This window comes from Amia ocellicauda, chromosome 20 (genome assembly GCF_036373705.1).
Source record: "Amia ocellicauda isolate fAmiCal2 chromosome 20, fAmiCal2.hap1, whole genome shotgun sequence".
In the NCBI taxonomy this organism is placed as follows: Eukaryota; Metazoa; Chordata; class Actinopteri; order Amiiformes; family Amiidae; genus Amia; species Amia ocellicauda.
Genome location: NC_089869.1, coordinates 9,448,471 through 9,554,397, shown reverse-complemented (window position 1 = coordinate 9,554,397; position 105,927 = coordinate 9,448,471). Strand labels below are relative to the sequence as shown.

The window sequence follows — 105,927 nt, the reverse complement described above, 5'->3', positions numbered from 1 at the left end:
GTTGTGTTTAACAGTAGCAGGTTCGTTCTTATTTTGTATGTAGAAAGAAATATGGGTGTGGCCTCATGCCTGTATTATTAGCCCCTAAAGGACTTCATGCCCCAAAAGCCACTGCGCTGCACTTATTATCCAATAGGAGCACGCCATTCAGAACACGCTGCTGCTCACTGTGGCGAATAAAATGCGATACAAACTGCATAAAATCGTAGGTCCTGGAGGCCACCTACCCTGCTCTTAATTACTTAATTGAACCTTAATTTAAATAATAACTTCCAAAATCAGAGCATTTTAATTATTATAAACAGTAGTTAAGTGAAAAATTATATAAGAAACCTAATAAACTTATCAGTTACACAGTTTAAAAAGTAAAATGTAAACAAATTATTACTTCAATTAATGGTTCAATTAAGTAATTGAGAGCTCAGTTGGACCAGCAGGGTTGAGAACCACTGGTTTAAACCATTGCTGGAACATAGTGGGTGTTTTCAATAATTGATGTTTTCACCTGTCCTGTCTGTATTGTACTGATTCTCCAACAGCACAGGGTTTTAATTTGGCCTGAGCTTTTATTGTATAATTAATATTATAAACTAGACCCATACAGCCCAGGTCTGCAGCAACTATGGATATAAAGAGACCTATATATCCTGCTGGATTCATTCCCTGGGAGATCTGCAGTTGAGGAACATTTCCTTGTGACACTTTCAAATGTATATTCTCTAAATACGGTGCCTTCTCTCATGATGAGTGTGACCCTGTGTGTTCCTTCTGGTGTCAGGTGACCTATGCAGTGCAGGAGCTGCTGGCCGTCCCAGAGGGAGAAGTGCCCCTTTAGAAGGTCTTTCCCCAGCTTTTTGGGGCCCTCCACCTCCAGATGGGCCACAGTGAGGAGATCCCGCGCTCCATTCAGGAGGCCCGCAACCAGGGCCTGCCAGGAACACAGAGTGTCTGCAGGTGAGCGAGGTGCCTGGATGAGCAGGGCAGTGCTGGGGGGAAGAGGCTGTAGATCAGCATTGCCCAGCCCCCACAATGCCCAACATATGTGCCGTCTTGCTGGGCAGACACATACGATGTGTTTGTTCAAAGTCCTGTTTGGACAGATACTGTAAAGTGTGATCTCTGATAGATACCTGAATACCTCACTGTGTCCATTGTTTATGAATGACCTGAGCAAGCAGGAGGGACAAGAAGCTCCACAGTGAGAGACGCAGTTGATTCTGGTCAGTGTTGGTGCTCTACTGGAGCTGCAGCAGTCCTGGGCTGAGCACTGTCCTCTTCTCTCCCCTCAGAGACACTGTGCAAGCCATGCAGACCCTTCTGGGCCAGGCTCAGCTGGGGACGGTGACTGAGCAGCTGGTGCAGAAGGCTGCCTGGGGGAAACTGCAGAGCCCCAAGACGCGCACTGAGGACATCTGTCTCCTGGGCAGGTACGGGTCTCTCTCAGGGCTGGGCGGCACTGGGGCCTCATCACACACAGGGCTGACAGATACATATTCATACTGTTTCAGCTCCATCCTAGCTTGTGATCATTCAGGGCTTCACTTTCTTTATTCTAGCAGGCGCATCATTCATGAGATAGATTCCCCACAAGAACACTTGGACTCATGTTTTTAAATATCTTTAAACAGGTGTCTTAAGACTTCACACTGTAGTTCAGCCACAACTCTCTCTCTAACCTGCTCCTGTCCTGTAGGATGCTTTATTATTGTCCCTTTGTTCTCCAGGGCCATGGCTCAGCACGCTGGCCTGCTGCTCCCTGGCGTTGTGGATTTCCTCGTCCCTTTCCTCAGCGCTGACAGGGAGCAGCACAGACTGATGGTGACGGCCTTCTTCTTTGAGGTGAGCCTTTCACCACCGCAGCGCCCACACTGTCCGAACTGACCGCTCCGCTGGACTCTCCCCTGCAGCCCTATCCCTACGCTGGGTGTTCAGGGCAGCACTGTTCCAGAGGGCTGCTCTGACGGTGCCTTGCTCTTCTGTCTTGCAGCTGCTGAGCGGCTCAGAGCAGCAGCTGAGGGCCGTGCTGGTGGAGAACCTGAAGCACAGAGTCCAGGCCCGCTCAGTGCGTGTGAGGCTGCAGCTGTTCGAGGCAGTGGGGAGAGCCACTGCCGCCCAGGTAAGGCCAGTCCCCTCTGAGGCCGAGAGCAGCACAGGACATTGGAAACGACACGGAAACTTGTGCTGGATCTGGCAGCCAGTGTGGATGGGGACGTGGGGATAAAGTAGCTCACTGTATGTGTTCTGTTCTGCTAGAAAAGTGTGTCGTCTGTCAGGCTGTATGTGGTGCTGGGAACTCGTCTCATAGTGCATATTGGCTGCATCTGTGTGTTAAACAGTGAATAAAGAAATAAATGCATATTTCAGTTCAGAAGTCACCGCTTTGGGAGCCTCAATGCTGATGAGTTGCTCTGGGTGTCTGTATGCAGGTGGAAGAACATGGCCCGGAGCTGCTGTCGTTCCTTAGCCTAGGCCTGGAGGACACTGATGTGGCTGGCTGGCAGGCGGTCCTAGGATCTCTGTCCGCCCTTTCTAAGGTTCTAATCCACCTGAGGCAGGACAGCATTGACCAGGATGTCATTGAAGACATCTAGCAATGAGTCACTCTGCTATTGGAAAGCGTGAGTTACTTACTGGTTCCACTGCAGTGGAGACCCCTGTACAGTCTGTGTTGTTGGTCACTTTATGCCTGACCTCCCCCTGCTTGTTTCCAGGACAATGCTGAGCTGCGCTATGCAGACGCTGCCATGCTGGGTGAGCTGTGTCAGTGTGTGGCACACGTCTCTGACCCGCCTGCCTCTCCCTTCTGGAGACAGCTTTCAAAATGAGTCTCTGGGGATGGTACCGCTTTTCACCTCCAGAGGGAGCTGTGCTGTGATTGGTGCGGTCTCTCTCCACACACCTGTAATCTAGTGCTGTACAGCGGCGGGGGGGTGGTCTCTGACTTTCACTCCACCTGAACTCTTCATTCGTCACATGATATTTCATACAACCCATCTGACCATTTTCCCAGTGCTCTCTCTGTCACTCAGACACACCCAGTGCTGTTGCTCAGCCTGTCCTCTCCCCGTGTCTCCAGGTCTAAAGCTGGTCCTGCAGGAGGATCCCAGGGAGGAGGCCAGGAGCTGCGCAGCTCAGGCGCTGGGCTACTGTACTGTCTCCATGGACCGGCTGCAACAGAGCAAAGCCAAGCAGTCCTTGGAAGAGGAAGAGGAAGAGGATTATCAGCTGCTTCAGACACACACGGTTATACAGATCATTAATAAAATCATGAATAGTTTTCATTATCGTATTTTTTTTGTTAATGACACCAAACGGACACACCTGTGCTGATTGGGGCGTTGCCGGCCTCTCCATGCCCTACAGAGCTGCTCACCTGTTGCCTGTCCCAATTAGTGCTGCTAGATTGCATATTTAACAGGTGTGGAGCAGATAGATAGCAGGCAAAAACATTATTCAGGCTGGATCAAGGGTGGGGGCAGGGAGCACCTTCATCCACAGAGCTGGACTGTGGATGTGCGATCCCTCTGTGAACCGAGAAGGGCTCCCTGGGTGAGAGAAGCCAGAGGACGGCAGCGCTGCTAAAGGCTAGGTACAGTTTCACTGTGGAAGAGGGCTTTAGATAACAAAGCAGATCAGTGATGAGAAGTGTGGTTAATGAGACTTGACGTGGTTAGTGAATAAGATTCCCAGAAGTCCACCCAGGATGACAAGAGAACAGGACACCGCATCCATCGGAGGAGAGGGCAGCCAGTGACTGAACTTTGTTTGCTGCTACAGGCAAACTCCTTGCCCTCCCTCTGTGAGCTAATGTTTACATTTGTGGTGTGAAGACTCTGTATAGGAAGTTGAAGAAAGTGTTTTGTGATAATTATTTAATGTTTTGTATTGGTACTAGCATTGGTACCAGATTCGATTTAGCAGGACAAGTAAAGGGTCAACAAGGTCGATTTGTTAGAAACTCCCGTCAGTAATGAAAGATTATGCAGTGCCGAAATACCCTACAGATGTCTGCTGTGCATTTGTTTATGGCTTAATCGTTTAAGGCATAAGGCAGGAATGTTTCTGTTAATGAGCGATTGACACTAGGTAAATGACCGCCGTGGGATCGCATCTTCCTAGTGCACATCAAAGATGGACATCTGCTTTTTGTATCCAGCACCTCTTCACGGGAGGACAGATCGTAAAACGGACCCGGACCTGTATCTTCTGATTGGATGAACGGCCATAAGATGTTATGTCATTTTCCCTATAAAAGTTGTACTCATGTCTGTAAACATTAAGCCTCACTGAAGGAATTATTTCTGACAGTGGAGCTTCCGAGTCGGCCCGATTAAAGTTCTATTTGCTTTATCTCCGCGACTTCTCCACTTATTTCCGAGACGGTTCTACATGGTGTAATAAACGTTTGTGTGCTGGGTGTGTATGAGCTGGAACCTGCCTTATGGGAGTGGTTATTGGGTGGTTTGAGAATCCCCCCTCAAATATTTGGGGGTGGCGTAGTTGGGAATTTGGTGTCAGGTGTTGCTGCCACCATATACATCTGTCAGTACAGAACTCTTCCCATTCATGGTGTTGGCCTATATAAACTCTCTGCCTACTGATAGTCACTGGGGCTGCCAAGAAAGCTGCTTAATCACCACTTCTCACTTTAGGCAGTGTACTACATGTATGAGAAGCAAATGCATAGCCTGGAAATGTGTTCAACAGTTGTGGATGTAGGGGCAGTTATTTTATATTTTTGTTTGTCAGGAAGTGCTAAATATTAAAAAGTAATCAATACAGAATATATATTTCATTAATCTGCCCTTAGTAGGACCATCATAGAACTATAAGTATGGTACAGTGTCAGACATGTATCGTCCTAAATCATAGGTAAACCATTTTCAAAGTACGACCCAAAGTTTGTAAATGTTATTTGTAGTTTGTGACTAAAGGTGTGCATTAATCTCCTTGCAAACTGATTGTATTTTTAAATGTCTATTGGGTGGATGGAGATTATGGTGTTGGTTGGTCTTCAATAGCCAGTTTGAAGATAATAGTTTTAATTCCAGAAATCAACCTTAGAAGGCCTTTATCGGAGGATGAGCTTTCCACTCTTACGAGACGTACTTGTGTCTAAATACTGTCAATCACCTGAATCATATTTTGTGGTTTTATTTCACAAAGATTAACTTGCAGTTCAGTCTTGGAAGTCAACACATCACAAAATATATAAATATAAATTATTATTGATGAAGAACTGTCTAAAGCAACCGTTTGAGAAAATATTTGAATGAGGTCATTGTTATTACCACCCTTTACTAACATTTGTATTATTTCAATTTATTTTGTCAGGGTTCTAAGCTTATAGGCCTTGTACAAGCAAACATTTGAGCTGTCTTGTCTCTGCCACAACAAAAGCGGATACAATACCATTTCAGTGGTATTACACAAGTTAAATGGGATATACATTTATGCTAGTTGATATTATACTAAATATCAACTGTTTTAGATATTATTTAGTTGAACACCCAAAATGAGTAGTGGTCAGATGCCAAGGTAAGGTCATGAATAACCTTAGTAACCATACATTCCCATATAATTACAGTTTTATTTAAAACCTTACCTTTCTAAGTTTTTGCTGCTGGTGACACCCTTACCCAAGAAAGTATATACCTAAGAGTTGAATTGTGCTTCATGAGAAGCTCCCTGTTAATAAACAAATTGATTTCTTGAAATCTCCATTTCTGACTGTCTGAATATTTTCTTACAAATGAGATTCCAATAAAAAAATGCACTCAATGCCAGTTATTTGTGGATCTTTGAAAACTGTTTTAATATGCAAAACACCTTGCAAATGCTTCACCCCCCCCCCCCCCCCACACACACACACTTTCTTTTTGTCAAACTTTAGTCATTATCAATCTTAACAACATGACATGTAAACAAGGTACAAAATGCCAGTGAAAATATAATTTCAATCAGAATTCAGTCACCCATGTGTGAATTTGCAGTAGTCTTGACAACACCATGCATTTTTATTCTACCACTGTGGTTTGTTCCATCATACAAATTAAGCTTAAATGCAAATATGTGGTTCTATATCTCAATGATTCAAATGTCCTCCACATAAAAAGGGTAGGATATAAACAATAACATTTCACAATCTTAATTTTACAATGGGTTTTACATGGACTAAGTGCACATTTGTAATCACACAATAAGGGGAGAGTACCATTGAAGTACCAGTGCATCTGCTTTCTCAATTTAAAAGCTAAACTTGAAGAAATTTAAATGAAATCTTAAATCTATTATTCATTTTCTACTGATCTTTAGTTACTTTCAGAGATAAACTCTCTAAAGAGTGATGGCAGAGTTTTCCTATTCATAGCCCAGAACAGGAGGGTGTTTTGTCCTTCACACATTGTGAGGTACTGGCTGAGCTGAGAGGCAGGGGATACATTTTTATATATATTTTAAGCAACTTTAGCATTTTATGACTCTGTTTAGAGTTAACTGGCTAGCTAACTACTAAAATAAACATTACCCGATTGTTCTAGAATGTAGAAAGTTGCCGCTTAGCTAGCTAGGTGATCATACTTGGGACGGCGAGGACGCGTTAGCTAGTGGAGGAGACGACACAGGCATATACCTGTGCTGTCGTCCCATTTTTCTCAAAGTTCGCATTTTGTTAGCTTTTCCTTGCTATCAGTAAGTTTGTGCTTCAGGACCTATAATGGCAAAATGTATTGAAAGAGGGTAACTTCCACAATAATAATAATAATAATAATAATAATAATAATAATAATAATAATAATAATAATATAAGATGGCCTAAGACTGAATGTAGATCTTATTTGATATATATATATTTTTTTTATCTCTAAGAGAAAAAATAATGGGATGGCAAGTCAAGTCAAGTCTAAGTCATTTCAGCTTTTTTCAAGTCAAGTCCCAAGTCTCATGAATTCTGACTAACTTGATTCAAGTCTACACCTCTGGTATAAAGACTGTGTGGTAGATGGTGAATAGGCTTTTACTAATGGACAAATGCCCATTGGTTTCAACCAGGTTTCAGTCAAGGTGAGTATATATATGTGCATGTCAGTTATGGTGTCTTTTATTAAGGCTGCTTGGCTAGGTAGCAAGTGCACGTCAGTCTGCAAGCTGATTTATGGAAGGTGTGAGCAGATAATTCCTGTTGTGTAGTTTTAACTTTTATTAGATTGTTGAACAGATGGTCCCGAGAGGAAGGGCTATATCTAAGCCTAGGAAAAAGTACTGTTTTAATAGGTTAATTATTAATTTTGTTTGTGTTCAATTTAATTTTAACTACTGCCATCCCATCATATCAAACTTTGGGGGGTGGGGGGGGGTAGATGTACAGCACATTTTCATAAACTCAGAAACAAGGGCAACTAAATTCTCCATTTCAATTTACTTCCTTCCTTGCAAAGACCCCACTCCTTTCCACGGATTGGCTGCTGGTAGTCTATTCACGGTGTGGCGAACTGTAGAGCAGACTCCCGCAGTTCTGTGCAGCACAGTTGTTTTCTGTTTCTCAATTGTAAACTCTTAAATACGTATAGACTTAATGCTTATGAAAATGAAAATGGGTTTGTACATGTTGTGTAGCCAACTTCGCCACTGAGAGGGCCTCACCTCACAATCGGCTCTTATCTGGCACTGCAAACAAAAGTATTTACAAGTTGCCACAAAGAGACAGAGGAAAGTACTGGTGAGAGGCAGCCATCTTGTTGTTTCACTAGTTTCAGACCAGTCTTAGCATTGCTCATTTTGTTTTAAGTTTGCCTAAATTGAAGTTAGCATTGTCTGTAGTTTGCCTAAATTGAAGTCAATTCAGTTCAGCTGTTGAGTTGGTGAAAGTAAACAGGTTGTAGAAGGGAGATTTTGTCTACGACTAGCAGGAATTCTGTTGCAGGAGGAGCCCGGTGTGGCCAGTTAGGTGTGAATTGGGGGCAGGTAGACAAAAGCTACTTAAAGCAGCTGTTGAGAAAGAGCTGCGCTGTTTCTCAGTCACAAAAAGTTAAGCAGCTGACTAGGCAACAGGAACCAAGGGACTTTAAAAAACAAACAAACAAAAATAAAACCTAACATCTAGAAGCATGTGGCCACTACAGTGTCAGGTTTGCAGAATGATTGCCTTCCTGGATGAACTCCTAGAGATCAAGGTTCATGATCTTGAGGCTCAGCTTGTTGATCTGTGCTGTATTAGGGATATAGAAGAATTGGTCAATCAGCCCATGAGAGAGATGGTGTGCATGCCAAAACCCAGGAGAGTTGAGCCCTCAGAGCAGGACAGCGTAGAAAACTGCTGGGTCGTAACCGCAGAAAAGGCCGTGCACAACCCCTAGAGACACCCCAAGAGCTAGAATTGCCCAACAGGTTCCGACTGCTGGACACCGAGTTGGAAAATGACAGCTCAGAGGGTGATGGGGGGCAGTTGAGCACCAGAGAACCATGGTGCTGACTCCCCCCCAGAACAGGGAGATAGTTATAGTAGGGGACTCAATTCTCAGAGGTGTTCAAGTGATAAGGAGACCTGCATGGTATCTTGCCTGCCTGGTGCTCAGGTTGCAGATCTCCCTAAACTAGTAGACGGGCTACTGGCCAAAGCCGGGGGGAATCCACTGGTCATGGTTCACATTGGAACCAATGACATAGGAAAGGTAGGACAGAGGTTCTGCAAGACAAATTTAAAGAGTTAGGAACAAAACTAAAAAGCAGAACCTCCAAGGTAGTTTTCTCCTAAATACTTACGGTACCACGTGCCAGGCCAGGGAGACCGGTAGAGATTAGAAAGTTTAACACGTGGTTGAAATCTTGGTGTAGGGAAGAGGGGTTTAGGTTTATGGAGCATTGGTCTTTCTTCTGGGATAGATGGGACCTGTACAAACCGGACGGTCTACATCTAAACCGAAGGGGGTCTAATGCATTGGGAGAGCATATGTCCAGAGAAATTGAGAATCATTTAAACTAGGGACCAGGGGGGCAGGGAGCTCTGACAATGGGAGAAACAAAGGGAACCTGCTAGTAGGAAAGTCCTGAAATGTTTGTACCTCAATGCCAGGAGTATAAGGAACAAGATGTTGGACTTAGAAGCCACAGTGCTGGCATGTGACTATGATGTTGTAGGAGTGACGGAAACATGGCTTACAGAAAACGATGGGGATGAATACAAGTTAGAAGGATACACACAGTTTAGGAGAGACAGGCAAAATCGAAGAGGGGGTGCAGTAGCATTATATATGAATAATGACATTGAGGCAGAAGAACTAAAATTAGATCCCAGTAATGGAACAGAATCTTTGTGGGTGAAACTTTTGGACAAGAGATCCAGATGATTAGTGGTAGGAGTGTGTTACAGACCACCCAACTCGGTTATTCAGCAAGATGTTGCATTGTACAGTGTAATCAGGACTGCATGTAGCAAGGATGTGGCTGTTATAATAGGGGATTTCAATTTCCCAAACATAGACTGGGAAAGCCCGGTTGGGACTACAGAAGCAGAAATAGAAATGGTTGAGATGGTTGAGACTGCTTTCTAACTCAATTTGTCAGGGAACCAACCAGGAAGAGTGCATGCATTGACTTTATTTTTTCAAATGACCAAGATAGAGTCAGAGGGACACTAGTTAGAGAACCAATGGCAAATTGTGATCACAACATGGTTAGCTTTGAGGCATTCTTTCAAAAAACAAGGCCCAAGTCTAAAACGATGGTCTACAATTTCAGAAAAGCAAACCTTGAAGGTATGAGGCGGCACTTAGAAGAGGTAGACTGGAGCACACTGGATACAGATTCAGTTGAAAATGGATGGGTATATTTTAAGAATATACTACTTGAGGCTCAGGAGAAATTTGTACCAAAACTTAGCAAATTGAGGACCAAAAAACATTGGCCAAAATGCAAAAAAAAATCAAGAGGAAGAAAATGTTGTATAGCGCATACAAAAGGGACAGAGACGAAACAAAATACATAGAATATGATGAGCTGCAAAGAGATCTTAAGAAAGGGATAAGGAAAGCAAAGAGGGAAACAGAAAGAAACAGCTCTTGGAGCTAAAACTAATGCAAAAAGCTTTTTTCAATACTACAACAGCAAGAGGACAAGGGAGGAAGTGAAACAGATAAAGGGCAAAAATGGAAGTATCTTGGAAAACGAACAAGATGTAGCAAATGTTCTAAATGAGTATTTCATAGAGGTTTTTACAAAAGAAAAGACCGATAACATGCCACAGGTTAACAATCAGTCCAGTCAAACCCTAAGAGAGATCAGGATAAATGAGGAGGAGATAGTAAAGGGACTAGCAGAATTAAAAACAAACAAATCACCTGGGCCAGATGGTATATTTCCAACAGTAATTAAAGAAATGAAGGAAATTATTTATAGGCCACTAAGTCAAATATTCCAAATGGCACTTAGAACAGGGGATGTACCAACAGAATGGAAGACAGCAAATTTCATTCCAATCCACAAGAAAGAGGACAAAACTGAGCCAGGAAATTACAGACCAATCAGTCTCACCTGCATCACCTGTAAAATGTTGTAAAAAATGATTAGACAGAAAATAGAGATCTTAATGAAAACCATATTCTTGGAGATAGTCAACATGGGTTTAGATGAGGCAGATCATGTCTTACTAATTTATTAGAATTTTTTGAACACGCAACTGCAGCTGTAGATCATGTAAAAGCATATGATATGATATACTTTTGATAAGGTTCCACACCAAAGACTGCTCCTCAAATTGGAAGCTGTAGGCATTCAGGGTAATGTAAGTAGATTCATTATGAACTGGCTGATGTATAGGAAACAGAGGGTGTCGATTAGAGGAGTCGCTTCTAACTGGAGTGAGGTTGTTATTGGAGTTCCACAGGGATCAGTACTAGGGCCTTTGCTTTTTCTAATCTATATTAATGATCTGGACTCTGGGATAGTTGGCAAAGTTGACAAGTTTGCTGATGATACTAAAATAGGTGGCACAGCAGATACAATCTCGGCAGCACAGGCTATTCAAAGGGGCTTAGATAACATTCAGTTGTGGGCCGACACCTGGAAGATGAAATTCAATGTGGACAGTATAAATGGGTACAAATGTAAGTCGCCCTGGATAAGGGCGTCAGCTAAGTGACGATAATGTAATGTAATAACAATGAAACCATTTGCAATGTAAATTGCACATCCGTCTTTTAAATATTGATTTTATTCAGTTTGTGTTGTGTATTTATTAATACTACCTTTATTTTGTATTTGTGTAGTATCTAGTTCTACAGTCTGGTTGAACAATACAACAGAATAGCGGAACAAAGGCCCTGAATTCCGTGATTCTGTCAGTGTCTCCGCAACCCAGATTTCATAGCACCCTAAACACCCCATCTGCACATCTATCTATTTGCAAACGGCATTTCATTGAGCCTCATGACACATTTGAGCCACCGTACCTCTGCCAGCTGCAGGCAGTGAAAGAGCGCACAGTGAAGGAGTTTTCCATGGTAAGAAAACCCTTCACTCTCCTATTTTATAGTTCGAGTCACTGATGATACTCTAGGCCCCCTTATAATGACACAGGACTGTGGCAGACACTGGTGTGTGTGGGGATGGTAAAATTGTCACGACAGGTACAGATGGAGGGGCCCCTAAACTGAGCTTTGATTGGGGTCCAAAAATTGACAAACACAGCACTGCCTGGAGTACCCCCTGCCCTGCTGTTTTTTGTTCCAACTGAGGTCTTAATTGCTTAATTGAATCCTTATTTTTCCCATCAAAGCAATATACCATTCAATTAATTAATTAAGACCTAGGTTGGAACATAAACCAGCAGGGCAGGGGGTACTACAGGACCGGTTTGACAACCCCTGGTCTATATATCTATATGGGACTTGTGCTGTCCTTGTAGTTTGTCCCTCGGTGTCCCTGCAATAAATTGCAATTTATAGTGCAATATTAAGGAGAATTGTTTTTAACTTGTTTCTTTTAATAAACTTATTTTATATTTGAATAGATACTTTTAGCACAACAGACTATTTTAAACCTAATATTTTATCTCTAAAGATCATCCTGTTTAGTGGTGGGGGCTGGTATTGCAGCTTCCTATTTATTCATATTCATATTATTCATATTATTATTAGTATTAGTATTATTTAGGTGTATTTATTATAGACTATTGTTCATATGGTTTTACTTGGTTATTCTAAGTTAATAGTTCTAGTTGGTTTGGTTTATCTGTGATATTGGAGTGTTATATGAGTTTATTTCGTGTTATGTGTTTGGGAGAGCACAGCTACACCCCCAGCCCCCCACTTTTCGCAAAGTTGTGATTTTTAACAATTAAAGAAGATTTCTGTAATTGTCTGGCTTGGGTTTTATTGTGAGGAAATTGTGAAACCAACCTGATCAAAAGATTGTGTGTGTGGAACATACATAGATTACTGAATTTCTATAGCCCTGACCTTCGGGTTGAGGTGTTACAACTTGGCGTAGTCGGCTAGAATTGGGTTTGGTGTTGCATTTTCTTTGACATTAAGCCCGTGGAAGGTTCTGAAGGACATTAATGTTTCCTCCCTGGATGGGACCCCTGTGGGTAAAGTGTACTGGTAATGGTGAAATAACAGTACAAGAGTGGGAAGAGAAGTTAAAATGTATGTTTCCTATGTATCAAGTGTCTGAAAGTGCACAGCTTGATTGGGGGTTGGGCTTTCTAGAAGGGGAGGCTAAGAGGGAGATTGTTATTCTCCCAGAGAGGGACCGCAGTAGTGCCTAAGAAGTTTCTGTACATTTAAAAGAGCTTTATGGAAATCGTGCCCCTGCCTCTGTTGTTCGCTCTCCGTTTTTCAACTGCACACAGAAGGCTGAAGAGAGTGTCTGAAGGTTCGCCCTGCATCTGCAAGAGTGTTGTGAGCAGATGATGCCCGAGATGCAAAGACTATGCGCAATGAGGATCGGATCCTGCGGGATCAGTTTTTTGCAGGAGTGCGAGAGGTGAGCTTGCGGCGAGAGCTGTTGGCTGGTGTTGCCCAGAACGATGACTTACTGAAGTAAAGAAGGAGGCTGTGATGAGGGCTGAACTGGAGGAGGGATCTGAATTTAGCTGTGCCTCTACTGATGTGGCAACTAGAAGCAGACCGTGGGACGAGGATCTGCAAACTCTTACGCGAGAGCTGAGGACTGAGTTAGTGAAGGAATTGGAGGACACGGTCGGTGGTCTGTCCCAAACTATACTACAGGGGATTAGAGCTGACATTCAACAATTAGGAGTTGGCAGGTGCTCTGGGAGTTCCTCTTTACCTCCTGCTTACACCTCTCCAACCCCTAGACATGCAGGTTATGATGGGACTGGACGCCCCATTTGTCATGTATTTAAGAAGGCGGGTCATATTGCTCACTATTGCCAACAGCAATCACCCCAGCCAGCTTTAAACTAGTGCGTCCTGCTGTTGTGGATCAGACGGTGGGAAGTGCTGCATTAGATCCCTCTAAAGACTATTTTCCAGCTAATTTAGTAGGACAGTGCCCCATGATTGAGGTGTCTATGGATGGGGTGGGTGTGTCCTGTCTCCTTGATACAGGTTCCCAGGTCACAATGATTTGTAGGAGTGAGTTTGAGCGAGTGGATGACCGCTATGATGCAATGTTATCAAAACCAAATTTTCTAAATAAAGGATGCATTGAAAATGCCACAAACACTATCACCCCTGTAATGCATTCTGTATGACTAATTCCTTCAGTGTATGCTTTTTTTGATAGCAGATATAGCCACCCTAAAATTTCTCAAAAATGTGGCCATTAATACATGCAAATGTGAAACGTTTGTATTTAATTAACAGTGCAACACCTGCAGTGGTCTGAGACCGCTACACTAGCTATCTAATCACGTTAGATGAAAAATGAAATGTGTTATGTGCTTGTAATGTAGTATCGCATGTGCATCTGCAGAACATGTTTCAAACGTGTTTTGCATCAGAACTTTTGAATGCAAGTTATGTTTCCTAGTAATGTTTCAAATGTAGACGTTCAAATGAAACTGCCATGAAAAGTGCATGTAGTTTAAGTAGATGCTTTGGCTTATAACAGTACAGCTAATAGAATCATTGTGAAACTGATCTACAGTTAAGTTAGGTAGCTAGCGATCTTGTATTGGCTAGTGTCACTTGCTGGTTTCTCTACTCTATCCCTAAACTTATACAGTTTTAATTGTGCAGTTTACTGTTGATGCTAAATAGCTTGCTGGTTAGACAGGTAAGTGAAGGGAGCAGCGTTGCACAGTGGTTTGCATTTTGAGGCAGCTGTTGCAACGATTGCTACATGTGCCTGAGTATATCTGCAGCCTACGTCCACACAAGATTTTTACAAACTTACAACATTTCCCCCAGGCTATAGTTTTAACATGTAGGGCTATTTTACCTGTTGTCTGTTATTACAGATATTTTGTAGTTAATGTATCAGTGAATTTGTCTTTGATGGATTAAACTTGGCCACCTATTGTAAATCTATGTAATTGAAGATGCTGTTTGAAATGTTCACATATTTGAAATATACCCATTGTTTATTCATACACAAATACTAAGCTTTATGAAGGGTCAACAAAGAAAATATGAACCTATCCTCTTATTCCTTATTTATAGAAGGCTCCTAAGTGATAAGGCTTCAAAGTTTTTGTTAAAGTAACTGAATAGTCATAACTTGAATATTAAAGCTGTGTGATAGAAATTGTCTTTTGCATGTGAAAATATGTACTGCGATTTGCACAATTGCTTACTTTTCGCTTTGTGACGTGTTATGATGAAATTACGTGTGTAAATCTAACTTCCTTTTTTGCAGGACCTCCAAGCACAATCCCACAATGCAGTGCAACCTATGCAAGTTTTAAATGCCTAATCAAGAGGTGCTCTTCAAACACTACAGAATATGTCAGGGACAACAGAAAATAAATGACCCCTGCCTCTACCCAGATTGCATCTGCTCCTTCATGACTTCAGGTACTTTAAAATCTCACCTTACACGATTACATGCAAGGGCAGTAAGTCAAGAAAACTCAACATTTGTATTGTGGGCTATGCAACTTTAAAACATTTTTAATGAGAGACAGTTTGTTGGACATATTGGACGGCATTTAAGAGCATTTAAGGGATGCAGGGCACTGAATGAGGAAAGGGTATTATGTGTAGGCACATTTTCCCGACTGATACAGAAGGCACACAGATGGGTGTACCAGCCAACCTGTACCAGGCTGGCTCAGATAAAATCATCCTTCTCAGCATATTTCCTTCAAACCAGAGACAATTTGTGTAGTGTAGTACAGGTTTTGTTGCAAGCAAAAAAAAAAAAAATTATAGGCTGTACAGAATCACTTGGATGTGCAAACCAAATATTTCAGTTTAAATAAGTCTGACAAACATCATGTTGGGTTTGACCAAGTTTTTGGTTTGTTTTATGTGTACCAAAGAACATTTCTACTTATTTGGGGTTGTAAATAGGATATACAGAACCTCTTGGATGTGCAAACAGCGTGTTTAATTTAATGTATGTGTGACAAACATCACTTTTTTTTATCTGGGTATGAAAGATTATCGGAGCACTGTAGTGGACTTAATTATGTTCAGCCTCTACCCTATATCCTTCAGTACATTAGAAAATATATATTTTATTTTCAGAAATATGTTATTTAGAGCCACTTTGATGTGCAAACCAAATGTTTACAAGTGTTCAAGTCCTGTTTTTAATGATCTTATAAAACACCCTCCCCTCCTTTCTTCACCTTCTATAAGTAATCACTCCTCTAACATAACATGATTGAGAAGAATGCATTAGTAAAGCTGTTTTGACCTGTCCACTGTTAGATCAGTCATTTCAAGGAAGGGGGGGGAGACAGATGTTTTGTAATTCATGCATCTAAGGGTTAAAGCACAGGCTACAGTATTGTCTTTTGAATAGCACTTTGTGGCTGTTAAGCCACCAATGTTTGTATGACACTCAAGTGCATGAAATGTTTGTTGTAATTCAAACACTGTTTACATCAACATTTTATTGGAAGTGAACAAGAAAGTCTTCTGTCCTTAATGCAATGAAGTGAGAAGATACAGTATGTTGAACAAAATGGCATCAGCTCATAATATTAAGGCAACCAGCTGCACAGCCTTTCTAAGTAAACTCAGCTTGTTTGTACAAGTTCTGTTCACGCCTACTTAAAATCAATGCAATGTTTAAAAAATTGTGTCGAGACAACTCAGGAATTCAGGTCCTCCTAATATAAACCTTTAAGTCCTTGCAATGTTTAATCTTATGTTAATTCAACTTAGAAATGTAATTACTCATAGCAATAGAAATACCTTTTGCTGGGCAAGAAATCTTGAGATGAAAGAAATCGGGAATTCTAGTTTGTTCAACATTGTGCCCAAACGTTGACTTTACTGTGCAGCTAGTTTATTCAACTTCCAATTTTTTACAGTCAATTATCTTGTTTGATTTCGATCACTAATTGTTTGATGGTCCACATGTGTTTTCTTATTGGTGCTCTCCTCCACAGCTAAAATCTTCTTCCAGTGCTGGCGGAGATGAGGTCCCTCTGAGAAGGCGGTGTCCTGGAATCGGGATGGGGCTGCCTGGGGTCATTCTTTGTTCCAGTGTTGGCATCTCTCCAGTGGCAGTTAATACCAGTCCACGACAAAGTCAAACTCCTGGAACAAGTCCTGCTCCTCCGGGCTGAGGACCCTGGAGCCAAGACTGAGGACTGGGGCTTCGGATGTTAATTCATCACCCACATCCTTGTGCTTTCTGACGTTGGGCACAAATGGAGGCGTTACCCTCTGTGCCTCCAGCCCAGGCCAGTCCACGCTCCTGAAGAAGGCGTGCTGCATCACTTCTTGGGCGCCTCGCTCTCCAGCCCCGAGCCGCCAAGCAGGATTCTTGCTCATCAGCCTTGTCATGACGGAGACTGCTTCTTTTGACAGGTGCTGGGGGAATGGCACTGGATCATTCACGATACTCTCGTACAGATCCCGCTCATTGGCTCCGGCAAAAGGACACTCGCCCACCATCATCTCAAAGAGCAGGACCCCCAGTGCCCACCAATCAACTGCACGGGTGTAGGACTCCTCCGACAGGACTTCTGGAGCGAGGAAGTCTGGAGTCCCGCAGAACGAACTCGTCCGGTCACCTACACCCATATCTTCCTTGCACAGACCGAAGTCCGCAATCTTCACGAAGCCTCGTCTGTCCATCAGCAGGTTGGGCAGCTTCAGATCCCTGTGTGCGATGTTGTGCCTGTGCAGGAAATCCACCCCCAGCACCACACAAGCAGCACTGAATACAGCCCGGGGCTCTGAGATCGCTTCTCCGTCCAGCGTGAGGTCTCCCCCTGCGACGTACTCCATGATGAAGACCAAGTGCTCCTCAGTCTGGAAGGAGCCGTAGAAGTTCACAAAGAAAGGGTGGTGCACGCTGCTCACAGTCTGTAAGACACTCCTCTCACACATGAGGCTTCTAACATCTTGACTGTCAACAACCCCTCTTTTTTGAATGGCCTTGAGGGCAAATCTTTGTGTGGTTCTTCTTGACTCCGCAAGCAGCACCTTTCCAAATGCGCCGCGCCCTAGAACAGCGACACATTTGAAATCCTCCAGACAGCAATGAAATTGCCCCGTCACATCTGGCTGTGGGAGTTTGGGGTCTAAACCGTCTTCGAGAAGCTTCTCCAGATCTTCAAACTCCTCCAGGTCTTCAAGCTCCTGCATTTCCAGCCATTCATCCACCTCCTTCTCCAGCTGCTCAAACTCCTGCATCTCCAGGCGTTCATTCTCCTCCTTCTGCAGACGTTCAAACTCGACCTCCAGACGTTCATTCTCTTCCAGATCTTCAAACTCCTCCTCCAGATCTACAGGGTCATTCAGGGAGTCCAAATGCTCCTCTGCATCCTCCTGTGTCGTCCTGTCCTTGGCCGTCCTGCTCACAGGTTCAATCACAAGGGGGCAGCTTTTCTCAAGGGCGTGGCTGCCTTCGCTGGAGGAGGCCGCTGGGCTGTGTGTTTTTTGCAGCTCCTTTCCAGCACATTCCTCCGTGTCAGTACTGGGGTCGGGCTTGTTCTTGCGCGACTTATACCAATACCAGCCCATAAGCACCAGCGCTGCTGGAAAAACTAGCGGCAGGATTCTCCCCGGAAAAAACATTTTCTCTGGTAGATGGTCCAAGAACAGGCGGGTCGCTAAGGCGTGTCGTGGGTCGTCAACTCTGTCAGGTGAGCTCACGATCTGAATGCTTCGGCTCAAGCAGCGCTATTTATGTATCGGGACCCAGTGTGACGTCATAGCGTTCACGTCGCCATGGTGACGTGTGGGGCACAGTTCGCTCGCGGATCTCCTCCGCTGTCTCGGGGAAAGGACGCATCTGGCCCAGGGCCGCCTCAACTAATATGTGACGCTGCTGGGCCGGTGTAAACTTGCACCCGTGTTTGAAAGTGTTCAATGCGGCCTGTCTGTCAATATGAGCGCAGCGGCCCTGGGCGGAGAAACGCGTCATGAGTGACGCATCTCAAGCCACGCAAAATAAAATACCGGCACCGACAGTATAGCTCAGACGACTGGACTGTATTCATTTCACTCTCTGCCACGTCTATCAGCCATATGTGCGCACATGCACTGGTGATGTCGCTCACATGTGCACAGAAAAACGCAGAGGCGAGTGAGTGCTAGTGAAGCAGCGCACACTTGTCTTCAGTGACGGTATTGGTCGAGTCTGCAGTGTGAACACAGTGTCTGACTGCAGTGACAGCGCTGCGCTCATCAGCTGTCAATGCGCTGTGAAACTGAGCGCGACGCGTAGGGACTAATCCGAATTACGCAGCACTCGACGTCATTTCCACGTTGTTTCGTGGTTGAAATCTAGTTGCGACGCGGATCAACAAGAATACAACTGCTATTCAACACGTCGAAATATACGTTGCTTTCAGGTTGATAGTCAAAACAATCAAACAGACCACCAAATAACAATCACAATATCCTCTCAAACAAATGTATTTCCCCAGACAGTACATTTTTCATGGGTGTATTTTGAGTGACACGGTAAAAAAATGCGCAAAATTCCCCTTAATAAATAAAACACATATATATACAGCAGACATATATATCCGTTAATATGCATACATACACTCACCTAAAGGATTATTAGGAACACCTGTTCAATTTCTCATTAATGCAATTATCTAACCAACCAATCACATGGCAGTTGCTTCAATGCATTGAGGGGTGTGGTCCTGGTCAAGACAATCTCCTGAACTCCAAACTGAATGTCTGAATGGGAAAGAAAGGTGATTTAAGCAATTTTGAGCGTGGCATGGTTGTTGGTGCCAGACGGGCCGGTCTGAGTATTTCACAATCTGCTCAGTTACTGGGATTTTCACGCACAACCATTTCTAGGGTTTACAAAGAATGGTGTGAAAAGGGAAAAACATCCAGTATGCGGCAGTCCTGTGGGCGAAAATGCCTTGTTGATGCTAGAGGTCAGAGGAGAATGGGCCGACTGATTCAAGCCGATAGAAGAGCAACTTTGACTGAAATAACCACTCGTTACAACCGAGGTATGCAGCAAAGCATTTGTGAAGCCACAACACGTACAACCTTGAGGCGGATGGGCTACAACAGCAGAAGACCCCACCGGGTACCACTCATCTCCACTACAAATAGGAAAAAGAGGCTACAATTTGCACAAGCTCACCAAAATTGGACAGTTGAAGACTGGAAAAATGTTGCCTGGTCTGATGAGTCTCGATGTCTGTTGAGACATTCAGATGGTAGAGTCAGAATTTGGCGTAAACAGAATGAGAACATGGATCCATCATGCCTTGTTACCACTGTGCAGGCTGGTGGTGGTGGTGTAATGGTGTGGGGGATGTTTTCTTGGCACACTTTAGGCCCCTTAGTGCCAATTGGGCATCGTTTAAATGCCACGGCCTACCTGAGCATTGTTTCTGACCATGTCCATCTCTTTATGACCACCATGTACCCATCCTCTGATGGCTACTTCCAGCAGGATAATTCACCATGTCACAAAGGTCGAATCATTTCAAATTGGTTTCTTGAACATGACAATGAGTTCACTGTACTAAACTGGCCCCCACAATCACCAGATCTCAACCCAATAGAGCATCTTTGGGATGTGGTGGAACGGGAGCTTCGTGCCCCGGATGTGCATCCCACAAATCTCCATCAACTGCAAGATGCTATCCTATCAATATGGGCCAACATTTCTAAAGAATGCTTTCAGCACCTTGTTGAATCAATGCCACGTAGAATTAAGGCAGTTCTGAAGGCGAAAGGGGGTCAAACACAGTATTAGTATGGTGTTCCTAATAATCCTTTAGGAGAGTGTATTTCAGTGCAGGATAACAAAATTGTATTATGTGTGCATTAATCAAATTTATTATCAAAATAGTAACTACAATTAAAATGTTTTATCAGTGACCGTTGATGACATTTGATAAATGTCGGTGCATAGTTTTTATTTAACTTCAACTTTAATTCAACTGGACTCCTGTATAAAACATTGGAAAAACTGTAGGTGTGTATAAAAGTGTATTTTTTTTTTTTAATAGCCTTTTTAAAATCTGTTTTTCAGGTTTAATATACAATTCAAATAATGTGTTAATAGTACTATGACGATGTTTGGAGTTTTTTCTTTTTTTTTTCCTCTACTGTTTTTGTATAGTTAACACAAATAAAGTGTATTTTAGTTGTTTTCTTATCTTCTCCCCCCAGATTAACTCTCATCTCTCTCTCTCTCTCTCTCTCTCTCTCTCTCTCTCTCTCTCTCTCTCTCTGTGGTTATTTGCCTTTGCTGATTAAATTGATGTTGAAGGAATGTTGACAATTCGACATCGATTCCATTTGCAAATACATCCAATTTACATCCAACTAAATTTCAATGTTGTATACATTAGATTACATTAGAAACAACGTTGTTTCAACGTCATATTCCAACGTTGACTATACATTGAAAATGGATTGGATTTGCAAATGGAATCGACGTTGAATTTTCAAGTTGCAAATACAACCAATTTTCAATGAAATTTCAACGTTGCCTATCTAACCTGGAATCAACGTAGATTATTCGAAGTTGATCCAACGTTGAATCACCGTTGAAAATTCCACGTCGATTCCATTTGCAAATCCAATCCATTTTCAATGTATAGTCAACGTTGGAATATGACGTTGAAACAACGTTGTTTCTAATGTATTTTGCCTGCTGGGGAATTACGCATTAAACGATATGAATTGAACCGCAATGTGTTTCCATTAAAACCGGCTGTTTGTTTGCAATCCGATAAACAATTATATATGTAATGTAGAAAAAAAGCATTTGGGAGCAGGGACGTCGCTAGACCTATTTTAGGGGGGCTATAACCCCCTAAGGCTAAGGACCGTTATCCCCCCCCCCCCCCCCCGTCTTACCGGAGAAAACACCGTCAGCAGCTCCTGGGCATCGTTTCGCCCCCTAAACCCTGAAGTCTAGCAGCGTCCCTGGTTGGGAGACTTGCTAACACAAAATGTCTCTCATTCTTTAGCATTTGAAAACATGAGCAGATAGATGTCCAAACAGGCGGAATAGGCAAATGCTAGGGGCGCTGTCCATCCATGGGCGCCCACATGAGTGAAGATTTTTTATTTTTTTACGTGTACTTTTACTCTTTTTTTTCTAATAGTATTTTAATACTATTAATTTGAAATATTACCAAGAAGCGAAAGCCCCCACAACAACAAGTTTTCTGTAATATAGTTTAATATAGTTTTTTTCGTGCAATACTCTTATTTATATTGTATTTATAATTCGTTTTATGTCACTTGTTTCTTTAATACTGTTTTTATTTTGTGTTTTTTTTTTCTAAAATAAAGAAAATCTCAAAGACATAAAGCTGTGCAGTTTCTGTGTGAGTGTATGAACACGATGATCGGTGGTGTAATTGGCTGCGATGCAAGGGGCCCCAAATTGGTCAGGGCCGGCCCTGGGTCCAAACACATGTGGCCAATGGGATTTTAAAATAAAAAAAATTGTTATCTATATTTTAACATTCAAAGCTCAACCCATTTTGATTTGTATGTAACAGATGTGAATGAATGTCAGATTATTCTAGTATAATGTTAACGTGTAGATTAACCCTTTTGAATACTGTGCAGCAATTAAAATCTATACTTTCCCCCTGTTCAAGTGTATGCCTGTGACTTAAATGTAGATCACAGTCTGTGAAATCAGCAGCTGTTTGAGCATTCATCAGAGGCCCACCAACTGTCCTGTACCTGAAACATAGCGCCCTACACACCCCATCTGCACGTCTATCTATTTACAAACGGCATTTCATTGAGCCTCATGACACATTTGAGCCACTGTACCTCTGCCAGCTGCAGGCCGTGAAAGAAAATCCTTCACTCTCCCATTTTATAGTTCAAGTCACTGATGATACTCTAGCACAGTGGTTCCCAAACCGGTCCTGGGGGACCCCCTACCCTGCTGGTTTTTGTTCCAGCCGAGCTCTCAATTACTTAATTGAACCCTTAATTGAACTAATCATTTCCTAAATCAGAGACTTTGAATCATTTTAAACAGTAGGGGTTTTAAGTTACGTATAGAATTATATTAAAAAACGTATTGAAGAAACAACTATTTTCTTACACAATTTAAAAAGTAAAATCTAAGCAGATTGTTACTTCAATTAAGGTTCAATTAACACACAAAATGACCTCAAAAAGAACATCATGACAATGTTAGTCTTTACCCCCTAAACATGCTTCATGGCAACGTGGCAACTGAATAAAAAATGCAATTATACTTGTTTGACCTAAAACAAGAATAAATAACTTAATAACAACTTTGACCATTTCAGAAAAAAAAGATTGAGAATAAGGTGCAGGTGAGCAGATCTAGGGGTCAGAACTTTACCAGGGGGCCTCTCTCTCCTCCGACCAGGTGCTTCACGGCCCCATCCTTCAGAGAGACGGAGCGCACGGTGCTGCTCTCGCTGTCAGCGATGAACACGCAGTTCCAGGGCTCCTCGGGCGCGGGGGCCAGGCCTGAAGGCTGTGCAAACCTGGCTTTGTGAGGGTAGGCATTGTTCCTGTTCTCTTCATTTCCACTTCCAGCAAAACGGATGCAGGTCCCTTTCTTTGACTCGCTGGCAAGTAAAAACATTTTTCCATTTGATCTAATTATGTGTTTACATTTATAAACTATATTAATTATTATTGTTATTATTTGATATGGGGGGGCACGTTCAAGAAGCCTGGGTCTGTATCCATGAATCATGCATGCACCTGAATTACCTGAACCTAGAACACTAGAACACAGCATAAATGATTTATTCTGCTAGAATTACAGATTTCTGTGCACTGTAGAATACACAGATCAGCCATAACATTATGACCACTGACAGGTGAAGTGAATAACACTGATAATCTCGTTATCATGGCACCTGTCAGTGGGTGGGATATATTAGGCAGCAAGTGAACATTTTGTCCTCAAAGTTGATGTGTTTGAAGCAGGAAAAATGGGCAAGTGTAAGGATCTGAGCGACTTTGACAAGGGCCAAATTGTGATGGCTAGACGACTCGACTGGGTCAGAGCATCTCCAAAACTGCAGCTCTTGTGGGGTGTTCCCGGTCTGCAGTGGTCAGTACCTATCAAAAGTGGTCCAAGGAAGGAAAAGCGGTGATCCGGTGACAGACAGGGTCATGGGCGGCCAAGACTCATTGATGCACGTGGGGAGCGAAGGCTGGCCCGTGTGGTCCGATCCAACAGACGAGCTACTGTAGCTCAAATTGCTGAAAAAGTTAATGCTGGTTCTGATAGAAAGGTGTCAGAACACACAGTGCATCGCAGTTTGTTGCGTATGGGGCTGCGTAGCCGCAGACCAGTCAGGGTGCCCATGCTGACCCCTGTCCACTGCCGAAAGCGCCTACAATGGGCACGTGAGCATCAGAACTGGACCACGGAGCAATGGAAGAAGGTGGCCTGGTCTGATGAATCACGAGTTCAAGGTGTTGACTTGGCCTCCAAATTTCCCAGATCTCAATCCAATCGAGCATCTGTGGGATGTGCTGGACAAACAAGTCAATCCATGGAGGCCCCACCTCGCAACTTACAGGACTTAAAGGATCTGCTGCTAACGTCTTGGTGCCAGATACCACAGCACACCTTCAGAGGTCTAGTGGAGTCCATGCCACGACGGGTCAGGGCTGTTTTGGCGGCAAAAGGGGGACCTACACAATATTAGGCAGTTGGCCATAATGTTATGGCTGATCGGTGTGTGTGTATATATATATATATATATATATGTATCAGTTTGGCCTTAAATTTAAGTAATTTGTTAAGCGTACCCTACACCAGGCTTAAATGGGGAAAAAGTATGTGTTGCTGTAGAAACTGACATGAAACCAACATGGCAGCAGGTAATTTCATCGAGAGAGGATATTAAAGGACAGGCAAAATCCTTCTCGTATAAATAATTCAGAAATAACAGGAGAATGCAAAAGCTCTAAAAAAAATGTTACAATACTTAATTACATACAAAGTAATGGAAGTTTGACTAATAATAGTTGCAACTAATTAGACACTGAAATGTTTAATTTAATTAATAAAAACTTACATTTAGGTGAACTATTACTATACAAATTTAAAGAAATTCATTTTTAACTTTTACATTTTTATTCCTAGATCTAAAGTTCTAGAAGTTTTCCCCTTTATAACAAAATATTTCCCTTCTGGAGTTCCAACACTTCAATGTAAAGTTCCTCTCTTTGAACCAAGTTTTTCTTTTTTTAGTTTGGATGGGGCCAACATCTTCAGAATCTGCAATTAAATAAGTACATTTCCTGTTATGTAGTCGGTACAACCGCTGTAAAATAATCCGTATATATTAATAATTGTAACTATACAAATAGGCCTACATTAAAATTAGTATTTGTATACTATATTTTGTGATGTAGTTACATTTTTAATATAAAAAGTGTTTCAACTATTATGTCAGATGATGTGAGCACAGGGAGGTTTCTCACTCTGTAGGTTTGCAGAAATGGTCACAGTAACTAGAGGGTTAATAAAAGCAAAAGCAGGAGGTTTTTGCCCCCCTCAACGTGCTTATTAAACATAAATAGTCAGCAAGTAGTGTGTATATACCTGTGCCTTCTTTTTAAAGTGCTTTTATAGCAAGGTAAAAACAACTCACTGAGCACACTGTCGCTTCCATCAGTTGCAGTTGCACAGAATTGTCAGGATGGCACGGCGTGGTTTCCCTGCTCGTTTCTATAAAAACCTAGTATACACTTTCTATTATTGATTGTTCTGAATAATGGGAGTCTGAACCCCAGGCTCAGACAAAAAGCCATCGGAAAAAGGAAATGTGTGTTTGACCCCTCAGTCTGCCCCGGTGGAGCCGGACAGACAGACAGGGCAGATAGTGGAGGAGAGCAGCAGGTGAGCAGAGAGAGAGAGAGAGAAGTGGCTGGGGGTCTGTGAGAGGGGACAGCTTTATGGTGTGTGTGGGAAAATCCCAGTGTCTGAGACCAGATGGTCTCACAGAGAGATAGAGACCAGGGTGCAGGGACCCCCCCCTCTCTGATTGCAGCTTTCTGTTTCTTAGAGCAATGTACTGCCCCACTACCTGGTCATTGTACCCTGCCATGATGGCCACACCGCCTCCTCTGGTAAGACCGACACCTCCACACCGCGCCAGAACTGCTACTGAATAACACACTCTATGACACCGCCTGTAAACACAGTTTGATAGATAGATCCATGTGTTTGATCACAGGCACAAATCAATAGACACCAATACCAATACACTTTCCTCAATAGTGTGTGTCTCAATTGGAGCCTCTTGTGTACAAATTGGAGAGTAACTTTAACAGAAGTGGAGGGAAAACCCCCCGTTATTGTCCTGAATTGGGTATGTTATTTGCTCAAGCCTGTCAGTGATGTTTTTACAGGAGCAAAGGGTGAGACTCATACACCGCAATCTGAGTGCTGTGACTCGGGGATGAGGCGGTTCCTCACGGCTCTGTGTCAGCTCTGTGCTGCATTTCCTCGAATGGTGGTTGTCAACCTGCAGGGGTTCCTGGGGACGGACAGACAAGACAGAGGGGGAGCAAGAGCTTGGCACAGTTACTGCCTGGCGTATTTGAACCGTCAGCGCTGTCCAGAACAGCCCATTTACAATAGAGTGGAGCTGCACAGTTCATGCTGCAGGTGTTGCTGCCACTTACTGGCCAAAGAGTACATTTTTAAAATTTTCTCTCTAGGTCAAAAGGAGAGCCAGAATATTTTACATCAGCGTTTTTTCTGCAAATGTTAGCAAATGCTGACAGAATTGGATCTGCTCCCATTCTCTTTGGAAAGCTGTAATAGTATGTTGATAACTCATTTGAATAGGTTTTCATTTCATATTGGAAGGAGGGGTATTAACTAATTGTCTTCAATTAAGCTAATTAATGAATTAATGAATTAATAATTAAATATTAATTTATAAAAATGCAGTTTAACATGTTTAAAAACTAATGTGTAATAGTAATGTATTCTTCCCATATGGACTTTTGCTAAAAAGTCATTATTTTCCAACTGCAGATCTAATGCCTCAAATAATGAAGCAAAAATGGTTTAAAAATCACAGGTTGATGAAACTGAAGACGGCAAACTTTTTATTTTCTTTCTTAATGAATACGTTTGTAATAATCATTTCCATCTGTAACATTTCAGAGGAACAGAGACACCGCAGGCAGCAGGCTGATCACCCCCACCATAGCAGTCAACTCACTCCTTCCCCCACAACAGTCGCCCGCAGACTGCCATTCACCCCCACCCCCCAGGGTCGTCACACAGCGGGCACTGTTCACCCTGTCAGCGTGGGCCACCGCATCCTCCCTGCCCCCCAACCTCAGTCCCCAGTCATGAGAGTGATTTAGTTTTAGATAATAATTAGTGTTCATTTGTTATTTTAGTGTTTGTGTATTATTTTCATGTGTTCCAGTGTATTATGTATTTTTATTTGTGTTTCAAATGTGTTAAAGTGTGTTGCACTTTAGAGAATTTATTTTTATTCACGTTTTATTTTTTTATTTTTTAAGTTTGTGTTATAAAGTATAATGTAGACAATAAACGTTTTGGTTTATATTACATTTGCACTGTTTTCTTTATTCAAACAAAAAAAGGTGTTAATCTCTACTGATCATGGGTATGTAGTACACAGCAGTGTAAATGGTTAATAACACATTTTGGTTCATTCTTTGTATTTCATTCATTATATATTTACATTTTAAAGCAATGTCATGCATTATCATTATTTCCAAAAGCTGGTACCTTGGAAGGGTTTACATTTTTTGCATCTGGAGTGCAAGTGGTTAAAGAGAACCTTTTCAAAAATTGTGCATAATTGGGGGGTCTACTAAATAAGGTCTGCTGAGTATTTATTAGGGTGAATACAAAATGGCATGCAACGAGACGGTTGGGTTTTTACTTTTTTAATCGTCAAAGGTTATGCATTCAATGTATGAAATGTAACGTATTTATTTGGGAAAATAACAATTGGTATGGGGGGCCAAACAGGCCATAACACATTGGATTGCGTGCATACTATATTGGTTCACAACTCTGCATGCCAATATAGCACACACACAAACCGATGTATTATGGCCTGTTTGCACCCCATAAATTGGTAAATATTTTTCTCTCATATTCCACTAGAGGGAAGCCTACCCTCTTTCGGAAATGAGAGAAAAACGTACATGCTAGCTTCACATTTTAGATCAAGCCTTTCCAAAACGCACCGCCACTCCGGGACTAGGGCAAGAGATCTCGCGAGAGGCGGCGTGGCCAGGCCCGGTGCGGGAGTGGAGCCGGTGCGCAGGCAGGGACAGTGTCTGAATAAGAGCCGTTTGACACTCGCACCCAGAGCACACGGTTAAGGGCGGACGGGCGGATTTTGGGGGCGAATTGAGGAAGATAAACCAGTGACAACCGCGTCGTCCCCTGATTCCCGACAGGAACCGCCGCATACCAGCCAGGTAAGTCGGTACTAATCATTTCTCCGGTTGTTTTGGACGTAATTGTTGGACCTTCATTTTACCTAACGCCTCTGCAATTAAACAATATAAATGTTCATTACGAGCATTTCAGGAAATGAAAGGGGGTTGACGAGGTATAATGGAGGTATTGGAAAGCGTGTCTTTCATTTAACATTAGCCCTCTTCACTTGGTAGTCTTTGAGGACATGCCCCTGATTAGATGCCTTCAGCCTGGCTGGAGTGGGGCTGTGACGTCATGGTAGAAAGTACGCAGGACTAAACCCCGGCTGTGCTCAGACAGCCACACGCACCCCCAGGCCTGTCGTCTGTTGCATGTCATTTGGTAGGATTTCATATTGAATTTGTGTCCCTGGTATTGTGGGCCAGTGTGGTGTAGGGCTTGGGAGTGTGATCCGTCATTGAGCAGACTTGTATAACCGGTACAGGTAGTTTCCGTCTCGCTGCGCCATGTGGGCCGCCTGCACTGAGGCCGGATGGGGGCGACAGCTCTTTCGAAATGTAGGTCTCGGATAAAAACCTAGCATCCAATGGTGTACTGGGACATTGCATTGCTAATATACTTATTTATGTTTTGGGTCGACTACCTGCTGTAACATTTCACCATGTTTGCTGCAATGGTTTTTGCTCCACTGTAAAATGTATGGATTTATGTAGTATTCAATATTTCCTGCTAAACCACAGCACTTTGTTTAAAGCTCTTGTTAGTTATTGAATACACTTGTCCTTATAGTGATAATACAATTGTAATTATTGTAATGCATTCATTATATGAACATCTCTACTTTTTTAAGTATATGATCCAGCTTTTTTGTTTTAGCTGTATCGGTATGGACACCACTTATAGTAATAAACTCCTGCCCTGCATTATGCTTGCAAAACTATTGAGGGTTTAATTAAATAGGGATATCTGTCTTTTCATGTTTCGATTGTTGTTTTTATGAAGCAGCATTGAAAACACAGAATCCTTTTTGTTTACCCCCTTTTCTGTGTGGCAGGTTATTGAAAGTGGACCCGTTCAAATGCTAATCCTGGCCCCTTCCCCCTGCCCTGCAGTCAGCAGAACAGTGCTGCACTTCCTCCCTGGTTTTGATGATAACGCTGGGTTGTGTCGCCCAGCCAAGTGTTGACTGTACGAAAGAAAAGTTGCATGTTTGCATGTCTGCATGTTTAAAACCTCACCCTGGCAACTGGGGGCTTCATCAGATCTCTTTAACAGCCATTGCCAATTTTGATGCTGTTGCCCATGGTCAGAAACCTAAAAAACCCACTAGCTGTGTGCACCACCATGCAGAAGCGTAAGCTGAGTATATCAGAGTAATACAAAAGTGCAGTAATACAGTATAAAATTACAGATCAAAACATCATAATACAATTACAGGTTCAAAAGTACAAGTGCATAGATAATTATACAGTTCATATACAATTGTTATATTAATGTGAGTGAGATAGTGGCCCATGATGTCTTAATACACACTATTTTATAACAAGATGAACTGGTTTGTTAAAAAAAAATATATAAATATTTATATGGAAGGTCTTTCCTTTTGGTTTCCTGCACACTTTCACCCTTTACTATAGCATTGAAGTGTACATGTCAGTACCGGCAACTACTAGTTTCAGTTCAGCTCGCCAAGAAGGAAATGCATTCCTGTGAAGTGAGAAGGTACAAGATTGATATTAAAACAATTACAATTAATATTATTATTTTTTCTAAGGGAAGAAGTTACCACCCACCCACACTGGACACAGACAGGAAATAGAGAAAATGCTTAAATATGTATCAAACTGTCCTGCTGTTGTTGGAATATTAAGTTTATTAATGGAAAAGTCAGACCACATACTTTTAATCCGTTCAAACTGTTAGTTTCAGTGTCTAAGATGGTTTTTGGATTAGTCTGCCTAAAATACCTTTGTATAGTTCAATAATAGTGCTAATCTGGGTCTGTGAAGCTAGCCCATATAGCAGAAGTCATATGTAGTCCATTTTAATGACTACTGTGCAAAACATAGTGTATTATTATTTTTTATTTGTTGGCAGATGCCCTTATCCAGGACGACTTGCAACATAAGTCTATGTATGTAGAATGCTTCTCCCAGACACTGTACTGTGATTCCATATCTTTTAGTTGACCTTTTTCCCATTTGCAGGTTATTCATGCTTGTCCTTGTGTGTGCGACAAGATATCTTGATCACAGTTAAAGCAAGGCCACAGTAACCAGACACGAATGTATTGAAGTGTAAACCGTTTTGGGTGGATTTTCCTGTCAACTTTGTTTGCAAAATGTAATCTGCAGTGTTTTTCAGTAGATTGCTAGTGGAGGAGGGGAGTTTTGTGTGGGGTGAGATACGAAAAAGAAACCGAATGCTTTTTTCCTCCTTTCGTGTCTTTATGGTCCTTCCCTTTTTCTCGGCAATTCCGTCCTCCGCAGCTCCCCTCAGCGGGCCCTCATTCCGCTCTGGTGGCGGACGTGCGGAATGCGGAGGCGGCCGTGGCGGCGATGACACACAAGCAGTGACGCAAGCAGTGGCGTAGACCCAGCCTATAGGTCGCCGCCTTGTAGCGCAGCTTTCCGCAGTTTTGCGCAGGGCTGCAGAATCCGAGCGATCTCATTGGTGGAGCCGCGCAGACCCGCGCACGACTGCGGATATCTGCATTACACGAACGCGACCTTACTTAATAGTCCTGCAACAGCTACAGAGGATAGTCGACACGGCAGCTCAGGTTAAAGGGAGACATTGGAGATACATAATTAAACATCCGCTGTGCCCTTTTCGTATCGGATACCGCGACCAGTCAAGGTGAGAGGATTTGGCTCTGTACGCTTAGTTAAAAATAAATGGAGACATCTTGGCAGCACCTTAGTCCGGTCAATAGTGGCTGCAAAATCACAGGGCATTATTTCCGGCTCGACTCTTGAATGCATACGCGTGTTTTACAGAACTCAGATATTGTTATACAGGCCACCGTGGAAAAGATCAAAGAAAATGGCTACATGTTTGATTATATTTAAATCCGCTTAAGAAGGCTGCTTGCAGCTATGAGCATGTTCGGTTGTATATGATGTGCAATATTAATGTGATGTGTGGTGCAATTGGCATCTGCTCTGCACACACAGGAGTCGTGATGCATTCCCCAGCACAGTGAAGGAGGGGGTGCATTAACACGACAGCAAATGCATATCAGGCAATGGATCTGGTTTTCTTTCCCACACCCAGAAACACGATATTTTTCATTTCTTTGATATGGAAATGTAGCATTTTACACATTCGTCACCAACGTGGTCTATAGATGGAAGTAACCATTGCACTTCGAAACTGAAAGCTTTCACAACAATCTGAAGTTTACCTGTGCTCCAAATGTGGTATGCAGCCGTGGCAATAATAGCTTTATCACCGAGACTTTGCAGATGTATTTTCTCTGGGTTGAGAGTCAAGTTACAAGATGGGTGTAATGCATGCAAGTATATGCATTTACACGCATGCATTTTGTTTCTTGCAGCACGTTAGCATGCCTTTCTTCAATGCATGAGACCAGGCGTTTGAAAAATCTAAGTAATTGAAACAGAATTCGATATTGTTGTGATGGATATCATGGTACCATATTGGTGCGATTGTTCTTTCATACTCTGAGATCTAGGGAATGTGCACTGCTGGGTCTGTTTTTTTTTTTCTCCAGACAGCAGTGTTCATTTGATAAGACAGTTTTGGCTTCGGGTCAGATCTCCTGAGAGGTTATTTTGCTTGAGGTGCATAGAGAACTTTTACAGGCAGACTATGTATAATTGAAGGGCAAGAACTATGCTTATGCTGAGGGTGATTTTTTTTATTTTATTTTGGGAAACCTTTACACTGGTGTTCTTTTTGCATCTTAAAATATGGTGAAATGTTTTTTTTTTTTAATTCCCCATGCATGCATCACAGTTGCCTAGAGTGCTACAGGACAATTTTGGACACTCAGCCAGCCATGATACTTACTTTACTCACTTTTAACCTCTTTGAACAGATGACACTTGTGATCTCCTCTGAGTGTGCTGCATTCAAGTGCCAATTCATGCTCAGTGCTCGCCTTTCACTCCATGGTCGGCCGTTACATTCTCGTTTGGTAGTGTCAGCTCCTCAACCACACTCACCTTCAGCACCCTAAATGCCTTCTGCCTTCCCAGAATCCCTTTAGATCTCCTTTTTGGTTGTTCAAATATGGAGATGTGTAAAGGGATTTGTCATGTAAAAGTTTCAGGGAACATATTCAGGTTTAGGCAAATTGTGTGAAGAGCAAAACCTGCAATTCCTCACTCAAGATTCATATAATGCTCTGCTCTCTAGAGTTATGTCAGATTGGCAGTTCTCCCATTTTATATTGCTCTGCTAAACTGTCCAGCTTTCAAAACACCCCTAATTACAGCTGAGAGAAACAAAGAAACATTTATAACGGGGCAATTGCAGAATCAGGTGATGCAATACAAAACCACTCTAATCAAACTTAGCACATAGCCTAGATACCACCCACAGTACATCATTGTTCCTATTATTCCTCTGTATAGGAAATGTTGTTATGGTTTAGGTCCCAGGGTTATATTTAACTTTGCACTTAAAGCGTAACGATAAACCAACTTTTTTGTCAGATCTTTTTATATGATCAATGTAGAGGTATTAGTGGGAGGTGAGCTGAATGGTGAACTGATGGGTTTAAAAACAGCAGGACTCCGATTATGAGGTATCCAGTAGTTTTAGTTAATCCTCACCTCATTATGGGTCAGTGAGGTGTGCGCTTATTTCTGGATACTTCAGTGACCAACTAACTGTAATCACAGGTGTGTTGCACAGGAATCCACAATACTAGACCTATGACAGCCTATGACAGTCTCGATATTGCTTCATATGAGTGCAGCCTTATTTCACAAAGGAATTGAAAGTGCATGCAAAGATGAATCTGAGATGAAATGATCAGGGAAGTCCACGTTATACGTATTAATACTCTTACAGCTGTAACCACATACCACAAAAACTGACCTCTTTATTTTACTGTAATCAAGGAATATGTGGTTATATATACAGCTCTGGGAAAAAACAGACTACTGTAAAATTATCAGTTTCTCTGGTTTTACTATTTATAAGTATGTGTTTGGGTAAAATTAACATTTTGTTTTATTCTATAAACTACTGAGAACATTTCTCCCAAATTCCAAATAAAAATTTGAATGGATTGGCTGCCATACATGTAGAGATGCTGATTTAAGAAAAAATTGTAGTGGTCTCTTCATTTTTTTCTAGAGCTGTATATGAACATTTCCAGTGCATTGGACTGTACAATAATACTACTTGTTTGGTTTTTTTCCTTGGTTTAAAAACCAAACCAGACCAGAGCATGTGATGTTTTCTGCTTCCCAACTGTGAATAGTTTTAACACCCTGAAAGCAGAAGTTATAATGGTATGATTCCAATTCCACAACATTTGATTTTTCCATAAAGGGAACACTGTAGATATGCGAGAGCACAGAGGTGAAGCAGTCTTTTCATACATTTAACCTTCTCTCATGGAAACAGATTAACTTTCTTAGTTGGAAAAGAGATTGTTGTTATCCTGGCATTGGCCCCAGGTTTATCTTTAAGAGTTATATTCTCCCAAGACTGCCTGGAGACAGTATCTGGTGTCTGTACAGCTCATGTAGCACAGTAGACTTCTTGCATTAAGTTTTTATGGGACGACTGGTAAACCCACTGACCTAAGTGTTTGTGTATCGGGAGCCCTGCTGAAAGTTTTTACACTGTAGTCATTGCTTTATTTTATGTTCCAATTAGGGCACTTCTATAATAAGCATGTGGAAGTAAAGAAAATGGTTAAATACAAACAAATGGCCTGTAAATGCAGTTGAGTACATATTGTTTGCATGGTATTTGCAGGCAGGTGTGTCTTGTTTTTACAGATGTTTGAATTTGAATACCCAGAGCCCCTTCCTGGGCTCTCTACAGACGCAAAGGTATCCAGGAGTTAGTTACTAGGCAGCTACTCAAACTGGTTCTCTCTCCCTTAGCGCAGAATGTCGCCCCCCGGTGAGGATCATGAGAGCGATGCTTTCATGCAGTGCCAGCAGGCCTGTGGGCAGCTGGAAACCGCCATCGCTGCAGTGACCAGTGCGGAGCAGCAGCTGAGAGAGAACTCCAGAGAGGTGAGGAAGAAGGGACGTATTTAATCACGGGTTTCCTCACTTTTTTTTCCCTCCTCCCCCTCCTCCGTTCTAGTCACAAGATCCGGTTCTGTTTTCTGTTTATGGTAACTGGATTAGCAGTATCATTTCTAGCTTGTTCCTCTGAATGCCGTCTTGTTGTGGTTTTGTGCTGTGGCCTGGGCACTAATACCCAGGGGGGCTCCGGTCTCTTGGCATTGTTGTGGGGAGCTCTGTGTCTTCGGTGAGCTCATTACCACCGCCTCCCTGAGATCACGGTGGAGGAGGAGCGTACCTGCCAGGCAACCACACAAAGCCTGTGATGACATTTACAGACATACTGGGCCAGCCTTTATATAGAAGGAGCTAGACAGGAGCTAGACACAGCCGCACACTGCAGCTTAGCACGGTGTATTGTATCCTACAACTGTCCAGATTGATCAGCAGTACAGCCTGTATATTAATAGGTAAAATTTTTGTATTGTATTTATGATATATTGTTTTTTTTTATTCCCTTTTAAGAAGTCGTTCCAAATTATTCTAACTTATACTTGGGTTCTTCTGAAGGGGAATAAACATCTTACTTGAAATCATGCAGGTGACTAAAAAGGCAGTTTCTTTGGTCTCCATTGCTATGTTCCACATGGCTACCACGACTGTCTGTGCTGGGTGAAGCTAAAGTAAGTTGTTGCGTGTATCTCCCTCTGTGTAGGTGAAGTCTCAGCTCCACAGTTGTATCAGCCGGCATCTGGAGTTCCTGCGCTCTCGGGAAGTCTGGCTGCTTGAGCAGATTGAGATCGTCCAGCATCTCAAAGAGGAGGCCCTTCAGCAGCAGCTCCAACAACTCCATTGGGTGAGTCAGTTGGTCAGAGTTTCAGCTCAATCTTCTAGTTGATCGCTTTAAACGCTACCTGAGGTGTAACCTGTTTCTCTCGCTCTTTCCCTGCATTTCAGCTCCTGGGTCAGTTCAACATCCTCATTCACCAGCTGGAGAATTCCAACAGCAACGACCTGGCCAATCAGATCACCTGCTGTCTGGAGAAGTAAGCACTTTTACTGTGAGCTGTAAAGTATGAAATCCTACTATCCCCTGAAGCAGTGGCCAATGTCCTGACTAACGCCTCTATTTCCCTATGCAGGTTGTCCAGTCTGAACCTGACACCGGAAGAGACTCCGGAGATGAGTTTCCAAGCCGACGTTCGATCTCTGCGGAAGGCCATCACTTCCTTCGGGACAATCGCCACACAGGTACGGTGGCACTCTCCACAGCGGACAGCTCACTGTCCTTCGAGTACAGACACGTCAGCAGTCCACTCCAGCCTCCAGGAGCTGCTTACTCATGTAGTGTGTGGGCTTCAATTCCACACACACACCCACTGCTACTTAAATTATCACAACCTGATCTCCTCTCCCTTCTAATCTAACGCACAGTCATATGATATGTGTTGTTCTAGGATAAATTAGAACCATCTCTCTGTTTTGCTTTCCAAGTCCCTGTAATCCCTGGTAATTCCCTTTGTGCACGATCAGTGCTGAAGTAGGTTGTTTGTCTTTGTTTTGATGGGGAGGGGGGGGAGTTCCCTGTTCCCTCTGTGCTTTTGTTTTTCCTGAAACTAACGTGATTGACTGATGGAATGTGAAACCAGATCCTGTGATTGAATTTCAAAATGTCTGTACCACATTAGCAGTCACAATTTAAATTCAACTTCAACATTTTATGGACTTCTTTTAAAGCACGGGATGGGCCCCAATTGTTTTCCATCATGCATCCCTGCCTGTGATTGAGCAGTTTCTTTCTCGTTTGAGCTTGCAGTTTTTTAACAAGCATGTTTTGTGTTTTTGCTTCTCAGGAGATTGAGCACATGACCAACATGCCGGCACAAAACGCAAGCCCCTCTGAAAATGCCTGGCTCTTCCAGAATTGCCCCATAGCTGCTAAGAAGCCGGTAAGCATAGCTAGTTACTAGTTTCAGTGACTTGATTTGTATGAGAAGTAGATGAGAAGCATGGACTAAACAGGCTCTACTTGCTTTTTTGTCCTCAACAGAAGATAGAGCCTGTGCTGGCATCGCCTCTTGCTGATTGGCTCCTTGGAAGCCGCCCAGCGTCCAGACGTCCAGTAGCATGCCAGTGGAGTAGCGACCCACAGGACTGGCTGCTCAAATCGGAGGGGGGAGTCCAGGTGAGAGGCTGTGCAGTACGGAGGCTTGTCATTGTTTGACGTCATATTGTTTCATCTGTAAACTATGAATGCATGTATATTTAACCATGCTTTGTCTTTTTTGTTTGTTTCCTTCCTTTTCCCTTTGAACAGATGAGCACCCCTTCTGTGACCTTTGACTTGCAGAAGGCCTGGGGCCAGCTGAAGGACCTAGAGGCCTGGGTGCAGAAGGAGACGGCGCCCCCTAGAGAGCGCTCCATGAGTGTCGCCAGCAGCTCGGCTCAATCCATCGAGAAGATCGAGGACTCGGAGCTCAACTTCAGCATGGAGGAACAGGAGGAGGAGGGCGAGGAAGAGGGGCAGGAGTGTGACCTCAGTGATTGGCTCGTGACACCCGCCGTCGGGGAGAAGTGGGATTCCCCTGAGAGTTCCCCGCTGGATGACAAGTGGAAGGTAGTCCTCCAGCCCTTTTCCGAGCGCTTCTCCCCCAGCGATTGGCTGCGCCGCTCTGAGGCCAACTGCGGCTCCTGCTGTGGCACCCGCACCCAGGCGGTGGAGATCGAGAACCTCGGCAAACTGAAGTGCCTGAAACAGAGCCCCGCCCCCGCCCCCGCCCCCGTCCCCGTCCCCGCCCCTGCCCCTGCCCCTGCCCCGGCCCCCTCCGGCTCTAGTGAAGCATGGCTCCTGCCACCCCCCCCGGTCCAGGTGGAGCAGGTGTGCAAGGCCAACGAGCCCTGCGGGAGCCTCTCGGAGTGCGTGTGCGAGGAGAACTGCGGCAAGGAGGCCCTCTGCTCCTGGCTGCTCAAGCAGGAGGGGCGCGACAAGAACGGGGTACCGGCGGATAAGAACAGGCTGCCCGTGCCGTTCCAGCATCACATGGTGGAGGCCATCCTGGACAGCTGGCTGCACCCCAGCAAGAAGGGCACCCCCTCAACATCCCCTCTCCCTGCCTGGCTGTCCCCTCATTCCCAGGGCCAGGAGAAGGCCAGCCGCGAAGAGCAGAGCTCTGAGTACAAGAGCCCCTTCCACAGCTCACTGCGCCTTGACAGCTGGGTCCTGCCTGCACAGACGCCCAGCACCCCCGCCCCCCAGGGCCACCCAGAGACCCAGGGCCACGCAGAGACGCAGGGCCACACCAGCACAAAGGAGGACAAGTGGCTGGTGCGCAAGAGAGCACAGGTAAGACTGCCGTGGTAGTTAAAATCACCATTTGATTGGAGACTTTTTTTGGGGAGAGGTTTGGTGGGAAAGTAATGATGTGCAATATTTCATTTCAGGAGCAGTTTGGTCTTCCAACAATGCGTGAGCTTTTTGCCCGTATGCAACTCAGCGGGGACCAAGACAAGTGGTTATACAGGACTCCTCTACAGGTGAGACTAAAAATCCAGCCAGAGATCCTGCTGTGAGACATTCATTGTGTGTGTGGATGGTTAACTAGTGTGTATTATACTCAAAAAGTGAAAACCTCCAAGAAGAAACGTCCAATTTAAATCCACTTCTCTAAATTCTAATAAGTCTTCTCTCTTTCTCTGCAGATGTGACAACCCTAGGAATTAGCTGTGGATGATTTTTTTTTTTTTTTGGGACACGAGCCACTCAATTGCTGATCATCGCACACTTCTATCTCGATTTGCCTTTCTTTGCCACTCTGTCAAGATTGGACTGCTTTCTCTGTCTCTGTGGGCAAGTTGGGGGGTTTCTACAATTCTGTATACAAAGGTGGTGGATTCTTCTCTTCATGGTGCGGGCCTGGAGATGGACAAGCCCCTCTGTGTTTGATTGGTCCAGTCTGAGAGTTCAGTGCGGTGGGGGTTGCCTGGCCTCTTTGAATCAAAGAGGGGAGGTCCCACAAAGCAATCCCTTGCAGGGGGTAGTAGTGGAGCCAAGAGAAACCTCCTCAAAGGTGAACCAATGGAGTTATTCCAGAGCTAATCTAAAGGAAGTGGTCCATTACAGGAAGAGAGTGTTGGCTCTGTACAGTAGACACAAAACCAACTCGGAAATAGCTCTTGTACAGACCAGTGGTGCACTCTGGATTAACTCCTTTAGGCTCAGTTTTGGGTGAGGTTAAAGTTGCAGGAAGGAAAGGAAAAGCATCTTTAAATTTAAATGCCGCATTTTGGTAGTCAATTTGATACAAATATAAGAATTGTGATTTATTTTAATTGATCAAAAGATTTTTAGATTATTTTGTTTTTAAAGTTTGCTTTTAAAGTGTGTAGTAAGCTTTGTTTTTAAATGGGCTGGTGTTTTCAGGGTGTGAGCAGAGATCTGGTTTAATTAAATGGCTTTCACAGCCAACTGCTTCAGTCCATAGAAGACCAGGCTGGGCAGTTATTACAGAAGAAGATATTCATCCATTTTAGTGGCAACAATACCAGTTTCTTGATGGGGGTGGGGTTTGTTCTTCTAGTAGAGAACTTGCAAAGTAGCCCATTTCTTCAGCTACAGAGTAAACATCTGGACACCAGCCGCTGCTCACAATAACCGATTTCCTCTGTTCTCTTCTATATTCCGTTGTGAGTGTATCCTATGCCACAGAACCATGTCTCCAGCTACACTTGGTGCTGGTTTCTGCCTATTATATTGTGTGTATTGGATTGATCTCAATTGAGTATTGAGCAAAATCATACAGAGCAGCAATTGTAATCTTCTCAAGTTGCTCAGATCAACATGTTCTAAATGTGACTAATTTTCCCATAAGATAGGAGGGGTAGGACAATGCAATATGGTTGATCTTCAATATAAAGATCTGACTTCCTCTTCAGTTTTACATCTTTTATATTCTGACCAACAGGATATCTTCTGAAATATCTTCTTGGGGGGGAGGTGAAGGTTATCGCCTGTTATTAACTACTAACTTTTATTTTTAACTGCATATATTGCAGGGGTTTGTAGCTATATGTTAGTTAGTCTCTGAGGAATGTCTTTTAACAATTCAGGTCAGTTCAGTCAAGGTGCTAAGTGGACACAGTGTCAGCTGCAGTCCCAGCCTTGTTTGTCGCTACAACTTCATTCAGCTTCTTCAAACTCGTCTACCCGTATAGCCTGCCGAGCCTCTCCAGCAAACTGGGGCTATTTATGCAAGTGCTTCACAATGTTAATACTAGATAGAAATATTTATTTTAAGTATTACAAATTACAAGTGCTGTGATCTAGACCATATATTACTTATCTCTTAATAAAAACAAAGAAAACTTGTCTGAAATGCCTGGTTCTTGATCTGCTCAAAAATTGTCATACATTTCTACTGTTTTTTTTTCCTTCTTCTCGTAATGCAATTTTGGTTCAATATTGCATGTACAGTTAGTCTTAAGAAATGCAGTGGTAGTCTCTCTCCCCTGTAATGCTGGTGGTTTATTGCCCAACAGTGTGGCTTCACAGATAAGTGTAATCTCTAGGGCACAGCACACTTCCACCTGGGAGCTCTTTCTCTGTAGTCACACCCTCTGTTCAAATAAACATGGATGTCAGCCATTGAGCACTTATAATTCACAGTTAATGATAAACTTAGTCTATACTGGAAAACAAATCAATGTAGTTCATAAAGGACAATATTGACCTCGGTTGCATGCACCCCAGCATTAACTTATTTTTCTGTAAATGTGTTTTTACACTTTTACCATATGTTAGGTTGTACCTATCTTCTATACAGAACAATATCCTTTCAGCCCTGTTCATTGCAAAGGCTCTCACTTGAAATTTACTCTATTTCGGGTTATTCTCTCCACACATTAGTGTTAGTTGCATTTAGTTCCACAGAAACCCCAGGTGGACATTTTGTCATGGTCTCCATATTTTGCTTAAAGCCTAAGGAAGTGTTGCAAGAGTCCAGGCAGACTGATATCGAAGAGGTGAAAGTTCTGCCAGACTCTTACTGTAATCTCAGCTTAACAAAAAAAAAAAAACAATAAGGAAGCATTTTAGTTATCAAGGAGACGAGATCAATCGACTACGGCCCAGTTTATCCACATGTCTGTGTTTATTGCACCATTCCTGCGGAGTAATCAACCAGAGTAAACAACCTCTGGCTGATAGCCACTCATCAAGGAAAGAGCACATTTTACTGGGTAATGATTCTATTGTACAACCAAATGTTGGAGAAGAGACTGAAGGCCTAGCTGAGTGGAAGAACTGTGAACAGGAGTACTTTTTATTTAGTTCAGATGACCACATGAGAGCAAACTAGATAGAAACGCTGGGTCTAAATGATGCACGTGGGCATTATAGGCAAATACATTTCCTGGTAGCCAGCTTAATTGCACCCGAGAGTATTTATTAAACCGTGAAAAGGTAGATACTGGGCTATACCCAGAATATGGCACTGTGCTCTAGTAAAGTGGGTTTTACAATTATAAAAGTATACATCGCATTGTTTTAAAGTTATAGTAGTAGACATTGTGGAGCAGTGGTAAGGGTGCTGCACTCATAACGGGAAGGTTCTTTACTTAGATTTCTCCAGCAAAATACCCAGCTGTATAAATGGGTACAAATGTAAGTTGTAATGTGGAACTAGTATAGGTCTGTAATAGGTAACGTATTGTGGGAAGTCTCATTTATATATGTAACTACATGCATGATATCCCTTCAATGAGTCTGCATGCTCAGTTGACAAGACTTCTATTCCCTGCAATACAGTATATTTATAATAAGTGCCAAGGAAGCAGTCTTGCCACAGTCATTTCTGCTAGGCAATATTTTCTCTTAACTGACACGTTAGAACATGTCAAAACTGCATGTTTTTTGCTTGCTTTTAAACGCACAAACTGATTATGGGGATTTCAACAGTAAAATCCACGAGACTGCTATAATTGCCACTGATAGCTTTACAATCGCTGCCATTATATGGGAGTCAAGCCCAATCTTGATAAATCCTTTCATCGGAATTGCAGAGAACAGCAAAATGCCAGTCCTAAGCCCAGTATGAAACATTAACTTTAAAATAGGTACTTCATATGGATTCGCATTGCCTTGGACTTTAAACCTCTTCAAACAGTCACAACATTCCTGCTAATGGAAGCCCCCCCCCAATTGAGCTAAAAATACTACAATTATAACAAATTACGGGTTTAAATCGTTTTTGTCTTTATTGACATGGCGGTATAAGGAAACATTTGCGATCCCTTCTAATTAGAAAACTTTTTTACATATTTTTGTTAGAGCACTTTTAACTTATTAAACAAAACAAAAACAAAAAACATGTTTAAATAAAAACGTGTCTACAGGAATGGGCCATTTTCCTCGCCAGCCTGCCTATTTGACCTCCACAGGTGCCTGCGCAGAACTGGCTGAGGGTTGAAAAGGTCCAACTGAGCCAAAGAAAAGGACCAGGAGGGACAGGTGCGGGGTGCGAGGACAGTTCAGTTCATGGAGCTGGGGTCTGTGTCCGGCTGACGAGTCCTCCGCTGTCCCAGCCTGCGGTGATCACAGTGAGTGCCGTGGGCTGCTGCCCTTCAAGTGTTGCCAGTTGTTGTAGAGAGAGTAGAGTCCTGTCAGCGCCAGTCCCATCAGGCCTCCTCGCGCCGCCCCCCGCAGTCCTCCTGCACACACACACAAACACACACACAGGGGTTAAAAACAGCACCACACAAAGGTTACAACCAAGAGGAGGCTTCCACCCCCCCTCAACAAGGCAACTGATCTCAGAACTCTATTAAACTGACTGAAAGGATCCAAGTGACTTAATTTTCCATTTTCCACAGTCTGCTGAGGCACTTTGTCAGACATCCACCACTCTTTGTGTAAAGTCATCCTGCCCTACTGAATCTCACGCTCAATTCGGAAGCAACACGGACCCATCAGCTAGCACAATGTAATGAAGACAGTGACCATGTAGAACTGGTGTTGTCCTCTATACTTTACAGCACTGGCATTCCCAACGAGCAGAATTTCGAATGCCTTGGAAATAGATTTAAAGGTCTTAAGTGTAACGTTTTAATTCTAAATCCTTCCTAACTCTGTAGTGCCACATGAAACTGCAAAAATGATTTTAAAGCACGGGTTTTACACAGTGGGTCATTTAACATTTAATGAGTGTACACTGGTGGCATACGAGAAACAAAAAGGGACATGTCTAACTAAACGGATCCTGCTAGACATTCACAGATACAAACACACAGTTTTTGTTTAAGACCTACACCATGTTAGGGTAGGAGTTGAAGTTACACTCTTCTGCACTTTTGTATCTACACAGACACATCTTTTGAACACGTGCCTATCAGTAGGTTTGTCCTCGGGCCCAGTGAGTCTGAGGGGAAATGATAATGTTCCCTATAACCCTGCAGCTTGAGTCCACACCCAAACACTGATACCCCAGACAGGAATCGGCTGCCTTTTCATGGGGCAGCACATTAAACAGGTCACACCCTTCCTCAAGAGCCAAAGATACTGACAGCTGGACTGGCCTGCAGGCACACAGCTGACCATCCTGTGAAACAGCCCACATCACTCTGTGTCAGATCTCCACTCCTGGTCCCAGAGACACCCAGACACTTATCACGCCGGCACAGATCACATAGGGAGAAGTTGCCGTCACCCAGGAAGAAATACTTCTAAGCAAGCACCAGAAAAATCACCACATATCCTTTAAGGCCTTAACTGATGAATTTGTATTGCACAAGGACCAGATGTGTTCTCCAGACACTGGGGTTGCTCCTGTGTGTGGATTTACCCCACAATGGGAGTTAATCTCACTGCACTAGGAGAGATGATAAAGATACTGAGCTCAGTTCTGTTTAAACCCCTTTTTCTCTCCTCTGCCGTGCGCTAAGCCCCCTAATTGATACCTGCAGCGAAGCACTGACTTCATACGAACCATCCCCACCGTGCACTCAAACCGTTTAACTACAACAAGGCGAGCTTCTGTACATAATTATAGTTTTGCATTTTTTTGTTTGTTTGGTTTCTTCCAAGGCTGCAATTAAAGCTATGGAAATGTGAAAAGGCACGCGATCTTCATCACTGGCCCATTGTTCCCGATGCAGTTTTGCAACTCGGTCTCTAATGCAGGATCTTTTCCCCGGTCCTCTGCTCCGCGTGCCTGGGCTACTGCCTGGCCTCGTGATTGCAGCGTACTTTGAGACAGGACTTTGGCCCATAACTTGCCAAACTGATACGGTTGTTACATGAACAGAGAGCAGCATTGCACATTTTCTGGCGTTTGTTTATTTCCAATGAACAGGCAATATTACAAAGTATTGTGGAATTACGGGGCCAACGGGCAGCCCGAAGGCCAGCCAGACTGCAGGAGTATTGGTAGGGCAGCCGTGTTTTACCACCAGTGTTTCAGTTCCCCAAGCGGCTCGGGATCAGCTGAGATCAGCGCTTTCCTTCCAGGAATAAAAGTGCTATGCCAACTGTGCAGAAAGTGTGAATTCATTTCAGTCATGTCAGGTCTCCAAGGCCACAGAGCCTTACAGCTTTTGCTCCTATTTTAGGTCTTGATTAATTACTTCATGGAAAAGTTTCGACGGGGTGTAGAAGAATATGTGCTTCTAATTATTTAAACTATAGCCGATGAACAAAGAAAAATGTTCCTCTTTCACAACTATGAACTTGTGTAAACAAACAAACAAAAAAGCCAATGTTTAAGGTCTAACCTTCATCAAAGTTCAACAAGTGATTGTTTGGTTGTTTGGTTACATGTTGTTCTGAATAAATATATCCAGCACCATCATGATCTAGAAGCCATTGGCTACTATTGAAAAGCAAAATTGCAGCAGAAAGGGGAACTGGCCTTGAGCACCCATGTCAAAACTCCCCGCTGGGCTGCTAGAACTCTCTTGCCTAAGGGGTTATTTGATGTAGTTTCCAGTCACACAATGTCAGCTATCTGCTTTAAACCCAACTTCCCAACGCTTCATTCCAAGAACTTTATCAAACCCAACTTCCCTTACATACATATATAAAAACAAAGAACCATCCTTATCTTTTGTCGACTGGATTCCCCAGGTCATGCACTGGATTGCACACACAAACAAGAAGCCTTTTTTTGTTTGTTTTTAAAACCATACCATGTTTGATCTCTTTCACAGATCTGACGTCTGACGGTAGCATAATTGTTTTATCCCTCCATTTAACTATTATAGCCTTTCACTTTTCAACCCTCCTGAAACACTTTGTGCCCATTTAACACCCCATCATCCCACCTCCCAGGTAATTATTAACAAAAGCATACATCTGATTCCCTCGACCTTTCAACATCACAAAGTTTAGCATTAACTGGCTGCAGGAAAAAAAAAATACAATCTTTTATGAAACTCCCCAGTGGTAAGAGGTCTTCAGGCTGGTTTTGCTATGAGGTTGTGTGCGTTTGTGCACGTATAGTTTGGAAGAACCTTCAATCCCCAGGAAGACCTGGCAGCAGCGTGTTTGTGAGGAGTGGGTGTCTGTCCGTCCTACCATGCGAGACCTTTGCTGCTGCTGTTGCATCAAATACGAACTATGTAGTGGTTCAAACATCAGAAAGCAGAACTGCTCCTCTACACTCAAAACAAGCTCTGAATTAGAAAAGTGATCTGTCAGCTTCCCCCTATGGACTGTAATAATAATAATAATAATAATATCATCAATGCTATTTATGTGGGGATTGTCATCTTTTAGTGGTTTACACATAGGAGGGGACTGACTGAAACACAATCTTCCCCTCTAGGGAACTTCAGCTCCTTACATAACACTAGGGAGAGGAAATGAGGAACTGTAATTCCTAGTGGAAATTTAGGGAAAGCACATTGTTAAAGCCTGAGGGAGGATAGTGCTGATACACCAGGGTTGGCATAACGGGCCTCATTGTTTACATCCGCCTGATACTGTGATGTCACTCCTCTAGGCTTGGGAACCCCCTGTCAGCGTGCTAAGGTTTCGGTGGGTTATGGCGTGTTGTGGGGTGACTACACACACCACGTCAGTTTAGTGTGGTGCGTGATGCATTGCTCACTCGTGTTCAGCACATTCAGGAAGCTCCTCCCACTCCTGGGATCTGTCCCTCTCTCTCACCTGTGGATTTGAACATCATTCCTGTCAGGGTCCCGGCCGCCACGGTGTTGAGGTCGTCCTCTGCCCCTCTGGTCTTCTCGATGATGACCCCGAACACACTGTACAGCAAGGCTGAGAGAGGGAGAGAGAGCGGCACGTACATCAGTCCTCTCGTCTAGAACGGGCGGGGAGCGCTGTATTGCAGCTGCACTGTGTGAACCTTTCAAATGGCCAGCTGAGCTTTGCCCTGTCCCGAGTTTACTGAGGACACGCCGGGTTTTGCCAAGTCGGGTGCCATTCAGAAACAGCAAGGCCTTTACTATAGAGACACTCTGATATATCTGATATATGTACCATTTATATAACATGCTGTGAAGTAGTAGGGGGGGGCATTTTTGGAGACATGCTCATTTTATTAGGACACGGAGTGGGTTGGTGTTAAATTCTCCTGGAGTTCAGCTTTCGCAAAAATCCCTAAAATGATTAGAAATAGGAAGCATAACAAAAGCCATCAGAGCATGACCATCATCCCTCTTTGATCAAGTGTCTTTGGTCACTTGACTATTTATAGCAATTATGTACCCAAGTGCTTTGTTTAGAATGAAATTCAGAAGACTGTGGCTCTCCACAACCAAAAGTTGTGGGTGATACAGTGTGCTATGTGGAAATGAAGGTGGTGTCTGGAAGCAGAGGGGTAGGAGAGGTCTCTACTCACCCAGAGAGCCTAGCGTGTTCGCCCAGGTCGCCCCCTGGCGTGTCACCAGATTCAGAATCCTAAAAAATAAAAATAAAACACACACTCAACATTGGCTATCCCAGCATTCCACTCTCTGACACTTTGAAAACCCCATCCTGTAGCAGATTCTTATATCAGAGTAGCATTCCTCTCTTCCTGAAAAGCTCAACATGACACCCATAACCACCTTTGAAGATGCTGAAGCTCAGCAGCTTTCAGTTTTTGGGATTCAAGAGTAATATCTTCCATGTAAAAGGTTAGAGAATTATACAACTTGAAAAAATACCTGCAACACAAGTCCTACAACAGATGCCTCAAACATCAGTTACGTTGATTTGCATTAAAATGGATCCATTAGGACGTTTAGAAGGGAAGCTGAAATTATCCCACTCCTCTGTCACCACTTATATGGAAAAGTCTAATGGAAAATGGCCGCTGGATATTTGTCTGTTGTACACTGGTCTGTCTACAGTAACAACAGGAAAGTTCAATGAACTGTATAGCGTCATCCTTGGATGAGTTATTTAGGAAGCGATTGCTGGAAACCAGGGTCAGGCCAGCTGTGTTTGAAATGGCAGGCAAAGAGAGCACAGAGCTCCTGCCTTCCATGTTCAGCTCAGAGGGACTTTGGTCTCAACAACACGTTCACGACACAGTCGGGTGTTTAGGAACTGGCTGGGAGACCCTGACCCCAGAGCCACAGCTGTGTTTGACTACAGGCAGGTGAGTCAACAGCTCTGCTACAGTGAGGTCACTGAGAGATCACGCCAGAAAACAAGTAAGAGAGAAAGAGATCAGATTGCTCTTGCACTCTACAGAGCAATAAAGCACTAGCTGCCCCATTCAGGCGGATTTGTCTACATTTTCTTTCAACACTTCATAAATGACCCCTTTTCAGTGTCTTAGAACTTTCCTTTCTCATATCAGAACCTCTCCAGTAAATATGAAGGTGCATCACTGAAGTATGTGGAAAATATTAAATACTCAATATGATTATAATCTCTGGGATAGGATTATAATCTCATACCTGGGCTAGGGTCCTATATTAATCCTATATTTTCTTTGCTCATATGGTCTGTGACATTGATTTTCTACAACCCTGTTTAATTTGCATATTTTAAAGTTTCTGCAGTTCATCAACTACTCCTTTTTAAGATGCAGTCTAATGCTTGGTTGATATCCATAAGAAAAGCTACATTAGAACAGCAGCACCACCTACTGACAAGGAAAACAGTTGCATTTTGGGAACCGGTTTACATAAAAGTGTAAAATAAAAAATAAAAGGTGGCAACACCCTCTACTGGCTAGACTAATAATTGACTGGGAGAAGTATGCTGAGCCTCAAGGTGAGTTAATACATGTTTTGTTCACTAGAAGTCATTCAAAGTCATGCTGAATAAAAAACGTCATTGAATAGTTCTGTGTAAAGCCCTGTCCACATTATCTAATACAAAAACATATATAATATGACCAACATTCAGATATGGGCAAACAATTTCTGATTTCAACCAACGTTATGAGCTGGACACATTACATTCTCACTATTTAAGAATGTTTGTTTTCTCATTAATTCATTTTCATTTTCTTTTCTTTTTTAGTTGTCCAAAACTATGATTATACATACAGATTTATGTTGATCCAAAGATACAGTATATTATATAAAAGCCCATGCATTCATGTAAGGGAACACAAACCAGCACAGTGTTTATACTGTTGGTTTTCCCTATTTAATGTCTTATATTACAAGAATTAACTCTGTAGTAAGGACCCCTGTGTAGCAGATGGGTTACATCTGGAGGGGAATTTGTGCTACCCTTTTCGAAAATTTAAATTAAAACTTCAAGTCAAAATAAAGCTGCTCACCAGTCCTGACCCACCTATCGAATCTCACCATAGAAATCACATGACCTGGGTGTTTGTGTGTGAAGAGGTCAGTGCCAGCAGTGGAACAGTCTGAACTGGGTCAGGCCGGGAATACAGCGCGCTCTGTTGAAAGATACGAGTGTAATCCTGGCCCGACCCAGGTTGAAGGTTGGGTGTGAGCACTCACTGGACATTGCGAGGTTTGGACCAGGCCATGTCCCGCGTCTCCTTCAGACCCAAGCGCAGCCCGTTCATAGCTCCAAACCCAGCGCCTGCAGAAGACGGAAAGAAAGAAAGTGCATAAAAGGTGAGGATAACCATTTCAGTCCCATTAATTGAATTTGTAGATAATGTGTCTATCTTGCCAGTATGCCATGTCAGAGATAGAAGAAAATAAATAAAGAAGCCAATAACAGGATAACATAGAACTGGGAAAGCAGGTGATATTCGCTCTGTTCAAAGTATGCTCTTCTTGTTGTCACATAAAACACTTCATTTGTGAAGTCCTTTTCTTTTCTGTTCTCGGAGTTGGACTAAAGATGCCATTACAGATTCAGTAAACAGATGCAGAGAGCAATACAGAGCCATGCAGCAGAGATCGGCGCCCACCTGTCATACAGCACCCTCCAATGGTGAAGAAGGCCAGCTCAAAGCGCCCACGGGTCTTGTTAGCTCCAGTGGGCAGGATGAACTCTTCACTGTCCTGAAAAACGCAATGCCTCTCTGAGAAACAGCACTGAGTGACACACACACACATGCTGAACCCAACAGGCCACTGCCTTGTAAATATCAACTAACAGGAGTTCTTTTAGCCCATTTCTTCACAGATCACTTTCTTTCTTTCACTGAGTGTTAAACAATGTATTTAAAGATTTGGGTTTTGTCTACCTACCCAAAGCCTGTCGGTCTGAAATGGTGCTACGTTTTGGATTAACGAAGAACTAGACATTTTATAGATTTGCTCTCATTGGATTGTTATCTGGGACTGAAAGGGAATATGCATGCAATGTGTCCTGCCCATAGGCGCGGGAAAGGCGTGTTGAGGGTGCTGCAGCGCCCCCTGCTGCTGCTGCTGCTGCTTAACGCTGTGATGCCAACAAACGATTTTTATAAATGCATTGCTAACCCTGAGACTGGCGTGATTGGCTTGAAACAGGCAGTGAAGAAGGCGGGCAGAATAAACGTTTACTGTGATTGGTTGAGGGCAGACAAAACGCAAGCCCATTCGTTTATCAACAGCCAATCAGCGTCGTGCTTGCTGGCGTGCTTGGCTGCAAAACGGGAAATAGTCAGAAGCGAAAACAGGACTTTTTTTTTTTTTTTTTTTATCTAACAGTTCTATTAAAAAGAGAAAACCCAATACTAATTGTGAGGCGAGAACTAACAACGTCGATAACAAAAATAACATCACAGAAGCAAGTGCTGAGCCTTTAGCAGAGAGCAGTGACAGTTATAGGTAAGACGTTTTTCCCCAACGCTGGTGCCATGCACAATGTTTTTTATTGTGCTGCTGATTTTTAGACTTTGTGTAAAGAGAGATGAGGGTTACTTAAGCGCCTTCTTACAAAACAGCCTACATAAACAAATTGATAAAGCAACTCATAATTAAAGAAGGCGATGACGTCATCATTATTGAGCACCCCCTGCTCAACACGCCTTCCAGGACAGGACAGCAGAGGGGGTCTTACCTGTACGAGGTATCGGGGGTCCACGTTGAGGTAGGGGGACAGGGGGCTCATTCCGGTCACTGTGGGGAGAGGAGGGTCAGTACCGTAGTGGTCTACCGACGATGAGCCAACAATACAGGATGCTGATCAAATGTGTTGATATAAAATGAGCAAATGATGTGACTCCGCACACCTACATTAAACCGTTACATTAGACCGATAACAGGTCTTCGGGGGCAGAGTGGGCTTCACAGAACCAGTCAGTCATTCGTGTAGCGCAGGTGTCCGCAGTTCTGCGCGGCTCCGCCAATGGGATCACTGGGACTCTGCAGATCTGCGCACAACTGCGGACATCTGCGCTACAAGAACGCGGTCTCTCTCCTAACCAGCGTGATAATACTTACGAGGCACCCCGGCCAGCTCCGTGTTTGAGTAGTCGGGAGCCCCCCCGCCGAAGATCCCTCCTAACCCCACTCTGGACCCGCCGGATCCCGGGGCGCTGTTATCCATGGCTCGGTGGCTCTGGGGAGCGGAAACCGAAGGGAAATTACGTGATCTTGTCGGATTCCTCTGTAAATGTCTGCTCTGTCGTCAGCTTCGGGACCTTGCTCCGTTTATCACACGACTGTATGAGCTCCAGTTCGTTGAGTTTGCGATTTTGATGAAAAGTCGGCTTCGATGTTTTATAATGGAAAAGCAGATCTATTCCTTTCCTCTACCTACTTCTCTGACCTCCAGCACACGTTGCCGCAAAGCAGGCTGATGCTTCAACGTCACTTGGCAGTACCATAGAAAGAAAGTAGACGCTAGATAGGTCCTGTCAATCTCTCAAGTACACTCGAGGGTCCTGTATCCAGAAATTGAAAAGAAATCGTCTTTCTTAGGTGATCATGTAGACTTGGAAATAAAAGCTTTGTAATAGGAGGCTTAAACATACGAAGCACAACTAGCTGTGTTTTTCAATGTGAGAATGACAAGCGTTTACGTAACCACCCTGATCATATATTCTAGATTAGACTGCTCATACAAATTAGCATAGATTAAGCTGTCAGACTATGGTAAAATGGCTGCTTTCTGAGGCGCTCCATCAGGAATAGAGCAGACTTGTTGAATACAGATGTCTGTGGTCCTCATACTCTTCACGACATTTGTTTTACTACGACACCCCGCCCTCGACGGCATGCTGCCCTCTGCGAATGCGCATTACGACATCATCTCCTTTCTGGATTAGCATGCTGGATGAGCCTGCAGTTTACCTGGGGAAAGGTGACTGTTTTCTACACATATCAGCACTGGAGCGATATTGGAATAGTATTGTATAAGTTAGCACGTTTTTAAACGCAGAATCCTGAACGACCCTAGCATTCTTCAAGCACCGATTATTATTATTAATAATAAAACATTGCTATTTTATTTTCCCACATAGAAAATATTTTTCTTACTAGTGGTAATTTACCTTGCTCAATAACGTCTACACCAATCTGTTACTAATGTGGTATATTATTCATACATATGCCTGCAAAAATATGTATGTTACTTGTTTGATTTTAGAAACAAAATGCAACACAATTCAGCAGGCAAAGAACTTAACTTTTGAAAAACAAACAAAAATAAAAACTAGTTTAATCGGAGGCTGGATGGGCGGGTTCACTTTGCCAGTGGAGAAGTGTCAAATATTGTGCTTCCTCTGGACATTGGTGGCATCTGTACCATAACCAATAACGTATTGCTTAAGTAATGTAACATCAGACTATGGTATATGTGTGCAAACATGGTTAATGTCAGGAAGAGGGAGTGCTGCCATGATCTGATGGGTGAATTACTGTTGCCACAAATCCTATATTTGTGCTATTTTATATTAGTGACATTTTCTCCTCAAGATATTTTTAACCATTTTCTTTAACCCTTCATTGTAGTAGTCTACGATATATTCCCAGTTTTAGCCTCACAGTGGCAGTATAGGGCTTGTGTGATTTCCAATTTCTATTGTAAACCACAAAATACAATGGCATAATTACTCTAATCTCCAGGCAGATCATCTCCCTCTAAAGTGCTGAAATAATGTTTCAAAAAATAAGCAGGTTTATAAAGCAAATCTTTATTAAACTTCATATTCACATATGTATTACAATTTTAATACAATGGTATAGTAACTCAAAATCTACTAAACATCAAAAGTAAAAAATATATAAATCTATTCAGTAAACTACAGGTACAATGGATTATGCTTGCTTTGTTCATATTTGTATTTGAGTTGTAATTATATTATTAGCTGTATGTGCAAGTAGAAGACTGTCTGTGTGTATCTGAGGTTTGATTTTTTTTCTGGAATGCTAGTTCAAAACTTGATTCTGCACCAGCGTCTCTCATCCAATCAGTGTCGCTGCACACCGTGATGTCATCAGCTTCGCTCTGTGGAAAGACAAACACAACTGTCTGGTAACAACAGATGGGGGAGCCAGAGCTGTACCAGAAAACGAAAACCCGAACAGTGTCCTGCTGAATTTATCTATGAAAAGAAATCGTGACAGAGAGAGACGGCCAGACAGGGAGCTACTCTTAGAAGATTGTGAGGCTGGACTGGAACATATGGACCAATTAGTTTGCTGACATAATGAAAACTACCAAATCCTCATGTGCATCTGTTGTTAAAATCATGCTACAGGTGTACAGTAAATGAGAGTTTAAATTCCTCATATTAAGTCTCTTACAATACAGGGCTGTCCGAAAGCAGACAATTACTTTAGTGATGATCTTGGACTGTAGACATCTCAGAATCTTAAATGTCAATGAAGAGTGTTTAGTCTGTAACAGAAGCAAGGTAGTCAAATAGGTAGTAAAAACTGGGCAACTCTGTGTCCAAACCTCTTTCTAAGAAGCTGCTCTCACAGGTTCGGTTCTCGAGCTCTGCTGGGCTTCACAAATTGCAATTTCCTCACCTTTGTCATCTAGAATGTCAATGGTTGGTTCTGCAGTGTCCAGCAGGGGGCTCCACTCAGGGGCCTCGATGGTATCAAGGAGAAGGGACACTTCAGCCTCCAGCTTGCCTACTGTGTCCACAACTCGCTGCCAGAGACAAAAGTCACACACACCAGACTCATTACTCTTAACAGGAGTATTTTCCTTCACTAAATCCTAAGATTGTAAGACCTTTTTTTTTTTTAAATGCTGAAACTGAAGTATGTGACGAGTCTAATTTAACTTCATGTAATGAAAAGAAATTGTTTGGATATTCAAGTTCTTTTGAAATCCTTCTCTCCGCTCATTAAAAATCTACTGAGCAAATTGTAAAGGGAATGTTTGTCTTTGGGCAGCTGTCATGTCACACCTCATTGGAGGACAGTGTGCCAGAGCTGGTCACAGAGTACAGGAGCTGGTGACGGTCCTTGTGGGGCATGTTACCTGCTCCACTGCGTCCAGTCTGTGGTGGAGGGCCCCGTGTTCCTGACAGGCACTGGCACGATCGGCTCTGGGCAGTGGGCCAGGCCCGGGTCCTGTTGACAGAACAGAGGGGGGCCGTCACCATACATCAGTGTGCAAAGATGAAGCAGCCATACAGCTCCAAGTCAAGTACATCACACGGAGAAAAACACAATGACAAAATGCCACCATTCATTTCTAACCCAGCCTGCCAAATGACATCTTGCATCCTGTCTCCTCCTTTAAAAAACTATAGTGTAAGAGTTTGGCTAGCAGACGTAGAGAATTCCAGAAACCAGAGGATAAAACCATGCAGCACAAGCCTTAAAAGTTTGAGGCTCCTCCGTTACAAACTCCATGATCTTTGATAATGTGTGGACAGCTGAGTTATATATCTATATATCGACCATTTCTGGTGTGCTTTGGGGAAGTTGGTATTTTTTCAGATGAATGAAGAACCCTCCCCATTCACTGACCAAGAAAAATCCATATAGATTTAGACACAATTATTTCCTTTGTCATCAGAGAACCAGTTCAACTTCAAGCAGTGTTGACGTTTTGATCTGACTAAGAGTTCACATTTATCGTAATTTATAATCCATTTGTGATACCTCACTAATAACATGAGAAATCACATTCAGAAACATACAGTAATTCTGTTATCAATGTAGAAGGAACTTCTACTGAAAAATCTACTTAGGGGAATATTTAGGTCTTTTTTACGACTTAACTGAAAAATGTTAGCACAACAAAACTGACGTCCTTGAGTGCACCTTACAAAGCATTTTTTCAAGAATAACAAAATGTCTCTTTGGAGGCACTAAAAACAAAAGCCTTGTAATTAAACACAGATGTATAAAAGCCCTGTGGAGAAATTTCATTTGCCAGGTTTTGTGTTGATTTGATGATTGAGGTTTGGGAAACAAATGGAAGGAGCACATTATCTATATTAGTGTACTTGATACTCGGTGGCACCTTCCCAAAGGGCGTACTAGCAAATAACAATTGATCGATTGATACTCCCCAACACGTGGGCACTCTTTAGGACCTGCGCTGTCTCCCCTCACTGGAGTCCGTGCACTGGGCTGTCTGACAAGGTGACACGGAGGTACAGTTTGTGCCAAGCCCCCTACTCCGACACAATCACAGGCTGCACCACATGTTTCCTATTAGAGCCGAGCTTTGGAGTCTGGCACCCGGCACCATTCACCATGGACTTGGCCCGATGCCATTCCCCTGACATCTCACTTTTACTGGAAAAACTGGGTCTGAGAATTGGGTGGGGTTCTGGATTTGTCCAACAAACCATTCCAGAATGTTTGAATCAGTGCTGGAAAAGACCTAACCTTTTTTCTTTTCATTGTTTTGTTTTGATTGCCAGAGTGTTTTCTGTTCCTAAAGTACTACCAAGGGGGGACCTCAGCTGCATGTGCTGTTTTCCACAGTTTTCTTTCCATTACAGCATTAATTCCTTTCCTGTTGTAATGTTTTCCTTTGTGATGTCAGTGAAGTTATTTTGTTATCCTTGATCGATGCAGCACTGTGTGGTCAGGGCTCTGGACTCTGAAGCGGAGCGTCGTGGGTTCAGTCCCAGTTGCGCTGTAACAATTGTATTTGTCTGCTAAGAAGTATAATCACCATAATCCTCTGTCCTATATTGTAGATTTATTCAGTGAGAGCAGCTACCTGTTTATTTCAATGGATTTCAGCCTTATGTTTCAAACCTTGCATGAAGCACGTTGTCAAGTTATCAAATACGTTAGTGTAAGCAAAGTATAAGTTCTTCTGTGCTTTGTGCTTTTGCAGCAGCTGGATTATCTCAAGTCAAGGCTGCTCATTTCTGTAGAGCAGGGCTCAGTATTTACCCAGCATGTTACAGGCACAGTCTGATTAGCAGGGGCCCTCATTACTACAGTGTAGCACAGTGTCGTGAGATGGGGGGATCACCCTTGGCCAAGGGGAGATGGCACCTGGCATAGTAACAAGATTAAAACCTGAGGACTCTTGACCTGTGCTGCTGACGGCTGTGTTGTTGTAGTAACAGGAGTGGCCAGGCCTACGTTGGAGCTGCTTGATTCCTCCTCTTTTGCCTTGACAGTGCAGCATATAAACCATTTGACCTCTCGTGTGAGCAGTGTAATCCCATACCTCATCATAATCAAAACCAACTCAATAAGTGAAATCGGACACGCGGTGAGGCATAATAAAGGGTTTGTCTATTTAACCAGCGAGGAATATCATCCATATATGCAACATCCAGCTCCCATCTGTCATCTGTAAAGGGAAGCAGAAGAACACTGATCAAAGCATATTAGCCGACTGGGGGATGTCCTCCCTTTCTCTAGTCCAGACTGCTCTAAAGAGCTAAAGCAGATTTGCAGCCCCTCTGGGTGTCTCCCCACAGCGCTGCTTTGCGGTTCACCGTTCCACCCCTCGACTGCATTGCTTTCAACATGGCAGACAGGCTGTGGTCGGCTTTCAAGTGTAAAAGCAGTGCTGGAATGCAGCCCCTCGATGGTGTGCATCTCTGGACCCTGTATTTAAGCAAGCACACTGTGTCCAGGGATTTCTCGCCAGACAAAACATTATACGGCGTCTTCCATTGCAACTAGAAACCTTAATGGTCTTTCCACTATCCTAGCTGACTATCCCCAAGTGCAGCCAGTGTGAATACCTTTGTAAATAGTGCTGTCTACTTAATAGCCGGGGAAAATATCCTCTCTGTCTGTCGTTTAGTATATAAAGGACTAGTAAAACAGGCTGAGACTCATATAGGTGTGTCAAAAAGTGTGCAGAATATAAAGCAGCCAGACGGCAGACGGCAGCACTAAATATAAGAAAGCTCTGCTGTGTGAAAAATGCTTGGAAGTTCTGCCTATGCAAAATTGGTTTCCGCCGCTTGTAAATCACAATCCACTGGGAAGGGAAATCGCAACTCTAATCGCCATTCAAACGCATACTTATAGACACTTACTGGCTAGGACACACATTCACATTTGTAAGTGCACAAACTCGCACATATATATAACGGAGTATATACACAGACAGATACAGTCATGCTCTCGCAGGCTCCCACACTCACAGTCCCAGCTGGAGCTCCTCAGCTCTTGTGTAAACACCGTTGTTTCTAATGAATATTTTCTGTCACAGGGGGTGAGTGGTGCGTGGCTCCCTGCCAGCCTCACTGTCAGCACAGGACTCACGAGAGAGTGCCAATTGGGCAATCAAGACAGCAGGGTTCAAGGATGAAGGTTCAGGAATGGATGTCGGCATTCATTTATGTAGGATAATGTATGTATGCGCATTCAAAGACTTCAGTCAATCGTCAAAGAGGTTCCGGAGGTGTTTTCCAGGTTTCAAACAACAAAATCTCAAGCAGGGAATGGAGATAGAGAAGTGGGTTCAGTGCAGAGGACAAAAAAGCATTGTAGTGAATGTAATTTGTCTGCTTGTGTCCTTTCAAGACGTGGCTGGAGGGGGTTCTGGGATGGATAAGATCCTGGCAACCGAATGAACAGAAGGGTCTGGATGGCATTAATTCTCTGACAAGGAGATCCATACAGGCAGCTCAGATCTCTGTTCCCTAACCAGACCAAATTGAAATTCCTCTTTTGTGGGGGTGGTTTGGATATTAAGTTAATCTTCAACCACACATAGATTTAGTTGTCCTTCCCAAGCCACAGTTCTGTGTTATCACGCAGGAAAGGGTCCGAGATCCTGCCCCTTTGTATTTCCTGACATCACTTTTGAAAACAAACTGATACTGCAATCTTGACATTCAGTGGTCTGCTGCAATTCTAGCAGAGCCCCCACTGCTCACGTATCTTCTGAGCCAGTATACCTCCTTTACTGAGTACCAAGATACTGTTGGTAGATACATTTCGAAATTGCTCCTGCACTTTTCAGAAGGGTCTGAGATTAAACAATACCATAAAATACAGTTGGCTTGTATACATAAGTGGAAAGATAGATACATTGAAGAAGAAAAAAAAGATCAGCATATTCAGACCTTTACTGGAATACCATGGCAGACTAACTTTCATTTGTTGACACACACCTGAATGAGTCCAACAAGATTTTTTGGAATGAGGAATTCCAGAAGTACAGATGCTTTCAAAGGTATGACAAAGGTCCAGTCTTACAAACAACAACAATGAACATGGCAAACTCTTAAAGTCCAGCATTAGGTCACTGCTGCAGCAATGTTTATATATTTTAAACTGACAAAGGTTTAATTTAACCACATTTAAGGGGACTGGCAGGTATCGGCCATTTATAGCTTCATCTTGCCTTTACATTCAGCTTTTGCTCACTTAGGAATGTATTCACACACCAGGCAGCAGTCAAAATTGCTCACTCCCATAATTGTGTCCTCTCCAAATAAACTCAAGCTAGTTTGCCAAATTTTGGAGAGAAAACTAATCACTCTGTTGAAAGTCCACTTTGTGCTAGAATCTCACCTTTAAACATTTTCAAACACAGCCGTTCTTTCAGTAAGAAGGCGGTTAGCAGTTAACTTCAGATACAGGCAGGTGTGCCCACAAAGTGTACACCTTGCCCTGCGCCATGCCTCACAGCTGTCTGTCAATCTCTTACCTGCTACAGCCTGGCCAATGAAGAGGATCAGGAGCCCAAGGGAGGGCGAGGAGGGGTGGGCCATGTCTGAGAGCGGGAACGTCTGGCCCGGTTCTGGAGCGTGTGAGAGCTTATCCCCGTCTCCTAGAAATTAAGAAGCAAACTAATGGAGAAGGAGGAAGGGAGTGTGTGAGAGAGAGCGAGAGAGGGAGAGGGAGCGAGAGGGGAGGACAGCCGGAGTAGGAGAGGAAATTCTTAAGAGCTGAGCCAAGCTGTCAACAGCCTTTCCCCCCCTCTCTCTCTCCCTCTCTTTCTCTCTCTCTCTCTCTCTCTCTCTCTCTCTCTCTCTCTCTCGCTTAGTTTCCTAATGAAAACATTTAACCAAGAACAAAAGACTCCTATCACAGAATGGGAGGGAGGGTAGTGGAAGATGGGGGAATGGGGGGGGGTCTGAAGGCACATTTCTCCATTTCCTGCGACAGCTACAGTTGAATGGCAGGGATGATGTATAGTTTTAAAATGACCTGGAATATTAATTTATATTATTAAGCATTCTGCCAGAGGGGCTTACTCGAAATCAAAACGAACAGCAGCTTCAGACTGGTCAATTAAATTGGATTGTGGAATTACAGTGTGATGCCTCCCCATGTGTTGCTATAGCTATTTTAGTGTAATTAGTTTTTTACATAAATACGCTCACATAAGGGGCAGGAATGCCAACCCACATTTAAGGAAGGTGTCAACACACCACAGAGGCAATCCACACACTGAGATGAATATCGTGAAATAAGATGCCACAATGTTAACTAAATGACAGGCTATGTATGTCACATACAGAGCTTCCACAAAATATATGGGATAATAACATTGTATGACCCAATTCTCTATATGCAATATTATCTGACATTTTTCCCAGCTTTTATAGCATGCAGTTAACAAGGTCACAGAAGGCTAACTGATATTGGAGCATGTGGGTGAATGGGGATGATGGTGAGACACATTGCTGTCTCATGTCTGCTGTCAGTTTCCCATGGACTCAGCCCGTGAGGTAGAAACAGGAGACCTTTGTCAAGACTTTGGTAGGAACTCTACTGAAAATTTGACTAGATAGTCCCTGTGGAAACAGCTGCTTCATCCACTTCCTGCTAGGGGAATCAGGAGTAGGTTTCAGCTTTTGAGAAGACGTGCCGTCGTTTCAAAAGTAGTCGAAAGTCGGATCTCCATGTCTGAAACACCCTGGGAGTGAATGAGACTTTTGTGTGCGGCAACGCAGCTCGCACACTGCGGTATGTCTGTGCTGTGGAGTACATGACAGAGTTCAATTGCTCATGTGCGACTGCTATCTTTCATACACTTTCACCTCTTTTGTTATTCTTCACGACGAAGTAGAATAAACTATCAGAGTATTATGTGCTGGAATTAATCAGCCTTTGTGATCCCCTGGCAAAAAGCAGAGTGAGAAAGACAGGCACAATCCACCCTAGAGGTTCTGTGCGTGTGTAAACACTATCGTTTCTAATGAATATTCTCTGACATAGTGTGTGGCTCTCCGCCAGCCTGGCTGCCTCACTAGACCTCTGGAGACAGGAGTGCTGTTTAAAGACTGGGCTTTGAGAGAAAGAGAGAGAGAGAGGGGCGGGGGGGCGTGGATACCAGAGTCTGTGTGTTTCTGAGCCCTCTGTACAACGGCGATTGGCTCATAATTCATAACTAAAACCGTGTGTGTGGAGGATTGGCATCCTGAACTAGAAAGCAAGCAAAACACTGGCCTCCCAAGATGAGAGGCCATACCCCGCCAAGTCAAGAGGGAACACAAAACCCTTCTTAAGAAGGAGCAGTACTCGGTTCATTTTGGATTCATCCATCCTTAAATGCTGCCATAGAAAATGATATGGAGGTATTCTGATGCTTTTTAATGACAATTTTGTTTGGCCGAATACAAAATTGCATTCAGTCAGTTGTGCATTGTTCTGCAGTCATATTTATTCCGGTGTCAACAAGCCCTTTACCGGAATGTTTGGGACTGCGGAGATCAAAACCAGTCTTTTCAAATGATTCATCTGAAGTCTTGTGAGGACCACTGCGTCATCATTATGATATAATGTATTCAGAAGAACATCGCACAGGGTTCCCACAGTCATGGAAAAACCTGGAAAGTCAGGGAAAAAAACATTGACCTGGAAAGTCATGGAAAAGTCAAGGAAAATGGTCAAAAATGTTTTGAACCTGGAAAAGTCAGTGAAAAACATTATTCATATTTCCAAAAACAAAAATCAAAACATGAATTCTAGGAAATGAAAGCATTAAATATGCATGTCATCAATTAGTTTAATTTATGGGAGATGCATTTTTTCTACAAAATAATATTGCAGGCGTGCTTACCATATTTGTTTCGAACTATAAATTCAGTTTCATATCTCTGAGATGATGAGGGTTGAAATCCACTTTTCTGTGTTCATTTGACATGGAATGACCCACTTACTGTACTTTTGAAGCAGTTTGGTAGGGTGGAACGATTTAGTATTGGCATCAGTTCGGTAACATGCACTGACATTTAACTATTTACATAGACCTTTAGTAATGGCAGCGGTTAATCTGCGTACACATATGATGATAATGCACACTGACTGTTATTATGCAAATTATTCATGTTATTTTTGAGCATTGACTGAATGTCAAACAGGATCTTGCGATATAGAAAATGTTTAGTATGAACTTTACTTTTTTTCTGGAAAATAATGGAAATTATCCTGGAAAGTCATGGAAAAGTCATGGAAAATGTAACCCTGAATTGAGTGGGAACCCTGATCACAGTTATACACCACTCTGTGTTGCTTCGACTGTTTATGTAACATGATTTCCCCCCCTGAAACTGTACTAGCCTTAGATGTAGGATTGTACTTTAGTTAATCTCATTGCTTGACACAGAAGCCTTTCTCACTCCTTGGGGAAGAGATAAGCTCCCAAAAACTACTTTCAGTTGTATTTTAAGAGCTTAGAGATACGTATTGCCTAATTTGCTTACATTTTATCTTGGGAGCAAAGACAAGATACATCTTATGTACCTGGTACGCTCACCAAAGATCTATCCAAAAGGATTTAGATATTTATACTTGCTGACTTTACATGCCTGCTCCAATTCAACATCCAAGTTAAAATCAATAAAATGCATTTTTAGTGTAGCAAGGCTGAGACTGTGACTACACACACACACACACACACACACACACGTAGGTGAGAGAGTCCATTTCCTAGCCCTTTCACATTTGCTGTCACGCTCGATCCCTGTGTGACAGGCAGCTTTGTGCCTCTGGAGAGGAAGGGAGGGGAGTGGGAGAAGAGAAGCATTACAGCTCCTCTCTCTATCTCTCAGAGGACAGGAGTGCATTGGCAGAGGCACTGTCCCTCACTGACCTTTCCAGCGACTGCGGGGGCCTCCTGCCAGGAAAGTGTCCAGAGAGATACAAAGCTTAACCAGGAGTAAAGGAGCTTCTCAATGATAATTAGTATATACCTGGCGGCATCAAATCTGCATCAAACCAGGACTGTTTAGTGAGGCTGTGAGGCAGGTGCTACAGCAAGTGTGTGTGTGTGCACTGAAGCTCTCAAGATACAGGTTCATGTCCGTCCTAGAAATTAGTACAGCCATCGTAAACTCCAAATACACTCCACCTCCCTCCTGTACGTGAGAAACTGTAGTACGGATGCCAAGCTCTCCCCACAGTATGTGCCCTTGCTCGCCAGCAGGAGTCATGACTGTGGTATGAAGACTTGGCATCCACTTGACTTCTCTGAATCCTTGGACCCCCTCTGACCCAGACATGCTCCTCGCCAAGCTCCCAGAATAAAACATACTTATTGAAATCCATTTGGGTGACAAAAGTATGGATTTTTTAACACAGCGTGGCATCATTTCAGTACAATCAGTCATCATCTTTCCTCCCCAGGCAGTCCCAAGCCTCTACCCAAACATACAACACTCTTGAGTTATTTGGATGTGTATTGACTTCCCATGTAGTTTTTGCTGGGTGCAATAGAAGTCCATCTCGGTTAAACCCCATTGAGGATGAGAATTTCAATGGGTTCAGCCTGATAGCCCGGCCAGAGTTACATGAGCCAAGTAAAGACATTATTTGCTGAATGATACTTGGTCTTGTTGTCAGACTGCACCGCACAGACAACTGACATCACAGAAATGAGATGGAGTTGACTCCCTAGCTGACATCATTCAAGATCAGCTCTGATTATGTTATGAATACAATAACATAAAATACAGGGATTCGAACAGTGTGTTGAAATGGCTTCCTCTGTGAGGCAGCCAAACATTGGCCACCAAGAGGGGAATGGCCCTGTGAGGACTAGGAGAGGCAAGAGAGACCTCAGACGCAGGGTTCGTTATGTACTTTACATGTAGTCGGCACACTGTCCTTTAATGGAATATACCTCTAAGAAATCAAATCACGTTTTCCCTTACTAAGAGCAGCTTGGAATGATAATGTCTAATGTCTAATTAGCCTCTCGAGCCACACTGGGCTCCCCGGTCACTCTAATTGGAGAGGCCTGAAGCTGATTAGTCTAATTATTTATCACGTAGACCTCATAGACAGGCCCAGCTCTCGGGTAAAGCTAAAGAGGCTCCAACATCTGGGCTATTAATCCTGCCCTTCCCATCAGGCTGGCTCTGGCCTGAGTAGTTCACACTAGCTCTGACCTTTTCACTGAGCTTCCACTGAACTGATTTGAATGCAGCAGGTTTCTTTAATAAAGACTGCTATGGAGGTGCTTTAAATGGCCTTGTAAGTGTGGGAACTTCCTACCTAGCAATGATAGCCATTCACACTTACAGGGCGAAGAGAGAGTTTTTATTTTGGCTCTGATCATTGGACTGCACACATCAAAGTCAGCACTTTTGTCTCATGCCCAGTGTGGACGCTGTAATACTTTGATATTCCTGGGAGTGTTGGGGTTAACATGTTCTGTGTTCATTCTTTTTTTTTAAATCTTATTTGGTTCTTTAGATGTATCTTAATCCTAATTCCTGGGAAATGGGAAAGGCAGCCTTGGCCATGGATCAAAACCCTATGGCCTGCACTATTGACCAGCACATACCACAAAAACAACTGGACGATCTGGGAAGCTGCTAATCAGCTGCTACAAGCATGCTTGGAACTGCTCTATTGAATATGTAGACTACCCATACAGTGTTATGCAGAAGACAGAGAAAATGTGTTTTTCATTTGTCATATTGTAATAAATTACACACCGCAACAATTTTCGGAAACCAATACGCTGACAACTTCCAAGGTTTTCTTTTTGTTTTGTTTCTTTTCCCACAGACTGATGGGATCAAGAACACGTGTTCTGAATGTTCTGGTCAACGTAAATGAAGGCAGTCATTTTCTTGGTTGGTATTACAACTTGGAAAGGACATGTCAGGAAATCCAATATGATACATGTTTCAGAGTTTTAGAGCAGTTCTGTCTGTGAATATTCCAGGAATCTCATTGAATCTGTCTTAAAAGGTGAAAAGGCCACGTAGCTAGAGAGTCCATTGTCAGAGCTGGGTTAAAAGGTAGGACATTTTGCAGAATGCGGATGCCTAATCAGAATTACTGGGAACTTCTTTAAAGCATTCTGGGAGATTGTTGAGATTGTTTGCCCAAATGCAGGCAGGAGGTGAGGCGGAGAGCGACGTGATCTTCCACTGTCTCCCTGCTCCTCAAGACTCAAGACTCATGTTCCTTAGATAAAAGTTAATTCCCTATCCCCTTAACCCGTCTGATTAGAACACGTCAGTGGCAGTTTAATCCAGGTCTGGGTTCCGAAATAGCTCTGGGGGGCGGGGGGAGGCAGGAAGGCTGGCTCGCATGTGCCTTCAGTAATCCCTCTTTAAATAGCAGCAGGAAGAGCTTGTGCAGTGCAAAGGCAGGGACACAAACAGACACGGCACTGACCCACAGGGAGACACACAGAGAGCTCTGAGCTCGGCACAGGACGGCACAGCACACCATAGCCTGGGACTAAACTGTTAACCCACCCGCCACTCTTTGAGGATGAACTTTGCAGCCCAGTTCCTCTATTCGCACTACAAGAATAATGGCAACCCTCGCGAGGCCGGAGGCTCAGACAGCGAGGAATATGACCCCTTCTGGCAAAGGTCGGCCACTGCACCCCCTCCCCAATCCGATGACACCCCTAGAGAGAGGCAGCCGCTTACCCAAGCCCTCATAGCTACCCCTCTTCTTCCACTACCTCCTCCTCCTCCTCCTCCACCTCCTCCTCCTCTCCAGCCCCCTGAGGTTTCAGCACCTACTCCCACCCGACTGGAGGCCCCATCCCTCACCCTGCAGCCTCTACTGCTTCCCTTCCAAGCTCTCGTGGGCCTCCTCCTCCGTCTGGCTCTGTCCCTCATCTTCCTGCTCTTCTCCAGGTAACTTATCTCTCGCTGCTTCTCCCCTGTGCCTTGACTTGACTGCAGAGAGTGTTAGAGTGAGTAAGGGAGAAAGCCTAGTAAACTTGATTCCAGTAGGCCATGGATTTCCCTGGACGCCACCCTAGACCTAGACATTGAAGGCCTAGCTCGTCATCTTAATCAAGCTTCTTCTTTTGACTTTTATACATATTGTCATGCTTGTTTGTTTGTAGCATAAACCAAGTGGATGCTGCACAGCATTGATTAAGCCAACTTCCTGCATATCATATATTTCTTTTCTGCCTCACAGTAAAAGGGCCTACAGACTTTGGCTCAAAGTGTGAATGTACTGTTTAAAAGATTTGGTTGTTTGTTAGGCTCTGATATGTTGACCATGGGCATCCAAAGACTGTGATGAAGAGATTTTGTTGTTAAATGCTTTCACTTGTGTAGTAAGCCTTCCAAAGCCCCCTTCCCTCCTGGTATTATAGTATTCATAGACCATTTTACCGCATTCACAATCCTTCACTGCAGTGCTTCAGAATCAACTTTGCTACATGCATGAACTGACAGACATGAAGCTGGAAGGAGTTGTGAATTAGATTTGTATGTTTTAAGATACCTCACCCTGACAGACTGACAGATTTTTGTTTTCTCCTTGCAGAGTGGTTAGAGGTGCTTTATAAGTTATATTTGATTGATGGATCGATTCCTGAGTTTATTTGAGTTATTTTGCTAGTCTTGGTGGCAGACTCTTTTGAAAGTTGACCACTTACAATCAGTGTTGTTGTCCCTTTTAATTCCCAAGCTTTCACTCTGCATGTGCCTTGTTCTTGCTCTGGTTTCTCCATAGTGGCTATAATGCCTTCCCTTAGGATGCAATATAAAGTTAGATACACTTCAAGTATACTTTATCATATCTAAAATGTACATACAGTGTACCTATAGTGTACATATCTGTGCTTCTTTCTAAGGGTTGCCATACATCCTGCTTTTTGGTGATCTCAATGTGTTTAACAGTGAAAGTAAAGGGAATTCCCTTTGCATGGATAGATATTACGGATTGAGGAGGCCAAAAAACTGGCTGACAACTGCATTGACTGACAAGAGAATATTCTAAAATATGTGGTTGTGGTCTGCTCTTCCTTGCATCTCCTGCCTGGTGAGCTGAAGACATTCTGTGGACACAAGCAAATGAAAAGAGGACATGGAGTCGTGGGCTGCTGTCCTGACAGACAGCGTTTAGACTGTAGTATGTCAGAATGTTCTCTTCAGTAAGCTGTGCAGGATGACAGAGGGTTCGGATGTACCCTCTAGTGTTTCTACCTGCATGTGTCCCCGGCTTTTGTTTTGATCATCTAAGAGTTAACAGACACAGCTGTGAGTTGTCTCATTGTAAAAACGCCAACACCGGTGCACAGCAGAACCATAGCACAGAAGCAGCAACAGATCTCAGTTGGTTGCTGCCCCAGAGCAGTGGGAGGTCAGAGGGTGCCAGTTTCCTGACTTGTAAAAACATAATGCCATGCTGGTTTTCCACCCAATTCATCCCCATAACAAAAGAACAACCGTGCAGCTATAAACACACATCTTTCTGAGGCGCTAGTTTCAGATTCCTTTTATTTGTATCTTGAAACACTTGTTTGATTTTGTATTTTAAATTAAAAAAAAAATATATAGGAATTGAGAGAGAGAGGGAGACTGTCAATGAGGCATTAGGAGGCTGTAACCTCCTGTAGCTATTTTTACAACCACATGGAGGGCTATACCTTCCATACAGTCAGGTGGACAGATTATCCCTGTGCTACAAATGGGCAAGGTCACGCCCACTCACTTCTTTATGACTGAGACTAACCCTGTTGAAATGTCTTATGGCTGACCTCCTTCCCATTTATGTATAGATACTGTGTAATTTGCCCCCCCCACCCAGTCCTCAGATGTATTTTGAACTCTATAAAACTATTAAAACGTCTCCCTTTTCAAATGTCCCCCAGAGATTATCACACTGTCAGCAAACAACAGTGCTCAGGAGCTGTATAGGAGACTCAAGAAGCCCTCCATGATAAGAGAGCTCAGATAGGGTCTGCCTGTAACAGCCCAACCTGCACTTTTAGCAAAGGCCTACAGGGGATGAGTCATTCTGGAGCCATATTGTGGTGTGTTTGTAAGTTCCAGTTTGTCAGTGTGTGTGTCTCTAATTGTATGTCTGCCTCCCCATATTAAAGGGAGAATCTCCACAAACAAGTGGTGTCGTTCAGCTTCCTCTGCCACACTTCCACAACCATGATTTAAATATCCCCTTTCTGCTTGATCATCTGTGTCCAGTCCTACTGATGAACAGGGCCAAGGAGGACTAGGGAAAGCAGGGTAGTTAATTTCTTGGAGGGCTTGAATCCATGACTTGGTTGTGGGTCCTTCACTCTGACCATGACTCCATGCTGCCCATCATGGCTGATATTATACCACATCCATATAATCTCCCATCACTCATCTTTTAACATGAAGGTGCTGATCCCACCCAGGAAAAGACCTCTGGAATTAGCAGGGTATGTCTGTGTCTCCATCTCGTTTCATGGTCTGTGTGTCTCTGTCTGTGTGTCCTCTGCAGTGAGGAGCAGCCAAGCAGTGCTTGCCAGAATGACCCATCACTCCATGAGGGGCAGTGCAAAAAGAATGGGCCAATCAGGAACGGCTGTGGGCCTTCCCGGCCAACCCCCATCAACCCCGAACGGCTGAAGGACTTTGGGGAGGAAGAGTACTTGAACGGGGATGTCAAGACCTGGGAGATGAAGATCGTAGGGCGCCCAGAGCCTCTGCTGGGAAACCCAGTGGAGAAGCAGCCCAAGGCCGTGCGCCGGCCCAGCGTGAAGCCCCCCGCCGAGTTCATCCGCTTTGAGGACATAAGCGCCGCTGCCTTCAAGATCCAGTCCGGAGTGCAGAAGACGCCCTGCACGGTACTGCCCATCTCCAGCCCCCTCCCAATCACACTCCCTACCCTACTTCCCTCAATGCAAGTCTCCTCACCCCAATGAAAGCTAAATGTTGTTTCCTTGAGCTATTATATGTGAATGTCACCAATTGTAATCTTGCCCAAAAAGGCTTTTCACAGCCAACACTACAGTGCGGCAGTGTGTGAGTGCGGCACAGTTGCAACAATTCTCTCTCTCTCTATCTCTCTCTCTCTCTCTCTCTCTCTCAGTATTCCCGCTTGTCCAAGCAGTATGGCATGGAGATCTTCCTGAAAAAGGAGCACCTCCACTACACGGGCACAGTGAAGGAGCGCGGCGTGCTCTATCTCCTCACTTCACTGCGCCAGGTAAGGCACACCTGGCAGTAGGTCATCGGCCTTAGAGATGGAGGCCTTTGTTGACTTGGATTCTGCCCATGTTTGCTCCAGTGCTTTAGATGGATGGCCAAACCAGGGAATACCAGGGAATTCTTCCCACAGTGCAGTTACTAGTGCCGCAAGAAAAGGCTGGTCTTTGTTTTCTTTCTTTGTAATTATATTTACATAAGCTCTAGTCGGGCAATTAACAGTTTTCAGTGCGTTAGTACATTCCTGGTTGTGAATGTATTATTATCTTCCACAGAGAACATCATCCCTAGCTTTGTGATTAAATATCTGCTTGGATATCTAATAGAGAGACTTCCAAACTCTTCTACTTGGGGAACTTCTCCTCAAGCCATTGATTTAAACAGAGACCCCCTTAAAATTGTAATTGACATCAATGCAAATGGAAATACAATTATTATGCCAGAACATACGCTAAAAAAATACCAATCCTTACCAATATAGTTGGCACCTCTAGTTTAGCCACTTAGGTCAAAGTCATCCGTCTGTCCGTCTCGCCATGTGAGTGAGCTGTGTGTTTCTCCTCTATTTTTTTGTCCACCCCTTTATAACCAAAACCTTGTGGTAACTTCTGAAGACGCCCCACATTGCACTACAAAGAAAGTGGGACTCCTGTAGCTCGTTTATGGTGTGATTTATAGGCCAGACAGGAGGAGGGTAAACTGCCAGAAAGTCTTCATGCCCCCAGGATGCTTCATTATCTCTGTTCTCAGCTCCCTTTTATTGGGATGTTCTCTGCCAAATCCTTCCGATGTAGGCACTAATAGAGAGTGTGAGCCTAATGATTCATTTTGCTCAGCATAACACACTGTAAATCCACAGGCGTGACTGATTATTAATGCCAGCTTCCTAAATTCAAACTGTAGCCCTGTGAGGGGTAGCAAATCCACTTTCTTTCCCTAGATTATCCCTGCTCTCTTTCTCTAATATGCTTTTGGCCTCTCCCGGAGCCATCGCCGTGATATACGGATATTGAGAAGTAGGGTATTTTCCTGCATACTGCATTCAGTTTCAAGTAGCCACAGGGTTAAAGGTCATATAACCCTAAACAGAACAGTGACAACAGCTGAAATCAATAACTCAACAGGTCTCAGATGAACACTTCTTAAATGAAAACATGAATAACATTTAACAACAAAGGCTACATTATTTCATTTTAATTATTAACAATATTTTATAGCCTTGCGCCTATGCCTGCTGGGATCGGCTCCGGCATCCCAGTGAAATGGATGGATGGATGGACAATATTTTATACACAGTCCACAGACTGAAACCTGCTTTGACTTTGTGGTTAAAGAAACAAAACTAGAAACAAGCAGACACATTTCCACCAAACACTACTGACCTCCTGAGCTGAAGGATGCTTCTGGATGATTTTTTAATCACCAGATACAGACTAAAAAGATGTCAGTTCTGACCAAGGGATTTGTTTTTAGCTGGATTTGTATGTAGTTATTAACTAAAAAGGAGGATTGGAAAATGCTTTTGTTTTTGGTCAAATGTTTTTTATTTCTGCTTCCTGTTTCCTGTTTTTCCTTTTTCCTAGTTTGTGTTTCTGTTTTCTGATTTTCCTTTTCTTTCTAATGACCTGTTGCAGTACAGATGTATCCCAGAGTGTTGTGAGAGGGTTGCTCACCTGTCAGGTTGCGCTCACTTCCAGTTTTTCTGTCCCAATTGCGTTTGTAATTCCTTTTTCAATTTAATTCCACTTCCAGTACTGCCATTTACATCAATTGCAAAAATAATTGGAACTGGGATTTAGAATGGGTCTGAATAAGGGAATTGAAATAGAAAAAGTGGTACTGCCCCCTGTCCTGCTCACCGGCCTCTCGCTCTGCCCGTGTGTGTGTGCAGGAACAGCAGAAGAAGGGTGTGATCGTGGCATCGGACAATAACTTCTCCATGGCGGTGGCGCACCACGCCTGTGAGCTGCGCATCCCTGTGTTCGTGATCATGGCTGCCAGCAGCTCCCCGGTGCGGCTGAGGATGTGCCGGGATTACGGCGCCATGGTCATCTCCTACGGCAGCACGCCCCGCGACTCCCAGAGCCACGCCCGCCGCCTGGCGCAGGAGAATGGATACGTCTACCTGGACGAGTAAGTGTGACCGGGCCTCTGGTCTCCCTGCAGCTTCATTCACATCACTCCAGTGGCAGTTTAGTTTGGCCGGCCATGCTGCTGTGGAACATCCATATCCTGTCAGATGCTGTTTTACAGGAAACTGGTCTACTAGCAGGGTGGAGGTAGTGGAAGTGCAACCTGACCCCCTCCTTCTGCCCCTCTCTCAGGGAAGACACTGCCATCTACCTGGCAGGACTGGGCACAGTGGGGCTGGAGGTGTTCGAGCAGGTGCCCAAGCTGGATGCGGTGGTTGTGCCCGCGGGGGGGCACTGCGGCCTGCTGGCCGGAACAGCCGCTGCACTCAAACACCTCAACCACAGCATCACTGTTATTGTGAGTAATGCACACACACCTCTCTCTCACTCTCCCACCTTTGGCTCTGTCAGGGCCCTGAGAGGGGTATATTGTATGTATTAGTAGACTGTAAACTAGACTATTGTAATAAGTGTGTGTGTGTGAGTGTTTGTAAGATTGTGTGTGGGAATGTGTATGTGTGTCACAGGGACAGTGGGTCAGTGCCCTGATCTCAGCTTTCTGCTACAGGGGGTCGAGCCGGAAGAATTCCCCCTCCTGCAACAGTCCCTGAAAATCGACTATCCTGTCAAAGAACTCGCCAGCGCCCCCAACAGGAAGCTCTATGGAGGTACTATCTCCTCTTACCTTGCTTCTTGTGAACTGCTCATCTTTCTCCGTTTTATGTCTTTGTTCATGTCTGCCTGTTCCACAGATCGCTTACTCAACTACCCCCGTCTGCCAGCCTCTCTGTTCCCCTGCCACTCATTTAATCTCTTTGGCTTCCTGTTGTGCTTTCAGTCTTGCCTGTTTTTCGGCCTCTCGACGTTTTTCTCCCCCTCTCTTCCTATTGGTCTTATGTCTGACTTGCAGTGTGAAAATAAATGCTTTCTTCTTCTGAGATGTGAAGAAATATGGTTTTCACAGACACAGAGTACCGCTTGCAGTTTTTGTGTGTGTGTTGTGTGAGTGTGTGTGTGTCTCAATTATCTCTCAGGCCTCTCTTGACCAGAAGGTCTTTTCTCTTTCTCAGACCTGGTTTCCCCTCCCTTTGGGAACAACGCCTTTCAATTGGCCAAAAAATTGGTGGACAAGGTCATCACTGTCAGGTAGGGAAATATCCCCCACTGTACAGGGCCACAGACTAACTCTCCTATGGTGGCCCCCTACCCCAACTCTTTGCATATCACTGTTTTCTCTCTCAGTCTACCTCTTGTTAACCCCCCCACTACCCCTCTCTCTTTTACCACTAATATTGAAATTCATGGATGTTCTCATACCTGAGACTGTTGGTAATTTAGTAACTGTGTTTCCTTCTTGCTTTCAAGTTTAAAATACCATATGGGTCTTCTTCATGCATTGTCTCACTCTCACTCTCTCAGCCTCCACTGTATCCTTGCATCTCCCCCATCTCCTTCGCTCTCGGTTCCCCTCTCCTTTGCTCTCCCCCCACATCTGAGCTTCCTAACACTCTGTAATCTCTGATCTTCTCTCTGTCCCACCTTCCCCCTCTGTATTAGTGAGGAGGATGCCCTGGTGTCCATGCTGCGCTTCCAGGAGTATGAGAGAGCAACCGTGGACACCGAGGGAGCCATCGGTCTGGCAGCCATTCTGGCGGGCAAACTGGAGGAGCTGAAGGGCAAGCGGTGAGGGACGGGAGCAGGCTTGAATGTGACTCCGAGTCTGTTTGTGTAGACTTGTGTGATTGTGAAGAGGGAAGGATGGAGGAGGGGAGAGATAGAAAGGGAGGGAGGGAGGAAGAGGGGGAGAGGAAGGGAGAGGGGGAGATGGAGGGAAGGAGGAAGGGAAGGAAGGAGAGTTAGGGAGAGGGGGAGTGGAAGGGAGTCATTGGGTGTGTGTATCTCTATAATGGTGATTCTGTGCATTGGGAGTCTCTTTTATGACCTCCAGAAGAATCAAGGGTTCATTGAACAGGAGCCAGCAGTCCTTCCTGTACAAGAATGTGGCCCTGGTGAACAGATGGTGGGGAGAGCCGTGAGAGGAGGCATCGCTGTGACCTCTCGTGCTCAGAGAAACAGCAGGAGCCCTCTGAGGGGGTGTCTCTATAGCAGAAGCCCTTATACCTTAGCAAAGGCCAATGCCACTGGATTCCCAAAAGGGGAGCTGGCCCACACTCCAGCGCAGTCTCTGTGTCCTCACACATCTGGTCTGCAGCTGGATCTGGCCCTGGAGTCTTATGGGGAAGGAGAGGGGGGTGGGGGAGCTGTAGCTGTTACAGAGCCAAGTATTTAAATTAGCAGCAAAGTAATGCAGAGAATATTGTTATTTGGACGCTTCAGGACTGGAGAGAGACAGACCGATGCAAAAGTGCAAATATAAGCCACAGTACAATCCCCTCAGGTGTCAGCGAGGGCCTGATCTAGACGCCCATGCAGGAGGGTAGTTTCTGAATTGTAATTTGGGGGTCTTCTGGTACAAACGTGCGGGGGGCATTTTAAGACACCGAGCTGGACCCTGCTGTTCCTGTTTTTCACCTTGTGAGACTCTCACTTCAGGGTGGCGGTGGTGGTGACCAGCGCGAACATGGAGCTGGGCCTGATGAGGCAGTGTGTGGAGCGGGCACTGGTGCTGGACGAGCGGGTCAGCAAGTTCACTGTCCAGCTGGGGGAGTGGCCCGGGGAGATGGCCAAGCTGCTGGACCTGCTGGCCAGGGAGGACGTCAGGTGAGGGCCTTGTACAGGACATGCGGGAGCTCAGACCCTCTGTAGAGAGATTGGGGGGACTGTATAGCGTCACATAGTGCTGGCAGGTTGTATTGACAAGAAAGAAGGGGCTGAGACAGGGAGTGCGGGATGTTATAATCACACGTAACCTAGAAGAGAGACTTACTATACAATGTAGAGACTTCTAGAACCTACTAGAAAACTAGAAAAGGCCCTTCCACTGCTTGATAGGGAAATGAGTCCGGTCTCCCGGCCACATCCAACATGGTGATCCATTCACCTCACAGCGTTAGAGTGTCAGTCCAGAAACACAGTTCAATAGGTGATCCTTTGGCCATTGACATGACCCAGCCATGACAAACGTGAGCCACACGTATTGAAAAGCTCACACGGTGGCACAGGGCTGAGCTTATAATAACAACATTGTCAAAAGCTTTCTCCGGTGTTTGAGCTCCAATAAGGAAATCACAGTCTCCAAATAACACCTGCAGCTAATCAGTGACGTCAATACTGCCCACCCCGATCCTTTCTCTGACCCATTTATCTCTCTCTCTCTCTCTCAGGCTGCTGGATATCAGCCACGACAGGGGAAGCAGCGCTGCCGATCTCTTCAATGTGCAGGTGAGGTTCCTGCGGACTTCTCCCTTTCTCTGTGCATCACTGACTATGCAGCATGGCCGTGTAGTCTTCCTCCATATAGATACTGGACGAGGAAAAGTCTCGGCTCCATCTGACACTTTTAGTTTTACATCCCCTAAAAAAAGTCACCCGACACCTGGTTTTATGTATGGAGTGCATAGTGATGATTTCTTGATGAAAACAATGCAATTATGACTACATGTTGGAGCTTTTTTGGGCTGTTGATCTACAAAATTATTGTTTTCTACTTATGCGTGGGACTGTAGTATTAGTCATTCCATGTTGTATGTACACTAACATGTAAAGCAGCCCTAATTAATAATTCAAATGGTTCACATGTAGAAGTAGAGTAGCACAGCTATGACAGGACAGTTGATTGGTATTCTGCCTGTTTGTCTGAGCTGGCAAGATACATGCATTGACCAGATTCCAACATGGGTGGTGAAGAGTATTGAGTCCAGGTGAGGCCAAAGGGTAACAGGGCACAGGGAGAGAACTGTGCCGGAAGCAGTCTGCATATTGTTCACGTCACGTTTTCTGTGTCTCTTCTATCTGTATGTCTGACCGGCCTGTCTCTCTCCACCTTGTGTGTCTGTCTTTTCTGACCAGCCTGATCTGTCTGTGTGTCTGGTGTCTCAGGTGTCGTGTGTGGTGGAAACCAGGGACAAGTCCCAGACGACCCAGCTCCGCAATGCGCTGTCCGAGCGTTACGCCACACTGCACTGGCACGAGCGGTGACCACAGAGGGGCGCTGTTGAGCACCATCCTGTACTGCACTGTACTGTACTTAACACACACACACACACAGAGTATTCACAACACTGTAGTTCACTTGCACTGCATCAAAGACCAAGAAGAGATAGCTAGCACCCTGCACAGAACTAAAACTTGAATCTGCACATAGCATTACACCATGCTTCGATTATTAGAGGATTTCAGTGCAGACTGTTGACTACGCACATGACATGCTTGTATCTCGATGTCCTACACGTTTTCCTATGATCCCCAACTTTTAAGCTTTGTAGGCGACACAAAACACACAAAAGAAACACAGCACACACAGACTGTCCACCACTGTGAGCAAGGTCATGTCTAGGGCTACAGAGGTTATATCTTGCTATTTGAATTCAGGGTCGGACCAACCCTTAGGCGAACTAGGGCGACATAATCGGACAAATGAGGGGGGTGGAAGTAATGTCAGTATATTATAAAATACAATTGTCACACACTGCTGGACTCTTTAGCTTGAACTTTAGTCACTGTGTGCAGGCTACAGCTGACAAACATATGTGTTGACCACTTGCCTGCCTCCATCTCGGGAGAGGAGTGTGTGAGTGGATTGCCCAGGGAGAGAGTTCACCCAGATACTTAGCCTTGTGCCGGCCCTGTTTGTACTACTCTGACATTTTTAAATGTGTACTACAATATTGTACATAAATATGTATTTCTAATAAGAAGTTTGAATGTTGTAGTAGGGGTATTCAAACTGAGGGGATATGTCGGGGGGGGGGGGAATAAAAGTGTTCTGTGGTTTGTTTTTTCGTCAGGTTCCTTTTCTTCAATTAAAAATGGACAGGGGGGGACATTAAGGAAGCAGTTAGATTGTCTAAGATTGTCGTCTTCTCCCTCCTTCTCTCTCTCTGAAGAGGCACAGGAAGTAGGGCAGAGGTGTCTCAGGTGCAGCAGCTCTGATCCTCTTTGCCTGAGTACTGCGGAGAGAGTGAGGGCGGAAAGGAAAGTGTTACCTCACTGGCCGAGATAACAGTCTCTTGATTAACCACAGGAGACAGTGCTGCAGGAGAGACGGACGATTAGGGCCGGCTAATTCCCTAAGTTCATTAGCAAAGGACAGGCTGACCCTTTCCAGTCTGAGCGCCCTCCCTGGTAGTAAGACTACGCTCTGGGAGCTGGCAGTGCCCAGTGATCCCGGGTCAGATAGTGGATTACATGGGAATTAGGCAACATTAATCAAGGCGGCTTTTTCTGGCCAGCTGAGAGCACGGGGAACTCTGTGCACACTGTCATTGATGCGGGGTGACAGAGACACAGGGCTGGACTGCTGGAAGCTGCCTCACTTCCTGTCTTCCTGTGGCCCTGTACATTAGTGTTGACAACTCAGATTTGTGTGCTCATTGGTCTGTCAGCTAGGGTGAGACAGGACAGTCCCGAGAGGGTGAGGCACAGCGTGGTTCCTGACTGGCACAGCCAATCTGTCAGCTGCATCGGGAAAATGGGAATGATTTGTAGACTAAATACATATTCAAGGGACTAGATATTTACACATTACTATTGTGTATATCAGTGAATGATTCCCATCTTTACAAAATATAGAATGTTGGTAACTGCAAGAAAACGCCAACAACTAAGAAACACACACTTATGCCCACTGTTAGCAAACACCCATGTCCTGTTGCATCAACCATTTTAATTCAGCTCCCACCGTTTTCCCCTTAAGTGTTCCTTGCGCTAATGGGTGTCAAAAACAATCTTTTACCCAAGTTGTTTAATACTTATTTCACACAACTCGCCTCAGGTTTTAAACGTGATCAGAAATGCATTGATATCCTTGTGGTGATGTAAGTGTTCGAGCCCTTGATCCTGCAGCACAGTAACTGCGAGCATTAGAGAGCAGTGCAGCCCCGTGTTCAGCAGTCAGGAGCCTGGCCTTACCACGCCTGTAGGAGCTCAGTGCTGACCTGAACACAAGGGCTGCATGTTTCCCAATGTGTCAGATCACCACAGCCCACAGCGCACTCACAGTGGGCCCCAGAACACACACACTGCTACACTGCCAGTCAGGTGGTATGCTGTAGTAGCGCCACCTTGAACAGAGTTTGGGCAGCCGTGCTTTGTTAATCAACATCATTAAGCCGTTTCTTTTCATACTACAGAACACAGACATTATTAATTGTTGTCAATGGAATGGTTAAGTTATCCCACACCACTACTGATTTAGCTAGCAGACACTGCTGTGTTAGTGTGGGCTCCTTTTTGTGCTTGGTATGGTAGATGTATTATTACTATGCAGAAGTCTCGCATAACTGAGATCAACTCTACTTACATCTTATGAAGCAACACCAGTGAGGCCTGGATTAATCCTAACTGATGGATCTTGGCGAGAACAATTTCAGTGCAGCGTGCGGCTGATGAGTTGGACGTACATCAGACGTAGACACAGAAGTAAATAGGAGCATGCCGAGACTGTCAATCACTCTTTATTTCAGAAAATGAATTGCCATAAAAATCAGCAAAACACTAAACCTTCAGCTGTGTTTCCACTGGCCTGCAACTGTGTCCCCATGAGAGTGAGGTAGGTGTCCTAGCTTGAAGAAGCTTAACTCTGTGTGTAACACCTCCTGTTGTTAAAGCAAGTCTTCTAGACAATTAAAACAAGACTATGATTAATGTGCTTCTCTTAAGCATTAATTAAGTAACCGTTTCAGTTTGTAGACAGCTAGAAGGCAGGTAGATAAACAAGATGTTATAAACACAGTATGCAAACAGGCAGAGAATACATTGCACCACATCTCAAAACTAAAATCACTGCAGGGGACATATGCTCTCATTCCCAAAATATCAAACATTAGAATCTTTGTTTAAAAAAGTTAATAACACTAAAATAAGTTTGTCCTGTTTTCTGGCCCAGAATGCATGTGTGCTGAGGGTGTATTGCCGTACAGCAGGACATGGATAGTATAGCTTTAGCTGGTCTACAGTACAAATAAAGAGAAGTCAATGGTCCAAGGAATGTGCTCCACAGTCCCCAAGCCCCTGACGGAAAAGCAGCTGCTACCCAGGGCAGACCAAAAGCAGAGTCATATTTCTTCAAGTAGTGGTGCAGTTCAGTGTTGTGTTCTGCTTCCCCGTGTTTCTTCTTAAGTGTCCAAATGATAAGCAAACTAGAAATGCACGAGCCCTGTTGACCTCGGGAATGTGCAACTGCTGTGTTGCCACTTGAGGGGTTGTGGCAAATAATAACCATCCAAAGCATTGTAAGTGACAGGGATGTTTCTGAAAGTATATCACTGTTTTGCAGAACTGTGACTTGCTCTTCCCCCACCAAAAAACGGGCTAAATATTTAATTTCCCATCTCATTCCTGGTTGGTTTCCTGGCCCCATGTTGCCTACACCACTTTGCTGAGGGGGAGGAGGTGTTAGAAAGATGGACAAAGCGATCCCTCTCCATATTTACTCACTTTCCTCTTATCGAAAGCTGCCCCCAAGTTGAAAGAGGCTGGAAGTGACAGCCTCCGAGGACTTGTCGAGAGAGAGCGAGAGACACTGTCTTATTGTGAGTAAATTGTTCCGAAATGATGCCTCCACACAAGGGGAGAAGGGTGGATTGGAATGTCTTATTAATTAAAAAAAAGTTAGTTAAATTGTCAGACCTACAGCCTCTACATGTGGCAGGCACCCCCATTTAAGAAATCCTGATATACAAAATCTGTCTTGTCTCACACCCATGCCCCCTGGTTTAATACCCCTGCTCTAATCAAATTATTGTTAATCTGGTTTGTGATTCCTGATGGTCCTCTTTTATTCTTAAAAACATCTCATATTAAGAACATTAGTTGATCCCCCCATTTCTATATAGGAAATATATGAGATAACCTTTTCTTGTCTCCACTCTCCCCACCTCTGTATTTAATCTACTGTCTCGCTCTGCATTGTACCGGATCTCCCAGATACTGTCTGAAAAAGGGAGTATTATAAACTCACAAATAGCTGTACTGAAATGGGCCAAACACAGTGTACTCGTCCAGTTTCTCTCTCACACATCTATGCCTCTTTTGTATATAGATGAACCCACTGGCATGAGCCTGTGTGTTAAAGGCCCCAACATGACCCACCAGCCAGGCCACCAGATGCTGCTGGCTTTTGCTTCCTGTGGTGCTCTATATCGTGTCACATTTGAGTACAGCTCTGTCAGCACAATACGTGGTCACAGCTCCACAGTGGGATGTAGCTAGACAGAGACCGAAATAGCAGTGAGGGAGGTCTGTGCAGGAGGTTGTGTAGTGTGAGGTAATGGGGTCGGGGTGGGGGGGCATCTCGAGGTCCGCTCAGTGACGTTTGGGTCGGGGGTCGGGCTTGTACTTCAGCAGCAGGGACAGAGAGAAATACCCAAACAGGAAGGTCTGGAAGCACCACAGGAACCGGGCCACCACACTGTCAATTCCTTTGTCACTGTGAAGAGAGAGACAGAGACGGACAGGATCAGGCCAATGGGTCAGGGACGGGGTTAGAGCCAGGTTATCTTGTTCCAGGAAAAAATAACTGGTAAATCAGGTTGTGCAATCAGATTGTCTATCCTGTTACAAGGACTGTTTTCCATCGCCCTCTTCTGGCTCCAGCTGGTATAACAGCAGCCCCAGATGTGCTCTGAATGTGCCGAGACACACAGGACACACCTCTATACGAGAATTCACATGACGCCAATTCCCATCGGAACAAGTTTTAATTCATTACAGTTATATTTCATTATTTGTAACGCCCAATATTGCACTTCTGAATTAATGACTGCCTGCCAATGCTTAATCACAGCACCCAATTATTTTTCTTTGGGTTACATCCCCAGTAATAGAAATTGGAAACTTAATTACAAGACTATAAATTGCTATAATGTAAAAAAAAATTATATGCATATTGTCTAACCTGAAACATATTCCTGCAGCCCCCCACACAAGAGCCATCGGCTACAGGAGGTTAATTCATACCAGTGCAACACAAAACAAACGAGAACCTAATTAGATACACATAAGCGTGAGGTAAAATACAATTATTTTTCTTTGGCAGTCTGGTTAATCAACACCTTCATGTCCCTCTCGGGTTCATAGCTTCGGCTCCTGGGGTTTAATTAGGTGTCATCTCCAGTCTGTTGCTAAGTGCACTGTGATTTTTCCGTGGCCTCGCTGAATGTGGAGGCTTGTCCATTTGAAATGAACAGAAATTGGGAGAGTGAAAGTGATGTTACCTGCAAACCTTCAGGCTGTAGAGGGCTTCGGCCACGTGGATCGCCAAAGCCACCCACCACCTGCAACACACAGTGTATGGTTACTTCAGCTGTACTTACTTATCAATGATATCTGTGCAGGCTGTTAAACACGGATTCATCCTGGAGCAAACTGTGCCAAGACATGGGGTGTGTCACCTTTAAACTGCCACTCCATGAATGTTTATACATGTCCCTGTCTGTGGGCAACCATCTTACAATACAGACACTCACCCATAGTAGATCAGGGGGTACTGGTTGTCTGCCATGTATTTGGAGAAAGTCCCCACAGGGCCCAGCTTCTCATAGGGGACCTGCTGAGGCCAGAACACCACCCACTGTGACAAAACAAAGACAATTTTATTTTAAAATTGATATAAAGGGAAGTTAGAGACTAAAATGTTTATTTTGTGTATTTATTGTTCCCATTGCTCTGTTCTTGAGCACTGGAGCTGTAGGGCAGTGCTTTGGCAATACTGATGTCACTACATCATGCCAATAAAGTGGAGTTTGACAATCAATTCAATTCAGATTGGCTCTAGCGATAGGCCAAAGAATCGTGTTGCCAAAGCACTTGCAATATATAGCAATAAAGCCAGAACATAACGTTTTACCATTATCCCTAATAAACACTATCTGCTATCACTCTCTCTACACTTAATAAAATCAACTCTCTGCCCCGCTATAGTAACCAAGCAGGATTGTACAGCCAGTCCTGCTTCCACTGTTGCTCAAGAAACCCCAAGCACAAACCGGAGCACACTCTTACACAGCAGTATCTGGTGGCTCAGCCTGGTGCATCCTCATAGGCTCGGGCACTCACTATGCGGAAAGCATTATTTTTGTTTTGTTTTTTTCACGTTGTGGGAGCCTGGGATAATGCCTTGGCACTTGGGGAGGCTCAGTTTAATATGCCAGGGCTCTGTGTATAATAGTACAAGTGGATAAAAGCAGGATTGTCTATAGCATATTTTCATGTAGGACTACTCTCACAGTGTTGATGCCTCCAGAGGGATTTTGAATTGGTTCAATTTACTTAAAAGCACTGCTAAAGTACCATTTACCTAGAAAGGTTTATCCGCGAGCAAATGATAAATACTCCTTTTCCCGGCCACTTCCTACTCTCGCTGGAACCCCCAGTTTGTTTTAATACCATTGCTGAGAGGACTGTGAAAGCACTCTACAGTGCAGACCCTGTGCACGTGGGCTGCAGGACCGTATGTACTCACAGTCTTGGCTTTCTCCAAGGACCCTGCTCTTATAAATGCACTCCCCGAGCCTTTTACACGTCCCGCGACTAATGCAGCCCAGATTCCAGATTGCATTTTGCCCCGACACTCAACCCCGATCAGTACAGCTAAAGTGCAACGACTTGGTTTCCACGCGGCTGCTAAAACATGCCCCACACCCCGGCCCTCACTGCAGCAGGCACACAACACACAGACGGCGTTCTAATCCCCGGCAGCATGTGATACAGTGCAAACGGGCCGGTCCAAAAGGAAGAACCAAGAACGACCTCTCACACACTTTCCCGGCAATCCCCTCAATTAAGTGGCACTAATCACCTGGCCGACAAAGGGACAAGCCAGTCTTTTGTACTCCTTTGCGTACATGGGAGAGGTGCGTGGCACAGTTTGGGGTCTAAAAATCCTATACAAGTCTACACAAGTATGTTCAGCTTAAAATCACACTAGTCTAGTTTTGTGTAAATGCATCACATGTAAAGCTTGTGGAAAAGCCTCCACGGTTTCTTAGCTTTACACCACTAGTTATCAGGAAAGGTGACTACTTGATCGCACTACATTAATCTGAGGCTTTATTTCTACATTTAGCTGGAAATGAAGTACAGGATTGTGCTCTTTAAATAATAAAAAATAGCAAAGTTGTGTTATAGTTGTGAATAGTAATTAACAGAAAAAAAAACACGTGTCAGATCATCTCTGACTAGTGCTCACTGTGCCACAATTGTGCGTGTAATTAAGGACAGTTAAGAAAATCTGATAAAGGTTAAGCAGACGTTTTTTGAAGACTGTAGTACAGTAATTAAAGGAAACATACGAGAGTCCCAATGCCTTGTCGTTTGGCGCAGTTCAGATATAAGGATTTAAACATATGGTAGAAATATGTTCATGTTTCTATATATTTTCTACATATTTCTACTGTACCCCATATGAAATAATATATGATATACAGACTACAATATATTGAAATCTCAAAAAGGGGCAAATCTGGGCAACGATTGCACATTTCTACCACATATTCAAAATATAGATTTATACCGTATGAGTATTCACTTTAATACCCTGGACTCAAGATGGCACTTTATGTGTAGTACTCCGCCAGACGAGTGGAGTGCAAATATCTCCCTGCTGTACTCCAGCACAATGGACAGTGCAGCTGGCGACACCTCGAGCAGATCAAGGGCCTGTACAATGGGCCGCTTATGGGTCTCCCTTCGCACGTCCCAGAAAGTGTCTGTCGTACACTGCGCACTGTGGAGGAGTTCCAGTAGGCGTTTATTGCCCCCTGAGGCTGGGTATCAATGGGATTATCCCAGCTCTGAATTCTGTGCGACTGCTAGCCCTTTATCAATCAGGGTTCATTCAAACTGGAATGCACAGCGTTAACGGGCCCCGCCACCCAGACCACTTGCAGAGGAACAGTCAAGGTTATGGGATTAGTTTTATATGAAAGCAGGCAAAATTGAACGGCATTGGCTGCACATTTAAACCCCACAGATCAAACAGCAGCCGCTCAATCAAGCCCTATTGTACATCACCAGACAAGTTGGAGGGGGTAGCAGAAGCAGCGTCTTGGTCTTTTTTTTTTTTTGATGATCAGAGGGTAGAATATAATTATGTTGCAAAAGATGGGCACGCAGAACTGTTTTATTTTATTTGCTCTTTTGCGTGTGGCAATTCAAACACAGCTTTTAAAAACCTCAGAATACAAATTAATGCTAGTTACTATCCTGCTAAAGCTGCGACATCAAACCATGCCATGCAGTTATCTCGTGCCCCCGCCGATACTCACTGTCAGCATGGAACACAGGAAAGTGACCAGGACAATCCAGTGCAGACGCGTTCTCCTGAAATAGGCACGGCTTTGGAGGGGCTCCATTTGTGGCTCTGTGGTTCTGTGACTCGACTTTCTCAGTGTATGCCCGTCTCTGGAAGCGCCAGTGCATGTATACAGAGTGGCAACCCCCCTCCCCAGTGTCATGGGATCAGAGCACACTTCTCGTTTCCTCTCATGATATAATGCTCACATTCAGAGCTTCCAGTCCCAATCTGCACAGATAATTGCTTAGAAGGCATACAAGGACAGATTGCTGGTGAAAAAATCAGATACACAGACTTTGTTTCATTCTTGGGCCATGTGTCCAGGCTGATTCTCTCCCATGTCCTGTCCCTGTGCCCGTCTATCACTGCGCCATAGCCTACCTGCCTGGCCGTATGTCTGCACCTGAAATAAACACTGTCTGTGTGGCCGTCTCACTGGGTGTTTAGTGGTCCTCCAAGCCCCAACACTTTATTGGATACATTATTCGATTTCATTTAAATCTCTTACGTTTCATTTCATTTGTCTGTTTATTATTATCACAGATTTTAGTATTAAAAATAAATACATAAATAACTGATAGTTTGGTATGTTTAAATTATAGTGTTTCTGTACATTTCTGCTACAGTGTGTCTGTTTTCACACCCTGTTAAAAGTCTAATAATGACCATGAACTTTTTAGATCTAACTGTGGGTTTGGATTAACGAGTACAATCTAACACTTTCCATGGGAACAAACTAGTCCAAACGGTTTTTATTATTATTATTTAAAAAAAATCAAATATTTTTCACATTATAGTCGTACACATAAACACAGAGCGTTATCAGTATTTAAACATGCCAGAAAACAATATTCAAGTACAGTATTATATATATATATATATATATATATATATATATATATATATATATATATATATATATATATAATGTACTGTGTGTGCTCATGCTGTGTCATCAATGATTATTAATATTATATAATATGATCGTGGCAACTACAGTAGCTTATGACGCTACGAACACCATACCATGTATTTATGCGATATAAGTCCATTTTAATTTTAAATTGATATTAGTGTGTTGTTTTTACGAATGAATGTGCTGTTCTGGTTTTACAGATACGTGTGTCACCGTGTGTCACTAGTCATATTACCCGTAATCGTGGTAGCATCCACATACATGTATAAGCGTTTAGAAACATATTCTACTTATTTACATTAAAAGTGACTCCAAAATGATACAACACATTATGTACCATTGATTTCTACTGGGCACAATATAATAATATGAAACGCAACCAAAACAAATGGACCCATCAGTTTGTAGAGTCATTAGGAAACGCAAAATTATTAGCTTTCGGGGTTTTTTCTCTACGTGTCCCCTTAGGGGTTCCGTACTATCACCCTTAGGAAGCTGCTTTTTTAATGCAAAATTACATTATAATGCTCAGTGTGCGTGTAGAAACCGCATTTAGGGTGAGGCAGTGCGGAACTCATGCCGCCGCGTCGCTCGTCCGGAACGTATTGGCAGTGACACCATTTAACACAGACGTCTCCCTTCTTTGCGGTTGTACCACAGACTCACCGTGTAATACCCCATAGATAAAGTCACTGCGACCATCCAGAAGAGACTGGTTCTGCTGAAATACGTGCCGCCATCCACCCGAGCCATGGCTGCCTTCCCCCCCGTGTGTCTAGAGCTGTCAACGGCCGCCTGCACAGTCCCTTCAGCGGGCCGAGGTCAAAGGTCGCCCCGCTGCCCCGCTTCGGGTCAGAGTTCAGCGCTGGATCTGAAAAGCGACCTCTGCTGCCGCATCGGGATTTGCATAGCTCACGTTTTAAAAACATCTGTGCATGAGATTTTTCACCTGAGAAAATGAACAGAAACCGGTCCTGCAAGCAAAACCAGCAGGGGTGGGAGGGAGACTGCATATGTGTTTAAATATATGTTCAAATAAACGTTAACCTAAAATAATATAAGACTATGCATATATATTTAATTTCCAAAACTGTTTTAAATACAATTCAGATGCAAAGTGCAATACGTGACAATTGCGTTGCATTGCATTACATGTACTAATGGAAAGCTTGTGCACATTTTTATTTTAATATGGTATTTTAATGATATCAATTATTGCATCCACGATATAGTTTGCGCTGGAATGATAGTCGCTATTTAAACAGCGAGGATGTCATATTGATTATTAGCTCCCATACCTAGAAAACACTAGATCGCGTTAATGTAAGTGTGTATGGAAGCAAAATCCCACGTTTCACCCTCAAAGGATGGGATGCCAGTAAAGCCAAACAATGCCAGTGTTTTGTACATTAATGGGCCCTTTCATTTAGGCTAATAGGTAGTTGTAATCTGTGAAACTGTGGATTGGATTTGGAAAACTGCCGGAGCACACACCACTTGTGACCCCTATTTTGAATATCACACCTTCTCACACATCAATGAAAGGTGATTTTAGGAACTACTGGTATTTAAGCAAGACTGGTTATATTAAAGATGAAAGGCTGTTTCCAATGGCTTCAGTTGTGTAATGAATTTATGTGTGGAATGTAATTAATGAATTGAGGGGGATCCTGCACAAGTAACCCTCTGTAGATTCCTCTTAGCACTGCACAAAGATGCCCCACCATGTCTTGCCTTACATATTTTTATGCCTCGGAGTCATGTTGCTACTAAATTGTGCACTAGAGAATTTTTGTTTTCTAAATCCTCATATATGATAATGTAGTCAAATATCTGACTGCCCACCATTCTGATCTATTGTTGTTAGACATCAGAGATAGACAATTGTGCTGAATGTAACTATACCTCATGTGTATGGAAAGCACAATTTTCTGTCTGTGAATGCCTATGTTTTAAATTATAAAATTATTAAAATATACAAGAAATCATAAAGTTTAATTGTAAGTCAAATGCATAATCGAACACAGGCCTGAACTAGCACAAGACATCATTTTGAAATGGCATTGTATACATCTTCACAAGATATAATTTTGTTGTTTCGGGTGGATGATGCCAGATGGCGCAGACAGTAGAGACAAAGATTCAAATAAACTGAGACATAGATTGGTTGATGTCAAAGAAAACAAAATGGATATACAGTGTGATGGGTCTTTGCTCTTGTAGAACGACAATGTTAAAGGGCCAGGTGTGTTGTGTAGTAGGATGTTTGCGAATATACTGAGGATGATGATATGAGCATTTAACTGAAACTGCATGCATAAATCCAAAGGACATGCAGAGCCTATTCAGGATTGAGCAGATTTGTATATTGTAATGTTTGGGGAGGATACAAACTGTATAATATGTAAGGATGAGAGTTGGGCCAGTGGTATATTGGTTGTATGTTTTTTTACCTATGACAATTAAACTCTCGGTTTACAAAATCTATAATAATAATAATAATAATAATAATAATAATAATAATACAACTTCTGGATACTGTGTAAGAGTTACACTGTAAAAGCAAGGTAAAAGAAAAAGAAACCCTTGTATTGTTCCTTAAATGTGTGAAGAGCTGTGTTTGATAATAACTCGTAATGTCTAACTAGGGTTTTGTAAAGGTGTGAACTACCTTACAAGATTCCTTCCGGAGACAGAGACGACATGATCTGAAAAGGTTTCCACTGCGTGAGACAGTTTGGCTATGAGGTTTAAAATTACTCAAATCAAAGTATCAACTTCTATTGTTTGTTGTTCTCATCATAATATATATTTTTATTGTATTTCTAATTATTTGTAGATATTTATCAAAACACTTTGGTAAAACAGTCTCAGAGATGCCTGGGAGAAAATGTCTGTTTAAATCTAAAAAGGAAAAAAAAAGAAATCCTGATTTCTTAACTGGGAAGATATGGCTTTCCCCTGTACATGAATCATCACTCTCCTTGAAACTGGTTCTCAAACCCATGTCAAACCACGCCACGGCCTGCTTTAGAATAAAGTGTGGCAAGGAGACAAGTTAACGTCAAGTCAATTCAAGGGGGGCTGAGAGATAAGAGACCTTTCTTTGACAGAGTCAAGTCAGTGCAGGCAAAACTCAGTCACTCAGTAACTAAATAATGACAAATAATGTTACCAGTTTAGGTCTAATTCAGATACATTCTAATGTAAAGTAGGTATTGATTATGTGATTTACATACAGGTAGAAGTATACATAATAGTACCAATCAAGAGTCACTAATTCAATGGCACCCAAACCTCAGCTTTTATAGATTCCAACACAAATCAAACCTGCCAATACAATACATGTCTCATTTTTATTTTATTGCACTTATAAAACATAAGCAGCCAGTTCCCCACTTTTCCACACTGGCATAGCGCCCCCTCGCCTCTGCATGTCTGGGCAAAGCCTCAGAGGTCTAGCAGACTCTGCGGCTCCAGGGCTAGCTTCACACTCCCCTCTGATCCCTGGGTCTGAAAGAGAAAATACCTGGCTTGATAAGAGCCCAATGGACCACAATGTTCAATTACCTGCCCTTGTTTTCTTTCCTGACATCGTATTTTATTAACTCCCCTATCTTTGATTTCAAAAGAGCCCGTGAAAAGCTCACTGTTCCTGCTCCTCGCCTTGATTATCCTGTGCCGTCTTTTGTAGGTTGACATCCTGCTGATGATATTATCTTTTCTGACTGAGGGACAATATATTTTTTTGTTTTTTTCCACAATTAAATTATAATGAAGGGGTGGCATTAATAATAATAGCCATGCAGCGAAAATAGTGTTTGATGAAGGGGCAAGGGGAAGCAGTGGGTTACGGGTTTGAGGACTCGAGCATAATCTGACCGAGCAACCATTGATTCTGGTGCTGTTAGCAAAAAGATTATTTTGATAAAATAGTAAATAAAGCTAATTGTTTGTATTGACCTTGTTGCTGCTGCCTATCTGAACTAGTCCTGACTTCCAAAAGGCAGTAATGCTGATAATTTGATGATGCTAATATATATATATATCAATAATGTGTTGTAGAACTTCAGATTAAAGTGGCAAAACACTGTAATGTCATGTTTTAATCTTGCACCAGCGCCGTGTTTTAATATTATCAGGACCAACATTTTCCTGATCTGTTTTCTGAAGAAACTGCCTGTACCTCACTGGGGTTTCAACAGGAATTTCTGTCACTCTCCTGTCTTTAGGGCTGATAGTGTTTCCCCTATCCCAGACTATGTTATGTTTACCCTACATGGTGCTTGCTATTATGTTTGCAAGGATATTGTGGGATTCGCAATACGCTTCCTCATTTTGTTGCCCCGGTGGTTCTGTTGTTGCTCCAGGCATCGGTGTCACATCATAGTTGAATATGCGATTTCCCACTTTATGTTTTCAAAATCCCATAATGACCTTATTATATGATCTCATAAAGCAAGGAAGCCATTAAGAAATTAATAAGCAACCATGTGGAAGGTGAATTTGCATCCCTAATTGTTTATTGTCTGACATGGCGGAGCCAGTCAGTGAGCAGTTCTTTTAAAACTTTCGTTTTTTAAGTTTTGTTTTTTAATCATATGTTTTCAAAAAGGAATCCTTTAGAGGCTTTTTGTATACATCTTATTTAACAATAAAATTAAAGGTTTTTTGTGTGACTGTGCTGTTACCTGTGTATCTGCTCTTTGGAAGGGGTGTGAAGTTGTGGATTGAGGGTGGTGTGCCAGCCGAGTGTGATCTCACCTTGTGACCTTCAAAGGGTCACCTCTTCCATCCCATTAGGAGCATGCTACACAATAAGCACTTATCAGGGGACTGGACTGGAGGGGTGGTGCTGGGTGGGTATAAATGGAGGAGGCCTGGGTTTGAGAGATCAGAATTTACAAGAACTCGATCAGAGGAGGATACAGCTTTGTGGATTACCTGTGACCTGAGAGACTCAGCCGAACCGCAGACATGTGGAAGGAATCTGTTCCCTGCCCTGGTAAGTTGGACATTAGGATCTGTGCAGGACTGCATTTACACACTGGTCCCTGTTTGGAAGTTTTACAATAATTTAGTAGCCTTATAATATGAAAGAGATCAAATTGTAGACATTTCTGAAACTAACAATACTTTTTATTTCAGATTCAATATTTTACACTGAAAGGATGTCTATAATTTTTTTCTTTCAGTAAATTAAAATAAAACAGTAGTTGAACCATTAACCAAAAAGCTGCAATGTAAATGTTTAAGGGGGGTATTTTTCCAAAGCCTATCAGCCCATCAATCAGTGGTTATCTATTGTGTTTAAGTGTGATGCTACCATTAATCACTGCATTAAATAATTACAGGGATTTAGTTGGGGGCTAAGTGGGGGTTTCCGTGTCATTGTTAAACTCTGCTCTTTTATCAAGACACAAATTGGCTTAGTCAGTTGCAGCTGTTTTTGCAGCTTGTCTTGCCCTGGTGCCAGTCTGACCCAGTCTTGTCTCATGCTGTTCTTGCAGGAGTCTCCGGACAGGCCAGCCAGGGAGTCCAGGCCCGAGGGGCCAGCCGCAGAAAGAGGACCTCTTTTACCAAGGAGCACGTGGCGCTGCTCATAGCCACCTTTGAGCGCGACCCCTACCCCGGCATCAGCCTGAGAGACAGCCTAGCTCAGACCACCGGACTGCCGGAGTCACGCATACAGGTACGCACTCTGTCCACCATGTGTAAACCAAAGGTGCTTCCCCTCGCGGAGCATTTTCATTTATTTATTTGCAAGCGCACGTGTTTCCTAAATTATGTTTCCAGTGCCAAGTCATGTATATTAAATCTGCACTTCTGCTACAGCAAAACCTTATCTATAGATTGCTTACCTGTTCTTTTTGGGTGCTTTTGTATCACAAGACAATCAAATTGTATTTAATCTTAATCCCTTTGGTGAAGCTATGGCTGCACTGGATGGTGCTTCATGGGCTGTACTTGGGCCAAGTACAAGTAGACAATAGATAATAGATAACTTGTTAAATGTAATGTTTTTCAGGTCTTATTGAATGTAACTAACTTGCTTACAGTGATACTAAACATTTCCCTGCTTTGTTTCTGATCAGGTGTGGTTCCAGAACCGAAGAGCCCGAAGCCTGAAAGGGAAGGGCAACAGGAAGTGGAGCCAGGAGCCCCCTCACCCCAGCGCTCAGCCATCCCCCACACAGACCCCCTCCGTACAACCGGGCTGGGGCACACTTCAGGGCCCTTATCAGGATGCCACTGCCCTCTGCACGCCCAGTGTAGCCCGTTCATCCATGCAGCTGCGTCTGGTGAAGCGAGAGGAGGATTGCTTCTATAGTCGCTTTCCCCCCTGCTTCGTCAGTGGGGCCGAGGCCCAGCTCCCGGCTGGACACAGCAGCGGCTACGAGCCTGCCAATGGGCTGAGGCAGGGCAGACTGCTGGGCACCAGCTCCAGCCCTCCTCAGCCAAGCCCAGGTTACCAGCTTGTGCCAGGGGGCTGGGGGGCTGTGGTTGTCCAGACCCCCTCTGAATCCATGTGGACCCCTTGCTCCCCACTGGAGGTCAGCCACTGCAACTCTGAGTCTGCGCACGCCTTCCTCTACCCTTCTCAGACCGGGTACCCTACTGTCTATGACCAGCAAGCTGGGGGCCCAGGCTGTGCCAGGGGCTCAAGCGTTCGTTCTCAGTCTACCACTCCCTCCACACCGGACTCTTCCTGCTGGGAGACTCCCCAGCAGATACCCCCTCCTGCCTACCAGAGTAACCAGTTCAGGGGCTCCCCTGTCTCCCAGGAGGGCAACCCCAGCTGCCTGCCCGGGTCTGATCCACACAGTTCCCCCTGCAGTGCGTTCCGACCGGCGCAGTTCAGTTCAGGGTTATCGGCCCCGGACCCCGACGGTGCCCTTCCTCTGCTGTCCCTGCAGGACCTGCTGGCGGAACTGCAGCCCGAGTGGGGAGCATCTGGAGACAGAGAGCTCATCTACTGCTGACCCCAGGGACGACTGAGGAGGAAGACATCGCCACAGTGATCTGGTTCTCTCTACTGCTGTGCCACATTGTGAGATTCAGGGTCTGGAGCCGTGCCCACCAGGACTGGGCTAAAACTGCACTGCACACTTGGGACTATAAATTCTAGGGTTTCTGGCTATTTAACTTTGTAATGCTGATGATTTTCTGAAGGTGGAATGATTTTGTATGCTAGATGCTAGTTTATTGTACCTGTTTCCTCTGATATTGATTTCAGAAGGAAATAATAATAATAATTGCTGCACTTTTATTATGTATTTTTTGTATATTTTGTATTTTATTTCAAATAAAAATTGTTTAAAAGAAAAAATACATGTGGTGGAATATTTAATTAATCAAGTCAATCAAGTAATCAATCAACGTGCTCGAGCATGTCTTGATGAATGTAGCAGTTAGTGTGATAATTCATAGGCTACCTAAGTAATAATGTATTCATACAATTACAGCAAAGTAATAGCTTATATCTGTTTAACTTTATATGAGAGAGAGATCTACATGAAGCAGTTGAGCAGGCGGAACTAATGTGTCTCGGCAGATCCAGGCGCGGTTTCCGCCCGGACAGAAGACGCGCTGCAGCCACTTCCGTGCGCAGGGTTCACACGTGAAAACAGTGCAGCATTGAGGCAGAGGGATTGAAACATCGCTGCACTGGGAATCGCCTGGACTGACTGGACTGAGATCAACCGGAGATCACGAAGCCACAGCCAGTGGCTACATTGGAAGAGACGCGGAAACTTCTGATGGTAATAAGAAAAGGAGATGAGCTTTCAGGACTGGACTGGTATACTGTGTATCCAGAAGCATGGCAGTGCTCAGACTGGGGGTTGTAGTACAGTGTGGCATTTTATATACGTTTTGTGCATGTATTATAAAGTACATATTGCGGGATCACCTTATTATATATGCTTTGGTGCATATATAAACACACCCATGCTGTGTCATAACAACATCTATAAAAGGAGTTGCTATGTTCATTTATTTGTATGTTGTTTGAAGAATTGATATGGTGGTCTATGTGGATTACATTTTAATAACCACTTTGTTCCTGAGAAGTTCGTTTAAGTCGGTACCCTTGATTCCCAAACAGTACATTGTTTTATTGGTTGTGGTCAGTGGATTGGCAAGGCAAGCTGTCCTTTCATTTAAGGTCAAAATAATAACAGCATATCCGGCTGCAGATGCCTCTAGTTGCTTTGCTGTGGAAATCTCTTGCAGCTGTAATTCTCAATGTTGTTGTTGTCATCGCAATGTATGGTATGGCTTTGGGAGCTATGTGTTAGCTTGGACAGACTGAGCAGTGCATAGAGCATAATAAAGGCCAATAGGATATATCATCACTTTCCCAGTTTGGTAACAGTGCATAGTTGTAACCCTGTATTAAATAAACTACAGTACACACACTGTGATGGTAGGTGTGTTATGAATATGACAGAAAATACAATCATAAGTGAGGACTGCAGTGGAGTTTTGGCATGTTCAGGACTTCCTGTATGAGTGTGTATGTATGTCAGGCATAGCTCTATGACTAGCCTGTGATTTCCTTGATAAGGGCAGTGGCATTGTGTCACTTTTGTGTTGCTGTGTGTCGGGCAGGTGTGAAGATGGAGGCGAAGGATCACAAGAAGCACCAGAAGAAGCTGAGCGGCCCTAAGGCGGTCAGGAAGAAGAACAAGAAGCAGCAGGAGCAGGGCGTGGAGGAGGAGAAGGATGAGAGGAGAAGGAACCCCAAGGCCTTCGCCGTGCAGTCGGTGGTGCGCATGGCCAGGAACTTCCACAGGTCAGCACTGGGGGCGCTGTGTCGGCGGGGGTATAGCGGTGTCACTGACTTATCCTGGACATGTTTGGACCTGTCTTTGCCTTTCTATCTTGTCCTCTATTTATGTCTTGTCCTTGGACTGTGTGTTTACCCCTCTGTGGGCCTCTTTTCTCCTCCTAGGACCCAGGACCTAAAGGCCAAGAAGCACCACATCCCCCTGGTAGACCGCACCCCCCTGGAGCCTCCGCCCATCGTGGTGGTGGTCGTGGGGCCCCCCCGGGTGGGCAAGAGCACCGTGATTCGCTGCCTGATCAAAAACTTCACCCAGCAGAAACTGAGTGAGATCTGTGGGCCTGTGACCATAGTGTCAGGTGAGCGCTGTGTTTGAATGCAGGAGTTGAAAGGAATGTTTGACTATTCTTCTGGTGTTTTCTGGTGGTCACTGTGACAGAACTGTGCCACAACCTTGTGCCACATTATGGTGGACCTGTTTTTCCCGGCCTCTAACCCCACCCCCCCTGCTCTGATTGCTTTCAGGGAAGAAGAGACGGCTGACTTTTATTGAGTGCGGCAACGACATCAACACCATGATCGACTTGGCCAAGGTGGCTGACCTGGTGAGTGTTGTGGTGCCCCTGGCCCAGTTGTGTTTTTGATACGTCTTAGGAGAAGTGGAGTTTTATATAACAATGTCAACAATAGATACTTTATGTTTCTCTTTGTCTCTGTTACAAAGGTCCTAATGTTGATCGATGCCAGTTTTGGATTTGAGATGGAGACCTTTGAGTTCCTCAACATCTGCCAGGTGCACGGCTTCCCCCGCATCATGGGGGTCCTCACCCACCTGGACTCCTTCAAGAACAACAAGCAGCTACGCAAGACCAAGAAACGCCTCAAACACCGCTTCTGGACTGAGGTCTACCAGGTGAGAGAGAGATAGAGGTTGTGTGCGTACTTCAGTATAACTCCATCATGGTGTCATCATGATGTGCTGGTTCTGACTTCCTTGCTTGTCTTTGTTTTGTTTTTTTTCCCCTCCAGGGTGCCAAGCTGTTCTACCTGTCAGGAATGGTCCATGGCGAGTATCAGAAGCAGGAAGTGCGCAATTTGGGCCGCTTCATCTCTGTGATGAAGTTCCGTCCGCTGGTGTGGCAGACCTCCCACCCTTACGTGCTGGCGGACCGGTGAGTGCGGCCATTGGGCTGGGCTTTTAGTGGCTTCCTAAGATTGGCACTGGGGAAAATGAAGCAACCTGGAGGTTCCTGTCTTGCCTTTAATAAGGGGACTTTAGCAGAGCACATTGCCAAACACATAGTCTGTATTCAGGAGTATTTGCCGTGGCATCATTTGCTCTAGAAGACCATTCAAACCGCAGCTGTGCGAGTTGGTCCCAGCTAAATCAGGTGCAGGTAACGCATGCAGTCTAAGTGGTCTCAGGCTTGATGGTGCTTGCCTCTGCAGCATGGAGGACCTGACGGACCCCGAGGCCATGAGGGTGGACCCCAAGTGTGACCGCACTGTTTGCCTGTACGGCTATCTCCGTGGGTCATACCTGAAGAACAGGAGCCAGGTCCACATCCCAGGTAGGACAAGTCCAGATCATATTATGTATGTTCATGATGATTTAATGTTGCATGACTCTTGAGTTTGCCTCCATGTGTGACCGTGTGTGTGCCCTGTAGGCGTGGGCGACTTTGCTGTGGCTGACGTGAGCTTCTTGCCGGACCCCTGCCCACTTCCGGGGGAGCAGAAGAAGCGAGCTCTGAATGAGAAGGAGAGGCTGCTGTACGCCCCGATGTCGGGCGTGGGAGGGGTGGTGTACGACAAGGACGCCGTCTACATCGACCTGGGGGGCAGCCACGCTAACCAGCAGCAGGTAACACCACTCTGGCCCACACACCTACTGACCGCAGTCGCAACTCACCCTCCTGGGAGTCCTTGCCATTCTCCCCACATCTTTGAACTGGTTCACAGTCCGTGATTTGTACCTTTTGAAATGGTGCAAATCCCCCATAATGCACTGGAAGACAGTAGGCTGATGGGAAACGGTGCAGTACAGATCTAGAGGCCTATCAATCAGTTTTTCCCCCTCCTATAATAAACACAACCCCTTCCTCATGTCTCTCTCACAGGAGGAGCCCAGGCCAACTACAGAGCTGGTCCAGTCCCTCATTGGCACACACGCCACACTGGATGCCAAGATGGCCGCCAGCAAGGTGTCACTTTTCTCCGGCACTGCAGCCATGACGCCAGCGGAGGTGGAAGATGCTGGGTGGGTATCTGTAAAAACTCTTGCACTGTGCTATGGCAACCACGATCAGTGTGTCGTTAATATATACATATTTGATGTAATTTGAGCTTTTTAGCTGCCTTAGTCTATTCTGTGCGCATATGGAGAGCCAAGCCTGGTTGGGGCGAGATTCCCCCTTATCTGCTGAATGAAGACATAAATACAATGAAGTGGCTTTTGCTTTTGTTTTGTTTTTATAAAGAAGTGGAGAAGTGACCCTCTCAATACCCTCTCTTTTTCTGTTTTCTTTTCTTTCAGCTCATTGTTTTTCCGTGCTGCTCAGACACCTGTTAATTACGTTATCGCTCTGGCCAGGGGCACTTGGGGAGCTTATCTACCTAATGTGATAACTATCACCTAATTAGCGGTTTCGTTCTTCTGTATTCAATGGTGTCAATCGTACAATTACAATGGCGTGGCATCGCTTGTGTTGAGTCTTGTCTGCAGAGAGATGCGTCGCTCAGATAGCAGTTTTACATTTATACAGAGAGGAGAGCATTATTACATCTGACCCTCGCGTTTACGAACCACATTAATTTGCAGCCGCCTTTGCCCACGGAAGCCGAGCGATTAGCTTTCAGCAGGTGCACAACAAACTGTAATTTGATAAGCGCTTGAGTCATTAACAGGTTTGAATTTCCAATTTAAAGCAAACCTCTTCATTTAAAAGGTCAGGGTTTTCTTACAGTAATTTGGGGCTCTGCTCAGCACAGGATTGGACAGCTCTGGTTTAAATCGGTTCTTCGGTTTTAGCTGATTGGCGTTTTTGTCTCCTGCTGAGGCTGCGAAATTAATTTATTATTAACAATTGGTAAAAGGAAATTGCCCCATTTCAGTGCAAGTTTGTCTTTCCAGGGAGAGAGACAGATGGTTAACCGTGTCCTTGTTCTGTCCCCCCACCACAGAGACAACACCTCGCCCTCTGAGAGTAGAGTGTTTGACCCCCAGACACAGAGGGAGAGGAGGAGAGCGGTCTTTGCTGATGAAGATGAGGAGGAGGATGAGAGTGAAGGAGATAGCGAGGGAGAAGAGGAGGAGGAGGAGGAGGAGGAGGACGAGGGAGAGGGAGAGAGAGAGAGTGGGAGTGAGAGTGAGGAGGAGGAGGAAGATGATGGTGCTGAGAGTGAGGGAGAGGACAATGAAGGAGAGAAGATCCTGAAGGGGAAGGAAGAGCAGATGACGCAGGGAGCCCCCGTGCCTGTGAAGAGACGGCGAGTGGAAGAGGAGGAGGAGGAGGGGAAGAAAGGAGAGAATGAGGTGCCGGCCTTCGCAGACAGCGAGGATGACTTGGAGCTGAGCGAGGGAGAGGAGGAGAGTGAAGGAGAGGAGTTGGAGACTGAGGAGGAGGAGGAGGAGGAGGAGGAAGAAAAAGAGAGGGATCGTGACAGTGAGAGAGGGGGCCAGGGGGTGGCGGATTCAGGACATTGTTCGGAAGAAGAGGAGGAGGAAGACGACGACAACGATGAAGAGGAGGAGGAAGAATCTGGGGCTTCTGAGATGGGAGAGGACCTTCCCAAAAGCAGCAATGGTGTCAAGGGGTCAAACGTAAAGCCAGAGCAGGAGAAGATGGAAGAGGAGGGAATCCTGTGCTTTGAAACCGAAGGTGATCTTTCTCTCTCGGTTTCCTTTCCTATTCCAAGAGCCCCAGCCAGTGACTGTGTGAATCGGCTGCTGTATCGGTTCAGTAATAGCTCCTCCTGTAGGTGGTAACTGCCACAGTAATCATTTATAATCAGTACCACAATTTGTCAGACAAAATTAGTCTGCGAAGTCATGCTGGTTTCCAACCACATTGTTGATGCACACCTCCAGGGAGTTGGGGGATAAGCACTAATAAATATTCTGAGACGCAGCAAAATCTCCACAGTAGCATTGTAGCTGTGTGTGTGTGTGTGCGATGTGTAAACCTACACGCCTCTCTCCTAACAATCACACATAATTACCTTCCAGTAAGTCATTAACGATGTGCTGGAAATGAGCATCTACCCAGATTTCAAACAGACTGTGTTGGAGCTATAATTTTATAGTAATTTAGCCTTGATTTTGTTTGTTTTTTCAGCTGTTTTTGTCATCAGCAAGAAGTATTGAATGCCACTGAATGTGGGAAACAGGACTGTACAATATGAAGTGTATTCTTGTCAAAAGCATTGCTGACTTACCTTTCTCTCGCTCTCGCTCTCAGGTGCCCTGCGTTGGAAAGAGGGGTTGGCGCAGAAGGCCGCAGACGTGTTTCTACGGCAGCAGCAAACCAAGGTCAACCTGCGCAAGCTGGTGTACGGCACAGGTGAGTGGGTGTGGGCCTGTGGGCGTGCTCAGGTGGGCACCGGGGCATGGGTGCTGCATTGATTGGCACCGTGGGCAAGTGGGCACCTCCACCTGATCTCCAAGCTGTGGAGTAGTTTAGTGACTGTTCAGGACCCTGCCATGGTGAATCAAGCATGCCTAGACACGATGGAATTAGTGCATTCCTAAGATTTACCTAATTTACAATTAGGTCTTATGTAATTTCAGTGAATTTAGGCTCTTGTTGAATATAGCACTGAACACTCCTTCTTTCTGCCTAAAAATGGTGTGGTCCAGATTTCCCATGATATTTTTAAAATCTGCACTATTCCACACATGGGATTTCTTTGATATACAAGATGGGAGATATTGGAATGTTTTGGAAATGCTGCTCTGTGATTGGCTGGTTTCTCAATCCACAGCAAGCAAGCAAGCCATTAGGAAGGTGGTTTAGACACAGAAGAGACTGTGATGTCTAAATTTAGTTCACTTGCACTCCATCTTTCGTATCCTGTCCAATGAAGTTCTGATCTCTCGCATGTATTTATAAAGCCTTTGACATTGAGTGTTAAAGAGTGTGTGGCAGCTGCAAGTGACACCAGGCTGAGGTTAAACGGCCCTTTTCTCTCCTCTCAGTGGCGGAGGAAGAGGAGGATGAGGGCGAGGATGAGGAGGAGCTGGGGGGGCTGTTCCGTGTCAGCCGACCCGAGAAGGGCAAGAGGCAGCGGGCTGACGGGTTAGACTGTACCCGGTACCCCCCTGACGGCACCCACGACTGGGACCAGGAGGAGGTGAGGAGTTAGAGGAGGTTCAAATGAGTCTGTCAGTTTTACGGAAGATGTAATTTTAATTTGGTTCTTTTCACCCTTAGGATCCAAGTGTGATGTATATGGGCTGAGCCTCTTAGACTGTTTTCAGGAAAGCAGAGTAAAATCATGATGGAGAACCGTGGGAAATCTTTGCAGAATAATCTGTAGTAGTAGAATGGATAAAACAAGGCTGGTTTTAATCCTCAGGAACCCAGTATGACATTTAAATCACATAGAGAGATCTGGTAAATTAGTACGATGTATTCTTGCCAGTCTTGTTAAATGTTTATGTCCTAAACGTTGCAATGGGCTCTGAAGGGTTAATCCCTTAAGGGATCAAAACTCTGGAACTGTCAGTCTCCTTCAATTGACACTTTTACAAGTTCTGGGTGCAAACCTAAGAACTGAGGCAGTGTGAGCAATGAAGGGACATTATTTCCCCATCTTTCCCATCCTGTTAAGGGGTAAGGTAGAGGTTTCAGAGGGTAACTGACCTGTGTTTGTTGGTACAGATGCTGAACTCAATCCGAGACTGTTTCGTCACGGGGAAATGGGAAGAGGGCAAGGATGCCGCAACACTTCTGAAGGAGGATGGTTAGTGTCTTTAGTCTACTCTGTATTGCTCTCTCTCTCCCACACAGCAACTCTGTCTCACTATTTCTCCTCCCTCTTTGTCTTCTCAGAGGACATGTACGGTGACTTTGAAGACTTGGAAACGGGAGAAGTCCACAAGGGGAAGTCTGAGAAAAAGGAGGACCAAGAAGAGGTGCCCAATAAGATTAACATTTTTCTTCACCCCCAACATTTTAGAATATTTTTAATTACAAAAACGTGTTCACGCTACAATTAGCACTTTGTGTCATGTTAAGATGACAGCGTATAAATTTAACATCCAGTGTGAAATATCAGGTATTATCCTATTTATAATCCGACCATGAACTCACACACTTTTCAAGAGTTTTTATGTTTTTCTCGGAGACATTTTGATCATGTTTGTGTCGTACATCCCTGCAAGACTAAATTCCACAGCTAAGTGTTAATTGCCTGACAGTTTTAATATTATGGGTGGGGTGGTTGGAAGGAAAGGGGTGGGGAGAGAGAGTTATGTCCAGCTTAAGCAAGGAATGTGTTAAGTAATCACAGCTTTAAACTGGTTGTCAACTATGGGCGTTGTGCTGGAGAGAGAAGACAGTCGGAATGAATGAACCAGGACAGATTCTGCCCTGCAGGAGAATTTAATGTCTACTGAAGCTGCTGGAATCGTATATCACAATGGGGTCACCTTATTTTTCGTAAGCGTTCAGGTCTGGGAAGATGTTTCTGCTCATTTGAATGGCAGTGACCGTATTTTCCAAGCTCAGAACAGACACACATTGTTAAATCATTGATCAGACTCGTCCCATCATTTATATGCTTGTTATTTTTCATTGTTACTGAAATATCCATCCTGCCGTGTCATCCTTTCTTTGATACCCACACAAAAAATATCAATTTTATTTTAGTGATTTGTTTAGTTTTGTTAATTTATAGTGGATTTATACTCCATTCGTACCAGAAAAAGACTGAATACAATAAATATTTACATATGAGCTGAAACCTTTCCACAGTACTGTACAGAGAGACAGATCCAGAATTAAAATTAAATGCATCTGATATTAGAGTAGGATTATTTTTTGTGGAGATGCACCCTAATGCAATGACACAGGGCCTGTCATCTTGACTGGGGTTATGCTCTGATCTTGTGTGGCGTGCAGGAGCCGAGTGGAGAAGAGGACGAGGACGAGGAGAAGGAGGAGGAAGTGATGAAGGTGTACGATGACGAGGAGGAGAGGAAGAAAGCCCGTCTGGAGAAGAAGCGGCGCCTGAAGGAGCGCTTCAACTCGGAGTACGACGAAGGAGACGCCACCTACTTCGACGACCTCAAGGAGGAGATGCATAAGCAGGCAGAGGTCAGGGGTGCTGGAGGGTGGTGTGGGGTGCGACACGGGGACAGGATTCCTGTGGATCACAAACAAACGACAGTTGGAGGGGATATTTCATTATTCGACTAGAGTAAATTCCCCTGGCTCTAGCACTTTAATAAGAACTGGATTGTTACAATGTTAAATTTCAGTCTGTTTCACCTTGACTTTTCATATAATTTCACTGGTGTTAAAAACATTCTTATGGCACTGATTTGTATTTATTTTATTTATATATTTATGTGAAATCTCCCTAAACGCCAATAAACGGTTTTACTGGATTTGCAGAGAGATGAATAATCACCTCAATAGCATAGTAATACTGATAGCATAATCCCTGCAGTGACGTGAAAAATAGTGGAAGCAGACTATATTGCTATTTTGCATAAAATCTTTATGCAAAATAATGTATCTGTGCAAAGCAGTGCCATCTTCACTCCAGGAGGCTGTTCTGTACTTTGGAACAAACTTGACTCTTGTAGTCATCAAAGCCTCTTTTTAACTCATTATTTTAGAAAGTTATAGAAGTTGACATGTATACATACAAACATTCACCGATTACTAATTAGACATCTATCTGGTATTGTTACAATTGCAGTGGTACAGTTTAATTAACTGCTGATTAATTGGGAAATGAATGAATGGGTTTTGATGGCTTATCTGCCCCCCCCCCCCACTCTGCAGCTGAACCGGGCCGAGTTTGAGGACGTGGATGACGACCTCCGAGTCCAGTACGAAGGCTTCCGGCCTGGGATGTACGTACGCCTGGAGATCCCCGCTGTGCCCTGCGAGTTCGTCACAAACTTCGACCCCCACTACCCTGTCATCCTCGGGGGCCTGGGCGCCAGTGAGGGCAACGTGGGTTACCTGCAGGTGAGTGGCACGAAAGGGGTGGCTGTTCCCATCTCATGTTTTTCCAGAGAGAGAGGCTTCTGTTAGGCCAATATCTGCATAAGAATCTCATTTAAAAAAAGTAAAAATAAGGTCTATGTCATTCTTAGATTTCCTGTAGATCCTGTAGATTAGATTTCTTTTTTTATCTATATCAATTCCAAAACCCTTATTTGCCCCCCCCCCCCCCCCCCACGTGATTTTGGTTTCCTCTCTAGCTCTATTCATAAACAAACATTGGAGTCGGGGGGAGGGAGGGTATATATTAACAACAGGCTGGGGACGGGGAGTGTATAAAACCCAGTGTTTTTCCACTCTGAATCAGCACAGGCCTCCTGCTTTTCCCTTTCTATAATTGTTCTCGGCAGGACAACAGCACTGCTTGAGACAGCTGTTCGCTACCTACAGGTTTCTATATTTAGAGCCCGGCTGCGTCACTTTGTCGCTGGGTTACAAATTAAAGGGAGATGCAAGTGAAATAATAAATGTCAAGACAATTGCTGGATTGTGAAATTTATTTATTTATTTATTTATTCATTTTTATGTGGCCAAAATAGGTCACAATTTCCCTACCTAAAAAAAACCCAAAACAAACGCACAAGGCCCCAACACAAAGCTACATGGATTTGTTTGTGTCTGCTGTTTTGTTCCTCTTTTGTCTTGTGGCATCTGTAAATCGCAGCTGCTTATTCTAACTTACCTCTGTACTGATTTGTTGTTGTACGGCGATTGTGGCGGCAGTGCAAGTTTCCCAGGCCTGTTGTAGTTGGTGATCTGTCCCCCGCTTCAGAGCTGTCCTCCTCTTTGTCCTGCAGATGCGTCTGAAGAAACACCGCTGGCACGGGCGCATCCTGAAGACCCGGGACCCCCTGATCATGTCTCTGGGCTGGCGCCGCTTCCAGACCATCCCCCTGTACCACATCGAGGACCATAACGGCCGCCACCGCCTGCTCAAGTACACCCCCTTGCACATGCACTGCGGGGCCACCATCTGGGGTGAGGAAAAGCCGTCTGTCTCAGGGGAGGGGGTCCTGTTCCCTACAATACAGCTCCCTTCATAGAAGAGGCCTGGGTTTAATTCACAGAATGGGCCAAAAGGTGGCACAGCTGTTCTTTTTTCAATTTCTTTGTTTCTTGCCATGCTTTGAATAACAGGCTGAGGTTTGGCTTGGCACTATAAGAACATCTAATACCAGGTTCAGCATCCAGCCCTGCATAGTCCACGGGCGCGCCAATCGACCTGGAGATGGGTTGTAACTGAAGCGCAGCTATTGTGCGGTGTGGAGGGGGTGTGTTTGTGTTTTGTGCCCACTGTCAGCTGCAGATGACACTGAGGACTTGGCTGACTGGCTTCACAGATGCAACCAGAGCGGGTTGAATGCCTGTTTCAATTTCCACTGCAGTGAAAAACCTCAAGTGCCCTTGTGTTGCTTCTTAGTATATTTACAGTTACATTCAGAATAGCCAGAGCAATCCCTTTATACAGGATCAAGAAATTGTGAAAATCATCCTCTTAAGGCCTTGGTCTGTTTAGCTGTCTGTTTAGCCATCTCCTAATCCCAGACTCCTCTTGCGTTCCAGGGCCCATCACCCCGCAGGGCACTGGTTTCCTGGCCGTTCAGTCAGTAGCTGGCACTCAGGTAGGACTCTGGGGGTACAGGGCGGGTGTTAGAGCTGAAAAAATATTGACAGATTGCACTCTGTCAGGAAAGTACAACGTGCCGAATGTCAGGTTTTGGAAAGGCTTAACTGAATTCCTATTCAAAGAGCACTGATTAAAATAAGTAGCCTGTATAGAGGTAATATATATAACACAACAATGAGCATGCACAATCACAGCAGTATTTGGTAATCTGGCTTTATGTATCATGCAGACACATATGTAGAGGTCTGATATTCATACCCTGTGAGTGAAGATATTGGAGACCTCCACTATGATTTGGAGAGCTCATTTGAAAATCCCAGGGCTCTGTGGTTTCAGACTGAATTATTCCTTGATTTCATGTAAAAAAAAAATATATATATATATCTTTATTTCTTAAAAAAAAATTAAAACTTTTATTTGTTAATGTATCCCTCTGACGCTTTGATTTCATTCCAGGAGTTCAGATTTAAGAGTGATCATATCTTAAGGGATTAATTGGCTTTTTCTTTTCATGATTTCACTGAACACTTAAGTTTGAGAGGCTTTTTGTTGTTAACATGTTTAACGCATTTCTGACTTGCTCTTTCTCAATTAAATTGCGAAACAATATTGTTCGTGAAGTTATATTTTAGTACAATGTGTGTCTGTCTCTCCATTCTGAATCTGAACGTGAGTGGGATATGAATAAGACTTTCATTGCACAACAGTCCGAGCCAAATCAGTTTTTCCACCCTGCAGGCTGTTGAATATAAGCCAACACCGAATGCTTGATATTACATGGTGGTTATCTGATTTGGAGACAGCTGACCTGGACAGGCCTGGTTTATTATGCATATTTGCTGTTCTGCTTCATTAGCCCAGGTGAACCAGACCCTACAACTCATAAAACCTATCGGAGGGAGATAAGACAAGCATGCAGTGGGAGGCTGTTTTTCTTCCATGGCTGGGACTGTTAGGCAGGAGCTTGTTTCCCCGTAGTCCGGGCCCCTGTCCTCATACTGTGCCTTGGTCCCGTCTTTCAGTCTGGCTTCCGCATTGCTGCCACTGGGGTGGTGCTGGACCTGGACAAGTCGGTGACCATCGTGAAGAAGCTCAAGCTGATTGGCTACCCCTACAAGATCTTCAAGAACACAGCCTTTATTAAGGTAAGGTGATCCACAGATGGACTGCTGCTTGGGTCCGTTTGGAAACAGTCCAGGCCTCCGGAATTCAGAGCTTTTTAACCCCATCATTGGCATCCCTGTCCACCTGACTGAGAGATCTGTCCTTTTCAGAGCATGCGATAGATTTTCTACATGGCTTGTATCCTCCAGTGGATGTGCAGAAGCTTGTGGAACTCTCACTCTCTTACTCAAAATAGTCTTATTTCTATTCAACCTTCTGTAGAATATCTGGGTTATGCTACAAATGTTATGATGAATGTGTAATATGTTCTAAAGAAGACCAAAATATCTGCCATGAGTGCAGGAACCAACTTGCATCATGGTACAGCTGTCCCTCTCACTCTCACAGGGAACCTCAACCAGATTTGCAGAAAACTGCAGAAAACACTGTTTGGCCACAGAACTTTTCCACACTTCTCACTTTGCTAATAGCACAGGTGGCTGATGTTACATTTCATACAATAACAAGCTGACTTTATATTATAATAATGCCCAGATGCTTGCCACAGATTATAGGATATTTCTTAGTCTTCAATACTGGCCAGGGTGATTTTCTACACTTGTTTGGTTTAGAGCAGAAAGTACAAGAGAACACAAGGAGTAAATCTAGTGAGAGGAAATGGTCTAGGACCAAAAGGGGAAATTAGTATTTATTAGATTTAAAATGTCATTTACTTGGATAACCTTGGAGTTTATTTGACTGGGAGAAGGCAGAATACATTTTACATGGGAACCAAAAGCTTTGAAATGCAGCCTGCTGGGTTCTGAGATAAATGGTGCCGTGGCCTGGAATCACAGGGTTGACAAGAAACTTATAGAAGGCAGGACTGGATCTGGGGCTTTTGTTGTCTGGATAGGCAGAGGACAATGGGGGATGTTTTACAGACGGTCTGCAGTCAAGAGGACGTTTTTGAAAGGAGAAATTAGACATCTGCTGAAAACCAATAAAGGAGACCCCCCTCAAAACCTGGAGACAGCTGAAGGGGGGAACTGTTCTTTTGTTTCTAAACCGATTATCAGCTGCTTCACCACGGAAGTCTAAATACTTGTTACCTGACTCTGTGAGGCAAGAAAAGGTTTGCCGGTTTCATTCAGTTCAGAAAGCAGATGTGAGACCTATATATATAAATATATATTTTTCTTTCCTGTTTTGTGGTTCCCCACCCTTTTTTGTCTCTGTTCTGCACTAATGGACTCTCTCTCTCTCTCTCTGTGTATCAGGGGATGTTCAACACTGTGCTGGAGGTGGCGAAGTTCGAGGGAGCGTCTCTGCGGACAGTCAGCGGGGTGCGTGGGCAGATCAAGAAGGCCCTGAGGACTCCGCTTGGAGCCTACAGGGCCACCTTCGAGGACAGGCTGCTGATGAGCGGTGAGCGAGGAGGGGAGAGGTTTAGCCTGCAGTATTCAAACCCGAAATGGACCAGACCGTTCTACGGGGGGTGAGCTCAGATTGTTTTTCTCTGTAGGTGACCCGCTCTCTCTTCCTCTTTGGCAGACATCGTGTTCCTGCGCTCCTGGTTCCCTGTGTCCGTCCCCCAGCTCTATAACCCCGTGACCTCTCTGTTGCGGCCCGTGGGGGAGAAGGACAGCTGGACGGGGATGAAGACGGTGGGCCAGCTGAAATATGAGCAGGGCATCCGCCGCCAGCCTGAAAAGGATTCACTCTACAAGGTAAGGCTCTCTGAAACCTCCAGAGGATTCTCTCAATTCCAGGTGTTCCAAGACTCATGTATGTTTGATTTTTATACAGATCTCCTGAAAGTATGTGTCTGTGTTGCGTGGCTGAGATTAAAATCTGTTTAATTCCTTTCCAGCCTGTGGTGAGGGCCAAGCGACACTTCAACCCCCTGCACATTCCCAAACAGCTGCAGAAGGCCCTGCCCTTCAAGAGCAAGCCCAAAATGACCGAGAAGAAGGGCAAGGTGCCCCGGGACCTACAGAGACCAGCTGTAATCCGAGAGCCACATGAAAAGAAGGTAAGAGAGGTCCCCGGTACTCTCACCTGTAGTCAACAACATCATCAACAAGTCAAGACCTCCTTTGTTCTGGGTTAAAATGACCCAGGTCTATAGTTCTCACAGATCAAACCTGCATATTCTTTATTTGTTGGCTCAGACAACCTTTTAATATGGTTGTCCTGAAGCCCAGAGCCATCTGCTATACAGGAAGTTACTTTCTGGAGCAACCAAGCAGCGATTTCTTTGGTTCAAAATGATTTATGATGCTGTTGACCTTTACCCAAGGAGATGCCAAGTAATTACGTAGGTCACAGAAATTTTAAAATCAAATCACAACAATGGGCAGTAGTTCACAGTGCAGAATATAATACAGAAATGACAAAGATGGAGTGAGGATGAAATTACAGTATAATAAAAAACCCAATCCAATTCACCTGTCTCTCCCTGCAGGTGGCCGCCCTGCTGACTGCCCTGAGCACCGTGCACAGCTACAAGAAGAAGAAAGCCCGGGCCAAGCAGCGCCTGCAGCACAAGGGCTTCCTGCGGCAGAAGGAGCAGGAGGAGATGGACAAGCTGAAGAGGCAGAAGGAGGCGCGCAAGAAGATGTACCGCGTCATGGGGCAGAAGGAGAAGAAGCAGCAGAAATCGAGCCTGAGGGGGGCGAGGAACGATGACTGAACAGGGAAACCGTGTGTGTGTTCTTGCTTCTCACACAAGAGTACTGCCCACACCGAAGCATACAGATGGACAGTCCCCAATGTTACAGATTCTGATGTCTGTTTTAACAGGAGATTGGTATTGAAGACAATTGGGCTTTAATTGTCCTTTTTACAGGAAGATGCCTTCAGTGTTTCATGTATTTTAATGCTGAAAGACTGGCGTTGCTCTGGTTGGTATCTGATCTCGCGTGTGGCTACTGTATGATAGTATAAGTGGACGCCACACAGACACATACCTGCGCTTCATTGTGAACTGTGATAATTAACAGCCCTTAATGAATCTCGCACAGGGTGTGAGTAATGACTTCTAAATTACACCGCAATGGGACTCGTCACTTGCTCTGTATAATAAATCGTTTTTTTATTATACGTTTTTTATCCGAGTATGTTAATGTGCCCTAATTTCATTAAAGTGATTATTATTATTTTGTCTCTACGATATTAGGGCTGAAAAATGTCTCTCCGGGCTGAATGGCATTTTCATGAATGCCACATTTGCTCTTCATTATGGCCAATCTGCATATTCCCCCCTTTTGCACCACCGACAAAGTCCCACTTAAGCTAATTTCCCACTCGGCTCAGTGCAAGAAAGAGACCAGGAGCGTTTCTTCAATTGGGTCTCATTAA

At 44.1% G+C, this 105,927-nt stretch overlaps 8 protein-coding genes across 12 annotated transcripts; 4 read left to right on the top strand and 4 right to left on the bottom strand.

Annotated features, from left to right (window-relative positions):
* Positions 1 to 16,530: 16,530 nt before the first annotated feature.
* On the bottom strand, positions 16,531 to 18,256 carry LOC136715815 (serine/threonine-protein kinase N2-like). The gene has a single exon (XM_066693192.1). The coding sequence runs from the start codon at positions 18,162 to 18,164 to the stop codon at positions 16,647 to 16,649; it is 1,518 nt and encodes a 505-aa protein (XP_066549289.1). The 5' UTR covers positions 18,165 to 18,256; the 3' UTR covers positions 16,531 to 16,646.
* Positions 18,257 to 27,836: 9,580 nt separating this feature from the next.
* ncoa4 (nuclear receptor coactivator 4) lies at positions 27,837 to 39,582 on the top strand. Of its 4 annotated transcripts, none has more exons than XM_066692829.1 (10): positions 27,837 to 28,034; positions 34,094 to 34,223; positions 34,933 to 35,073; positions 35,175 to 35,263; positions 35,360 to 35,468; positions 36,071 to 36,166; positions 36,268 to 36,402; positions 36,535 to 37,560; positions 37,659 to 37,751; positions 37,917 to 39,582. In XM_066692829.1, exons 2-10 carry the CDS (start codon positions 34,095 to 34,097, stop codon positions 37,920 to 37,922), a joined length of 1,824 nt encoding a protein of 607 aa, XP_066548926.1. In that variant the 5' UTR covers positions 27,837 to 28,034; position 34,094; the 3' UTR covers positions 37,923 to 39,582. The 4 variants fall into 4 exon arrangements, with proteins under 4 accessions (XP_066548926.1, XP_066548924.1, XP_066548925.1 ...); XM_066692827.1 differs by having other exon boundaries at positions 34,089 to 34,223; XM_066692828.1 differs by lacking the exon at positions 27,837 to 28,034 and adding an exon at positions 30,458 to 30,855.
* Positions 39,583 to 41,442: 1,860 nt separating this feature from the next.
* timm23a (translocase of inner mitochondrial membrane 23 homolog a (yeast)) lies at positions 41,443 to 50,650 on the bottom strand. The gene is made up of 7 exons (XM_066692859.1): positions 50,025 to 50,650; positions 49,642 to 49,700; positions 48,563 to 48,656; positions 48,141 to 48,225; positions 46,070 to 46,128; positions 45,376 to 45,486; positions 41,443 to 41,921 (listed from the first exon to the last, which is right to left on the bottom strand). Exons 1-7 carry the CDS (start codon positions 50,128 to 50,130, stop codon positions 41,806 to 41,808), a joined length of 630 nt encoding a protein of 209 aa, XP_066548956.1. The 5' UTR covers positions 50,131 to 50,650; the 3' UTR covers positions 41,443 to 41,805.
* Positions 50,651 to 51,702: 1,052 nt separating this feature from the next.
* On the bottom strand, positions 51,703 to 57,903 carry LOC136715597 (placenta-specific protein 9). The gene is made up of 4 exons (XM_066692860.1): positions 57,637 to 57,903; positions 53,023 to 53,114; positions 52,560 to 52,686; positions 51,703 to 52,032 (listed from the first exon to the last, which is right to left on the bottom strand). Exons 1-4 carry the CDS (start codon positions 57,698 to 57,700, stop codon positions 52,022 to 52,024), a joined length of 294 nt encoding a protein of 97 aa, XP_066548957.1. The 5' UTR covers positions 57,701 to 57,903; the 3' UTR covers positions 51,703 to 52,021.
* A 5,641-nt stretch (positions 57,904 to 63,544) lies between these two features.
* On the top strand, positions 63,545 to 74,331 carry LOC136716110 (L-threonine ammonia-lyase). 2 transcript variants are annotated; one of them, XM_066693603.1, is made up of 11 exons: positions 63,545 to 63,772; positions 66,636 to 66,981; positions 67,227 to 67,343; positions 69,234 to 69,475; positions 69,667 to 69,832; positions 70,043 to 70,142; positions 70,545 to 70,620; positions 71,032 to 71,157; positions 72,028 to 72,195; positions 72,759 to 72,816; positions 73,474 to 74,331. In XM_066693603.1, the coding sequence occupies exons 1-11, from the start codon at positions 63,669 to 63,671 to the stop codon at positions 73,570 to 73,572; spliced, it is 1,602 nt and encodes a 533-aa protein (XP_066549700.1). In that variant the 5' UTR covers positions 63,545 to 63,668; the 3' UTR covers positions 73,573 to 74,331. The 2 variants fall into 2 exon arrangements, with proteins under 2 accessions (XP_066549700.1, XP_066549699.1); XM_066693602.1 differs by having other exon boundaries at positions 73,444 to 74,331.
* Positions 74,332 to 76,033: 1,702 nt separating this feature from the next.
* Positions 76,034 to 83,707, bottom strand: tmem254 (transmembrane protein 254). The gene is made up of 4 exons (XM_066693255.1): positions 83,472 to 83,707; positions 79,062 to 79,165; positions 78,810 to 78,869; positions 76,034 to 78,022 (listed from the first exon to the last, which is right to left on the bottom strand). The coding sequence occupies exons 1-4, from the start codon at positions 83,556 to 83,558 to the stop codon at positions 77,899 to 77,901; spliced, it is 375 nt and encodes a 124-aa protein (XP_066549352.1). The 5' UTR covers positions 83,559 to 83,707; the 3' UTR covers positions 76,034 to 77,898.
* A 4,075-nt stretch (positions 83,708 to 87,782) lies between these two features.
* LOC136716284 (homeobox protein otx5-like) lies at positions 87,783 to 89,788 on the top strand. Its single transcript, XM_066693883.1, has 3 exons — positions 87,783 to 87,810; positions 88,316 to 88,497; positions 88,901 to 89,788. The coding sequence occupies exons 1-3, from the start codon at positions 87,783 to 87,785 to the stop codon at positions 89,786 to 89,788; spliced, it is 1,098 nt and encodes a 365-aa protein (XP_066549980.1).
* Positions 89,789 to 90,402: 614 nt separating this feature from the next.
* Positions 90,403 to 105,669, top strand: bms1 (BMS1 ribosome biogenesis factor). The gene is made up of 23 exons (XM_066693046.1): positions 90,403 to 90,568; positions 91,419 to 91,602; positions 91,762 to 91,952; positions 92,119 to 92,198; positions 92,318 to 92,506; positions 92,623 to 92,765; positions 93,043 to 93,164; positions 93,264 to 93,457; positions 93,714 to 93,853; positions 94,777 to 95,474; positions 96,054 to 96,155; positions 96,791 to 96,945; positions 97,476 to 97,557; positions 97,647 to 97,729; positions 98,718 to 98,912; positions 99,609 to 99,797; positions 100,631 to 100,811; positions 101,397 to 101,455; positions 102,483 to 102,605; positions 103,845 to 103,992; positions 104,119 to 104,294; positions 104,438 to 104,599; positions 105,032 to 105,669. The coding sequence occupies exons 2-23, from the start codon at positions 91,427 to 91,429 to the stop codon at positions 105,257 to 105,259; spliced, it is 3,816 nt and encodes a 1,271-aa protein (XP_066549143.1). The 5' UTR covers positions 90,403 to 90,568; positions 91,419 to 91,426; the 3' UTR covers positions 105,260 to 105,669.
* The last annotated feature ends 258 nt before the right edge of the window (positions 105,670 to 105,927 follow it).

What these genes read in the sequence shown, in the direction of transcription:
- LOC136715597 (XM_066692860.1), bottom strand. Translation starts at nt 57,700, where the DNA reads ATGGCCCACCCCTCCTCGCCCTCCCTTGGGCTCCTGATCCTCTTCATT. An exon ending in CATTGGCCAGGCTGTAGCAG is followed by an intron (nt 53,115 to 57,636) that starts GTAAGAGATTGA and finishes TTCTGTCAACAG; the next exon opens with GACCCGGGCCTGGCCCACTG. An exon ending in GACTGGACGCAGTGGAGCAG is followed by an intron (nt 52,687 to 53,022) that starts GTAACATGCCCC and finishes TGTCTCTGGCAG; the next exon opens with CGAGTTGTGGACACAGTAGG.
- LOC136716284 (XM_066693883.1), top strand. Translation starts at nt 87,783, where the DNA reads ATGTGGAAGGAATCTGTTCCCTGCCCTG. An exon ending in GGAATCTGTTCCCTGCCCTG is followed by an intron (nt 87,811 to 88,315) that starts GTAAGTTGGACA and finishes CTGTTCTTGCAG; the next exon opens with GAGTCTCCGGACAGGCCAGC. An exon ending in TGCCGGAGTCACGCATACAG is followed by an intron (nt 88,498 to 88,900) that starts GTACGCACTCTG and finishes GTTTCTGATCAG; the next exon opens with GTGTGGTTCCAGAACCGAAG.
- timm23a (XM_066692859.1), bottom strand. Translation starts at nt 50,130, where the DNA reads ATGGATAACAGCGCCCCGGGATCCGGCGGGTCCAGAGTGGGGTTAGGA. An exon ending in ACCCCCGATACCTCGTACAG is followed by an intron (nt 48,657 to 49,641) that starts GTAAGACCCCCT and finishes TGCGTTTTTCAG; the next exon opens with GACAGTGAAGAGTTCATCCT. An exon ending in AATGATGTTCAAATCCACAG is followed by an intron (nt 41,922 to 45,375) that starts GTGAGAGAGAGG and finishes GTGTGTGTGCAG; the next exon opens with GAGGACTGCGGGGGGCGGCG.
- ncoa4 (XM_066692829.1), top strand. Translation starts at nt 34,095, where the DNA reads ATGTCGCCCCCCGGTGAGGATCATGAGAGCGATGCTTTCATGCAGTGC. An exon ending in ATCACCTGCTGTCTGGAGAA is followed by an intron (nt 35,264 to 35,359) that starts GTAAGCACTTTT and finishes TTCCCTATGCAG; the next exon opens with GTTGTCCAGTCTGAACCTGA. An exon ending in AATCGGAGGGGGGAGTCCAG is followed by an intron (nt 36,403 to 36,534) that starts GTGAGAGGCTGT and finishes CCCTTTGAACAG; the next exon opens with ATGAGCACCCCTTCTGTGAC.
- tmem254 (XM_066693255.1), bottom strand. Translation starts at nt 83,558, where the DNA reads ATGGCTCGGGTGGATGGCGGCACGTATTTCAGCAGAACCAGTCTCTTC. An exon ending in TATCTATGGGGTATTACACG is followed by an intron (nt 79,166 to 83,471) that starts GTGAGTCTGTGG and finishes GTTTTGTCACAG; the next exon opens with TGGGTGGTGTTCTGGCCTCA. An exon ending in TACCCCCTGATCTACTATGG is followed by an intron (nt 78,870 to 79,061) that starts GTGAGTGTCTGT and finishes TGTGTGTTGCAG; the next exon opens with GTGGTGGGTGGCTTTGGCGA.
- LOC136715815 (XM_066693192.1), bottom strand. Translation starts at nt 18,164, where the DNA reads ATGTTTTTTCCGGGGAGAATCCTGCCGCTAGTTTTTCCAGCAGCGCTG.
- bms1 (XM_066693046.1), top strand. Translation starts at nt 91,427, where the DNA reads ATGGAGGCGAAGGATCACAAGAAGCACCAGAAGAAGCTGAGCGGCCCT. An exon ending in GCCACGCTAACCAGCAGCAG is followed by an intron (nt 93,458 to 93,713) that starts GTAACACCACTC and finishes TCTCTCTCACAG; the next exon opens with GAGGAGCCCAGGCCAACTAC. An exon ending in AAAAGGATTCACTCTACAAG is followed by an intron (nt 104,295 to 104,437) that starts GTAAGGCTCTCT and finishes ATTCCTTTCCAG; the next exon opens with CCTGTGGTGAGGGCCAAGCG.
- LOC136716110 (XM_066693602.1), top strand. Translation starts at nt 63,669, where the DNA reads ATGAACTTTGCAGCCCAGTTCCTCTATTCGCACTACAAGAATAATGGC. An exon ending in CAACAGGAAGCTCTATGGAG is followed by an intron (nt 70,143 to 70,544) that starts GTACTATCTCCT and finishes TCTCTTTCTCAG; the next exon opens with ACCTGGTTTCCCCTCCCTTT. An exon ending in CTGGCCAGGGAGGACGTCAG is followed by an intron (nt 72,196 to 72,758) that starts GTGAGGGCCTTG and finishes TCTCTCTCTCAG; the next exon opens with GCTGCTGGATATCAGCCACG.